The following is a 144,179-nucleotide window of genomic DNA, read 5'->3' on the forward strand; positions in this document are numbered from 1 at the left end:
TTTTCGACGATTGGGGCTATGTGAGGAGGGAAAATGAGATAATTATTAAATCATCTTTAGGTTTTCACCTGACTCAAATATAAAACGTCTGATCGAAGAAAAGAGCGAGTCTGCCACAACACCACGTGGATACACATGTTCAATTACATGAAAAATAAATAAGTCCCACCATTAAAATGTTTTAAACTGTTTTTCACAAACAGGACTAAAAATACAACGGTATGAGTTTAATTAGTAAAGTTCTCGAAAGTTCTCTAGCCATTCTGAGAAGTTGAAACAAAAGTACTAAACGAACTTGAAGAGAAAAGAAATCCATTGTCTGTACGAGAATTCCAAAAAACATCTGCGGACAGATTGTAAAAGAAAGGGTTGAGAAAGTCTTAGATTTTTTTTGGAAAAGAAAGAGAGAGAGTCTTTTAATATGTATTAATAAAGAGTTTTTGAAGATGTTATTATTTTTTGGATTTTAGAAAAGATATTTGAGTGACTTTAAATTGCGTCATTATATGTAGTAATGCATTGTTATTTAAATAAATTAATATTAATAGAATATGTATTGATGAGAAATCTTTGAGAATATTTATTAAGAAAAATATGTAAGAGATTTCTCTTAATACAAGAGAAGAGAAGAAAAATCAGTGCTTGGTATTATTATTTTTCGATTAAGAAAATTGTTTTTATTATTACTATGAGTTAGTAATTGCTTTTGAAAAGTCTCATGTTCCTATCACCATCAATGTTACACACTGACAGCCCTGCCTCACTTTAAGCTTCGCCAAATAGGAGATCCTAGTTTTTTATCACCTACTTAAGTTTAACGCTTTTTGCTAAAGCTGTAAAAACAAAGGTCATTTTCAGAAGACTATTTATACTTCTCGTCGACTGGCAAAATCGGTTCTATTTTAAAGTATTGCATAACTTATAATAGACACCTGTTGTAGAACCATTTATAACAGACTATTTATCATATATAGCTACAATTTTTTGTATATATGGATATTTACATGCATCAATAAAAGAAAAGGATGCAGCAAGAGCAAAAAAACCCTACTCCATTTTGCGGCCTTTTTTTTTTATTAAAAATGAAAGCGGCGCTAAATTGGATTGTTCTGAAGTTTTTAGATAACTTGATATTGCTCAGGGCTGTAATGTCATTTTAGTTGAACAGATAGATAGTATATCGAGATTAAATGATAATGACTGGAATAAGTTAAAGACAATAAAGCAAAAAAAAATCATATGTTAACGGTAATTGATGATTTAATGCTTGATATCTTAGCTGCAGTAGCTCGTAAAGATTATCAGGATCGAAGACGCAGGCACAAAAAAAAATAGTTTCAGCCAAAAGTAATGAATTATGTAAAGGCAGAAGGGAAAATGCTGAGTTACACAAAAATGTAAAACTATTACTTTCATAGGATAACTCTTATAATAAAATTATGAGTTTGCTAAATTGCTCAAGAGACACTCTTGCTAAAGTTGCTAAACGTGAAGTTGATTAACAAAATCATGGTAGATCTTTTAGTATATCTTCTTTGCAAAATATCATTAAGGTTAGCATACTTCATACCAAAAAGACTTGAATAACTTGAATAGATATCAGCTTTCTTATGGGAAGAACAAATGGCAACTTATAAAGAGATTACTGCTCTTTGTTGACCTAATTGAAAAAACGCACTGTGATGCTCAAGTAAAAATAAAAAAATTTAATCAGATCAAAGACTATGGTATTCTTGATATTGAATTATCATCTATAATGCACCTAATGCATAGAAATTAGCTGACCGGTGGCTTCTTAAAACTACTGAAGCACAGAGAGCCTTTAGTATAAAACCCAAAATACCCACTGATAAAGATAGATACTTCGGAAAACCCAATGTTCAGAATAAATATAGTAATATTACTAAGGCACAGATACTCCTTTATCAACAACTTAGGGAACCTATAGGCAAACTCTATGCTCGGTTTTTCTTTATCTCTATGGATAAAGAAGCTATTCATTGAAGCGCAAAACGTCTGGAGATCTTACAAGCTTACTCATAGTTACTAAATACAGTATATGAAAGCAATGTATTTTTCAACTATGTTTTTATCGATATAAATTCAATAATCTAAATGTAATTCAGCGTAGATTCCAACAAACTTTAAACAGTTATGAACCTTAAATGCTATGAACATTTGAAACTGCAAGTAAAGGGATATTTGCTTATTTAAATGTTATTGAACCAGTTGACGTAGCTGGTGTAGATGTCTGTAATCGACTAACAGTGAGCATAAATTGATCGACAAAGGATTAACTAATGTTGTAGGAAAATTGATTATTATATTCTAGGAATACATCTTATGGATTTTAATGGTTCTCTTATGACTAATGCTGCTGTTCATGTGAAATGCTGTTCCTGATTCCATTCATACAGAATCAGGCTTAAAAGTTGAACTTAGATTTAAATCTTTTTTAAATTTAAAAAATTTGGACACCGATAGGAAAGACTATAAGCAATATGTATATGATATGTATAAAATTACCAGTGATAATACTTCATAACCACTTCCTTTTGGGGAAGAAGCATTAAAAGCCATGACTAATGTTTTAGATAGCATTAATTGATTTAAGATATGCACAAAACTATGTGGCACAAATCAGGCAATTTATTTTGACTAATTACAGTTACTACCTGTAGTCTTTACAAAATCAAAATTATTATGAAAACATTAGTGAATTAAACCAGAATAAAAAAACGAATAAAAGGGTTGAAAGATAAACAGGAATTCAAGAAATGTCGAGTGCTTTGATTGTGATCTTATCATATTAGCTATGATAAGCAAAAGCGAAGTTTCAGATATACAAATGTTAAATATTGACCCTTCGACATGCATAAGATGGAAATTTGCCGATAGAATTGAGGCTGACTTTTTTAACATTAATAAACTTGCTGAGATTATCTTAACTAATGGGTACATAAATCCTGTGCTAATTAGAGCGGCTGATGATAAAAATTTTAAATACAGCTACAGGTCTTTGTCGCTGGAAAGCATGCCAACTAGCAAACATCGCTTTAAAAGCTCTTCTAACAGATTGACGACAGACACACCGCTATTGCTCAAATTAAAGAAAATGAAAAAACCGTCCTGTCAAATTACAGCAGAGTTATTTCTTATTCTATACTTTTAGAAAATAAAACATTGAGCCAAGAACAACTAGCAAGTTCTTTAGGCATATCAAGGTCAAAACTTCAAAGTTTAGTCTGTTTTGCTAAAATTCAAGAATCTGTAATATATGCAATAGGAAATCCCTAAAGAGTTTCTGGAAGATCAGCTAATAGCATATATTCTTTCAAAAAAAGGAGATCATATTAATGCATTAAAAGAGATTGTGGAAATGATTAAACTTGGCGTTGCCACTTACAATATTGAAGAAGCAGTAAAAATTGTCCCAAGTAAGCAGGATTTAATCGACAATGGCGTAAGAAACTATCAAGGCAAAGTTACTTCTAGATCACGGATTGATTCTTTAATTATTAGAGCCAAAAACAGTGCCGTAAGAAAAAAACTTGTTAAACTAGTCGAATGTATTTTAAATAACCAAACTCTGCTGGTTGATCCGATCATACAATTTTATGGTTAAAGTTAGGACATTTAAATAAAAAATTCTGAAATAAAAAAGACATGAACTAAAAATTAGTCAAAAAAAAAAATGGAAGAAATTCGGTAGCTTTTTTAACAGAAGGTTTCCTCAATACAATTTCTATGATGAATTTTGCTGTTGTTAAGTTTTATATCTACTTATTTGATAGACATTAGTAAATGACTAGAAACTTAGCCCTTGGGCACATATTTATCCCCTTCTTGTACGATTTTTAGTGATAAACGTTAAATAGTATCCTAAAAATTTATATTTTTTTCTCTGATTTCAGCTGCCACCATTAGTTTTTTCTGAAATTACATTCATTGTGATCATAAGATAGCATAACATTCTCATAACCATATCTTGTGGATGTCCCACTAACAACGATGAATTAGATTTATACCGCCACTGAAACAGCTAAACTTATAGTGAATTTGTATGGCTGGTATGGTAAGCCTCCTACAGCACACAAACTGCTGCTGCACAGTACTTCCATAATGCATAAACTAATTTTGCCAATTGTGACATGTTCTGAGGATGTTCTGGAGAGTTTGAATAAAAAAGAAGTAAATTTTAAAAAACATAAGAATTATCTAGGAAAACCATTATCAAACGAAGTTATTAAAATGATTGTAAGATAAATAATGAAATAAATATAACAAATCTGAAAAAAATATATATTTTTATACATCAACATCCTTTAAAAACCGTTGTAATCCAAATATCAAGTAGAGTAATGTACCAAGATTGGCTAGAAAATTCTAATACTTTTAATAAAATTTTTTACACGTGCAGCCAAACCTTACGCGCGCGTTAACGCATATGCACGCAAAGAATTCAGTTTTGTCAACAAGTTTGAATTCTTCAACCAAAAAACTATTACTTTCACATATAATATGTTTGTTTACAACTTTTATCAAACTTTAATGAGGTTTTACCTTTTTTTGATCATACTAAGTCACTTTGCGTCGTGTATTTTTAAGTCCTCATAATCAATTACTTGTGTGCTGGGGATGGCATATAGTTAGAGGTCAAAGTCTACTGTGAACTGATCTGAAGCAACAACAATTAAATAATCTAGTAAACGAGATTTATCAAAAAAAGTATTCCTGCTTCATTAGGTATTTGGTAAACATAAATATTTAGCCGCCGTATGCGACTTCGCACGAACGGTGGCATGAGAGGGAGAGGTCATGAGATCTCTTTACTCGATTTGTTAGATGAATTAAGAATTAAAATACTATTTGATAATATGCAAAAGTACGTATTTAGTAGGTTCTATGAAGAAAAAACCGATTCTTGTAATAACTTAAGATAGTTTCCTAGAAGAGACAATTGAAGATAATCTATTAGAGGTAATAGCTAAAAATGATGTCCTAGATTTTAAAAATGAAGGTTATAGCAATGCGTTAATAGAGTTTATTAAATCTGAAATTCTAAACAAAGAAAGTTAGGTTTTAGCAAACATACTGCGTCATTTTAGCAGTGAGAAGAAAACTTTTTATTTTAAAGTTTTAAAAATGCTACAGATTTTTTTACTTCTGAATATATCTAAAATTTTACAATATAATTTCTTCGCTTGGCGATTTATTAACTGCGGCAATTAAAGCTTCATTATCTTATTTTAAGGGAGGTTATTACTTTCGTTCAGGAAAATACAAATTCGCTACAAAAAACTTTAAAGCTGCAGAAGAATAATATAGGATTGGAGAAGAGGATAAAGCTAACCAGCAATTAATAAACTTGGCCTCACTGTTAACAATAAAAAAAAACATCATAATCCGTACCTAAGTACAGATTATCGTGGTTTATTTTTTCATTTATGTTTATTTGTTATTCTCTTCATATTTTTTTTTTTTTTTTTTCTATAAAGGTAAAATTGTTCTTTGTATCTTTTTTCTATAAAGGTAAAATTGTTCCTTGTAAGTATCTTTTTTTTTTTTGTGTCTAAACGAACGGGAATTAGAAATCCTCAAGGATGATAACCTTGTTCAGTTAAGGAGTTTTACAGTAGCAAAACAAATTTGGGAACCACAAGAAGAAGTCAACGAAATAACTTAAAAAGATATTTCCTGCTTAGAAAAAATTTCAGTTATTAACAAGGCTAGAACTACACCAAGAAATTATTTTTTCAACAAGAAATGTCAACTTTAAAACGAATATTAGCACTAGGCAAAAAATTTGGTTCATTTGAGTTTGAGTGAACTAATGGAGTTAAAATGTTAATTCATTAGAAATTCGTTTCCTGTAGAAAAAAAAAATTCATTTTAGTCCCAAGGGACCGTACTCTGTATAAGATTGATGTTGGAAATTAAGTTTTCTTTCCTTCAAGTGCCCAAATGCTTAAACGCTGCGTACACTTTAACTTTTATAACTAAAATATTCTAACATTACTATTAGTCTTTATCCGAGTCTCGAGCCGACTCAAAATGGTAGGAATACTTACTTTTAATATCGACATTAGTAAAAACATATTAGAAAAGTCAACTTTTAAACGAATATGGAAACTGCAAAATTTTGGAGAATTAGGCTAGAATTACACCGAACAAAAATTTAATCCACTTACAAATCTCAATTCTTAAAAAATCAACTCTTAAAAAAAGAATATTGACACCAGGCTAGAACTAAGGGAGTTAGTCTAGAAATACACCGAGCAGAAACTTAATCAAATTTCAAGTTTACTATATTATCAAATTATTATATTATTACAATATTATTAGCAGTATTTTTTGTAGTATGATTATTTATAAAATTTTTGAACCTGATATATAAGAAAAAAAAAGGTTTTTAGAGATAACATTTACGACTTTAGATGTATCAGGTAAATATTATTTGAGGCAAATATTATGTGAGGATGGACAGTATAACGAACTGGTACATATGCGTCAATTGGGTGTAAAAAACTTTTTCATCCGCTTGAGTCTTTGGTTTGTTCATCGAGGCGAGTCTTTAATTTACTCTGGACATCTGTCCGAAAACATTTTTATTACTCCTAACCTCAGGATTTATACTATTTCTTCCTTGAGGTATTCACTGCTCAGTCTTAACCAAGCAAAGCAAAAATTTTTGCAAATGAAATAAAATGAAGGTCCATCCTCCAAAAATACCTTTAAAAAAGTATAGTAACAAACGGAGGAAAATGTTACATCTATGCAAACCATTCAAAGCTGATAATATTGAAGGCAAATGCAACTTTGTATTACGAGTCTTAACCAAGGATGTGTGCCTTTGTCAAAACTTTTATGTTGAATTAGGCCAATTCACAATCAATACTCTTTTAAAATCAAAATCAGTGTTGAAATAAGAACGAAAATAATCGGGCATTGGTATTGAAGTTTATGCATTAATTTATATACACCAACAGCTGTTTTATTATAAGTCTCCTTAAACCTCAAATTATTGCTAGCCTTTTTACAAACCTCTTTTTCAAAATGCGAACAGTTTTAAACTCATAGAAATAAAGGAATATGAAAAAATAATTTATCTGCAAAATGCTGATGTATATTTCAACAGATTTGTAAATGTTAATGAATTTTTATGTAAGGTGGATTTAAATACTCATGTTAAAGTGTCTTTATTTAGCATTCGTTATTCTTGTTAATGTTCCAGTGAGTTGTGATCCTTCACACCATAACTAATTGGAGTCCAAATGTTTAATAATTACTTTTTATGCATTTAAACACAAGCAAAAGATTTAAATACAATCAATTAGGGATGTAAATCAAGGCATCTGGAATCTCACACATATATTTTAGTTGCTTACCTTTACATATATAAAATTTCCTACCCTCGCATATATAACAGTTTCTAATTGTTAATATTAAGCTCTTACTTTTAAACTGTTCTTACTTTTACTTTTAAACTGTGTTAACTCTTAAATTATTTTACTCTTACTTTTAAACTGTTTTAACAGTTTAATAAAAAAATTCATTTTTGATCTGTTTTAACAGTGTATTCAGTGTATATATAATCCGAATACAAATCCTCTTTGAAAACGTTTTAGTTATTATCCGGTACCTGAGTTTATTGTTCGGTATCTTACCTGTAGGAAATGTTGAACAGTGCTTTGTACCTAGGTATTGCACACTGTACTGGATTTATGAAAAAAAGATCGCATCAAAATAAACATAAGCTTTTTTAAATTATAAAGGATGTGGCAAAAACTTCCAAAATTTGTTTTTGTTGGTTAATGTTCATTGAACATCTTAAATTTGAATAAAGTTGTGAACAAAAATTATTTTAGTTGAAAGTTTTACAATGGAAGCCTAAAGAAATGGAGTTTTAAATTTGGTTTACGCGAATTTACCTGCAAGTGAAGTGATTCGTATCTCTGGAGTGTCTAAAACTTCATTTTAAACAGGAAAATACGTGACGGTGCTAAGAGAGCCCAAATGCTCTCTTCCGTGAACAAAAAAGTAGATAAAAAGTTTAAAAGGCTAAAAGTTTTACTACGTCCAAAAGAAAAACAGCAAAGCTGTTCAATTTTGATTAGAGGACAGTCAGAAGAACTCTAAAAACACTTGGAAAAGTTAGCATAGCCTTACCTAATTGCCAACTTTTGACAGAAAAACTAAAAACTTTGAGATTGGAGATATCAAAAAAGCCTCTAAATCAGCTGAAAAGCCATGCTTTGTCAACTGCCAAAATTTTCTCAGATGAAAAACCTTCTAGGGTTGACTGTGTGATCAATAGGTAGAATGACAGACTCATAATGCGAAGGGTTACAGACCATCGCCTCTGTGTCACACAAAGCACCCTCAATCTGTCATGATGCTAAGAACCATCGCTTTTAATGGAGAAAAGCGTCCACCATTCTTCATAAAAGAGAAAGAAAAAGTTACTAAAGGAAACATAATTAATATAAATTGTTTCTAATTTAAAAAAAATCATAATGAAGATATCAAAGATTGTAATGTGATAAAAATGCAAAACGCTAAAAACACAATGTAATTAATCTGTTTAAAAAAACAATTATAAATGACAACAAATATTTTAGAAATATTTTGGGTCTTTAACAATTGATTTTTACATTTGTTTTACAGTGAAGAAATAAAAAGCGCTCGGAAAGAAAAGTTTTCAAAACTTTCATATAGCACTTCCTGAGCTTTAATGCATCTGAAAATTTTTTGTAGACTCCCTTGAAAATTTTTTGTAGACTCCCTTGAAAATTTTTTGTAGACTCCCTTGAGTTTACAAATACAAAATGAATTTAATTTCACGTTAAACCTTTATCATTTAAATTTGCAAAGGACTTTTCGCTACGTGAGACATCAGTTTATATCGATGCAATTTGTTCTAAATTAAGCTCTATACTTCAAACTTTCAAAACAAAGCCTTTTTTAACACGAGGTGTTTCTTTTCGTTTAATATTTTGGCAAAAAAGAAGAAAAAAAATATATTAAATTGAATTTAACGAAAAACCACAAAAATGTAAGACCAAGTAAGCAGACTTCATGAAATAAGTAGTTAAGAAAATGATTGTGATAAACACATTCAATCGAAAGCAACCAATTTATAATTAATGTGTCTAATAATATAAACGATGATTGTATAAGAAATATCGCCTAATTTTTACAAATTTTCATATTGATACCTGCTCCATGCACATACAAATTAATTATTACGAGTTTTCAGATGCTGAATATATGAGTGAATACATTCTATGATTCCTATTCCAATAACAAGATTGGATCGGAAAGCGCTGTTTGAGAAAGGAGTATTAGTAACAGCAAAGCAAAAAAGAGGAAATACATTTTTGAAAGAAATTTTAGATTTGACAAAATTTTATTTAATTGATAAACACTATATTAGAATAATATATAGGATAGTGAAAGAATAACTCAGCATTGGTGAAAAAAAAAAAAAAAAAAAAAAATGCGTCCAAAAAAATTACTTCAAACCTAAAATGTGAACTTTACAGAGTACTCTGAAAATACATAAAGAACCTAATAACTACGAAAGTTGAAAAAATACCGGTAGACCTCGCACGGCCACAAAATGAGAAGGTTATATACTGATTTGACAAGGCATTTAAAATAGAAGATTGAATGGCACAATCAATATTATTAATTGGAGTATGTAAATTGATCAAGTTAAATGCATTATTTTGTTGAGAAAATTCAGTCTCGTAGTAGACTTATTTCAAATGTCCACTTTTTAAAAATATTTTCTAGTTGAAAACCTCAATCGTGTTTGTTTTAGTGGCATGTTTGCAGATCAATAATGCGAGGAGGGAGAAGAAAAGTTAAAAACAACGACTGGGAAAAGACCTAAACACGAAGACTCTTCAACTTGCCACACAAATAAATGATGAATAGGTACACTCTAAAGCCGAATGGTTCTCTGAAGAACCTTTGAGGGTTCTTGATGTTGGTGCTGAGGGAGCACCCGTAGAGGTTCTTCAAAGAACCCTTTGTACGGGTTCTTCGGAAGAACCTTACGATAAGGTTCTTTAAAGAACCCTAAACCGTTTTTCGAAGAACCTAAGAGTTCTTGATAGTTCCGATAAATCATCCGGATAGGTTCTTCAAAGAACCCTAAAGAGAACCTTTTTTTTAAAAAAAAAACTATTTGTAAAGGTTCTTCAAAGAACTGTTTTTGAAGAACTATTTCAGATTCAAGACATCTGACTGAAAAAATGTTCACTAGACAAATCTTTGAATAATTTTTTTTTTAAAAAAAACCATAATTAATAATTACTATTGAATTTTCGGATAATTTTTTAGACTAATAGTTTTATTAAAACTTATTATTTTTTCAAACAAATTAATCCATGTTCTTCCAAAAAGTTTATATCACGTGATAAAAATGATTTAACGTTTTACCATTTACTTTTTATGCGAAATGATGAATGTTGTTTAATAGATTAACAAAAAGCATGTATTACAAGCAATAAAAAATTACAAGACTTTTGGACAAAATAAATTTAAAAGTTGCTTTATTTTAAACGTTTCTGTTACCTCCCTTCGAGAATTAGCTAAACCTAAACAAACAATAGACGGTATATAAAAGGTGAAATTTTACTCATTTTCTAGTAAATCTCTCTCTCTTGCTTTATAAATGTTACAATTTGTAAAATTATGTTAGGCAGTTGAAGTTAAGATTTCGATATAAAATAAGTTTAAAATAAATCAATAATCTTGCACAAAGTATTTACCATCCTGTGAATTGTTACAGGGACTTCTTTATTTGATACACCAAATATAATGTGTTCAAAAAATAATGTGTTTTTCAACTGAACAGGGTACTGTATATCGTAAATAAAATAAGAGGCAAATATACAAGCCACTGCTAATGAGATATCAACATTATTATAGTGTTCAACTATTTCTTGGCTATCTAATATAATTCTACAAAATTTTGATGTCAACCTTTGAGCTTGAGGGATTGCAATAGTTGGTGTATTCTGTTTTGGAGTGTCATCAAATGTAACCAAGGTTTCAACAGATTCTTTGAATAGCTGTGGAAATTAAAGAATTGCTCTATTGAATGTGGCATCTGAAAAAGTAAAAAAAAAATTACAATAGAAACATAAAACAGAATTAAATTATAAAACAATATTTAACAGAAAAAAACATAAAAATATTTAGCAATAATTTTTTGGAAAACAGAAATCTCTTGCATTACACAAAATTTATTACCTCTCTTAGTGCTTTCATTAATTTCACACTCAATTTCAGCAAAATTTTCAGAAATAAAATCGTCTTTACACTTTAATTTAACCAAGCTTAAGATTTTATCTTCCATACCCTCCATCTGTTGATGAAGTTCTTTATCGAGATCTTTTCCAAATCTCAGTTTCATTTTCACTAAGAAGCTTTAACATCATTATTATAAAGATTATTTTTAAGTTGGAACACACAAAAAATAAAATCAAGAGAATAGTTAAAAGCCTATCAATTGAGCAGAGCAGAGCAATCGGTATTTAGCTTTTAGATCAATTGTGCAAAGACGTCCATCGAAATCCTTTGCTCACATAAACAAACTATGTTGCTGATGATCAATCAGCATATTCATATCTGGACAAAGTTTACGGTATTCAATTATCATATCCTGATGATGTTTTGCTACAGCTGAATCAACCTCACCAATAGGCAGAGAATGTGGCTAAAGAAATTTATTTTTCAATAACTATTAAATCTTTTTTTTACTATTTTATCCCAAAACAGATAAGCTTAATTTTTACCAAGTCTCCATCTGTCCTACTAGAAGCTTGGTTATTCTCAAGACAATCTTCTGTGCACTTGCATTCTCTAGCTGGATTCCCAAATTTGCTTTTATGGATAGCAACAGTCTCAACATTAATTAAAGAGGCTCTTTCCTTCTTGAACTTATTTTTTAGACTTTCCAATAGCGTAGGCTGCCATTACAAGTAAATTTATTTGATATAAGCATTAAGATTTATATATACGTATATTATATACATACATTATATACATATATACATGCATACATTTACATACTTTACATTCCAAACTTGAACTGAAAATTCAAAAATAATTGTAGTTCTAAACTTGATCTAACTTATGCAATAATATGATGCAAATGATTATTATTATTCTAAATTACGTTTTAAATATATTATTGGGATCATTGTGTAGAATCTGAAATTGATACTTTATCCTAATTTAATTTTACTAATTGATAAAATAAAATTGTATGGTAGCTATTAACCATTGGCAGTATATCACTTTTTTTTTCAGAATTTATGTTTAGTCAAGTTTATAAGATTCCACGTTATAATCAGCTAACACGCTGAGTAAAAAAACAAAATGGCGTCTTAAAAAAGATGGAAAAAGTTTCTGAAGAACCTTTAGAAGAAACTTAATATATTTACTCTAACAATTAATGCGAAGAACCTTAAAGGTTCTTTAAGCTTGCATTGAAAAAGTAGCCGGTTCTACAAAGAACCATTTAGGTACGTGAAAAACCCACGGGTTCTTTAAGTCCACTCTAAGAACCTTCAAGTTCTTTGCAGAACAGCCGCAGAACCTTCAAGAACCCTTTAGATTTGCAGTGTATTGCAACCGAAAACAACCAAAAACTTTAAAAAGAAGGAGAGGACAGTAGAAGAAGGAGAGGACAGTAGAAGAAGGAGAGGACAGTAGAAGAAGGAAAGGAAAGTAGAAGAAGGAGAGGACAGTAGAAGAAGGAGAGGACAGTAGAAGAAGGAGAGGACAGTAGAAGAAGGAGAGGACAGTAGAAGAAGGAGAGGACAGTAGAAGAAGGAGAGGACAGTAGAAGAAGGAGAGGAAGACGGAGTTTTTAAGAGAAGTAAAAAGAGAGTTTTTAAGAAAGCTTTTTAGGGAGAATTTTAAAGAGAGAGAACTTTTGTGATTGAAAAATATTGGGATAAACAAGAAGTTTTATAAGTGAACAAAAGAGAGAAAAAAAAAGAAGAGATTTTTGATAATCAGAAGAAGTAAAGAATTAAATAGAAATCAGAAGAATCATTGATTAAAGAAAAGTTAATGGAAGTTTTGGCCGATACAAATTAAGAAGAGAACGTTTAAAGAAGAAGAACAAAAAGAGATGCAATTGATAAAAACCACAAAAATTATAAATACACATTAATAAATACCACAAGTATAGTAAGAGATTATTATTTGTATTTAAGGGTCTGCGTCTCGGAATCGTTTTCTCGAAATGAACCGGGAAAAGCATAACGAGACGAGAAATTTCCCGGAAAAAAATAACGAGACAAAGGAAAAGATTATCCCGGAATAAAGTTATAAATCGGTACATAAATTTTTTCTCGGAATTTAAAAACTGTGTCCCGGATAATTACGAAACGTTACGAGACAGAGCAATTATATTAACTAGATATTAAGGGTCTGCGTCTCGGAATTGTTTTCTCGAAATGAACCGTGAAAAACGTTACGAGACTTAGCAATACTAAACTATTTTAAGATTTTTTCCTGGCAAAAAATCTCCTCAAGTTCTCAACCGTTCCATTAAGAAAAGACGACTTTCCATCCTAGATTGTCTTTTAAAGCGCAAGTCAAGCCAGGAAAGACTGAGTCAGTGTTTGAAGTACAAATCCAGAGATCCAAAGCAACTTCGAGGTGACTTTGAAATTATGAAACTTCTGGGAAGGATGAATCTTCCATCCAGCTTTGTTGAGGAAAGACCTTTCAAGGAGTTTATGCACTACTTAGATCCAAAGCTGAAAATCAAGGCTACCACAACTTATTCTAGGTACAAGCTGCCTTTGTTGTATGACAATGTCAAGACGGCTGTGGATAAAGTTTTGGAAACTGATCTACTGGAAAATCCGGGAATGGCTCTGAGCACGGACATTTGGACTTCAAGGAACTTTGATCCATACCAATCATTGTCTGTTCGTTACATTGACAAGGAGTGGACCCTGAACAAGTTTGTCGTTACTGTCAGCCCGTTCAGGGAGAGGAACACAGCAGACAACATTGCCAAAAAGATCGACAAGTAAATTAAATTACAAAATGTACTTTTTTACATGAGTTAAGTTAATTGTGTTCAACAGTTAAAGTGATATGCCTGATCTCGCCATTATGCACGTTTATAATCAGTGCAAAGAAAAGCTAGTTATTCTAGTGTTTGTATTAGACATAAATTACCATACTGTGACAATACTAGACATTTCAGTTTGATAAAATTTTTTGTTACTTTTTTAGGGTTATTGCCGATCTACCTGCATCAGGAACTGTTTCAGTTGTCGTAACTCATGACAATGCTGCCAATGTCAAAGCTGCAATTCCAAAGTGCACCTTTATTGATGAGTCTTTGCTTTGTGTGGACCATACCTTGAATTTAGCCATCAAGGACACTGTTGATGCCACCACAACAGTTGATCATGCAATCACTTGCGCTCAAAGGCTAGCAGAAAAGATGCACAAGAATCATTTGGCGAATGAAAGAATCAAGGCCGAAATTGCAGCTATGAACAGGGACATTCGTCTTGCCATGGAAACCGATTCAAAGGAAAATGTCACCGAGTTGGTCTACAAAAAGTTCATCACTGCCAAAAACACTCGCTGGAATTCTATATACATGTGTGTGCAGGGTGTCTTTGACATGAAAGAACCTCTTTTGGCAATAAAAGCAAAGCCAGGCATTGACCCAGTAGATGTTGTATCTCTTTTTCCCTCTGAATTGGAGTTTAAAATCTTTGAGGAACTGTTGCCTACTCTAAAACTGTTGGCAAAGACATCTGAGAGACTTAGTGCAGATAAAAAGCCAACTCTACACATCGTTGTTGGTGGTCTCCACAATTTGCAGCACCACATCAACAGGGTTGAATTGGTCAATGATGATTTGTCAGACACAAGTAAATCTTTTTTAAGTACTTTTTCAGCCAAGCTTGATAAAAGGTTTCCCAATGCAGGCGCTTATACCATGTTTCTTGGTGTTGGTCATCTTCTTAATCCTTACTACAAGGGTGTGGCATCCAAAAAATTTGGAACCTATGATAAAACCTACAAGTACTTGGTTGAAAACCACACCAATCATCATGAATGGCTCAACAAAATCATGGACCAACCAACGGCCACAGCAAACTTGGAGGAGGAAACAGATTCTTTGGCTAAAGACGTGATTGAATTTCATTCTCAACACATAGAAATTTCGGACAAGTCCGACATCGCCAAATAATGGGATGTCTACAAGAATATGCATCCCTGGCCAAGGAAAGAGGCCCAGGAAAATGTTTTTGGGTTTTGGAAAAAACATGAAATGACTTTACCTATTTTGGCTGAAGCAGCACGGCGTTACCTGGCAATTCCAGCATGCTCGGCCACTTCCGAGAGGGCCTTCTCTGCAGGAGGAAACATAGTCACACACAAAAGGACCAAGCTTCAGCCGGAAAATTATGAAAAGTTGCTCTATATCCAACAGAACTATGGCTTTGTTCAAATCAAGTCCTGGAAACTGACCTCAGAAGATGACAAAGATCCTGGTAGGGCATTCACAAAAATTCTAAAGAAAGATCTTAACTTTATCTTTGCCTTTAGTAAAATCTTAAGTTTTGCCACTTCAATTTATTGTTTCTATGTTTTTGTTTTAACTTTAAACTTTTAAATTCTTTTAAAACTGAAATTTTGCTCAGTTTAAAAAATTTTGTAAATTTCCTTCCAGATTTGTTGTCTCAAGAGAGTGATCAAGCCAATTTTGTTGAATCTGATGATGTGGTTGAGATTCAGCTTAATCCAAGACTGCCAAGTCAGCCGATGTCACGAGCAAGTATGACCTCCTCTATAATCTCTACTGCTACAACATCTCATGTACCAGGTATTACACCACTGATCACCAGTTCAAGGGGTTCTGCTCCAGCTCCTTTTGCTGGATCATCCAAAGCTCCAATTGATACACCTTCAACTAGTGACACAAGTAAATGAATTGTTTGACAAAGTTTGTAATTAAAAACTTTTGTTTATTGCCAATAAAATTTAGTTAATGTGCGTTACAGTACAACAATCACAAATAAAATAAATGAAACACATGCAAATTTTCACTTCAATTTTTATTTGTCTTGTTAAGTCTTGGTAAATAGTTTAATTACGATAAAGTAACCAAAACAATTGTAATGGCTGAGCCCCCCAGCAGAATACTAAGTTTCACATTAAGGATTAGCTAGTATGTCTCGTTATGTCTCGTTATGTCCCGTTAAAAAGATGTAAATTCCGGGAAATTGTGATGCTCCTATTTTGTCCGGGACATCTCGCCTCGTCTCGGTATCGTCCCGGATTTCGACTGAAAATTGAAAATTGTCTCGATATTTATCGATAATCGGGACAAAGCTTTTAGGATCGTCTCGTCTCGATTGAAAAAAATAACGAGACGCAGACCCTTATTTGTATTATATAAGCGTAATGAATTATGTGTTAACCATTACCCACCAATAAAGCATTTACCGAGATATATTGCATAGTAGAATACACTAAAGAAGGTAAACACAACACTAACCCTTTTACGATTTTACCTTGCCCATTCCTAACCAAACTATCCCCAAACCTTGCCTTTTCCAAGTAGTCCCCAGATCCTCAACCTAAATCCCAACCTCCACATTACCACTTTCCATATAAGCCTAGATCCCATACATCCTTTAACTTTAGTAATTTCATACCAAAAGTTAACTAATAAAACATTTATGTTTATTCCAAACCCCGCCCTCACAATATAAAAATCGAAAAGTTTTATGTAAAAAAATCACTACGAAAATCGGAAAGTTTTTAAGTCCATGAAATTATTTGATTTTGTATCTTTAACTATGAAACCACTTGTTTTTTTGTTTTTTTCAGAAGTAATATTTCGATGAATAAGTACGTTTGTTAACGATTAAAAAAATATAAATTATAATGATATTACAGCTGGTACGCATGACATCAAAATAATTACTTTTTATGAAGTTATCCGACGGCCAGCTTTTTATGAGCTTATTCGACAGCCAGCTTTTTATGAATTATCCGACGGCCAGTTTTTTATGAAGTTATCCGACGGCCAGCTCCTTATGAAGTTATCCGACGGCCAGTTTTCAAAAGAAACTAAGACCAAAATTTAAATCAAATTGATCAGAAAGAAGCAATAACTTGGTAGATCTGATTTTATCAAGATTTTTATTTTGGGAATTACTCATTGTGTATAATTCAGAATTTAAAAATAAAACAGTATAAATTTATCGTTTTTAAATTTTCTTGCATTCTATTGTTTTCCCATAAAGTAACCTCAGCCAGCTTGAAGGCCACGTTCGTTTAAAATTCCAAATTAATTTTCTCAAAACATATTTTTCCTGCTCTTTGTCCTTAAAACCATTTTTCCAGTTTCGACATGAAAAGTATTTAAAAAAAAAAAATGTTGTAGTCTCAAAGTATTTTACAATTTAATTTATAATCATCAAGAAAATTTTTTTTTTGGTAAAATTTAAATACTTCTTTACTTATTACATTGTTAATTTAAAAACTTATTGTATCACTATACACTTGCTTTATTTTTGACAATACCTTCTAATCTACATTTGGACGAATTTTTTTTTTTTTTGCTGCAATTAACCTGAAAGTAGCTAAAGTTGCTAAAGTGAAACAGCCACAATAAATGGGCTTCATACTTAATTATTTTTCCCAACTTTTTTCATCCGCAAATGAAAAAATTATTTTCCAGGACTTATTTCCAACATGTGCGGACACCATGTTATGTTCATTAAGGAACTCTGTTTGATCAGGAGCAAAATAACTCCGAGGAGATCCGTAATTTAATCCTACAACGATACCATTAAAAGAACCAGCTGACGCCAATCTAATGATGCCAATAATGAAGTATATATAAACAACCCTTATAAAAATAAACTTACTGGCTGATGTATGAACAGTCTAAACGCTCAAACAAAAGAAGTCTTTCGTTTGAGAGCTTTTGCAGTAATGAAATTTTGCAGTCTAGAAATGATGGTCGTGTGTAAAATACTGTATTTAGTTTAACTATTTTTTTTATTACAAATCTGAAAACTATATTTTTTAATACAAATTGCGTAAAAAAGTGCATATAAATTTGAATTAACAAATCTAATTTTATTATACATATAAAAGATTAAATAAAATCATTGAATATGACGTAAAAAACCTCTTTCGTTAGAGAGAAACTAATATTCTCCAAAATAGATAAATATGTTGAAGCTGAAATTCTTCGTTTATTTGATCAACAGCACGTGACTTGTAGACGAGCTGCAGTGCTTCAATTAATCTATAAGAAAACACTACGTTTCAAAAAACTTCAAAAAACAAATTTTTTAAAAAGTTAATTAAACTAAGTATACCAGTAATGTTTCACTGCCAACAAAGTAAAAATATCAGAAAAAAATTGTAAAAACTGGCAAATAAATCAAAATAATAACAAACCAATAACTATTAAGCAATTTTTATCATATTTGTAAATAGCAATTGAATCTTAACTTAGTCATGTACTCTTCAGACATGCGTAAAGAATAGGGGTTTTGGGTGGGGTTGGGGATGGGAGAGTCAGTAATTTTATCTTACAACATCGAGCTGTCTGATTCCTTTCTTAATGGCAGCTCCAAAACAATATACTCGGTGATAAAAGATAGTAACTCATTCGTATCAACATGAGCAAGATTTTTCTTCTGTTTTTCTAATACTTCCTGCTCTATGTCCTCATTCATAAAACACTTGTGAATGGGAAATGGAATTTGCTAAAATTATATATATATATACATATACATATACATATATACATATACATATACATATACATATACATATACATATATACATATATATATATATATATATATATATATATATATATATATATATATATATATATATATATATATATATATATTTAAACAAACTTTAAAACACAAATAAAGATTGCATGAATAAAAGGAGTATAAACACTACGTGCCTGTTTGCTTATAAAAATGCGTCGCGCTCGTTCCCTGGCCAACATAAGCCACACTGAATGCAAATGAGTGAGCCGAATAGAAGTTTGCATCTAAAAAAAACAATAATAAACAAAAATAAAAAATAAAAAAAAAAAAAAAAAAAAAGTCATTGCATTAAATTTCAAAAGCTTCAACCAATTAATTGCCACCTTTTCACTCGCTAAACATTCGTGTTCGCTCATTCGAAGGATATCTGTTAAATACTTCTTATAAAACATGTTGGGGTCACCTCCAGTAGATGCTAATATACCAACTGCTGTTTCCACTGCTCGTAAAGCAATAGACATATTTGCAATATCGTTGATCTCTTCCAACATTTTCTGTTGTTCCGGGAAAGGAATTTCGGTCTATTGAACATATTTACTTTAATCTTTTTTAATTTAGCCAACCAAATAATTTAAATCTCGTATCCAAAAAAGTATTTTAACAAAACATTAAATAGCCTTCTTAAATAAAAATTACTTAATATGTTTACTCAGAAGTTAAATTTCTAAAAAATATTAAAATGAAAGCGACCAACCGAACAAACAACCAAAGATCACTAAATATTGTTAAGTAAAAAGCAAAACGCACCTGTGTAACAGAAAGCCTCAACAAAGGAAAGTTCAAGCTTTTCACACCATCTCTGTATAAAAATTGAACAACTTCAATATCTATAATCGCTTTTCCAATGGTCAGCTTCTCAAAAAAATGCCTTTGAATTGTGTCTAAATTGTATTCAATCTTCGGAAACTTGCCAATCCCAAGACGGTATTCACAGTGCAAGTAAACTAATGGTAGAAGATCGCGTTCTCTTTCGTAGGATATTATGCTATTCTCATTTAACTGTAATATAGGAACTCGCTGCACAGCTTGGGTACCATTGATCAAATGGTACTCCTCTAGAAATTCATTTTGCTTAAAAGCAAGAAAGTCAATCAGCATAGCAGCGCACAAACCATGATCAGAACCTGAGCTGATAAAGTATGCCAATTCACTGTTTAAACTAAGTTTAACTGAAGGAAGACTAGGGTTTAGACTCTTTTGCCTCACTAAGGATAAATAATAATAGTGCGATTAACAATTTTAGTAATTAACAACTTTAACAATTAACAATTTTAATAATTTCTACTACTACTACTACTACTACTACTACTACTACTACTACTACTACTACTACTACTACTACTACTACTACCACTACCACTACCACTACCACTACCACTACCACTACCACTACCACTACCACTACCACTGGCACTGGCACTGGCACTTCCACTACCACTACCACTTTTTAACCACATTTTAAACCACATAATCTTACATAATCTTATAAAGTCTGACAATCTTACGTAATAAATTAACATATTAACTGTTAATTTCACATAATAACATTTCAGTTAATTAAAAGTAACTCGAAAATGTATTACTGACCAGTGAAAAGACTACGCGCTTGATTCCATGATTTAATGAAACACGTGAAGAGTTTTTGTATTGAACTTTTTTTTTCTAAAACGAATTGACAGTAAAAATCATAGAAATTCATTCAAAAAAATCCGAATTAGGTTCTAGTTGTTTATAGAAGAAAAGTTGATGAGAGAGATAAACTTGCCTTTACGAAGTTCTGATAAGATTTGTTTGACAGTTTTATCGACAGCAGATTGTTTGTCAAGTTTGTAATTAAACTCGTGCTGTAGAAATTTTTGAAGCTCAATTATTGATGGCAAATCTTTGATCATGCTAATTACAATTTCCTGAAAATCAATTTTATCAAATTATAAGCGATATAAACAAATAGTTTATAAGTTTATCAAAATAAATTTTACAGTGTTGCTCAAAATTTTACTTAATACTAAATTAATCATTTAATTATAATTTATCATAATAACAATTCCAGCCAGTAATGACCTGTTCTAAAAACATTGCAAGAATGGAAATATCTTTAGCATTTCCTGCAGCTACTTTGAGTTGAACAGCGTTATTGAGACTTTCAAATGAAACTGACCGCCTGTAAAACCAAAGTTGCGGACTCATTACTGTAACAGAGGAACGTTCATTGACCTGTTCGTCATCAAGCTCATAAATTTCCCTCATTAAAGGAGAATCATTTATACAATAAGCCGTCAACAATCTTTTGTTAAACAACACTAAATCTTCATCCAAAGACTGAAATTAAAAAGTCCTATTTATAAAAAGAATGTGTAGTTTTACACCATAGCCGATTACACAACATAAGTGATAAATAGAAACAGAGTTTTAGTAAGTAACAGTAAATAAGTAATTGCATTAACTAACTGAAAAAAACGGTTGTACAACTGTCCGGTCGAAAGCGTTTTCAAACGTTTTGCGTAAAGCTTGATCTTTCAATTCAAGATGCTGATATTCTAGAAAATACCATAAAATCGAAAACTCAAAACACAGAGTGAACAGAACAAAAAGAAAAATATATGCCAATCTGTGCAATAAATAAAAATGATCATGATAGAGTGACAAATTAAACAGACGTGATAACCTTGTTTATTAGATTCAAACAAACGCTTTAACAACAAATGCACTGCAGTATTTGTTTCATCATCATTTTTTGCAATTGTATTTGATAAAAGAGAGAAATCTTTTTCTAAATGCTGCAACAAAAACTCTTGTATCTCATTAGGCTCTGTATGAGGGTGCACCAATTCACTGACGTCCTATAAAAAAAAAAAAATTAAGACTGACAAAGTTTGGATATTTTTCTTGAAAGACAAAACATAAGTAAACTTGACACTAGCCTTCTCATGTCCCATTAGGACTGCAACAAGCAAAGAAAGATCTATAAGTAAGTTTTGCAAAGTGGTAGAAGCAGGTGTCAAATTTCGTTGAGGAATGGCAAAAGAACTGCGTTCAGATGGGGAACCCAAGCAATGACCAGACCTTGTGTTGTCATAGCTATTAAATTAAAAAGTAGAAAAAAAACAACATAAGCATCAACAGCTTTATCTTTTTTATCTACATGTAAATAAGAAAGCAAAATAACTATTAAAAAAAAAAAAAAAAAAAAAGGAAAAAGAGATATCAAGCAAAATATAAAAGCAAAGCCTATAGTATAAAACCTTTAATTTACACCTGAACCTGATATTTAAACAATTAAAAAAAATTAGTGGATTAATACTTAGAAATACTTGGAAAAATATTTATTTATAACTATTATTGTTATATATTTACAACTATATAAACTAATTATGTTTTAAAAAAAATATCTTAAGCAATAACAATAAAAAGTGATACAATAAATATTTAGAAAAAAATAAATGTCATTAACACATTTTCATTTTTTTACAGCTCAGAAAAATAAAGCTTTTTAAAAAAGTCTAAGCAACCAAATAAGAACTAGTAGAACTATTTTCTAGCAAAATATTTTGCTTAGCACCTGTCAGATAATGCCTTATTTCCACTGATGAGCATGTGATTTTGACCACCAATTTGTAAATTACAAACTGGGCATAAGTATACTTGACTTGGACGGCCACACTAAACAATAATATTATATGTTAAGATTTGTTTGTCATATATTGACTGTAAGACCATATTTTTTCCATGAAATTTGAGGAATTTCTAGATACCAGCACTTACTTCTGTTATCACATATGGATGACCTTGAGGACAAGCTAAATGACAAATTTAAAAATTTCATAACTTAAAGTTGAGATTTTTCTAAATTACATTTCTATCAAAAAACTACATTTCCTTACTATAGAAAGCAAAAGCAGTGTCGGTATTGGTTCGCCTTAAATTGAAAACTTCCGCAAAATCATCACTTGGCATTGCTGGAAGAAACCAACCCTATTGGAAAAATGAAGAATTGATCTCAAAATTACATAAAAAAACATTAAATATTTTCAGCATATATTCCAGATACTCACATAAAGACTCACATAAACTGATATTAAACTATACACCAAGCATTTCAGAGTTCCTTTTTTTTCCTGCTTTTTGGTTGCAAACTCAATTTATAACTATTTATACCAGGCAGAAGACTTACTTATAAGCTGATATAAAACTGTATATACTATGTATTTAACTTTTTTTTTTACTTGTAATTATATAAAAACAAAACATTATTGGCATAAAATTTAAGCTTAAATGTTTATGCTTAAAACTCTTACCTTAACATGAGAAGGACATGTTGCAAGAAGCTTAAATAGATTAGTTTCAGATTTTCCACAGTTTACAACAACCCATAAATGATACAGGATATCAGAAAAGCGTTCAATCATTGAAAATTTCTTTATAGCTGACAAGCATTCCTAAAAGGGAACAGAATTTCTGAAACAATTATAATATAAACAAAAAGATAGAAATAATCTATTTAATTGCAGGAACATTTATAAAAAACTGGTTAAAGTTCAATAGTTAAGCAAACTATTTCCAAATACATAGTTATAAATTTATGACCTGTATATTTCTATGCTGTAATCTAGTCGCAACCTAAAAAATGTAAAGTAATAACTCTTATTTTTATTACAACTAAACCTAATTGCAACTTATGATCTTTATCTTAAAAAACATGTAACCAGTTCTTTAATAGTTTTAAAACAAGATTGCTCCATTTAACATTAAACCTGTATTTTAAGTTAAAAAGCTTTTTAAAACCTACCGTCTCTGGTAGATTGTGAAATCCCTTTAAAATGGCCAACCAAAAAATTGAAACTGAGCTTGATTCCTCAATATCCTAACAAGAATAAATATGATATATATTCATATATATATATATATATATATATATATATATATATATATATATATATATATATATATATATATATATATATATATATATATATATATATATATATATATATATATATATATATATATATATATATATATATATATGTAGTATCTATTGCATTAAACATTTAGATTAAAAATCACAGAATAACAAACAGCTTTTTCATGGAATTTTAAAAAATTACTAAAATTTGTAAAACTCCTTAAATTTGCAGAAATGAGAATCTTTTTAAAAAAATAACACCTCTTCAAACTGAGATAGACCAGATTCATCTTCTTCTAAAACATAAGTAACCAAGCGGTTGCATATGTTTTTGTAATTCTCACCATACAACAAGAACTTGTCATAACTTTCAATATTGCTCTAAAATTTTAATGTTTTCTGAAGTTAACAATGCGAACTGTTCTATTCCTTAATTCATTTTTTTTTTAATAAAAAAACAATAAGCTCATTGTTACAAACAAATTTGCTATAATACAAATTTTAATTTTGATACTTTATCAGCAGAACTTCATTAAAACATCTGTAAACCAACTAAAGATTTAAAGGAAGGTAAACTATTTTTTACTTACAGAATCTTCTTCAACAAGAAGCCAGTCAAAATCCCCCTGTTCATTAATTTTTTTCATGATGTCTATCCCATGATTACGAACAATTTGTTTCAGAAAATATATATGAGCTGGAGTATCTTTACAATTAAGGAATCTCCACAAGGTTGAAAAAAACTTATTTAGAGTATTTTTTAAATCCCTATCAAAGTTTTCTTTTGACAATAACCATTCATACAAAACCTCTGCAGAGTATTGTAAGTACAATCGAACTGAGGCAATGGTTTTAAGGGATGCCACATTTGTTATTGCTGCATCTGTTTTTAACTTTTCCATGAGGCTATATATGCCCACCAACTCATCAGATACATGTTCAATAAAAGTAGTTGTAAAAACTGTATCTTTCTTCAACACAGAGAGCTCTGATTGCATTTTATCCTTGCAAAAAAAGATCTTGTAATACAAAAAATTATAACAGATTTGTTGTTACATACAATACAGTGAATTTAAAAGAAATGAATTTTTAATTAAACTTGATATAATAACAATAAAACATTTCTTTTGGTTACTTAGTTACCATAAATATTTTTTTTAAAATTTGATCCTTAAGATCCTAAATGTTCCAAACTTTGCCAGTTTTTTAAAAAAAGCGGCTTCAAAAGTTGTCATGAAAATTGAATAAAATATCATTTTTTATATTTCAAAATTTCCCAAAAATTTTTTAAGATCTTCATAATCTGTCTTCATAATTTGTCATGTATGAAAAACTATTTAAAGGTAGAAAAAAGATAGAAAGTACCCTATTAAATTATTTTCTCAGAGTTTTTTTATTTCAGAAGTTTAACATAAGTTTGACAAATAAAATAAAAAAATCTTTTTTACTAGGTGAAAAAATAAATACACTATTGCTTTTTTTTTTTATTTTTTTAATTTTTTTTCTTGAATTGTATTTGACAGTTGTATTTTTTTTAAAAAATGATTAACCAATTGTCAAAATTTGTAATACTTTTGCGCAATTTAGAAAGTAAATATGAAAAAAACGTTCTGCAATTATATCAAATATTGTGAAAATTTCAATTTTTTTGCTTTGCCGTATTATATGTTTACATTTATTTTACTACATACAACTTAATAAATATTACATGGAATACACACAAGTTGCACACTTAGCACAAATAAACTAACCTCAAAACAGTAAACAAAAAGGGTTGCTGCATCAATAAGTCGACCTTGATTTTCATAATCAGATAGTCTCAGAAGATGTTCTTGTAAGTAACATTCAACTTCACTATGTGACCTTAGAAATTTAAAAAATGGATAGAAATTAGCTTTTATATTTCACAGTTTTTATTTTTAATTTCATAGTACTAAAACAGTCTTCAAGAACACATACTGTTAATATTCAAAATAATATAATACAAATATATTTGAGGAATTTGCTCAGAAATTTTTTATTAAACTTCAGAAGATTTCAAATAGTTTTTTTCTAAACCAACAATTGAGTTTTTAATTCTCTCAATATAATTTTATGATTATTTATAACTATACTAAAATATTTATAATTAATTATTAAAATATTAAGCGTTTACACTCAAATTAAATACAATGTTAAACTCATATTAAAATTTTATCAATTATCTAATTAAATAGAACCGATTCAAACTTTTTTAATCAACTCAAATTAGATGGTGCTTGGAATAGAATCAAATGTAAAAAACAATTACTTTTCAATGAGCTTTTGAAGTAAAAATGAATGAACAATAGGAGTAGAATCAACCAAAACATCAAAGGCAACATCTGAAGTACTTTGGACAGAAAAAACAAAATCCAAAATCTTTTTTATGACCCCTATTTTCAACAAATCAAAATCATTCCTTGCTAAGTAATACTCTGAAACAACTTCAGTGTAAAAAGCATCACATCGTTTTTTAAGCTCTTCTTTTTCCAAAGCCATATGCCTAAATTTCCATTAAAAAAAAAAAGGTTTTAACTGTAATAATATTATAATTGCAGTAGTTACACATTTTTTAAAACATTGATAACACTTTAAAAATTGTTTTTTTTTTTTTTAATAATCTATAATATATATATATATATATATATACATATATATATATATATATATATATATATATATATATATATATATATATATATATATATATATATATATATATATATATATAAATATATATATATATATATATATATATATATATATATTATAGACTCATTTTATTTTATAAATCTTTTTTCACGCCAATTTACTTTTCTGATATTAAAACATTCAGATTTTCTATTTCTTGATAAAGTCTTACATTTACCCTGACTATATATTTAAGATTCAAATTTGTAAAGCTTTTAAATTTAAATTTTCTTGCATAAAAAAATTAAATCGAACCTTTTTTGTAAACTTTCTCTAAATATGAACTCATCTTCAAAAACCATCTTACAGTTTGGACACTCAGTAGTTTCCAAAAGAATAGTATGAATGCAAGCATTAAAACTTCTTCTGCAACAAGGTAGGAGAAAAGACAACTCCTTGGCATCATGAATACAAGTCATGCAATCATCTGAAAAATCGCTAAATAAAGATTTCATTTAATTTTTCAAAGAAGCCAAACAACTTTGCCAATATAACATGTAGTTAACAAAAATACAGCATAAATTAACAGAACAGCTTAAAAAACTTAAAAACAGAACAAACTGCAACATAAGAGCACACAGGTCACACAGTTGACACTCACAGAGAGAGTTGAACAGTTTTGATTTCTGCTAAAAAGTTTTCAATAATAGTCCATGATTCTTCTGTTAGCATATTATCTTCTAACAACTCTAAATTCTAAAAAATGTATGAAATATAAGATGAGTAGTTACTAATAACGTTGAACAATGACTTTTTTTATAAACTTACTGATTTATTTATTTAGATTGACCTGAATAACTAAAACAAAAAGTTTTTAAAGCGTTTTTAAAAGAAATTTTCCTTAAACAAACGATTTCAACTCTTCAACCAGACCTTCTCCCAAGCCTTAAAAATTAACTTATAAATTGAATAAGCAATTGCAAATAAATGAAAGGTTTATTAGGATAACAAAAATATCAGATAGTTTTAATCTCAAGGCTGTTGGTTATCCTTTAACATTCCTTGAATTCTTGTCACAACAATCATGCAACTAATAAAAGAAACATTCTGTCCTTGCTAGAATAATTGTGAGTAGATACTTTCTAGAACATCATTTTTGGAAAACTTTGAAAAGATGCCTATGATTGATGGTGAACACCAGAAAAAGAAATTTTGAAAAAAAAAAAAAAAATTAGGATAGAATACTTTAACTGAAATCAAAAGAATAGAACAAGGACATTCTGGCTTTGAGATAGTATAGCAAATCATTAATTTTCTAATACTTTCAAAAAGTCTAGTTGAAAAAAACTTAAAGAAGATTAAATGAAACAAATCAAGAACATCCTCTTTCGGTTTGTTTCAATCAGACTATTGACAACTGTAGAAGTTTAATGATTTGAGAACTTTGTATTGGTCATACCCACTTCAATAAAAATAAAAAGGTCAGTATTAAAGGATTATAAACTTATTAAATCCTATCAAGTATCCAAAAGCATAAATTTTTTCATCTTTCAAATTTCTGCTAAAGCTATTCCTGGTTTCTTTATGAAAAAAGTTTCATGATAATACTTTCATGTTGTTGACATAAGCAATCATTTCTAGATAAAAAATAAAAACTAGCATGGATAGATTTATTTATCAATAGATAAATGAAGATTTTTGTGCTTAAAAGTAATGAACTTTACATCTTTTACTTAATTTGGGAGTGAATTTAATGAATCTAAATTGACTGAAGCACAAATTGTTTAACAGCAAGTGCTCTTTTATGAGGAGGAAAAGGTTGGGGGGGGGGGGGGGGAGAACAAATTTTTTTATTTTAATAGCTTTACTGAACAACCAAGTGCATTTGTAATTAGAAGAAGAATAAGCGCTACTCATTTTTTTGGTTTTGTCTTTCCTTTTCTGACTTTTTGTTATACTATCACAACACTTGACTGTCCTTCTTTTATTCTTTTGATTGCTGATAAAGAACTTAAGCAATTTTTAAAGCCTTTTTTCTTCGTTTCTTTAGAATTCTTTTAATTTGCTTTATTTAGTCCTCTCTCAATTCGGTTCACTTAATCCCTTTTTTTTTCACACTGTGATGCAACCAGTAAGGATTCATATAACTGAGGATAGAAAAAACAATAGAAAATGTTACCAAAAAAAATGTTACCAAAGATTAAGGACACATACAATAGAAAATGTTACTAAAGATTAAGGGCATTAAATTATTTAAAAGCGATATTTAAAAAACATTTTGAAGCAAATCTACTTGATTTTAACTCTGAAGTTTAATTAACTATAACCTTCCATAGCATCTGAAGAATTTTTGTTTGATGAAAACAAAAGCATGTCGAAGGAAAAAAAACCAAGTCAGCAAATCTTTCAAAAATTCGAAGCCTACACCATTGAATTCTAAAAAAAAAGAAAGTCTTTAATAAGTAAGGACTATATGTGATATTTTCCATCCATTTTTATTTACAGCACTTTTAATTTGTAACAAATGTCTTTTAAATCATTTACTACAGACTATGAGAGTGAGATATTTTAATGGTAAAGTAAACATCTAAAATATTTGAAAATTGTGTGAGTTGACTAAAAGTTTTGTTCTGATTGTTTTAATAGACATTTATCTTCATGTTTTTTAATGTTTAGCTTCAGTAATAGTATTCTCTCCATATTGGTTTATGAAGAACATCTCTATGAATATTTAACATTTGGACCTTTTTTTTTGAAGGAATTTACATTATAAAACATGCAGCTTTTCTTTATTTTTTTATGAAGTAATTTACAACAATATAAATTATAGAAATATGAATTAATCAAATTCCTGATAACAATGTGGATTGAAATAAAAACTCAACAAAAAAATATTTATCAAACTACTTAACTTTTGGTGAAATAACATAAATCATAAAAAAATAATTTGATTTAAAAACAAAACCTTACAGTGTATGTAGGTCTGTAAAAATATATAACAAATAAAAACTATGGTAAATGAATCTCACCTTAAGTAATTTATCTTTCTGATTGTTTGAGAACAGAAACTACTATCATTCAGAGTTGAATCAAAAACTCGTTGCATTAAAACATTCAAGTTTCTAATTTTCTCCATACCAATAGGGCACAACCGATTGGAAGTAATGATAGATAGTAACTTATCCAAAACTAGAATATCTATATCCTATTGAAAAATATGCATATAAATATATGTAAGAACACTCTTATGATCAATAAATAAACACAAAAGAGAAAAATTATCTATTCACATTAAAGTAAAATAAAGGATAATAGAAAAATCCCTACAATTTGAGCAGTCTCTTTTATAGAGATCTTGTCACTAATTTCTGGATAACTTCTCAGTATTAAAGCCATGGTTTCCATTCTCTCAAGAGTAACTTTGGTGTTTAAAGCAATATGGATAGCAGCTATATCACAATCATAATATTTATCTATATCATCCAGTGTTGTGCTTTTTAATGACTTAAAAAATTTATTTCTAGCAGATGTGACACTTCTCACAAAAGAAGCTAAACCATATACTAATATCTAAAAGATAATTGAATAAAAACGTTTGTTAAAATGATTGTGATTTTATTGCTACCCTATATGTATTTTAAAGTGTAACAGGAATAAACTATTAAAAAAAAGAGAGTCCTTTTTATATGCATCAATAAATATAAAAGCAGAGAATACACCTTGTAAGAACTTTCAATTTGATTAGGAAACAGTAGGCGAACTAAATCATAGATGTAATCCTCAACTTGAAGTTTAGACAATTTTAGTACTAAGCTTGTCATAGGCAAACTTGATAAAGCATCATAAATTAACTTGTAGTCATGTTTTTCAAGAGTTTCGGCTAAATAAGATTGTTACAAATAAGATTAATATAAACAAAATTGATACAAATAAGATTATTTTAATAAAAAAAAAGCTTTAAATAGATATATTATGATAAAGTATGTAAATAACATAAAATTTAAGTTAAAAAACAGGTGGAAGACTTTTAATGATTGCATAATTTATGCTGAAAGATTTAGAATAGAATAATACTTTAAATCAAACATTGAAAAAATACCTGGGTGAATAAGGTTTTTGAAAAAATACCTGGGTGAATAAGGTTTTTGAAAAAATACCTGGGTGAATAAGGTTTTTGATTGCAAGTTCAATTTCTTTGCACAACCTATTTGAAAATGGGAACTTGCATTGAAACGATTCACCAAAGTCATTGTATGTTGGAAGATTAGAAATATTCATTCTTGCAAATAAGTTTAACCACAAATCTATGTAATCTGGCTGCTGGCAAAGAATGGTTAAATTGTTGAAACAATCAATAATAGAAATAATAGAAGTAAGAATTGGCACAATTCGGTCTTCCACAAAGTAACATAGTGCCTGTCTAAAAGTTCCGTATGCTTGAAGATACTTTTGCTCAATAGCTACATGCTGCACCCAATTATTTACATAGTCAGGTAACATCTTCCTTTCATCTTTTTCTAAGTTTATTTGAATCATCTGCATCATAGTAGTGACAAATGAATACTTGTTTTCTAAAACCAAAATATCATAGTTGATAAATATTAAAAAGTATGTGCTCAAAATCTCTAATTTTGAAAAAACCAACTTAACAGAACAGATTTTTACAGTTTTTAATGTAGAATAACTTAAAACTTAAATGAAAAAAATATTACTATAAAAAATTAGAATTCTTGTATGGGTTATTAATGATACACATACGGTAGAACAACTGTATAAAAACTAAAAGTCATCCAAATGTGATAATTGATTTTGAAGATTTTGATGAAAAACACTCATAATTTCAAGTTTTATCTTAGTTATATGTTTATTTAACAAAATATTTTGGGAAAGTAAAATACATTTTTAGATTAAAAATCAGCATCTAATTTCAAATTTAGAATTAATTTTAACAACCTTTATAGTGGTTCCAATATGAAAAAATATGTTTTTTAACGTTTACAACATTCAGAGCTTAAGACACATTTAGACCTTACCTTCCCCACTTATATTATTTCCTAATTTTTAAGAAGTAAGATTATCCAATATATTTCACACCTATGAGCAAATTTGTTTACAAATCTGTTGAACTACTAACCTTTCTGAACCCTATCCAGAAACACTCAAAACTGCCTATAAAACTTAAAATCATGAATGTTGTTGTTTTAGTGTTGCAAAACTTTTTTTTATGTTTACAAAAAAGTTTTGTAACACTAAATCAACAATACTCTTAGTTTTGTAAGAAATAATAAGTGATAAACTCTTCCAACTTGAAAAAAGACTTAAATCTTAACAATCAAAAGATTCAAAGAGAAGTTTGTGATAACTGCTGTTGAAATCTGCACCAGAAATTAGATCAAAGTGACAAACTTTTTATTGATTATACTGCTCAATTTTGACTATCAAAGGCAAACTAACAAACAAAAAAAGATACATCCTCATTATTGTTGTTGTTGAAAAGTGTTTTGTTGCACTTACATCAACGCCATCATAAATAATTTTATTCACAATGTTATTGTGATTGTTGTTTATAAGGTTTTAACAGTTCTTTTCTGATTTACATTTTTCATATTTAGAGTAATGAGTCTGTCAAAGAGAGGCTGCTGCATGTATTAGAAGTTAAATTATCATCCTTAAATTGAAATGTAACTTAAAATACAAATCAATTCCAATCCAATTTTGAAATCAGAGCAATAGTTCAACAAAAACACATTTTAGACAATGCAAACTAATAAATGTAGCTCAGTAAAAAAAGAAACAGCTGAAGTTTTACACTCATTCTATTCCACCATTTTCCTGTCAAGAGGAGGTGTAGTAGTAAAAGTCTATTAACAAAAGAAGACTTGATGATGACTCTGAGAGTTGATGATGAGTCTGTAAGCAAATGGAGACTGATGAAGATAGTAATGAACAAAACAGCCAAGTTATACAACAAAATAAAAAAGATGCAGAATACTGATTTCAATTAAAACATCTAAAAAGATGTAGGAGATTAATAAAACTGCTTTGTGAAAAGTTTTATCAGTGAAAGGCAACAATGAAAATAAAGTAAAAACATTTTAAAGATGATAACATTTTGGTCTATGATTATAGTTTAAACTACTTTAACTTAGAAAAATCTTAAATTTTTAAATTACAAGAAGTGAACAGCAAAAAAAAAAAACAAGTGATGAAGTAAGATTTAAAGCATAATATAAAAAATCGTTAAAAAGCAGAAAGACTACTTATGCAAACTATGAATTAAACTTGTGATTGAAAAGACATTTTGTTAAAACACATTGAATAAGGTACGTCGTAACAGGAAATAATACAAGTTTTAGAAAAAACAGATGATACCATTAAAGAGGATAAATTGATTTAATAATTTATTCATAATAAACATTTTTATACTAAATCTGAAAAAAAGAGTTCAGAATCTTTAGCAAATAATCTAGATAGGCAGTTAGGTGCAATGTTACTGAAGCAAATTGTGTCAGTCTTTACAGTAATGTTATTCTAGTCGAATATAAGCATATGATTAATAGACTGGATGAAGTATTAATTGAAAAAAATTACTTTGGTAAACTAATTTTTTTTAGAGTTCCAAAGCAATTAATTAAATGCAGATTAAAAAGAGAAGGTTAAATAGCTCATACAAACTGAAGATAAAAATAACTTCATTTTTGCTTTTTTGTATTTGAAGCACAAAGTTAAGACTTGAAATTACTCTTATAAAGTCTAAACTGAAATGACCCTAAGAACATGGTGGAGAACTAATGAAAATATACTTCCAAAATAATTTTTAAAATTTATCAGTAACTTCTTTAAAATCCTGTAAACTCAGCATAAAATGCATATTCTCTGGTGTTATTTTTCTCCATAAAAGGGTATGGAATTATTTGGACAATCTTAAAGTTTTATAAACGATGTTTTGTTACAGAATGCAAAAGAAGTACTTTTTTATTTCCTTGCCATTTTGTATTTCTACACTTAAGGGCTTTAAAAAAAAACAATTTAATTTTACGCTTACAGTTAATATTAATGTAATCATTTCAAATATCCTTCTAAAGTAAAAAACTTAATCTAATTCTAGAAACAAATTTTGAGTATTCTACAACAAATTGTTAAATTAAGCATCATAAACAAGTAACTAAATATATGGTTTTAACCAGCTGTAGCAATATTAATATAGCCATTATAAGACAAGTTTAAAGCACCAGGAGTCTAAAAACTATAAACCTTGCAAAAAACACTGCAGTTATAGAAAAATTAAAAGCAAAAGATAAATCACCTTCAGGACTACATCTTAAAAGTTCTGTTAATTTAACAATTCTTTCTGAGACTTCATCAACACTCATCTTCTTTCTTTCACTTAACTGTCCAATAACAATTGGAATAGATCCAACAATCAGCTCAATTAATTTTGATTTTGCATCACCATTAGAAGAGCAAAAAATCTCATGCAAAGATTTACCTGTGTATTCGATAAAAGATGGCAAAGTTGAGCTACATAACTCGTCAAGATGAGAACACTCCCAAAAAGATAAAGAACTCAGTAAGTTTATGTGTTTAGTTTGATAGTTCAGCTGCAGGATAAATAGAACTGATATCTTCTTTATTTTAAACTGCTCTCTTGCCTCTTTACAAATATATTGCGCACATGCAATTAACTTGCTCTTTTCTTGCGCATTATTAGCTTGGATAATAATGAGGTTTCTTTCACTACTGCTTGAAGTGTTGCATGAAACTCTAAAGGAAAAAAAATATGTATAATATAAATTAAAAATGTATAATATGAATAAAGTTATAACTCTAACAGAAAAAAAATTAAAAAATTTAAAATCAAAAATCTTTCAAAAAACTACTCAAAAAACCACCATTTAAGCAACAGTTAAAAAGATATTTAAATCCTTGGTTTCTTACAAACAATACTTTTTTGAGTTAGTCAATTTTATACCTGAGAAATTCCCTGAAAGTTTGCTCAGTTTCAAACTGTATCAGTGAAACCATCTCAATTTTAAAATCAGCTAAATTAGAAGTCAATCTTTCTTTATGACACGGTGATAAGAGTCTTGAAAATGTAGTTACCTGAAAAACAAAATTACATGAATTGCAAACATATCCCGATAATATTTCATTATCAAATTTTTAAATAAGTATAAATGATTTACTTTTTATGCACAAAAACTAAATAAATTTTACTTTTTTAAAAAATTTGTGATGAATTAATTACAAAAAGATAAGTAATAATATAGCTACTAAAAGACAAGTGATGAATTATCAACTGAATGACAAATGATGAATTGAATACTAAATAACACGCAAATTCAAAAAATAAGTTTATTTAAAATCAAAAAACAAAAAGAAAACAAGTTATTTATGCTAAAGTTGAGGTTATTTCTTTATTAACTTTATAAGCACCTACATAAAAATTGGATATTTTAAGTATTTATGAAAAGAAATTTTTCAATTTTACCTGCATAAACTTGCAATCTTCATCTCCAAGCTCAGATTGAAGAAAGGAGATTAGTGAATGATGAAACTGCTCAAAATATATATGGTGAATGTTATCGAACTTGTCTCTTAAAGGGGTTGCTTTAACACGAGATAAAGAATCAGGAGTAGCTAGTTTCAATAACAACTTGCAACCTTCTTCAAAAATCTGCTTAAACAACAAAAAAAACTTTTAAACAAAATAACCAAATAAAGAACTCAATAAATTCATACAAAAAAATGTAAAGCAAGAATATCCTTTAAAGTATTTTACAAAAATATTTTGCAAATATAAAGGGAAATCAAACCTCTTCAGGATCACTATACATTTGTGAAAGTTTAAGAATGATTGATGCACAGGTATCTTCTGTGTAGCCAATAAATGAATCAGAAGGTTTAAACTCATATCTACAAAAACATACATTGCTCCTTAACATTCTTTAAAGTTTATGAAATGTTTTGCTAAATGTTTACAATTCTACAAGAAAATTGAGTAAACATTCTGTAATTATAAAAAAATATTGTCTTTAAGATTTAAAAACGTGTTAAAGATTTTAGGGAAATTTATTGCCTTTAAATATTATTCAATAATGTTGTTTTGAAATCATTAAAAAAAAAAACAACCAACTTACAACAAATACAAATTTAAAAATTAACTTACTTTGCAGATTTTAAACAAGAAAATTCATTTGCCCATTTTCTTAGCTTTTCTACCATTTCTATTTTTGCTGGTGCCATCCCATTAGATAGTGTTAAAAAATGTTTCTCAAGTCTATTTATAAGTGGTATTGGGAAGATATTGTACACATTAGCTTTGTCTGACATCACAATTAACCTAAAAAAATTATTACAATAAAATAAAGATAAGGACTTAAATTAATGATAAATATTAACACATATTTCATGTAAAGCTACTTAATTCAATTACAATTTATTGCAATAAACAATTATTTTAACAAATTTATAAAAATTATTTATTGTAAGTTAATTAAAAATTATCACACTACTTTTTTTGTTTGTTTATACATCAGGAAAAGTGAAATAATCTCACCGAAAATTTTCATGCACTCTGCACTTAACTCGGTGAGTTCCAATACCTAAATCCACGTAGTTCTTTCCTCCAAGAGATACATAATACTAAAATAATTTTAAGGAGCTATTTTTAACCCTATTTTTAATAATTTTTTTTTTCAGCATAATGAATTGTTTTTAAATGAGTAAGAAATTTTTTTAATTCAATACTTAAACTAGATATTTTTTTTATCAAAATATTTTTAAAAACAAAGTATTGTTGATAAACTTAATTCATCACAAATCGTTAAAAAAATTCTTTTAACATAAAATTATATTCTGTTTGCTTTATTTGGAATTTAAATTTAATATTTTTTAAACTTGTAATTTATATAAAATTAATATGAAATATACACTAATAGTTTTACTTGATTAAATGCATCATAAAGACTCTCATAAAGATTCTCCATGTTAAGCAAGACAACACTTGTACCAGTCTCCATGCATATCTTTATTCTGTTTATATCACGACAAATCTTTAAAAGAAAAAACAAAATGTATAAACAACAATGCCTAAAAAATTTTTAAAAATAGATATTATTACAGTTGATTGTAAATGTTTTACTTAATTATATAGTTTCAAATCAAAGCATTGACAAATTTTATCAACTCTGCACAATTTTTTTACAGGAAGCAAAGAAAAGGAACTTTGATCTCCTCAAAAAAAAAGTGGTATTGATTTATTTTCCTTTATACTCTTACTGTAGAAATCACAGAAAATTTTCAAGTCCTGACAAGATTTACTGATAAAGTATTTAGTTTCATAACATTTGAAGAGCATCGGGTAAAACAGCAGTCACCCTTGAAAGTTTTTAAAGTTCAGTGAAATAAAGATCAAACTTATTTACAATTGCAATACGAGCACAGTCCAACTTTAAAAACTGGACATCTATCACATACAAACATAAAAGGGAGAAGCTGCTATTTTTAACTTTTAAATATTTTTAAACTAAAAGTTGAAATAGGGAAAAAAAATACCTGAGTAAATTGCTGGTCTTTGGGAAAACTACTCCCAAATATGACACAGCTTCTATATTTTTCTTTTTCGTATAGCTGTTCTATTATAGGCAAAGCAGCTAAATCCTCAGTCATAAGAAGGAGATAGCGTGAACTCAGACAGTGACTTTTTGTAACTTCTCCTCTTCTATTATAACAGGGACAATGATCTGCAATACTGTCTGTAATCATTTTCAATAAAGACATATCAAAAGTAGCATTCTTAGTCTAAAAAAAATTTACAATACGTTTCAAAAATGATGTTGTGATGATGGCAGTAATAAATAAAGCTCTCTTAACTATTAGGAGAATTATTTGATATAAAAGATTTTTATTGAGTTTCTTAGGAGTGCAGCCAACTTTTCTCTTTATACTTAACATAAAACAAAGCTTAAAATATTTCCATAAAAAGCATGCTAATTTTAATATTATTCTGCTAAATACTTATTAAGTAATTGCAGTATGCTTTTTTTTATTGCAAACATAGTTTATAGTAAGACAGTAATTAATTGATGAATACAATATTTTAAGTTTTTGTTTTAAATTTATAATTGATCTATATATAAATTTAAAAAAACTTTAACACATAAAGTAGCTACAGAATTAGCACTATAACTGTTTGATGGATCAGAACCTAAAATATGGAAAGCTTGTTGAGTAAATTATCATGAAGTTATAAACCAACATTCTTGGTATCTAACTGAGAAGGTATCTGTCTTCAGTCTATTTTCTAAAAAACTTTTACAAAAGAAAAAACTAAAACTGTCTTAAAGTTGAATGGCATGGAAAAGCCACTTTCTATCAATTTTGGAAAAGCTTCTTCTTCCATCCATTTATGATAACTCAGAGCTTTTATGTTGGGAAACAATTTTGTTTGCTCTTTATCATAGATTTTATATTTGAAGTTAAAAAAACATGAAACGAATAACACCTCTAAAACAGAGAGAAAAACTAAGAAACTCTGTGAAAAAGAAATATATGAAAGTATTCTTAGCGTGAGCTAAGAATACTTTTATATATTATGGTAATTTTTTCAAATATATTATGGTAATTTTTATATATTATGGTAATATTTTATATTATGGTAATTGATTCAAACTTCATCCTTCAGAATAAAGGAAAATGGAAACTATATGAAAATGAAATTTTTTGTTAAAGCAGTCACCAATGATGCTGTTGAGTGAGGAATCAAGATATCTTCAGATAATCTTCAAATACTTATGAAGATAAAAATAACACTTTAAAAACAAAATAAAAACTGTATTACAGTTTTTATACAAAATGTTTGGTAATTTTAGGATGAGGTAGTACAAAATAAAATTTTAGAAATGGTTGACACTTGTGAAAAACTTTTCTTTATTAAGAGTTACTCTTTGGGCACTGGAACAACAAACCATTGTGTAGTTATTACTACTAGCATTTTATGTGGCTGAAATTAAATATCTTTTTGATGCAACTATCATTTGTAAAGAACAAATGTGCTGTTAAATCCAAATACTGTAAAAATATTGCAAGTTTTCTATGATCATTAGATGAACTATAAATCAACAGCTAAGCTTATCAGTTTTTGGAATAAAGAATGCATTCTAATGGGCCTTTAGCCCAACATAATTGCAAAAATAGAATATGGTAGATGAATGCAACAAAAAATGTCCTTGTTTCATTAAGGTGTTTTGCCATAGGAAAATAATGAACAAAATGTCAACATTTCATCAATGTGTGCTTATCACTATGCAAGATGGATGGCAAAAGTCATCTAATGATTTAAGATTAAATCTTCAGAGAGCAGGGAACAAAGGATCTATATCAAATGATTGCTCCATTTTTAACAGTTGCTTTGTTTTGATTTAGATGTTGACTTCAAGTAGGATATGAGCACTAACCTAAAACTTCACCATAATAAGCAATAGTAAACTTGATTTTTATAACTTTTTCTTTTGTAATATGCTCAAGTTAGGAATTTAGTTAAGCAGTAGATTAAAATATTAATAATTTTTACAAATGCCAAAAAACTAATAAAGCTTAAAGCTGCATTGAGTAAACTCAGTTTAATTTAATACTAGCAAAATAACAAAATTTTAAAATCATAATAAAGTAATAATCTAATATATACACTTTTTAAAAATAACAATAAGTAAACTCTAATACATTCACTCTTTAGAAGTAATAATCTAATACATACACTTTTTAAAAATAACAATAAGTAAACTCTAATACATGCACTCTTTAGAAGTAATAATCTAATACAAACACTTTTTAAAAATAACAATAAGTAAACTCTAATACATGCACTCTTTAGAAGTAATAATGAAACCCTGATTTTTTTAAAGCATTTAAAATTTTTTTTTTTATTTCTAAACACTGTTAAATAAGTTGACATAAAAGGTTTATGTAAGTTATATTTTAGAATGGTTTAAACTTGAAACAGTGTACAGAGTTTTTAAATGAATAATTTTATGAAATATACCTTAGATATGGTATGTAGCAAATAAGACTTAAAAATTTTCCATGTATCAATTTCCTGAAGCCCACTAAAGTTTCTTTTAACAGCATATTTAATATCTGTTATAGAAGGAATACCTTGAAACTTGCGAGCATAACAAAAAACCAACTTGATTAAACTAAACATGAATATAAATAGATAAATATATATATTTATATACATATATATCTATATCTATATCTATATCTATATATATATATATGTATATATATATATATATATATATATATATATATATATATATATATATATATATATATATATATATATATATGTATTTGTATGAAATAATATATATGTATACATATGTGTGTGTGTTCAAATGTGTATAAATGCATGTGAGTGTGTACTTGTTGATAGCATTACTAATCCTAACAACCAAGACATTAAAACAAACAAGTTAAAAAATATTTTGAAGAAAATATCTACGTTAAAAATAAGTTTTGCTTTTAAAGTAGAAAATACTAGTTTAGAATAAAAGAAAAATTACTAATATAATGTAATAATTTGCCGATTGTGCTATAACAGCACTTCCTAGTGCTTGTATAAAAAATAATCTTACAAGAGAAAAGAAACTCTATTGATTAAAGAAATAAGCTTAAAATATATGTTGAAAGTGTCATTAGACTTTTTAAATCTTATCATTCTTTTAAATCCATAATACTCATTTACTTATTAGATAATGTAGGCAATATAGTATGATCATGTGCATGCTTATGTTCTTCAAAGCCTATGCTGATATCAAAAACAATAAATATTTTGCTTTAGCAAAAACTCTTTATCATACCTTTTGGAGTTTTTAATCATTCTATTAGCTTAGATATACAAAAAAAAGCATCTTTATTTCCTCAACTTTTTGCAACAATTTAAAAATTTTCTATTTGCTCTCTAACAATCAACATGAAAAAAAAATCAGGTTTTCTATCACTCTCTAACAATCAACAAATATCAACAAAAATTTTGCTGTATTTAAGAGAAAAAGGTTAAGTTGATCTATTTTTGCCCAAATTTATTTTTATGGCAAAAAGTAACTGATATAACAACAAATATTGTTTTCAAGTTAACATTTTTTTAATGGTTAATCAGCCTCTAAGATCCATAGCCTCCAAGATCCTCTATGATCCAAATATGATAATAAAACAAAATAAAGTAAAGTATTTACTTTTCTGTACTGTGATAACAAAGATTTTTAATTGTTCACATTTAAAAAAGCTGTAAACTTTATAATTTTTTATATTTGGAGTTCATTGTTTTTTATTATGCAGATTTTTTCAAAGTTGTAATTAGTTTGAATTTAAAAACAATAAAACTTGAAACAAAAAAGTAATCAAAAAAAAAGTCTGGGGCAATTTGAAGGTGATCCCAATTTAACTATCTTCATCAGACATTACATCTAGAAATATATATATAAATATATACATACATATATATATATATATATATATATATATATATATATATATATATATATATATATATATATATATATATATATATATATATATATACAGTAGCGTCCAAAAGTAATTGGACAAACACCTTTTTTGTTATATTTTCTCATTAAGTTAACATTTTTAAATGAAATTTTGCGTAAGTGTGTCAAATTATACTACAATTATGAAAAACAAAACAAAAATTCCTTTTTGAAAGTAATTACTCAAAATTTTGCTAAAAGAATGTAAATGATTGGCTCAAAAGTAATTGGACAAACTAAATTCTAACAATGTTGATATAATTTAGACTACTTTAACTTCTTTTTCTGAAGGCAGATTTTTATAAAAACATTCAATTATCAATAATTTGCAATGGGACATAATAAATATTTAAGCGAGGCACTGAAAAAGTTGATTGTACATACATCTAATAACGGTAAGACTGTGCGGCAAATGTTAATAGATATAAACATTCCGCAATCAATAGTTGGTTATACATTAAAAGTTTTTCAACAACGGAGTAACTTCCAAGTTTCAATGAAGTCTGGACGCCCGAAATCAACAACTTTTCGCCAAGATAATGTTGTAGTAAGATCGTCAAAGGCAAATCCGCGCAAGAGTGCTAAAGAAATTCATAGAGAATTTACTCAGTCACATCAAAATTCTTGCTCTTATGCAACAGTAAGGCGTCGCTTGAGACAAAACAACCTTTTTGGCCATCAACCTGTTAAAAAACCTTTTGTTTCTGCAAAAAATCGTAGAGAACGGTTAAAATTCGCTAAAGAACATCTAAATTGAACAGCAAACCAATGGTTGAAAATACTATCGAGTGATGAGTCAAAGTTTAATATGTTTGTTCCTGATGGTATTAAATATGTTCGACGTCCAATAGGTGTTCGAAATGATGTTAAGTACCAAGTTCCTACAGTAAAGCATGATAGTGCTTCAATAATGGTTTGGTCATGTTTTGGCCGTGATGGAGTAGGTCCAATCTATCGATTTCAAGGCATTATGGACCAAAACATGTATAAAGGAATAATCAAAGATATAAAGCTGCCACATGCAAAAGACAAAATGTTGCGTGGTTGGACTTTCCAACACGACAACGATCCAAAACACACCTCCAAGCCAGTCACGGAATTTTTAGCTCAAAAGAGAGTTCGTATCTTGGAATGGCCGTCACAACCTCCGGACCTGAACCCAATCGAACATCTTTGGGAACAAATTGAGAGAAAAATTAGTGTTCGGAAACCATCTAATCAGCATGATTTGTTTGAGTTGATTAAGCGCACTTGGGAGAAAATACAAATTGATGTTTTATTTAATTTGGTTCATTCAATGCCACATTGATGTAATGCTGTCGTTGTGGCAAAAGGTTTTCCAACGAAATACTAAGATTATGCACAGATTATATACATTATGTAACAGATTATAACACTATGTAACATTAAGTATATTATTTAACAGAAATCTTCATAAAAAATGCTGAAAATTTATCCTTTGTTGAGAAAGAGTTTTTTTTTAAACGACATATTTAGTTTGTCCAATTACTTTTGAGCCAATCATTTCCATTCTTTTATTAAAAATTTGAGTAATTACTCCCAAATTAGGATTTTTGTTTTCTTTTTCATAATTGTAGTATAACTTGACATGCTTATGCAAAATTTCATTTAAAAATGTAAACTCGATGAAAAAATATAACCAATAAAGTGTTTGTCCAATTACTTTTGGACGCTACTGTATATATATATATATATATATATATATATATATATATATATATATATATATATATATAAATATAACCAATAAAGTGTTTGTCCAATTACTTTTGGACGCTACTGTATATATATATATATATATATATATATATATATATATATATATATATATATATATATATATATATATATATATATATATATGTAAGTATGCATGTATGTAATGTAATATGTTTATGTATATGCATATAACAGATTCATTCATATAATTTAAAATAAATTGATAAGTCTTTTAAATAATAGTAAAAATAAGACAGTTTATGAAACCTGTAAATACCTGTAAAAGTCTCTGAGGCCAAAGAATTCTTCTTTTTTGCAATTTTTCAATACATTGCAGTTCTTTTGTTCTTCATAAACTGCAAGGTATCCTTCAGTCAAAGGTTTAAATAGCATAGCAATTTTTCCACATACAACACTATCACCAGAACATATATCTCTAAAAAAAGCACAAATCAATTGCTAAATTTGGCAAAGTTTTTTTTTAAAAAATAAACAAAACAAGAAAAAACCTTATTTTTCTAAATAAGTGTTTTCTATCTCAAAACTTCAAAAGCAATACTTATTTTGTTTTGAAAAATTTTATAGTTTTTTCTTTTTTATGTGATAAAAACCACAGATTTGCAAATGCTACATACAAGTAAAAAATTGCTTTATACAGGTTAAAAAATAGTTTCTAATAAGACTGCTTTATAAGATAGCACATCAAAAATGAATTTCAGAAAGAACTCAATTTTCTTATAAAAAATTTCTGCTGTTAATGGCCTAAAATCTATACCTAGCTGTACGAACTAGCTCATCAACACCTGGTTGTCCTCTGAATAACATAATACCTCGATTCATTTTTGCGGGGTCAAGAGACCAATTAGAAATACCAATAAAAGCTACTCTTTTGTTCTTGAGCCTAGAGCCATCAACTGTAAGATCTTCAGAGCCATCAGTACCATCTTCCAGTAATGAATGAAGTGCTTTCAAAGGCATCTGAGGAGAATCTTCTGCAAGACCAACCTCATCTAAAACTACAACTGATGTAAAAGTGTTCAAATCTTTCCCTTCTTGGAATCGACTGCACTGTCTGAATGTGTTTATTATTTTTTCTGCTGTTGAAAGAGGACTACATTGATAGGACAGCATAAAAATCTAAAAAAAAAAAAATTACAAAGCATTTTTAAATTTTTTTAATTGAAAGTAAAAAAAAATTAAAAATATTTTGTAACTGGCTACATTCTCAATTCTATATAATGTTAAATAAACTCAATTATATTTTAAAAATTCTATTATGTAACATGAACCTAGTTATCTTAAAAAGATTCTATGTAACGTAAACTCAATTACACTATACAGGTTCTCTAATGTAGTGTATACCCAAAATTCCTGTAAAAGTTCATTATAATGTTAAGTTGACTTAATTATCTTTTATGAGATATATAAAACTTAGCATTTTTTGTCATGTTTTGCTTTAAATTTCCAAAATTATTGCAATATCTTTTTTATGAAGATCACATAAAATTTTTAATATTTGTAATAAAAACTTTATTAAAATATGATTAGTAATAAGCTTTAAACAAACTTTGAAAACTGCAACTGATATACTTAAAGATACATTTACATTATGCTTTTACTGGGGTATTTGTGAATAAAGAAAATTGCCAATTCTGGTGGAAGAAAATCAACAATATTGAAAAATCAATTTGCCCAAAGAAAGTCTCTGTTTGGTTAGGCTTTTTAGCTAGTGGAATGATAAGATTTTACTAAAAATGAACTGTCTTATTAATCTTTTTTAATATTACTAATAAAAATAACTTTAAATTTTTAACCCTTCTATATTTAAACTAAAATTAACCTATCTTTACATAAATTTTAATTTTCCTTTAAAATTGATGCAAAAAAAAAAAGTTACCTGTTTAAAGTTCTTAAAAAGAAAAGATTTAGACATATTTCCTTGCATGCAATCTTGCACAATTGATTTAGCTAAAGATTTTGAGCTTCCAGGTTTTCCAACGACAAATAATGGGATGCGCAGCTCAATGCAAATTACCATCATGAAGATATTTTCACATAAAGCTTCATTTTGTGCTATATTACCTTCAAGTTCTATACCATTCAAAAAACTCTTCTGGAGACTAAAAGTAAATAGTATAAAAACAGTAGGTGGTGTAAGATGTGCTGAGCTATAGCATGTGCTAGCTAAAAGCAACTTGATTGATTAAAAAGTCTTTAAGCAACTATTTGACAATCAATATGTACAGTACTGCCAATAAGTTTTAGCCCACCTATTAAAACTCATGTTTGTTTAACAGATTTTGAATAATAGCTTCCAATTATTTTTTTGTATAAAATAATCTCTAACTTCAAACAATGCTAAACACTATTTTAAGAAACAAAAGCAATATTCATCAAAATTTTACATAGATTTTTGTATTTAGATATCTAACACGTTGATTTTTATTGTATGCTGACCTAAACTCAATTCGTATCAGCTCATTTGTTTTTAGTTTGCTCTTGCATTTTTGTTTCTTTATTGCTGTGAAGGCTTCATATTAGATAATAGTACAGTTTACAAAGATATTTCATAGATACTGTGCGTTTAATATTATTTTTTGTTTTTTTAAGAGCGAAACTTCTTCTAATTTACATTTTTTTTTTTTTTTTTCTTTTGTATTATTATTTTTATTGTTATTTAAGTAATAAAATGGGTAAAATTCCACTACTGGAGCGTAAAAAAATTATCGTGCTTCATGAAGAAGGTTATTCTCAACGACAAATTGTCCAAAAAACAAAATATTCAAAGACAGCCATTAGAGAAATTATAAAAAAATTTAAGAACACGAGATCTCTTGAGGATAAAATTCAAAATGGAAGACCTCTAAAGCTTACAAAACATGACATAAAGTATTTTAAAAATGTGTCTCTGCGAAATTGGAAAAAAACCTCCAGTGAACTAGCCCAAGACATTCAGGCTGCGACTGGGACAAATGTTTCTTCATCTTGCATTCGACGACATTTGCTAAAAGCTGGGTTAAGATGGTGTGTTGCAGTTCGAAAGCCTTCACTACGTCGTGGCAATAAAGAAAAAAGACTTAAATATGCAAAACAGCATAATAATTGGACGCAAGGAATGTTAAACCGTGTACTATACACAGATGAACCAAAATTTGAATTGTTCGGTAGCAGAAGACGACAGAATGTAAGAAGAAGGGTAGAAGAGGCTTATCTCCCTGATTATCTACATCCAACAATCAAGCACGCGGGAGGTTCTGTTTTAGTTTGGGGTTGTATTTCATCATCTGGAGTAGGTGATTTAATCAGAATTGATGGCAAACTGACAGGAGAACAGTATAATGAAATTTTAAGACATCATGCAATACCATCTGGAATGAGACTAATTGGTAATAATTTCATTCTGCAGCTAGACAATGATCCCAAACATTGTTCCATAGTGGCCAAAAAATATTTACAGGACATATGTGAGGAGGGAGTTCTCGAAGTAATGAACTGGCCTCCTCAAAATCCAGATTTGAACATTATTGAACATGTTTGGGATTACTTGGATAAAAAAAAGGCATAATATAATCCCAAAAATGTTAAAGAATATTTTCGAATATTAAAAAGAGATTGGGACAATATTCCACAAAATTTCATTACAAATTTATATGAAACAATTCCCAGGAGATTCGCTTCTGTGACATACAAAGTATTAATTGTTCTTTCTTTTTGTATCATATTTTATGAACTTTTATCTAGATATTTTTGTTTATAATATGTGTCTATAAACCTGATTTTTTTTTTACTTCATAAGTCCTTTACATTTTTACGATAAAATAAAAAATAATGATAAACTTATGGTGGGCTAAAACTTATTCACAGTACTGTATATAATATTAAGTTAAAACTATGTAAAACTCATGCCTATCCACTTCTTTTTTAATTTGGTTAGGATCATCTAACAAAAATGGTGGTGTAAAATAGGGAAATATAAACTTTCTGTATGAATCTCTATCTTCCAACTTTGCAATGTAGCAAATACTTAATGCATAGACAAATGACAAACGCATCTTTTCACTTTCAAGCTAAAAAGTTATAATATTATTTTAAGCATTTCAATTATAGGCAAGTCTTTTTAAAAGGGAGTTTAAGCCACTATAACTAAAGAAATATTCTTTACATGGGTATAACATTAATTTTATTTGAAAAACTGGAAAAAGTATAATTTCTAATTTGACTGAAATAAACCTAACCAATAAAAGAAATTTACCATATTGAAATTAGAAGAATTATTCATATTTTTTAGCAAAAGTTCTATTCTTTTGTAAAACCATGAAGTTGCTATTAATACCCTTTCCACATCTCTGAGGCTCACAAAATGACATTCATCCTTGAAATACCAAAGAACTTAACATAAATGACATAGAAAAATAATTTAGCCAAAATTTAAAAAAACTATTTAAAAATCTATAGCAATTATGAATCCCAACTTTTTGTCTGTTTATACACGCAAATTCTAAATTTTAAAATTTTAAAATCAAACCACCAAGAGCATTATCAGTTGCAGAGGCTTAGAAGATTTCTTTTTAATGGTTCACATTTAATTTATAAAAGTTTATTTAAAATTATTGTACAAAATAGTTATAATTATTTGTATAGATTAAAAAAAGTTCATATATTTAGCTACCATACAAGTTCTTCTTAAGCTAAAGAGACTCACCTTTTGTTTTCTCATATATTTTTGTGATGCTGCTAAGACATTAACAATTAAGTTAAAAAATGGTGAGTAGTTAGGCAGTTCTTCATCTTGGATCTTAAAATATCATTAAAAAGCATTAAACATAAATTAAGAAGTATTAAAGACTGAGTTACAAAAGTTTCAAAAGTAAACAAGCCATTTAACAATGGAGAAAAATCATTAGACATCTACCATGGCTTAATTTCAAAAAAAAAAAAAAACTTTCCGCAAAATTCATCCTGCAACTAAGATTATTTAAAGGAGATCAATATATAAGAAGATTAATTACAAAGATTCCTGAAATAGATAAAGATATTATGTTTTTGTTTATTTAAACATAACTGATGAAGTTAAAACTTACGTAACGTTTTATAATTTGCCTGGCATACGATTTTTCACAATCTGCATCTAATTGACCAAAGTCCCAGACAAGAGGAATCATACTATTTGGTAATGGATGCACACGATAAACCAACTGTCTCAAGGGAATATCACCTAAATTATTTTTTAATTTGAATGCAAAGTTGTGAATATTCAATATATCAACAGTAATTTCAAATCATCAGCAAATCAAAATAATAAGACAATTAATAAGTGTTTGCTGAAAATGTTTACATTTCACCAAATTGAATTGTTTTTTTAAAAGACTGTATATACTGGTATTTATGTCAACCTCCTACTTTTAACTAAAAAGATTAGTTAAATGTTTTAAAGCAAATGTATAAGCTTAGGTGCATTTTCCACAATTAAACATTTTCCTCTTAAGTTTTTAATGAATATTTTTTAACCACTCTAAATAGTTTAAAGCCTCAAATTATAGAATAATGTATATGGTACCTCATATACAAATTGTTTAAATCGAATAAATGAACAACAAAAAAAGAGGAAAGGAAGAGAAAGGGGGGAGAGTGAGAGCAAAAAGAAGAAAAAATATATATATTCAATTACCTTTATTTTTAAGTTTTACTACATAGAACTTAAAAATGTAAAGGGAATTTACTTCATCAAAAAATTTTGTTTAATCTCTTTTAGCATTTTCAATATGGTATAAGCATAGATATATACAGTATAAAATAATTATTGAAAGAACTCATAACTTTCTTACTTTTTTTCGTTGTTGTATACTTCATAATTTTTTTTATTAATGTTTAATGTTTAAATTTTTTTATTAATGTTTAATGTTTTAGATTTAAACCTAATTATTGTAAATAACAATCATAAGTTACACCAAATCTAGGAACTTGAAGATAACTTGCATATATACACTATCGACAGAAAGTTTTGAGACAGGTTATAATTTTTTCCTTTTAAGATAAAAATATATTGAAATTGTTTATTTTCTTGACTGAAATGTGTGTCTTTATGATTTAGTATTTGATTCTAGTATATCAGTAATTGTTTAGATCATTTTAGCTTATTTCAATAAACAACAGGCACAAATTCAGTACCTGCCACAAACTTTCTGTCGATAGTGTAGTTAAATTTTTAACAATTTCTTTTTACAATAAAGTTTTAGAATAAAAAAACAGGAATCTTTGTATTTATATAAAATTACTCCATAATTAGGGACTTTTGCAGCAATTGGTTTAAAAAATCTTGCTTCATTTAAGTAATAAAGATTTGGTCCTTGAATTATGTACACTGTTTTCAAATTCTCATAGATAATCATGTTTACAATTATTTTTTACGAAAAGTATTTTTAGCAAAAAGTATTTTTAGATATGTTTTTTATTGTTGCATCAGTGAAGATAAAAATGTCACTAGAAACCACGTTTTTGTCCTTATAAATTAAATTAACAACAAATGTAGTTATGAATACAAATTTAAAAATTTATCATATTTTTTTTTCAATTACAAGGCGAGAAAAGCAACAAGCAAGAAAGAGTCCAAAATTTAATTCTAAAATTTAGTTATAAAATTCTAAAATTTAATTTTTTTATGTATAACTCTCTACTTCATAAGTATAAATCTCTATTTCATAAAAGTTATAAAAACTTGTTTTTTTGAAATGATCATTAGTTTACAGAAACTTTTTGTAAGCATACCTATTCTTTCATAAGCAGATTTAACATGGTATCCCAATCCAGCAGATTCTAGCTTCTGAATCATTTTTTCTGAGTGCCTTAAAATAATAAGTTCATGATAAAAACATTGAAATGAATTAAATCACATTTTTAAACCGAAAAAGATGCTATAGTGATACTACAACATCTCATAGTTTACCTAAGTGATGCATTACTTGTTATCTATTACACATCACTTAGGAGAAAATAATCAGTATGCATATAAGAATCAAGTGTATTTTGCAATAAGTATAAAGCACTATTTTTTGCTGAACATTTTTCACATAGGTAATAGATTAATCTTGTGGTAGACCTGTCTCCATGAAAAGACCCTTAATGACAGAGCTTTTTTATGGGGTTCTACCGAGAAAAAAAACTGTTTTAATCATAGTTTGCAGTTCAATTTTGCAATCTGGGAGTTATCAAAGTTCTTTCATGTAACCAGAATTTTATGTGAAAGCTATTTAATATAGTATAACAAGAACTATGTAATCTTCTGTATCTTGAATATTTTTGTGACAAATTGAAAGTAGAAGATTTTTTATGACTTGCAGAGTTAGTAACAGTATGTTAATAATGCATAAGCATTGTTAGTTTACTGGCTTTCTAGGTAAAAAAAAAAATTTGAAACTATTTTTTACAAAATATTATTCTTTACCTTTATTTATTACAAAAATGACATAAAGTTTAAATAAATTCATTAAATATTATAGTTTAAATATGTATGGTAAAGTTTGTAACATGGCACCACAGTTAAACAATTGTTACAGTTTGGCACCATTATCTCAATTCTTCATAAATTTACTTGGCTTTTTCATCTTTGAGCAACATACAGCATAATATTTATATTGAGTAGATTTTCTTCTATTGGTGGTATAAATCTGAAAAGTTCCTCAAGACATTTGCACTTTATCAGTGCTCTGTATTGTTTATAAAAAATACACTTCTTTTCTGGTTGTTACATTTTATTGGTGATACTTTTCTGTGTTGTTATATAAGCACTTCTTCTTTTTCAACTTTTTTTTGCTAGTTGCTGCAGCAAATCTTTCTTGTTGGTTTGAACAATGCTATGCCGCTGTCTGCATTGCAAGTTATTTAAACCACTAATAAATTTAATGGTTCAGCATCAAAATATAGCTCAAAATAATCAAAAGCATCGATATTATTGTTGCTCAATGTACAACAAGGTTTGCCCAAAAAATAGGAAAATGAAATAGTACAGAAGGAAATGTGTAGTTGACCCAATATGTTGCCAGGTGTTTAAAGTATAATTGTCTTCCATTTCACATTCTACAGATTCTGATTTGACAGTAATCTCAGGTTTATCACTGTCACTTTCTGGTAGATTGCTGTATTTAAAATTGGAATCCTCTGGTATACTCATTTTAAATGAGTATAAATATAGTACATATACTAAAAAGCACGTAAATAAATTTCTAAATATGCAAAATTAAAATATATATACCAAAATTAAATGAAAAAAAAACATAATCTATGTAAAAATTGTCCTTTGATTAAATATAACTTTATCAAAACAGCACTATACACTCAACAGCACACAAAAAAAGTAACACAATGAAGGCAACACAAAAGTAATAACTAGAATAAATAAAAACTTTAAAAAGTCAATTTGTTGTTAAAAATGTGCATTATAATGAAAAATAATTAGTGCTTGAGTACTCATGTAGAATTTTCATGGGAATTTGCTGCTCATTTAGCACTGATTTCTTTGATAAGAATATGTTTCATAAACTTTGAAGGCCTCAGCTAAATTTCCTTCACCATCCGTAATAATAGCAACAGTGTTATTTTAGATATTTCATTTCTTTACAATACCACAAATTCACTCAGCTAACAAATCATACATAAGAACTCATAGTCTTCCTGTAGGCAAGAATCTTAATTTTTCTTTCTAAATTGGAGTCAAACAAAAACTAAAACAGTTTTCAATTAAACGTTTGTAATTTTTTTGACCAAAAATCAAAAGTAACATATTTTAACGCATTTTTAAATTCAGTTTTTTTGAGTCTTTTATCAGCTTAAATTCTCTATCAACTACTTTTGTTAAACCTTTTTCACAATACAGTTTAAAGCAAGACATTTTGTTATAAAGTTTAAACCAACATCAGATAATCAAGAGTATAGCTGTAAACGATCAAATATTTAAATCAAAAGACTTTACATCATTTTTTTAACTTTAATAAGATATTGAGAAAGGCAAAACGTGCATGCATTCTACATGTTGCCATTTGCTAGTTCATCAATTTTAAATCACATGTAAAAGTTTTTTTGAATAGCATGTGTTTTAAACATTCAAATCTTATACTTTAAAGGTACAGGGCTTTCTGCAAGTGAATTTTATCAAGTTCATAAACAAGAGCTTAATCTAGATATTTGCTTTGTGAAAAAAGACATTACAATCTAGCACCTGGATTAAGAAAGTGGATTGCTGTTGATTCTGCTTGTTTCTTGAACAGTGACCCAAAAATCCTACTTTTTAACAGCCTCCCTTTTAATACTTTTTACAAATCTTTTATTTATAATTTTAAATTTTTATTTATGGATTAAATACATTGATGATACATTCATAATATATTTAAATCAAGTTAAAATAAAAACAAAGCTTCATTTTGAAATTTAAAACAGATTGAAAAACTTACTTCTTGTATGGATTACAAGCAGCAATTATTTCAAGTCCACACTCTGCCAATCCCAATGGTTTACCATCAGCTCTTTTATCAACCATAATTTCTTTGATTAGTCCTATTGCATCAGATGTATTGGCTTCATCAAAAAATAAAATTGTATTTAACTTGTATTGATCATAATTCTTTTTTGCTAAAGATTTTGCTTGATTAATTCTCATCAAGATATCTTGATGACTCACACCTCCATGAACCTAAGTAAAAAAAGTTTACTGATATATTTTTCAGAAATATTTTTTTCATTCTGATAAACTCTTTTCTAATGAGGATGTAAAGTTTGACAAAATCTTGCTAATTTTTTTTTATCCAGCAAAAGAATTTGTAACAGCATACCTTTACAAGTAACATATTTCTTATTCTTGTCTCTCCAGCTCGGAGAGCACACATAAATTTGATTAACTTTGTCTTGCCACAGCCAGTCTCACCCATCATTATAACAGGAATAATACATCTGAAAAAATTTAGGTCTCAAGTTTTCAGTTTAATTTCTAGAAATGCTGAAATAAGGGGGAACCACACTGATAAGAGGAAAAAATATGCTAAAACAAGTTAGAAAAGTATTTTTAGATAAGTTGGAAAAATATCCTTAGATAAAACAGAAAAACATGTTTAGTAGAGTCTATACTCCACATTTTATTGGTTGTAAAAATGTTTTAAGTTATTACAATTTTGACTAGCTTAAACAGTTTAAAAACCAACCTCAATCGCATATGTATTGCTAATATTTTCTTTATGTTATCAACTGTCAGTTCATATGTTGGGTCAGGATCAAAAGGTTTCACACCCATCACACAACAAAGTATTTTCAGCAATTCAATTCTAAATAAATAAAAATATACTTTACAGTATATATTCCAAATATCTTTTAGTAAAAATGATTTAACTTTAAGTCAACAGGTGTCAACACCAGGGAAAGAGGTGAGATATAAGTAAAAGAACACACAAGATAGCTTAAAATGCATTTATTATTGAAAAAATTACCGATTCAGATTTTTGTAGTTTATGTTTAAACATCCTGGCATTTGCCGACTAATATCACAGTAAAGATCTGTTGACATGATATTCTCCTTTATTATCATATTTGTATCTGGGTCGTACAAATTTCCAGTGTTGTCAACATTAAATCCAAAAAATGTGAAAGTGCCATGATCTTGATTGAAAAACAAATATGGATGTGAACTAAAAAATAGAGTTTTGAAGTTAGTATAAGTTAGAGTCATACTTCCGTGGAAATGTACCTGAGGGAATGCAAAGCTTAGTATACATTTAGTATGTCAAAAGAACAGAACTTAAAGTTTCACATATAATTAAAAAATGTTATCTTTAAGGTTTAAATTTAATGTTAATTTACTCCATTTTATTTATATATTTTAACATCAAAATTTTTAAAAAAATCAAAACATTTTATTAGTTTCAAGATACCTCAGTGTTTATTTCTGCTGTAAGATCTATTATAAAGCAAACAGTATTCTTTAGTTAAAAATAACAAATTAAGTTTATAGGAATATAAAAAAAGGCAAAGCATTAATAGAAACACTATCACATATATTGACTATGGTTACTACAAAACTGAAGTTTACTGTTTATAAACTATCTATTTTAAATGCTTAACACTAAATTAGAGGAAATATTCATAAACATCTAATTAAACCTGTGTTCCCATTGTCGCTTCAGCTGAATCATGAGATGATTATTAACTAAGACATCTGAAGATAGTGAGCGAGTTGAAAAATCCTTCAGAAAAAGTTGAAGTAACTTTTTGTTTCATCACTTATAAAACTTCATTTAAAAAAAAACAAAAAAAAACACATCTTTATACCTGTGCCATCTCAAGTAGGAAACTAACAACGAAATGTTTGAAACCCCTAAGATCATTTGAACAAAGAGCACTAGTGAATACACAATTCTCACTGTCAATAAGTTGTGAGTTAAAAAAGTGTACAAAGTTTCTCAATTCACTCCAACAAGGATCATTCACCCCACAATACCTAATAGCAGATTTTTAAAGTTATTAACAAAAAATATTTCAATAATACTAATAAATTATTATAATAATTATGATAATAAGATAATTCAATATTGTAAGGTAAATGTCTTGACTTGCAAAACAAAGAATTTGAAATAAAACCAAGAAGAAAAATATACTTTAAAGTTTTAAATAAAAAAGCTAAAATATAGTTTAAATTTTTAGAATTTATTAAAAATTACTTCAATAATATGCGTAAGCAATCTATTTGATCCATTAATGGCTGAGAATTGTTATAAACAAATGCATCTAAGGACGAACTTTCTATAAAAGTTTGATTATGTAAGCAAGAAGAATAACGCCCTCTTCCTTTTGAAAGAAATTTACGATTTGTAGGTTTGATGGGATTCAAATTTTGTTTTTGTCTGTTAATTAGCATTTCATCATACTTGTTCAAGTATTGGCAAACACGCTGTGTGGAAGATTTTTTAAATTCATCAGAATTAAACCAAACTTCATCACTTATACCTAAACATGTGAAAAATATTACAAATCTTTTTTTAGGTAAATAATTTAAAATTTCAATTATTGATGGAAAAAGAGTAGGTAACTAGTAAATCTGTAATAAATACCCATTGAGCCTATGTAAGTTAGAAACTTTAAAACTGAACTCATGCAGAATAATGAAATTTATAGAAATTAGTGAAAATTATTATTTATACCTTTATTCAAGTTTCCCTGATCAGAAAGTCTAAGTAAAGCTTCCTTAGGTGATATGCATAAAACAACTGGAAGCATTCTAACAACAACTCCCTGCCTGGATTCAGAGTATTCTTCATGTATGATATCCTTTAGGATTAAAAAAGTAAAAAAAAATCTCTAGTTTTTGACAGCTTTGACATTATCTGACAACTACTTCATAAAAATATTGTTTAAGTAATGTTAAAGATTTATAATTAAAAAGAAATAAAAAACAAAACACCATAAGAATTTTGCATAACTTCAGTTTTGCATAATAATACATAAATAATAATACATTAATGTAGAATTAAGAGCAAGTAGTAAAACTTTAGTTATTCATATAAGTATGTAAATACTGATAATATATAAACCAGAATTAAGGGAAAACCAACAAGTAATAAACAATCAAAATTGATTTCTTGATTTTTTTTACGAAAAATAAAAATTTATAGCAGTTAAAACAGATAATAGTTCCGTTATTAAGCAAACAAACCAATATCAGTTATGTTTTCATCAAATAATACTTCATTGTAATTCCATATCTAATTATTCAGTCACACAACTCAGTCACAGATCTGTCTGATTTTTACAGGATTAATTATACCCAATAAGCAATAGTAATCAAAAACATTGAGCAGGTAATTTTTTGTAGTTACTAAGTAGCAACTGCTTGAAGTTTTGTTCACAACATTAAAAGTTGGCCTTATAATGTTATTAAAACACTGAAAGACCAGATTTATTAGGAAAAGATTCTAAAAATTGTTATCAGACTATTTTTGGTGTCCAGAAATATAAAAATTATATTTAACAAGTCAAGCGTCAATTCATAATGTTGAATTGACATAGTTCAATGTTTTCATTACTTCTTTTAAATGGAATTGTAGCTTGATGACAAGAAAATTATGAGTTTAGGAACCTGGTATTATTTAAAACTATTGACTTGATTGTTGAAAAAAACATTCTTTTTAACTATAAAAAAACTCTCAACTTTCATCTTTTTTTTTCCGAGCGAGACACTATTTTCCAAGTGAGACACTATTTTCCAAGTGAGACACTATTTTGAAGAATAAATTCTGAAAAACTTGACACTGCAATTAAAAAGCTTTCCTTTAAAAAAAAATTCCTTCTTAAAACTGTTTGATCTTATCGGAAAAAAAATTAAATATTTTATTAAATATATTTTAAATTTAGTTTTCAGTTGGTATTTAGCTTTGTAAAGCAATTAATATAAACAAATATTTTTCCTTAAACATGAAGTTTCATTTTTAATTTGACTGTTTTAATAGAAAAAAAAAAAAGTCTGATTCTAAGTTGTGTCAAAAGTTCCATTTTTGAAAACTTTATTTAAACTTAGGTTAGGGGTAGCAAAGAGATGAATGTTCTTTTTATTACTGAATTAGATTTATTTAGAGTATTTATAGAAGCTGACAGGTACTTAATCAAACTTATTTGCATAAAACTTTAAAAGAGGTCTAGGGACAACACTAATATAAGAAGGACATGAGCAATTAATTATTTGAAATTTATATTTTGCTATTTGAAAATATAAACATTTTTTTTTAATTTCATGTGTGACTGTAAAACTAAATTTTTTTGAAAAAATTATGACATCCAGAACAAAAAACACAACTATTTTTTAATCAAAAAACAGATAATTTTGAAAATTTTTATAAATAAATTCTCCTGAAAAATACCAGAACGTTTTTTCCTTTTGAGGTTAGAGGTTAATTGGAATCTACTTTCAATTAATTCTTTCAATCATGAATTCTCAAAAAAAAATTTTTTTTGCCCACAGAACCAGCTTAATACTGGATGAGATCACAGGTTAGCATTAGCACAGGTACCTGCAGTCAATTTTCAGGATACTATTCCTTGTGTATTAAATCTTATTAGTAATAAATTCATAAGGCCTTATTTAATGTTCCAAACAAATTATCAGCAGCCATAACTTGATAACCATTAAAAGTTACGAACTCAAATCTTTATATAAGCTGTATTTCTTTACTATTAATGGTAAAAAATGCTGTGACTATGGGTTGCATGACTGGAAGATTTGACATGGCCAAATTAAAAGTTTCCTTTTTTTTCAAAAAATTTTCATTAAAAGTTAATTCAATTTCTGATCTTCAAAAAAAACTAAAATAGTCATGAAAATGAGCACACACTTACATTACTAAATTGTTCTTCAGAATGATTAGTCGTTATTTCAATAATGCATGTGTCATTATCATTCATTCTCCACAGTTTTCCTGATTTAGTTTTTAATGATGATAGAACAACTAAGTTAAAAAGAAATGAATCCAAACCTTCTTTCACCTGAAAAGCATTAGCATTTATAGCAATATTCACAAACAATACATACTTTAGCTACATTCACAAGCAATACGTATTATAGTTACATTCACAAATATAATTGGTTGGTTCTCTTAGTACCATCAAAGTATCCAAAAGTAGAGAAAAAATCAGAAAAATGGCAAGCAACTGGCAACAATTCAAGACCTTTTTAAAACCTTTATATATTAGAATACTTTAACTGCTAATTTAATACAATACATATTAATTTTATTTTGTACCATTGGATTGACATCAAAATGATACAATCTTGGGAAATTTGCATTAGGAACTTCATCAAATTCCAATAATGCCTCTATAATACTTTTCACATCAACAATTGTTCCATGAACAGGTATAGTTACTAAGGAAGTTTTCTTTTCACTTAGTCCCATAGATTTTTGGTAATTTAATTCTAAATAAGTAGATAGCTGTGCACCACATTTTTCAATAAAAAATGATTTTCCCATACCACTTTTTTTAGATTTAACCACAAGCGCTTTGTATCTAAGTTTAAATAGTCAATGGAAAATTAGTTATTCAAAACTCAAGTATTTTATACAAAATATCCTAAACTTTCCAATATCTGTAAAATCAGTTTTAAGAACTCTAAAGAAATTTAAAGAAAGCTATAATATATTATGAACAAAATGTTAATTTTTACATTAATCCATTGAGATGAATACCAGCCCCTTTATCAACAAGTTTTTGTTGAAGGCGCTCTAGGAGATTTTTACAAATAACACCTTTGTTGATATAAGTTGGCATTTTCAGTTTGTAATGATCAAGTGCTGTTACTAGATATGAATTATTCTGATTCTCATTACTGCAGAAGACTAATATAGGACTCATTTTTCCTAAATATAAAAAGACTCATCAATGTGATCAGTTCATAGTCATTGTCATCTTTTTAGTTCCATTTTTTAGTTGGTAAACAAAAACTATAATGTGAGATTTAAATGTAAACCTAGCAAATGAAAGTTTTACTAACCTAATTTCATAGTTTTCTGTAGAAAATTGTATGTTTTTTCACAAATTTCATATTCCAAGCTATCATCTATGACTAAACAGTATAGACCATCTTTATTATGATAAGCCCGTAGAATTAGTTGCTCTATCTATATGAAAAGAAAATAATATCAGAAAGGAAAGTAAAAAGACAGCTTTAGTTCAATTTAAAATAAATAAAAACAAATTTAAACTTCTATAAATATAAACTTTTAATTTGCAATGGTTCCAATATAATTTGAGGTGACCATTGAAAAACAAAGGCAATAAGTATGGTATACACCAGAGTGCCAATCAAAACAATATTTTTTAAAAATGTCAGCTCAAACTTCCTAAATGTTTCCTATATAGTAAAATTCCACTGAGTTTCAAAAACTACCATCTAAAGATTATTTTTAGAGGCAGCTGAAGACCCTTTAATACTTGACAAGTCCATAAAATTATATAAAATTTTCAAAAACAACAATCATTTTTGTGTAAGAAAAAATATTTTAGATCTTAATTGCATGTAAACTTTTATTTTTAATTAAAAATTAAAGTTTACTTGCAATTCACTTTTTTCAAGGTTAAATATTAGGGAAATTATTATTTAAAAATTCAATCCACTGTTAGTTTATAATGTATAAAACATTTTGGGGGTATGAGCTGACATTGGCATCATAGTATACACTTTCAGACACACTAGCAATAACTTTTCTTTTTTTAATCTTGTCAATAAAAGTGATTTTAAAAGTTACAGTAATTCAAATACTATTTTTTAAGAGTAAGGTAAATGTACCAGTAAGTATGGGCTGAACAAACCTCTGGTCAAGGAATGCCACCTTCATTTTGAATGAAGTTGCATAAAGTGTTGGACATGCTATTACTTATTTGAACATAAATAGGAGCACCGTTAATTGTTTCAGGACAACTGATGGTGCAGTTACACCCCACCAACTAAAATACAAGTTCAATGTTGCTGTACCTTTAGTAGTATGCTTGGATGGCAAGTTAAAGACAGATTTAACTTCCACAATCCATGTAGACTCTCTTCCAATTCTAATATCTGGCGTTGGGGTGAAATTTGTAACCCAGCAACTTTGCTGTTCTCATCTACCTCAAGATCTAGAAAGTGCCCCCAATTACAGCGGAAGGTCCATTAAATAACTTCAGAGTATTTTCTCCATGAAGCCATATCTTGAGAAACAAGCAAAAAGTTCAGACGCCATCTATAGTACATTTCTAAGAAACTGGTTGCACTAACTTTTTTTAATTCAATAGTATCTCTTGAGATGAAAAGTTTGATGTTACTGGCTATGGCAGATCTAACTCAAAATCATCCACAAAAACAACTGAAAGTTAATTCAATTGCATTTTTGAGTATATTGGGTCTAAAGCAGTTTTGTACCCATTAACACCAAATAACATTTTAGTTGCTTGAACTTCCACTCTCCCTTTTGATGTTCCTTGACAAAGATACATCAAAAGGGAGGAAAATCAATTATTTTAAGAAGCTCTGAGTCTCAAAAAGGGAAAGAGATTCATCAATGACAGGGCTGAGCAAGGTGTGGCCTCAATTAAGACTTTAACGAAATGTTAACTAGTGGGGAGGAACAATTGCAACAATTTCTAGACTAATTAAAAGTGAAAATCTGTAAGGAAAATATGTGAAAATCTGTGAGTGAAATGTAAAAAAGAACAAGTTTGTATAATAGTGGAAGTTGTCAGATGTGTTAATCTTTTAAATTGAACATATACAGTTATATACTGTTACATAAACATTAATCAACATAATAAAATGCTCAATTCTTACAGAAACTTGTACTACTTTGCATTGTATCAAATACCAAATTCTTTTCAACACAGATATTTTAAAACAGAGTTCAAGAGCCACTCCTTAATATCATTCAATTTCAATAATTTTTTTCTACTAGTGTAAAAAGTGGGAGAAAAGAAATTAAATTTTTTACAATAATTAGATAATTTGATATTTAAAAGTTTAAGCTATGAAGGATTGAAAAGCAAAGAGATTAATATTTCTTGTAAACCACAGCAACTCCTGTATAGCTAAAAATAAAATTGTATATTCCTAGTATTATTGATCAAAATGTGAGCCTTCATACTAAAAGTTTTTTAAAATATATAATCAGCATTCTTAGATGCACTTAACAAAGCTGTAGTATCTAGATAATGTTATTACTAGATAATGTTAGATACTATTGTATTTAAATAGATCTAAAGTTCATATATGCATGAACATAAAAAATTTACTTTTTATTTGCTTATCACTAAAATATTTACATTAGAGAAACATGAACTTATAAGGAATTGTTAGTTAAAAAAATTACAACATAAAAAGTGGGATAAGTTACCTCTTCAAAAGAAACAGTTTTGTCACAAAGTAGAACTTCTTCTGAAGAAGGAAGCACTCCATTATGATAAAGATAAATTTCAAGAACTGCATACAGTATATCATCTATAAGTTATAAAATCAAATCAGTTGTTTACATGACAAAATGATGATTGTGTTCCATGAGAACATAATGACTCCAAAAAAGTTAGTTTTGTTAAAAACTCAAAATCAATTAAAAGTTCTTTAATTTTGTACTTTCAAATTTCTTTTAGCAAAAGAAAAATATTAAAACCTTACCACGAGACAAAAGTATTAAACTTGGCTTATCATGATTTATATACTGCGGGATAATTCTTTGAATTTGATGGAAATTTATCATTTCTGCAAAGCAAGTATGATAAAAAAAGTAATTTAAGTGATCATTATTAGCATCATATAAATTTGATGTCAATTAAGAAAGAAAATATTGACGCAAAATAAAGTCCTTTTAAAAACTCTAGTAATTAATTTCTCTTAATTTCACTTTTATCAGCTCTTTTTAATAATAAAAAATGAAACCAAACGCAAATAAAAAAAAATGCTGTAAAATAAACCTTTATATTCTTTGAGAAAGCTTCCCAGCTCTATGAGTGATATGTATGCCTCATAATGGGGTAATTGAGATGATTCTTCTTTAACTTCAGAACTAAAAAAAATTTCTTCTTTAAGTTAAGCTCTTTTATACATTAGATATAAAATCTTTTATAGAAAAGAACTAAATTTCTTATTTCACAACAAAAATTCTGATGTATATATGATGCATAGTGTACATTCGTATATATGATGTTTGTGAAGGCATGTATAATAAAGCTTATTTAAGTTTCTATTATTAATACACAAGTTTATTTTTATCATAAAAAAGTTATATTACGTTCAAGAAAGTAAATTACAAAAGTATATATATAAAGGTGTATCCGTAAAATCAAGACATTTAAAAAAACTTATCATCTTAAATAGTACACACATTATGACACTATGACAATATCACAATATGACACAGACAAAATCATAACAAGACTCTATAACAATATCATAATATGAAACTACAAATTCAGAACATATTAAGCTTAAATTCAAGATTTAACTTTTAGTTGAATTTAGTAAAACCTCCATTGGCTTTAATTATAGCTTCAAATTAAGTACCACATACTGTCTCACAAGTTAGTTGCAGTTGGTCTGGATTAAGCTATGACTTGAACTTCACTATTTAGGATTTTGAATACAAAAATTTGACTAGGTCTTAACAGACTTCACAGATTTCTTGACAGACAATATACTGAAGTCTAAAAGATTCATGCCTAGCAAGTCTTGGACACTAACACAAGAGATGAAAAGATATGGTGTAATAGTAGTATTACAGGTAGAACACAGCAATTTACAAACTACCCAATTTCTTAAAGTCTCCCAATCTTTTGTTTTTCAAATTTGTAAGGAATAAAAAGTTAATAACGGTAATTTTTATAAAGTTGCTTAACATAAAAACTATGGGGAATGCTCTAACTGCACTATAATACCGGAATTTATTCAGCAAGTCTAGAATATTACTGAGATGAACCCCCAAATGTCAATGAGATCTATTGCAAAAGACCTAAGTGTCTCAGAAGCCACAACTCAAAGGACTGTTCATAAAAATCTTAAACCAAGAACAAATGGTGAACAGAAGAAATGATAGATGGTTATGTACAACACTTCTGACATTTCAACCATCATAAACACAAAATGTCCTGCATCTGCTATGGTTTTGGAGGCTGTTAACAGAAAAAATATGTAATGCAAATATGTGATAAGTCATGGATTGATAGAGTAAGAAATGGAAAGCCCTAATTTTTTCAGCAAGACTCTGAGCTATCACATGGTTGGTGGACCACTTCAATGATCACATTACCCCAAACTTGTGGCCTCCAAATTCTCTAGACTTAACTCTGTCGGATTATGTGTGGGGTGTTGTTGAGAGAGATTTTAATAAACATCCCTACAACGCCAAAGGTTTACATATTTGTAGCATTCTGCATAGTAAATTTTCCAATTATTGAAAGTCTACTTTATGCCATTCACTTTTTTGTGATGGCATAAAATAGACTTTTTTTTTTCGTTTTATTGCAAACTTTATTAAGTTTGCCTTTTACTATTACAGAGAAAAACTTCTTGAAAATAAAACTCATTAAAATGTAGTTAGAAGTCAAATATATTTTCCAGTTTTTTACTTCTATTTAATATAAACAAGGAAACTTGATCAATAATTTTTTTGTAAAATTTGCTGCTGTGAAAGCTAGACAAAAAGCATTTATGTATGTGTCTTAATGTTAAGTTTTGTCTCAGTGGTTATATTTTGTTATAAGTAAAATCCAGAAAAGTTGGATGTGCATCATAACATTGCATGAAAGAATTATTAAAAAAAGGCCTCATTTTTTGTTCTTACTTCAGGCCTCACTGATGCACAGTTCAGGTCTGATTGGTATACATATACTTGCTACTTTTACAGTTAAATAGAAGCTGATAATAATAACTCACCATGAACTTATCTTTAAAAGCTGCTCATATTTTTTACGTGCATCATGTTCTAATTCAATAATCTGTTCATCATCTGGATTTTGTTTTTTGCACCATAAAATAGCTTTACCTTCACGGTATGGAAAACAGTGAATAATTGCAGCCCATGCTACACTTTCTGAAATATCAAAATCTTCCTGAAATGAAGTAACCAATTTTTTTATTTCATTTACAGTGAATTCATCAAAGTTAGACTGACTTTTTACTTTTTTCCAATCATCTTTGGAAGATTCATTTTTGTTAATCAAAGATCGAGACAGGTTAAAGGCCTTTTTGATGTTATTTAAGCTGACATCTTGGTCCAAAGTTTTCAGAAGAGTATAAAATTGTGGTGGAAGCTTTGTAATATACTTCGAATCTTGTGACAGTAAAAATAAATGCCTCTGAAGAAAAAGACATTGTCTTACAGTAAAATAGTTTATTACAGGATTAGTGTTGCGAAAACTCTTTAATATATCTTCCCATTCAGCCAGTCTTTTTTCCACCTTTTCAGACTCTGATGCTAAAATACCTAACAGATTATCGTTACTAGATTCAATGTTACAGCAAAATGTATTTTTCCAATTAATGAAGCTAACATCGCCAGCATCACACAGCATTACATAAGCTTGACCCAATCTTAGAACTACTTCAACAACCTATAAATAAAGAGATGGTTTAGAAACTTTTAAAAAAAATACTAACAAAATTAAAATGGTTTGACAAGTTATTTCATTAACTTTAATAAACTGGTTCAAAAGAGAAACTGATTAACTATTATTAAAACCAAACAAAAAAACTTAAGATAAAGAAAAATCCAAAGCAATCAATTCTTGAATGACTTTTTTTTTTGATGTGATCATAAATGATGTGATAGATACTTATTGGTTACACAAACTTTGTTATATACAATAATAGTTTGTCTAATACTTAACAACAATCGTTCATGCTTACATGACAGCTATTCAAAAATGCAATAAAAAACTGAAAATAAAAATAGTACTGTAAATTTATTTCAGATTAAAGAAATTTTTTTTTCCATTTTTCAATGAAGATTTTTAAAAAATTTTAATTAATTTTAAAAATCATATATTCATATAATTTTATGATTCACTATTTAAAGACTTTACCTCAATTAAGTAATCCTTTTCTCTTTGTTTTTCCTCTAAAGCTATTCCCCCAATATTACCACCAAGCAACATTAGACGACTTTGCAAATCATTAATTTCCTCCAAAGTATACTCTTTAACCTTTGATTCAGGATTGCGTACTTCAAATTTTATAACATCAACTAATTTGGTTTCATTAAAGTCAACATATGTGGTAGTTTGCATACCAATAGTAAAGCACCCATATCGATTAGCTGTCTGAGCTTCCATTATAGTTTTTGAAGCCACTGAACTTTGAGATTTTTTTGCATTTTTAAACCATTCCAGGTTGCGATTAGTATCAGTCTATGTTAACAAAAGTATAATTTTATGTAGCATTTTTGTAAGTAGCAAATTGTTATAAAACTTTGTTGGTTGTAAAACTTACATTTGAGCTGAGACAACTTTTTTTGAATATCATCATTAAACTAACTCTTTGAAAGTTAGAAAAACACTCACAAAAATAGTTACTAATACTGGATTTTTGAAATATAACTAACTATTATAATATAACATTACAATATATAATATAGCATGTATAACCCTAAATGTGACAAACTAATATAAGAAATTATTCTATTTTCAATTTTCATAAATATATCTTAGCAAGTAGAAAATATAGCATTTTGTATCATTAAAATGTTGAATGATGCTCATTGAACATTTAAATGTTTAACAAATAAATATTACTTCAATGAAAACTTAGTTATAATAAAATTGTTAGAACAAACAAAATTACCAGTTTGTCAATAATTGTGGAATCATTTTTCATTGCTATCTCTATTTGTTGGCATGCCTGTAATAGTTCTTTGAAACCTGATTTATCAGACAATTCAAATATGATGTGACTAAAGGTAAGGCAGCAAGCTTCAAAACATTTCAAACGGTCCACTTCATAATCAGTTTCACCAGTGGCTGTAGACATGATTTCAACAAAAACTTTGACTTCTTTAGGATCTATACAGAATTTTTTTTTTGAAAAATGCAAATGTTTATATACTTATTTTCTAATTCTGAGTTGTAACATAATTAAAAAAATTTATCGGATTTTTAATTCATGTTTATTTTTACACATGAACTTAAATTTTTTTTAACATTTGAGACTGCTTATAAAACAGAGATTCCAAGAAAAACAAAATTATCAATAGTTGTTAAATACATTTTTAATATATGTGAATTTTGAGTACTTACCTTTTAAATTATCTTTTAACCAAATAAAAAAGTGCATGCATGAAGAAATGGATTTAAATATTTTATGTACAGCAGGTGTCAATCCAGAAAACAAGATTTCATAATTTTCCACAGAATCAACATCTTGCAACTCTTTGAATTCCACTAATGGTTGCTGCAAAATTATCATTTAGTTTTATAACATGTTGGCAAAAAAAAAAGTTACATTTATCTTGAACTTTTTCTACAACAGCAAAAACTAATAAAACAAATAAAAACAGTTTTCAGCATTTTATCATCTCATTACTAAAAGTATGAGCAATATTTCAATCAAATCAAAACTAAAGAATTATTTAACCTGTTTTTATGACATAATAATTATGAACATACAAAAAAAAATATATATTTTTTCCATTTTTAAAAACTGCTGACTTTAATGAACAAAAAAAAATTTTGTTTCTGTTTTTTTTGAAAAAACAGTTTTTCTGTCTTATGTACTTTTAGCTCTTGGTTGTTCATTTTACTGTTAAAATTAACTGATATCTACAATAGTGATCATTAAAAGAGTTTGGGTAGATTTTATATGATTTATCAGTACTATTATTGACAAGAACTGGTTAAAAACTTGTTTATTATCACTAACATGGACAGAAAATATTAGTTGGTTGAATTTAGAGAACAGAAACTGAAAAACCTCTTCTTCAAGTAATCAACTTTTACCACAAAAAAGAAAATGATTAAGTTAATATTCTGAGATTACATAAATAACTTCACATATAAAACAGAAACCAGCTCAAAGTAAATCATACCATTATACATTGAAGAGCACTGAAGTCTCCTTTAAGATTGAGTTTTTCTTTTACTTCCATAGCACTTGTTGCAATATCAGAATATTTTTGCATCAAGAAGACAGTTTTGATTTTTTTCATGCAATTCTCAAATTCTTTTGTAGTAAAGCGAAGATTTAAAAAGCCTAAAAGAAGCTTAACTTCTTGGGCACACTCTTGAAAATCATAATCTGAAAAAATGTTGTATAACTCTGAAGGATGTATTTTACAAGATAAAGTACGGTGTATTATTAACCTTAACTTTGTGATTGTTGGAGAAATAATAAATTTCATCAAATCATCAAAATGTAAATCAAATTTTAGGTTCTGCAATCTTTTGACAGATACTTGCAGCTCCTTGAAAAATAAGAAGCTGCTCATAACATTAAAGTCCATCATCCTTAAAGCAGCCATAATCCAAGAGCTTGTAGTTGAGAAATAATCACTTATCATAAGAGTAAACTCTTCATTTTGCATGAACTTCGCTGCTTTTGAAAATAACTTTTTATCAAAAGCAACCTTAATATTTACTTTTTCAATAAATACATCATCATTAGGTTGATCTTCATCAGCTTGATCATCATCAGATTGATCTTCATTAGATCTATACTCATCAGATCCATACTCACTAGATTCATACTCACTATATTCATACTCATTAGATCTGTATTCATAAGATTTATCTTCATCAGAAACCACATTTCCTCTGTCATACAACACTTCATAATTAACATCTTCAATTTCTCTATTATACACTTTTTCATCATAAACTTCATTATCATGCACTATTTCAGCGCAATCCACTTCTACTTCATACAATTCTCCTTCAGCTGGTTCAAGTGTACTTTTTTCTAATTTCAAAAACTTTTGGTTATTATGATACTTCATTTTAATTTCTTCACCAAAAATTTGATTTAGATAAAGGTCTGATAATTCTAATTTAAGTAAATCTTCTAGCATGGCTTCATTAATGTCTAAAATTATCAATTAGATCATTTAAGTTAATGAAGTTTATTACCTCCTTTCCCCTACTCACTTTTAAAAAACAACCAAATAAACAAAAAACTATTAACTAAAATAAAGTTTTTGAAAAGTTAGCGACTATATTTTTATGATAGTATTTTCACCTGTGTTAGGAAGAAGTTGCTTGAACATCTGTAAAGTATAATTTATAGCATTATAAGCTCTAATGAAAACACTTGCTTGTTCTTCTCTTACCACAAATGAATGATAAAAGATTTGGCAAAAGTCACTGTCAAGAACTTTTATAAGTTCAAATAACGTTGATTTTTTTTCAATCATATTAAAGAAGACTGAAAATGTAACAGGACCATTAATTACTTGGTTACAAACGTCTTTTAGCACAGATATATATTCATTTACAATTAAAAGTGCTTCTTCATTACAGCTACCTCTTTCTGAAAAATTGAAATTGAAATCTAATAAACACAAACAAATCAACTCAAAAACATTTTAAAAATTTTTTTCTACTTTATCTCCATACTTTATTGAACATGAAGTGTTTTCTGTTTTTTTAGTTTAAAATTAAATTCTAGATGAGAAACAAGTAGAAATATTTATTTAGAAGCTTTTTTGTTTTCTCAAATAAGTGCAAATGTATAATATTGAATACATGTAAATGTTTGAATTCACGAAACAGTTTTTTACATCTCATTTGTTTATTTTTTGCACTTACCACAATCTCAAATTAAAAAAATTCCTCTGTAATCTATTCATTGAAAACATGTAAAATGTGTGATGTGTGATTATGATGTTAAAAAATATCACAATCAACCATCAAAACCAATGTTGTAAGAGATTTTTTATTTTGCATTTCTATATAATTGATTTACCGTGGTGTGACCTAACAAAGTCCTATGCTATAAGAAAGTCCTAATGTAACAAATGATAAATTTTGTATGTTATAAAATAATTATTTTGAGAAAATACTTTTTGTTATTTTAACTAAATGTTTTTGAAGAAACTTTCCATAAAATATTTGACTGGATTGGTGGAGAATACGGCCAGTCAGAGTATTTGTTCTACAGAGATGTAAATAGTCAATATAAGTTAATGCCATTTTGAACATTGCGTCAAAAATTGTATGGTGAAGATTTAGGTTTTTTATTGTAAAAATTTTGTTGTTAAAAAACTATTTTGATCAATAATGGCACATGAACGTGGTAAGTTTAGAACTTGCATGTAAAAACGATTGATTTACACGTAAAAGCTAATATTTTTACGAAAAAGTTGATGTGACTTTCTTTCTTCCTTTTTTTACCGTACACAAAAGAAAGTCCTAGCCATACAAAAATAATTTAATTTTTTGTTTTAGCCCCAAAAAGATCTTACAAACCATATTCACAACAGATATGGATAAAGCATTGGATAAAATAAAAAAGAAGACTATGACAATATATGCAGCATCTAAATTTTATAAAATACCTAAGACAACCCTTGTTCAATGAACACAAGGTTGAGCAAAGAGTTAAATATGGCGTCCAACAATTTTTGATAAAAACTTAGAGGTTAAAATTAAAAATTGGCTAATTGATATGGCCAATGTTGGTATGCCAGTCACAAAGAAACTTCTTCTTAAGGGTGTATCTATTTTAGCACATAAAATGAATCTTGACCAAAAAGTAATTGGCACTCGTTGGGCACGCAATTTTTTCAAGAGACATTCAATACTTTTGATTCGAAAGGCTCAGACACTTCCAAAACACAGAACACTTGTTTCTAAACGAGATATTAAAACATGGTTCCAAAAAATAACAGAGTATATAGATAAAAATGATTTATTGTCTGTGTTTGAGGATCCTAATAGAATTTGGATCCTCAAACACCTTAATGAGTCATCTTTTGATCTGTGTCCATCTATTAAAAATGCAATTGGACAAAAAAAATAAACGATTGTATAACATCACTGCAAATAGTGATAAAGAAAGTTTCTCAGTTATGATAACAGTAAATGCAAGTAATTTATTTGCACCACTATTGTTTTTGTATCCATATGAATGGCGAATTCCACCAGAAATTGCAGCTGACTTTCCTAAAGATTGAGTTATGAGTAAATCAGCCAAAGGTTACCAGATGTCCCAAACATTTTACGATTATATATCTGGACCTTTCATTGAATTTTTAAGGAAAAATAGTGTCCTATTGCCAATAATTCTTTTTTTAGATGACCACAAATCACATTTGACCTTAGATTTGGGACAATTTTGCAGAGAAAATGGTATTGTCATCATTTGTTTGCCAAACTGTTAAGTTCAATTGATAAGGCCAAAAATGATTTAGAAACTGATATGACAGATGAGCAATTGAAATCTTTTAGAGCCCATTGTAATTTGATGTATTGGACAGGTGCGATAGAAAAAGTAGCCTTATTTTATTACTGGCAGAAGAAAATGGACGAAATAGAGGCTGTTGATCCCACAACTCGAGAAAAGAACATGGTTCTAGAAACATCATTAGAGGAAATTCCAGTAAGTATTGAGAACTTAACACAACCAGAATCAACAATTGAAATTAATGAGACAGCTTTAACACCAGTTCAAGGACCTTTTCAAGCAAATGACAATGTTTTTGAGTCAATATTTGTTAGTCCAGAAGAATTTCAGAGTAAAAAAGTACCAAAACAAGCAAAAAGAGTTTCATCAGTCATTACATCTGACGAATATATAGCTAGTTTAGAGGACAAAAAGAGAGCTAAAGAAGAATCAGAAAGACAGAGAATTGAGAAAAAGCAAGAAAGAAAGAAAAAAAAAGCTGAAAAAGAGTCTGAGAAACAGGAAAGAAAGCGAATTCGGTTAGAAAATTTGAAAGAAAAACAAGAAAAAGCAGCTAAAAAGTCTAAAACTAAGTAAAATTATAACGTAGAATAACGGAAAGGAATTTTTAATTTTATATGTAGAATTAATAAATATCTGTCAGAAAAATAATGTTTTTAGTGTATTAGTTGTTTTAATCTTCAAGAAATATATAATACTAAACATTAGGACTTTCTTTTTTACTTACTAGGACTTTCTTTTATTCCAAACAAAATTATAGTACTTTCTTTTTGTCATCACCTCGAACTACATTACAGCTTAAATTAAGAGTTTTTTGAATGTATTCACGCCTAAGATAGGGTAAATCTGAAAACTTATTTATTATTCTACAATATTATCAAAAAGCAAGAATTCGGATTCATTATTTTTTAGTATTAATTTGCTCTTATAAATTGAGATATCAAAAACTAGGACTTTCTTACGTCACACCATGGTAATTGATTTGTAAAAAAACTTTTTTTCTTAGGAGAAATATTTTTTAGTGGCACATCAAAATTAATGAGTTGTATTTTCACAAAACAATTTCAATAAAACTACTATTTAACAAACCTAACAAGTTTATGAATTCTTTGAAATACTTCCAGTTAAGACAAAAGTTGACTTTTTCTTTTGTGCCATTTAAACTTTTCCATTTTTTTATGAAAAACACAATTACCAAGTTTATACAGTAACTTGATGATAATGCTGATGACATCCACTGTGAATTTAAAGTTTCATCCTGCATATGATCATGAAATGAAGAAATAAAAACAGTGAATTTTTATAAAATTAAAAAATAAAACCAAAAAACAAACTTTTTAAAATAGAAATGTTAATTTAATGGATTGCATTACAAATTCTTTTTGGAAAAATCTGAAGAAAAAGTTTGCTAGCAATATTATTATAAATCAAAAAAATATTTTTATTGTAGTATTTTGAGTTAAGCAATTTACCTCAATTAATAGGTTCTTAATAGTGAAGGAAAATGCTGCCTCAAAAAGTGATTTGATTTCTTCTCTGTAAGACGTTATATCAAGCTCACAAAAAACTTGCAATAAAATTTCCTTATCTGTTAGATCCTTAAAAAAAGCAAAGAATTTTATCAACAATTTTATCAATCAAATAAAGCCCTGAAATGGTTTTTTTAAAAATTGACCTTGCCTATACTATTTTTTATTTAAAATATTTAAAAACATATAAAATCAGTTATTGGATTATCACACAAATTTTTTTAAAAAACTCGAGGGCAGTGTAAACTAAACAAAGTAAACTACGTTTTGAGGACAGTCTAAACTAACCAAAGTAAAATACTTTTTTGAGATTTTATGAACTAACTTTGTGTAATTCCATAAGATTTACTTTTTCTTATAAGAAAAGTGGACATAGCAATTGAGCAAAAAAAACTGCTTTCAAACACCATAAAATCTATGATAAGTATTTGAGTGTTACAAATATCTTCTTTTTATGATTTGCATAACTTTTAAGCTTAAGATTTTTCTCCTTATTTAAATTGTTTAAAACGGACTATGTTCCATATTTTTATAAAAATCAGAAAATATAAAATTGATTTTCTATTCTGTTTTACATTAAAATGACAGTATTGAAAAAAATTCATATTTAAAACATACAATTTTCTTCTGCAGAATACTAAGTGCAGATTCTTGAAACTCATTTTTTCCATCTACTTGGAAGCCCAGTAAAACCTCAAAGAACTAAAATAAAAATGCTTCACACAAAATCTTATAACAAAAAAGTCATTTAGGACTTACTATTTATATGTACATAACAAAAATTACCTTAAGCTGTGTAACTATATTTCTAAGCTGATCCCATCGGCAGTCCGAAGTAAGAAATTTATCTTCAAGAAGACTTTTTATTGATACCAAAATCTTAGATAATTCTTTATGGAGGGCTTTAACAATTTTCTCATCATTCAGATTAATGGATTTGTAAAAATGTGAAATGCATTCGAATATAGTAAAGAAGTAGGAATAACTGCTCTCAATAAAATTAATCTTTTGCAGTGATGCCAACAACAAATTAAACAAAGCTTCCACTAAATGACATCTAAATGGTAATATTTTAGCTACATTATAACTGCCAGTTGCAATTACATAATCAAATTTTAAAATCTTTTTTAAAGTTGGTTTTAGTTTGTAAACTTAGTAGTTATTTGTAATTAAAAACAAATGAAATGATGTTTTCAAATGAGATAATTTTTTAAAAGCAAAATTGGAAAGATTTTTAAAATGGGAGGTATGTCCTAATTTTTTTGTAAATCAACCAATACTTTTTCAGCGACTCTGAACCCTGGTTATTCTTATGGAAAACCTTATAGTGGTTTAAGTTGTATTTAAAAAACATTAAACACTCTTTTAAACATTCTTTAAACATTAGTTTCCAGAGTCTTAAAAACTTTCTGCATCATAAATTCATTTTCACCTGACATTGACTTCATGGTTCAACATTTTTTCTTCAACTTAATAGATTTTTTAGATCTCCTGAAATAATATTTAAACATGCACATAACATTTCTTTTATTGCAACCACTTGAAAGTTTTTGAAAAAAACTGATTGAAACTTTAAATTTTAAAGGATTTTTTTGACATTTTATAAAATCTTTTAAATATGTTAACTTTTTTTTTTTACATAAACTTTTATCTCATAAAAAGCAGAGATTTAATATTTCTGTCTACATTGTATATATACAACTTTTGTTGAGGTGTTATAGAACTTTGTGACTAACCATGCAGTCAAACCTTTTAGTTAGTTCCTGACTAGAAAAAAAAAATTGATTTTCAAACAAAATCATTAGGCAAAAATTATTAAATTGACCTCTCATGCATATTTAAATTTAAAGAAAACAAAATTTATATTTACCTATAAATATAAACTGTGTTTACTTTAATTTTTGTTGTTTCATGCTAGACAATGCATGAAATAACAAAATTTTAAAGTCACATTCTGGCAAAATGCTTTTAACATTTATCTCTAACTTGAAAATTAAAGCAAGTGGCCTGAAAGGGAAGGAGAGAAAAAAAAAGAAAGAAAAGTACTTTTAAAAAATGTTATAAACACAATTAAATTAAATTTTTTGTTTTATAAAAAAAATTAGAAAATGTGACTGAGAGCAGTATTAGTGTTTGCATTTGTTAAAATAGTGCAGTATTAGTGATTACATTTGTTATAGTAGTGCAGTATTTGTGTAAACTTTTAGTTATATTAAAATGTTTTAATCAATCAATATCAATATCAATCAATATCAATATACTTCGTGTCAAGGATGTTACAAGAAACTCTGGTCATTTCAAATAGAAATTACCTATAAATGCAATTACCTATATAGGATAAAGAAAAGACAAGAGAAAAACATAAGAAGTAAGAAAAACATAAGAAATAAACTAGTCACATAGTAAAAGTAGAACTTTACAAAAATTTAAAAGTAACACTTACGAAACAGACTTTTAAAAGAATTAAAATATAGGTCAAATAGTTACTATAATGTATTCAAATATACATACATATACACACATATACACAAACATGAAATTATAAAATGTACGTAAACATAAAGAAAAAAGTTATGGAGGTAAAGAATAAAGTTAAGCGTAACTTTTTAGGTAAAAATGATGGAGTGACTTTAAGAACAGATTCTTGGATCTAACGATAAAATCTGTTTTTAAGGTGTACGGAAGGGTGTTCCAAGAAAGGATACACTGATATGAAATGGAATTTATTCCATGTTTAGTTGTCTGGTTTTGTGGAATGGTTAAGTTGTTAGAAGTGACAGATCTTAGGTTATGCCCACACATTGTCCTACTATTAAAAGTAGTTACAAAATATGGACAGAAGGAGACAGTGTTGTTGATCCCAGACAAATGAACAATTTAGTAACTGGATTAAATCATAGAAACGAAGAAGTTTGGATGTAAGATAAAGGATGTTCGTAGGGAAGTTTCTTGGGCAGAAATTAATTATTCGTATTGCTCTTTTTTGAAGCAAAACGATTTTAGAAAGACAGATGACTTTAGATTGTCCCCAAATTTGGCATGCATATTGTAAATGTGTACCAAAAATTGAGTGATATATAGATAGTAATGTCTCAAAATTAACGTAGTGTCGAAATTTTGCTGACATGCTGTTGGAATGGTTTAATTTGAGAGTAAGGTTATTTATGTGTGATTTAAAAAAAAGTTTCTCATCTATCACAATACCAAGATAAGTTATGTTACTAGACAAAGGCAGCCTTTGGCAACTTATCCTAAAGTTTAAGTATTTTGGAAGATTCTTGTTAGTTTTTTTAGAAAGGTTAGTATATTGCGTCTTAAATATTACTATTTCTGTTTTTTTAGTATTTAATGAGATTTTATTTGCTTCGAGCCATTGAGTAAGACTGGCCATATCCTCATTAATATTTTTATTTAGTTTTTTGAGGAAGTTTGTCATTAATTGAAGATACGTATCATCAGCAAAATGATACGTGTTTGAATGTTTGATAGAAAGATTAAGATCATTGATGTAAATAATAAAGAGAAGAGGACCTAATATGGATCTCTGTGGAATACCAATGCAAACAGATTTAAAAGTCTGAGAAGGTGCCATTTTAACAATAATTTAACATTATTGTTAAAAAGCAGCTAAATTAGTAATTCTTCATTCTAAAACAGAAAAATTTAAAATCAATGCTCTTTTTATGCAAAACAAATGTCAATTTTACCTGTTGCACTCTACTTTTAAATCATTTTCCATTAAACCAGTCAAAAATGTTTGATAATGATTTAGCTATAAATAAATCCAATTAAAAGTTAATTAATTGAAACTTTTGAGATTTCATGCAAAGTATTGAATTATTTTTTTTAAGTTTTTTTTTTGGATGTAAAATGGTCGATTTTGTAACATTTTTAAAAATTTCACTATAAAAACTTTTTTTTGCATAGCTATTTTATATAAAAAGTTGTTTTAAAGTCTTAAAAGCAATTAATTAAATGACCAGTAATATAAACTCATACAAAAAAGTTTACCATAAGTGTGTTTTGTTGAGATTTTATTTGAAATGTCATCATGTTGATTAAAAGACGTTCATTGAAATATCTAGATTTTAATGCATGCTGAAAGTTTTGGGCTTCCATTAAAAATGCAAGACTCCTCTGAAGCAGATTATCTTTTTGCAAACTGCCCTTAATTTTATTCAGATTTTTGAATGTTTCTCTAAAAAAAACATTAATATGATGATGGCCAAAATTCTTTTAGTAAAAAATAGTAATAAAATCTAACAGCCTTGTTTAAGATTCAATAAGAAAATAAATGTTAAGTCTTAAAAACTTTTTACATCCTTAATTATCTAAAAGAAATCATTAAAACAAAAATCAATACTTTCCACTTCTTTACAAATATTTATTATAAAAGTTTGAGCCGCAGATTAGGAACTTGAAAATTTGTTTTTAAATTTTAAAAAATGACATCTTAAAATGACTTTAAAGTATTGGAATTAACAGTTACAGATTTAGAAAAAAGTATGATACAAAAATTTATGTTAATACATAAGAACTATTTGATATTAAACTTTAAAAAATATTTTGCAAAGCAACTTACGCAAGAAACGCTTTTTTCTCTTGACCTCTAATATATGCAGGCAATCCCCAATTAGTTTTGTCAAAATTTTCAAATTTCAGTTTTTTACTCACTTTCTCTTCTGAAAGAATATGTATCATAACCAAGGCATAACACCAAACATGAGCCATGCCATTAGGAATAGTACCAGATTTTTTAAACCAGTATTCCAGCAATAAATGTAATGTTTTTTCTATTTTTCTATAAATAAACAAAGAAACAAATAAATTGGAAAAAAAGGAAGATTGTGAGTTAAAGCAGAAAGATGTCAAAAATAAAATAGAAAATTTATATTACAATACTCAACAGTAACAAATATGTTATAGGTTAAGCTGTAAATCACATAGAGGTTAAGCTTTAAATCACATAGAATTACTATAGACTTTTGGGTTTTAATAGTAGTCTATAACTTTTAATTTCTTAAAAGTTCATACAGAATTTATAAACACTTCTCTATAGTACACAAATTCTATACACACATATTTACATTTATGTGAGAGTGCTTCAAATATTTAACATTTTTGAAAATATTTCAACTACTTTTAAGTTATATATAAAAAAGGACCTTGCTGTCCCCATAGAGGGAGAATAATTTCACATAATTTTTAGCAAATATTCAATGTTTGTTTTACTCCATATATTAAATAAGTTGATAATAAAACCTCAAATTTTCAATGAAACTGAATTTTCAAAGAAACTTTTCTTGCCTTAACTTATCTGTCAGCATATTACTATTTTCTGTTCTAGTTTGTGTGTAGCTCTATCTGCAAAATTATAAAAGCTACATAATTTTTTTTATTTTTGAGACATTATTTCTTTTATTACTAATTTTGAATAAAAATATTAAACCATTTTATGAAATTAAAGTGTCAACTAGGCTTAAAACAAGAGCATATCTTTTTGAATTTGAGAACTTAAATAGAGCTTACAAGAAACAATGTTTTCTACAAGTGAAAAAATTATTCTTCACTCTCAGTTTAGAAGATCTAGGGACAAATTAAATCTAATACAAAAGATTATTGCTTGCACCATAGGACAAGATCATGTAACAAAGTATTATGGTCTTTCTAACTGTCTAGATAGCTGCATACTATTTGTAGAAAAGAAATCTTAGATAGACAGAGGTTACAAACAAAGAATAATGTCTTTCTATAGTATGAGATAGACCCACAGAATTACCATAATAATTACAGTGGGTGGATACAAGATTTTAGACATCTTAAGGAAGGGGAAGGGAAGGAGAGTTAAGGAAAGGCAATTCCTTAGCAAAGAAGATTTTTAATAACACCTAAAAGTTTACATTTATTTACATTTTTAACTACATTTAATTGTTAAATAATTGTTACATAATGCAATATGTGGTGTATGGATGGCAGTGTGGGTGTACAATTACAATTTCTTTGTCTGTTATTAAATAATAAAGAAAGCAAGTTTATTATTTTATTCTATATTACAGGCAGAGGTTACGAAGACAGAATGTCTGATCATGACAGAAAACATAATAGTGATCAAATCAACAGTTGTGAGAGTTTAAAGAAAAGCAAGAATAAGAACTCAGAAGCTGCAGGAAAAGCAAGACAAGATTTTAAAATAAAAAGAAAGTTTTCCGGTAATGAAAAATATCTAAGATATTTAAAAGAAAACTTGTGTCAAAAAGGACTTGATTTATACAGGCATGAGATTTTTCAGAGACCAAAGGACCTGTCATAAGATAACTTTGGGAAAAAATAAACAAACAAAATAAGCAGAAAATGGATAAACTGAGGACAACAGGAAAAATGGACAACAGAGAGCTCAAAGTGATAAAATTTTGTTGTGAGATACTATTTGACAGCAGAACTTAAGTTTTACTCAGAAACCAGTGATGTAAATACCAGTGATGTAACTACCATTGACTTAAAAATTTCTTTTGATATCACACAGCCAGGTCCAAGTGATGACAAACAACTAGCCAAGGGTTTTGTTAAAGATATTGTCATGACTGCAGTTCTTGAAAATGTTTTTATCAAGATATTTGATGCATATGTACAGTTTTGATTGTTAGTTCAGGTGGAAATAATAAAAATTTTCCAGTGTCATTCAGCCCTTTAAAAAAAAAAAAACATTCAGGAGAATACTGCACAACATGAGAGGACCTAAAAACCTGCTGTGAAAAAACTTTTTCCAATTATAGCTCACTTTATAGCAAAAATTGTTAAAGAAATCACTGATGGGAAAAAACCAAAATAGATAGGTTTGCTATCTCAACTAATATTGATCAAGACATTAAGCCTCTTGGTATTCCAGCAATTGAACATGGAACTGGAACTGCTCAATATGATGTTTTAACTAAGATTTTGTAAGACTATGAAATGAGTGATAATGTGAAGGGATTATGTTTTGACACAGCTGCTTCAAATACTTCATATACAAAAGCAATTCAGGAACTAATATCAAGCTAAGCCAAAAATACGATTTTATTTTACTGGAGGTTCCCTGTAATAAGCATATTTATGAGATTTTTATCAAACATTTCTGGGAGCAAATGAACACAGGCATAACAGTAACACCAGAAAATGTTTAAATGATTTCAAACAAACTGGAATGTTACTAAGGGTAAAATTGATCTTTCCATATTGGTATGATTTGATTCCAAATCCATCAATAATACCTTCTTCGCAAATCAGGTTAGAAAAACTATCCAGTTGTGCAAAGTTGCACTGAACACTAATACATTTCCAAGAGGAGACTACAGGGAATTAATGGAACTTAACCTTATGTATCTGTATTTTGAAATTAATTTCCAAATTCGAACTCCAAGCTAACTTTCTCATGTTTGGTTCATGGCAAAAGCTATTTACTATCTGAAGATTCAGATATTAAGCACACAGTTACCGTATGATTTGACAGTGGCTCAAAAGAATGAGTTATAGGCACTTGCAGAGTTTGTCTATGCTTTTTACTCTACCTGGTTTTTGAGGAGTGCATTACTCTTAAATGCACCAGGACATAAAAGCCTACTGGCAAATTGTGCAATAAAAAGAATACATTAAGAACCATGTTTCTGGTTCTAAGAGAGTTTTAAATGTAATTGCGAGCACACTAATAGTACCCTGATAAAGAATAAAAGAACAAATGCAAAAATATTCTCTGATCCAATTTCTAATTAGTTTCAGCATTCAGAAAAGTTAAACATGTTCAAAGATCTACAATTTAAACAAGAAACACCACCAAGTCTTAGCCCATCTATTGGAGAGAATTCTTGGTTCATCTTTAATTTAATGAACCATACCAAAATGGAGGACAAACTTTTGTTAAACATTCCAGTTTCTCTGTTACTTTGTTGAACAATTTAAAATGTTTTCCAACTTTGTCTATCAACTAAAAGTTATTAACAACTGCTCTGAAAGAGCTGTAAAGCATACAGTAGAATTTGTGAACAATGTTCATAATAATGAGGTTTGATATATGGGTTTGTTTGTGTATGCGTATATATATTCAAATGACATTATTAAAGTTGATAACTTTTTACAATTTTACACCAATTATTTCATAACCTTTTTTGATCATATAGTTTGTTAATTTTTTTGTGCATCATCATGTTTGCTTATTTATTTGTGCTATAGTTAATATACCAGAATAAATTATTAGCGAAGTAATTGTGAAAGAAAAGCTTTGAACTTGGTTTATGCTTTTTTTTTAAATACTTAATGACAGTTAACAAAAAAATTTAAATTTTGCGCCTTGCTTGATTGATTTTTCTTCTCAAAAATAAACAGTAAAAGGAAAAATAAAGAATTTTAACAAACGTTTTGAGATTTTGAAAACTTTTTGCTTGAATTAAAAATCATAATTCTTTAGACCAGATCATTTTCATCAAAATTGACTTCGTCTCTAAATTTTTTTTCTCTGTACTCACTCTTCATCCAAACACTGACATAATCCTCAGTGTTTAGGAAGAAGCCTTGCTTACAGATGGCCAGAGCCATTTTTTCATCATTAGATATCACCAACTTAAACACCATGATTTGACTGGGTTGTTTGGTGTGACCTACATTATTTGTTCTGGAACATCTTCAAATGTGTAATTCCAGATATATTTATCATTTCTTCTGTTGTGAGACTTGTCTGCAGTAAAGTTCTCATCAATAAAATCAAAAAATAACAGGACCTTTTTGTAGCTAAATTATGTCGAACTTTAATTTGAAAACTTATGAATTTAAATTTGTGATTTCTTACTTATATGTTATCAATATCTTAACATGTTTAGCATCATCTATACTTACTAGAACACCTGCATCATGACAAGTAACCTTATTAGTTATATAGAAAAAAAACGAATTTATGATTACATTTTTATTTAAAGTCATCCATAAACTGGATAACTTTAAATGAATCTGTTCATTTGTGTTAGAGAAAAAAATAACATACCTAAGATAGTTATTTGAAAAGTATACTGCTAAATGTTTTAGTAACTCATCGCAAGTCAAATCTGTGTCTTCTAATGATATTATTTTGAAGATATAACATATAAAACTCATTTGTGCTTTGTTCAGTAAATCTTCATTATTGTAAAAGATTACCAGCAAAGATAAACAAGAGGCTATTGATTCAATGCCATGATATGTATTTTGCCTCAGTTGCCCTTCCAAGTTAGATAATAAATTCTAAAATATACATTAAGCACTGGCTTTAAATAAATCAAATGTACAGTTGTTTTACATTTGAAGTTGCTCATTTTCTAAAAAATAAATGTACATAAGTAAGTGCAGAATAAGAATAATCAGGAAGTAAAAGCTTTTAAAATATAAAGCAAAGTAACTGATTAAGAAAACAGATAAAAACAACATTAAATCATTATTGTGTATATATGTTAAGAGTTACAGATTGTGGCTGAAGTTTGAAACGGTTCAAAATATTAAGACACAGACTATTAGATATTATTAGCTATTTATTATTTGGTTACTTTATTGCAACACTTTTCATGGGGAGTACTTAACAAAAAGATTGAGTAAAAATTCAAATCTAGTTTAAATATACAATATTTAGATTATATGGAAGAACTTATGCAAGTATGAAAGAATTGTTTAGTTTTCTTTTTAAGAAAACTACCTTATTTACTTCTTAAAAGTAAATGTGGTTTTTTCCTGTACTTTTCAATTGGATAAGCTGTTGTAAATGCTTGTCAACTAAAAATAGCTGTCTTATTTAAAGTTATTTAGGGTGTCAATAGAGTGAAGTAATTACAGTATAACTGACAATAGTGTCATACACTAAATGGTAATATTCCTAAACTTAATCAAACATCATGCTGTAGAAATGGAAATTTATTTGTTAAGCTTCTTAATCAACATTGTTTACTTGTTTGTAAAAAAGGGTTTGCACATCCAAAGAAAATAATGGAGACTAGCAAGGTGGACAAGAAGATGGAGACATCATAAATGGTTTGAGCACATTAAGTAAATATAGAACCGCAAATTTAACAAAATATAAACTAAACCTTACTTTAAGAGGTTGGTGAGTTGTTATTTTAACCCATCGACTTTGAGATCCTTCAAGTTTTGTACAAGAATCATAAAAACCAGAATATAAACCACGAATGAACATTGTTTTGTTTATTGAGCCATCAAAAAAATGTTTATTACATAACTGTGAATACATTGTAAATATCCGTTGGAATATAAGATTTTGGTCATTGTTACTATTATGTAAGATTTTTTTTAAATAATTTAACCAAGAATTGTCATTTTCTTCCAGAGACATAAAGAAATCATCAACTTGATAGAATATGATATCTAGATCAAATAATAATTCATTAAAAAACTAATCTAAAATGAAAAATATTAAATTTTTTACATTTTCCATAATTCAAAAAAGATTATAAAATTTAGTCTAGGAATTTATTATATTTATTATTATTATTTTGTTTAGTTTAATACTTATATCTGTTTATATGAAACAGATTACAAATAATAAACCAAGCCAACTAATAATGGGGATCCATGTAACATCCGCCAGCATATATCCTGGTGCACAAGTTGACCTGGTGTTTAAGTAAACTAACCATTTACAACTAATATCTTTTAATTTTGATTTAGATTGAAAGATTTAGATTCAACTTTGACTAAGATTAATTTTTAATTTTGATTGAAAAAAAAAAGTTTGAATTAATATATAAGTTCACTCATTCAAGATGTTAAAAAACATTTGAAAGCTTTAAATTCCTCTTTTATTTAACTTAACTTTTAATGGACATTATGAACTTGACTCAAAACTGTAATGTTTAGTTTTAACAAACCTTTATTTTTAATAACTTCATAAATACTATCAATTTATAAGTCATTTAATCACTTAGACAATTAAACTACAGTCTTCAGATTTCCTCAAAATTTTTGTAACTAATTTATTCTTTTACAACAAATGAACACTTAAAATTTCAGATCAAAAAGTTACATGGGTTGTTAAACATTTGGGGTTGATTTTTAACCTGGTAATTTTAAATTTATTACCTAATTAAATAAAAAAATCACCACAATTATAGAACTACTTTTAATGTCTTTAGAACACTGAATTCTAAAATTGCACCTAAAATAACTAAAAATCAATTGATACTTTTCAAAAGCAAACAAGTATTATTCAAAGTTGCTCAATTTTGGAATCCAAATATCTTAAAACATCTCTTTTACATTAATTTTTTATATTTTTTATCTGTTTAGTTATTCTTACAACCTTACATGAATTTTAGTCAATCTTACATGAATTTAAAAAATAAAAACTGCAAAATATGAGCAAAATACAATTTTAATCTCAAAGGTAAGTTGCATTAGTTATTCTTGCATTTATTTACTATATTCAAATGAGTTTTGAATCGGGTTGCAGTTTAGTGTGAAAACAATTTTCATATTAAAGTGTTTGCTAAGAAAATCACATGCACCTCATGAGAACTGCATTGGTATGCATTGGGTGACCAATATTTATATGATTTAATAAATTTTTCTAACTAAATTGAACTCTAACTCTCTAATGTCCTCTTAAAAAAGAAAATCTGATATTACTGATTTAAAAATTAAAGTTTTCAGAAATGTGTAATAATTTGTTAACAGAAAAGGATTCATTTTAAATAAATGAAAATGCAATAATAATTTGGAAATACTGTTGTATGAATTTCCAAATATTACCCAGTTTCTAACAAAGAAAGAAAGAACCATATTCAATAAAAAAGGAAACTAATGTTATTTTATCAAATAAGTAAGAAATGACATTGGGAAATTAAGATCTTTAACTTGTTTTAATTACAATTTAGACACTTTAAATATTCTGATAGAGTGATCCAGGCTACAGAGGAGGAAAAGGGTATGGAAAAAGAGACATAAGTAAACTTTATTTTTTCATATATTTTTTTGTTTCATAAACTATAAATCAGCAATAAATTTTTAGAGATAGAGACGAAGAAAGATTTGATAAGGCAATCATTTTTACTTATCTTGTTTATCATCAATATGTATTTTTTGATTAAATGGATGAAAATAATGAAAGATGAAAATAAAAAAAAAAAAAAGAAAGATAATCTAATTATCTTAAAAGAATTAAACTTGGCGAGACAAAAAAAAATTTATGTACCCTTCAGGAAGAAACTTTACAGAATGGTAATATTGTATAACTTTAGTTAAAAAATTTAATATTTAAAATGCATTTACAAAATTCTTTATTTCAATCAGATGTCTAATAAGGTTGTGATTTAGTGACCTAAAGTGATGTTATTTTATGTAGTGAAGTGATTATAAAACTAAAATGCTGCATGTTTCTGAAATTTGATAATAATAATTAAGTTAAAATCCTTCATGTTTCTGACATTTTGCAGCTCAGAATTTTTTAAACATGTAAGATTATATAAAAAAGCATCTAAAAATAAAAAAAAATCCAAATGGGTTATCATCAGCTATTAGGTCCTGATGTTGTACACTTCTAAACAATTATTTCATTTTATTTACTTATTTTTTCAGTGAATTTATGTGCAATATCTGAATTCTCTATCCTAAAAACATTCTAAAGACATAATTGAATAAGTTTATTATTAATAATGAACATATAAAAAACCTAGTTTTTATAAGGAACAAGGCTACCAAGAAATGTTGTTTATAAGATGTGGAACTTTCCTTATGTAATTATCATAGCAATAAAAAAATTGCATTTTTTTACATTTTAATCCATGTTATTAAAAACAGAGAATAAAAGGAGAAAAAAAAAACAACCTGGATCTAAAGTATCCATGACATCAGATTTTATAATTAACACTCGATTGGTATTATATGCTACATTTTTAACAAAACGAAGATATTCCCAAATTTTTTTTCCTTCCCATGTAAAGTACTTATATTCAATAGGCTTATTCACTAAATCTTTTGGAAATGACAGATCTCCTGTATAAATCACTCCACATGAAGATTCTCTAAAAACGAAAGTTAAAATTAATAAACACACAGAAAATAATACTAAAAAAGCATGCCTAGGTTCAGAAAAAAATCCTATATTTATACCTGTGAATATTAAAATTTAAAAAAACTCAAAGATATTTTAGTTATGTTGCATAATTATATTTAACTTTCTGCATAGTGCAAACATCTCACACTGCGTAAAGCAGTGTAAATTTATCAAATATAAAATAAAAATATAATTATTCACAAATACAATCTTGAAAATTTAACTAAATTATTTTTTAAATGATGATAACAGATACTTACTCTAATGGATTCATCACAACACCATAATGATCCCATCCACCAAGAGATTCTGGTTGAAATGCAATGAAAAGATGCTTGACAAATTTCGGCAACACAATGGAAAATCTTATCTTAATGGTACTTAAAACAGTTGACTTGTGAGCTCTGTCTTGGAAAGATCTAATTAAAAAGCTTTTAAATAACTTATTAAGTAATTTTATGCTATATTTATCTAGTAATTATAATAAAAGAACAAAGTTTGACCAAATTTTTTTATGTATTATATTATTATATCCTTAACATTATTTTATCATAATTTTATTATACATGATAAAAATACCATATTATTATAGTAAATAACAATAATTTTAAAAAGCTATTGTAAAAAAGCTAAAAAAATTAATCACTATTAACTAATGACTTGAATTTTTTAAATATCTGGAAACTATTGTTAAATATCTGGAAACTATTGTTAAATATCTGGAAACTATTGTTATAACTAATGTACTTTAACAAAGAAAAAATTTATTAAAGTTTTAAGATTATGCTTTGAAAACAGCTGATTATCTTTGTTTTTAATGAGACTCATTAATTTAATTTGGATTACCTTTTCCTTAAATTCCCATCTTCTAATTATATGGTATTTTTAAATCCATTTTAACATTAATTTCCAACTTATTGATGATAAACCAAGGATTTCAATTATACATTAATTGAGAATTTAAATAAATAATGGATGTAAATATTTTATCCTTCTTTTTTAGAAAAAAACAAACAAAAAAAACAAGATTAATATTACTCCTTTAAAGTTAAACTCTTTGAAATTTCTATACTTAAAATACTTTGAATTAGAACCACTTACTGTCCTTCTTTTCTTTGAGGATCAAAAGTGTTTGGATTTTCATTTCTTGTAACATCTGCATAAGTACTCACTGAATGGTTTCCATTAGCACATGTTACTTGAATTGTTGTTTTTAATCTCACCTGATGAGCAGCATTAATAACCTATTATAACAAAAAACCAGAATTGTTAGGGTGACTAACAAACAAATCATTCATTTTATATAAGATAAACTTTAATTTGTGCTTTTATTAAGCAAAATTTAAAAATTAGTTTTAATAACTCAATTTTTGAATTGTTAGTATTTGATTTACTGTTTACAAGCTGTTTTTGCAATAATAAAAATGAGAACATATATTGTAAAGCAAGAGGTTGCCAAAATTTAAAAAAAGCCAAATAATTGATCAGTAAATTTTAATATATTTTTGACATTAAACTCAACCACTTGGATTATTGTAAATAAATATTTTTCAAGATTTTCTTAAAAATATATTTTTTTGTAAACAAAAGCATGAATAAACGTAACAATAAGAATGGGTTTTTTTATTTACATGTTTATGATTTAAGCTTAAGGGTTGTTGAATTCCCAAAGTTAGAAAACAAACTTAAGGCTCTACTCATTGGTTTTTAGTTTATAAATGTAATTAAATCTCATAAAAGGTAAAACTTGGGCTTTTTGAGCATGATTTTTTTATAAATGGCATTTTAAATGTAATGAAATCATATTTTATAAAATAGAAGACAGTTTTATCAATAATTAAACTTTAAATGAATGGACTACTAACTTTAAAATCATGCAATAACTTTTTTGTAAGAATTTTTTTTTAATATTGGATGATTTTTGAATATGTATTAAGGGGGTAAACACCTTATAAATTAAAAAGTTTTAGTTGATTTCAACTAATCTATCTTTTAGCAATATGCACATAGATGATATTTGCAAAGTTTCAAATGATTTTGTTACTAACTTTTTAAAGTATCTTAAACAAAAGAGTGCACTTTGTGCAAAAATTATCATTTTAAGAAAATCAAAAAAAACTTAAACTATGCTATGCTTAGCCTGATGTCTCAAGGTTTTCTTACATTCATAAAAATGTGAAACTTAGTGATTTTCTCTTAATATTTTGTTTGGTTTCTTTAACTGGGTTATTTGTTACTGGAACATTTTTTAACATTAAAAATTTTTTTGTATTAGTTTAAACTATTACTCAAAGTTTTAGATAAGAAAAACATTCTATTGACAATACATTAGTTTTACAAAGTGCAAATACAGCTTCATATGTGGTTCAGCTTTGGAAAAAGCCCTATAAGAATATTACTGAGGTTAGCTTATTTAAAGATAATATAAAAAAGGAAACCTCACTTCAAGAATAGTCATGCAGTCTTTGATGTCATTTTTATGTTTATCTACAGCATTGGAATTAGATGCAGAAAGAACTTCAGAACTCTCAGTCTCTTTTAAGTTCACAGCTCCATATGTGAGATTTGGTTGAGCTAACTGTTCCTTATTTCCATCACCAAAGCATTTATCAGTTTTAATTTGATTATTTTCAAGATTAGAGCTACTTTTATTAACAGTGCAGGTTGTGGAATCATTAACTAAACCTGATGCTTGATTCTTAAATTTAAAATCAATAATAATCTGAAGATATAAACATTTTAAAAACTTATCTGCCTTTTGACAAAAAATAAAAAAATAAATAAATTGAAGAGTTTGTAAAAATTTATAGTATTGACAAGTATTCAGCATATTTCAGATTTTCTACTTACAGGATTAGCCTCTGTAATGGCAGCTGAAAATGAATAGTTAATTCCTTTTTCTTTATCAGATTCAGACTCGACATTCTCTTGGCAGTTTCCATCACTTAATATTGCATTATATTTAAAAGCACTATTTTCTGTTGAGTTGTTACAGACTTGATTTTCAATTAATTCAAATTCAGAAATTGTGCAATTGATGGCAATTTCTTCTTTTAACTTGCTATTTTGAGCAGACAAAGGGTCCTAAAAGACGTTCTATTTAATTTAGTTAAAGTTGTTTAAGTATTTAATAAGTTATAAATTTCATGTACAACTTAAAAAACACTTATCTTTCTTTACAATAATTAATTTACTTTTGTTTTTGTAAACAATTAGTTGCAAATTAACTAGTATTACTTTCTTTACACAAAATGGTAATTGAAATTTTTGTTTATAAATCAGTCTAATAACCTTCATTAAAGCAATTATAATTGTTTTTTAAAATCAGTAAAGGAATATCACAAAAGTAAAAAGTCTTCAAGTAAAAAAATTCTTGTTTACCAATTTCTAAGGACATCTTAATTACAGTTTAACATCAGCTAATTAGAAATTAGTTGAAACTGACTTAAAACTAGTTTGTTAAAAACATTTCTAGTATTATGTATAAGATGCATAATAATTTTTAGATGCAGAAGAATTTGATAGGAAACAAGCATACTACTTACATTAGGTTGATCTTTTACGCCAGCAGAAGTGCTAATGCTTTCATCTTTGATTAATTCAGGATTTATTTCATCTTGAAGGTTCTCATCAAGATTTTTACAACCACAGCTTTCAACTGAGCTCTCAACTTTGCTTTCAACTGAATTTGATGCGAGTGGGTTAATATTGTCAACTTCTTTTTTCAAAATGGTTTCAGGAGTAGAAACATCATTCTAAAAACAGTGCTACTTTAACAAGCCAAGATGAAGTTACGGACAGTTGTAATAGTTCAAACAGGGTTACAAGTACATTTTTGAATACAGAATTTTTAAAAACAGAATAATTTTTAGATGCAGAAGAAATTATAGGAAACAAGCATACTACTTACATTTGGTTCATCCTTTATGCCAGCAGAAGAAGTGCTAATGCTTTCATCTTTGATTAATTCAGGATTTATTTCATCTTGAAAGTTCTCATCCAGATTTTTACAACCACTGCTTTCAACTGAGCTCTCAACTTTGCTTTCAACTGAATTTGATGCAAGTGGGTTAGGATTGTCAACTTCTTTTTTCAAAATGGTTTCAGGAGTAGAAACATCATTCTAAAAACAGTGCTACTTTAACAAGCCAAGATGAATTTATGGACAGTTGTAATAGTTCAAACAGGATTTCAAGTAAATTTTCGGAAATCCTTTTTTAATTATTTCGTATTGCTTTTTATTTTGATTTTCTTTATAATTTTGGCAAACTTCTTCATCAAAACAAAAAACAATTTCTTCATCATAAACACCATGGTTTATCTCAATCGAGACCTAAGGATTGTTAATGATTGAGTGTTTTATGAAGAAGGAAAATAAAATTTTTAGAAATGTAGAAAAAAAAAAAATTAAGTTAAAATTAAATCTATTGAAAAATTCTAATAGATTTAATTTTAGCTTAATTTTTTTTTGCAACATTTCTAAAGTTTCATTATTTGCTGAGCAAAATTAAAATGGAAAATATCAGAAGTTAAAACGTTTTTCAACTGGAGTTTGAATAAAGTAAATATATATTTTTAATAAAGCAGTACTCTTTTTAGCAAATGAATAACAAATTCCATTTCCCATATATTACCTCAATCTTGTTACTGGCAGGAACTAATTTTAAAACAATCTCTTGAAAAACATTTTCAGCACTATGCATAAGATGCAAAAGAGTTAATAGGAAACAAGTATACTACATACATTGGGTTCATCTTTTATGCCAGCTGAAAAAGAGTTTATGCTTTCATCATGGACTAATTCAGGATTTACATTATCCTGAATTTTTTCATCAGAAACATCACCACTTCTGCTCAAAACTGAACTATTGACTTCTTTATTCAATCCATCTCCAGAACCAGAAAATCCATCCTAAAAACACCTAAGCCTAATCAAAAAAGCTCCTTATTCAAAAATAATTGGAAAATACTTATTTTTATTGACGATGAGAATAAAGAGTATAATTTTATCATATTAGAATCTTATAGAGCAGTGGTTTTTAACCTTTTTGAAGTCGGGGAGCACTTTTGGTCATGACAAAATTTGGAGAGCACTGAAATCCAATTATTGTAGCTTCTTACCTAAACTGTAATCATTATAGTGTAATGTAATAAGTGAGTGAACATCAAATTTTGAGTTTCATAATTTCGCGGAGCACTTGCAACTACCTCGTGGAGCACTGGTTAAGAACCACTGTTATAGAGTAAAATTAACTCAACATATAATTTGTCAAAGTTTCAGCTTCAAAATATCAACTTCTGAATGTTAAGCATAGTGGAGTAAACTAAATGGCTAGGGCTGGTTTAGTTGTGCTTACCATTATGCCTCTTTCACAATGCTCAACAAATGGAAGTTAATCCGAATCACTGTATTAACAACATTTTTAAAAAAATTATGAAAAAGATAACCCATCAGCATGTTAAGCTTAAAATTTTATTTGGATTGATCTATTAACTAGGTAACGACCCAAAGTACACTAGAAAAGTTCACTAAAAAGTATTTTAATTAAATAAGATTCATGCCTTGGAGTGACCGTTAAAAAGTTCAAATCTAATTTGAATCAAACAGTTCTGGGGCCATTTACTCTAACATTCGTAGTAATTGAGACTATAAATTTACTCTAACATTTGTTTAAATTTTTGAAATTGTGTGAAATTTCTAAATAATTTTTTATTACTTGATTGATTTTAATTATTCTTTAAAATTGTAGCTTCTTAAATAGCGTATTATTTTAAATAAACAAAGAATTGACATAAATCTTGACAACTTTTTTAAATAAAAGCCTTTAAAAGTACAAATCCATACAAAAAGAACAAAATTCAGCATGGGTAGAGCCAAAGGAATCAGTTCATTCAATTGCTCATTGCCAAAGCAGTAAAACAAAGTCAGTCATACAGCAAAGTTGCTGTCTGAGTTTTGGTGTTAAAGTTGGATGTTAGCCACATAGCTAAATGATTTTGGATTTAATGGTCAAACACTATAAAATCTTGGAAGACCAACATCCAAGCAACAAAACAAAAATCTACTGATTTAAACTTCAAAAGAATTCCATGACTCGCTGCATCAATTATTCAAACAGGATTCATCAAAAGATTTGAACCAAATGAGGTGTTAAAACAGTCAAATATTTGCACACCATTAAAGTGTTTGGACAGCATCCTTTAAAAAAGCCAATGAATTCCTTATAGAAAAGCCTTGCCTGAATTGATTTTCCAGAAAGTAAATCTTAATTGGACACTACAGTAGTGAAGTAAGGCGCTGTGGAGCCATGGAAGCAAATTTGAATTGTTTGGAACCAATTAAGTAAAAAGTATGTTTGAGATCCCATAGGTCAAAGGTTTGATCCAAAATATCACCATACAAAATATCACCTTATTTGGTAAAGAGGACTCATCCTATAGGATGAAGTCCTCTTTACCAAATAGAAAACATCATGGAATAATTTGTTTAAAAAACAATTATAAGAGATGTAATGCTCTCATATGCAAAAGATAAAATGCCATAAGATTTTTCAGCAAGATAACGATTTAAAACACACAACAGGGTCTCTATATTTAAAGAAGCTAAAAGCTGAATATCGAAATAAAAGGACTAACTTTTTGCTCAATTTAATGGCACTTGCTACAATATCACTCCAGACATCATTTTCAAGAATTGTTTTTAAACTCTAATCAATGCAAAAAGTTTTGTAACCAGTTGTTAATTTAAAAAACAATATTAATTTGTTCTCAGCTTGTTACAATTGAATTGTCTCTATTAGGCAACAACATTTAAAAATAATTTGTGTGAAATGAGCCAAAATTATATTTTTAAATCTTTTTAAATCAGCGGTCATTAACAAAGTAAGCTGCAAATTTTAAAAAAAGAATCATCAAAATCAAAATATAATATAAAAGCTATTTTTCAGAAAATTTTTGTATTGCTTTTAAATTTGTATTGATTTCAAATTATCTCTTTTAAGATGAATGGTAGCAGAACTAAAACACTATAAAGAAAAAAGAATAAAAAAATTTTTTTTTTTTAAATTTATAAAAATCTTAAGCAAGATATCAATTTACAACATTTTTAAGTTTGTGGATTCCATGATAAAAGCTAATACTAATAAACAATCAAAAAGCTAAGACTATCAAGTACCTACCATTAAAGTTCATCAAAGCAAAAATTGATTTAAAAAAAAAGATCTCACCTTTATGAATATTGTATATATTATCTATTTTATTAATTTTATGATAAAAAACAGGTGTAGGTTTTTTTGATATTCAATAAATAACTGTTAATGCGTTTTTTTAGTTTCATATAAAGAAAATCATTCATTAGTTATTTTGTAGCAACCTTTAAATGGCAAATTAATTTTTAGAGAAACTGATCAATCAGACTTCATTCAAATAGTTATTTTTTGATCTTGGAATGGATAATCAATCTTAAGTTGTTCTAAAAATACAAAAACTAAATTTCAAATAATCATTACCTACCTCTTTACTTTCAGTGTGCTTTTTATTTAACAATTTCACTTCATTTGCACTCAAAAGATTTTCTTAAATAAGCAAAAAATCATTACTTAAAAATTATTTTTTTCTTCTTTTTTACAGATCATTAATTACTTTAACTTCCTAAATTTCAATCAATACCAAAACAGATAGATGTTTACTTCAAAACATGTGTGTGTGTATGTATATATATATATATATATATATATATATATATATATATATATATATATATATATATATATATATATATATATATATATATACATATATATATATATATGTATATATATATGTATATATATATAAATATATGTATGTATGTATGTATGTATGTATGTATGTATGTATGTATGTATGTATGTATGTATGTATGTATGTATGTATGTATGTATGTATTTATGTAAAGTATGTATGTATGTATGTATGTATGTATGTATCTATGTATGTATGTATCTATGTATCTATGTATGTATCTATCTATGTATCTATCTATGTATCTATCTATGTATCTATCTATGTATCTATCTATGTATGTATATTAGGGTGGATTGAGTTTTTTTTTTTTTATGAATCATGGAAATAATGTTGCACTTTGGTGTTTCTATTAATGATACATAAAAGAAATGTAATAAAAAATTTACTTAATTTTTGCCAACTTTAACTGAAATTTAACTGAGTTTCTGACAGAAATCAGTGTGGTTGTAAGTTTTTATATAAAGTACTTGCAGTGGAATGTGATTTTTGGGTTGATCAAAATAGAATTTTCTGCTCAATCAGAAGTGGCTGATGAGTATTAGGATGGTGATGATGACAAAGTAGAAGAATAAAAAGAAGATCAATATGCATATTGAACCATGGTTATTGCATATTCTGAAATGGCAAGTCAATTGATGCTTTGCTTCCTCTACAAAATAGATATAAATATTCAGAACTATGTAAGCCTCTTGATAGATGCAAGATAAGAAATAGAGAGGCATGTATGATTGCAAATGCAGAATTGAAAAATCTAAGCCTCCTAACATCAGATACTATCAACCCTAGTAAAATAAATAGATACTATCAACCCTAGTAAATATGTTGATGATGTAGTTACAAAAAGCAATCGAGCTACAGATGTTGCCATAATGATTATTTCAATCCTAAAAGAAACAGAGTCTAAACACACTCTTCAAGCAATAGTAAGTGATAGAACTAACAACATGAAGAACAACTGCATAGAAAAGTTGAAGACAATTGGGAAGACCACAACAATTGCTAGTTCAATTACACATGGATAAATTAACAATTAGAAATATTTTTCACTTGTTAATGTTGGACAAATGACATGACCTACAACATCATCTGGTGCCATTTCTAAAGTAATCATGTTTTATCCAAAAGACATCCCAGTTATTGACTTCTTGCCCATTTCTGGAAAGTTTGTTGATTAGATCCCTAAAGATCTCAGCACTATCAGGGATATCTTCAGAAAGAGTATTTCACTGTGCAGGTAAAATGTGATTCAAGTCAGTACACGTCATTTCTAGAGTTTAACTAAATAGGTTTTACAATCATGCTAGATGGCTTATGAAAGCTAGTGGAGTCTTATGTTTTCATATGTCACAGACAGTTGCATCAAAATCATCGCAGAGGCTAGTTAGTTTATAGTTATTGTTAATGGCCATACATGGTTTTACATAAAATGTCAAAGTGGATATCAAGATGGGTCATTAAATTTATTTTTCCTTTGAGGTAGTGTCAGAAATTCAATAAGCCAGATCAAGATATTGTGTTTCCAGCACTGCAGAACAATAATTATTTTGCTCATTCTAAACATGTGTTGATACCTGTTGTTTGTGAAGACAAATAGGATGTTTGCAGGCAAGATTTTTATCTAATGAAGATAGAGAGTGCTACCTAATACTGTTCGAATTTTTGATAAAAATAACATAAAATTGGATATCTCTGCTGAAATGTATTTTGAAACAACTGATTGGGATAACACAGCTTTCTCTGCTTTCACATGTGTCCAGCAATTACCTTAAGATATTTCAGCAACTTATTCTACCAACATTTCCATGCATTTAACGATTTTTCAGCATCTAGCTCAAAAGTTTAGATATAATCTTGGCATGGCATGGTTTTGTTTGGCAAGAAAGCTAGGCTTGAACTGCTTAAAGTGGATACCAAGGCTCATTTCAAATAGCAAGTACATCTTTCTTATTATCTAAATAGCTTATCCGAACAGTGTTCTTAGCTAATTACAATTGAAAAAAGGGTTTGACAAGTGCAATGACCGTCAGAAACATGTATTTTTTATATTTTAGGCTTATCTAACAATAACACTTTTCTATGAGTAACTGTCGGCAAGTGTTAACATTTAATAAAAAAATTGAAGTAATATATATATATATATATATATATATATATATATATATATATATATATATATATATATATATATATATATATATATATATATATATATATATACATATATATATATATATATATATATATATATATATATATATATATATATATATACATATATATATATATATATATATATATATATATATATATATATATATATATATATATATATATATATATATATATATATATATATATATATATATATATATATATATATATATATATATAGACACACACACACATATTTTATGATGCATGTTTAAAAAAAGACGTGAAAAAACTCACCTTGACACTTTTTTTCTTCTAGTGAACTTCCGCATTCTGAACAAAATTTTCCATTTCTGAGTTGTTTACACTTTTCACAAAACTTCCTTGAGTCTGGCTTTTTCAAAGCTTTTTTGCTTTTCTTTTTTTTATTTCCCATTACTGTTTTTATCCTCTGTATGGCAATATTCCATATTAATTATGCTTTTTCTCATAGAGTGATTATTGCACGTCGTATGACCTTCATGACATTATGTACAAACAAAAAACATTTAACAAAAACTTTCCGAGAAGTTTTCTTTAACGGTTTATTATCGAAACTTCCTAGAATTTTTTAAGACGTATTTTGATGCATTTGTAACAGACCGATTTACCAAGATGACATCTCAAACTTGAGACGAGTTTTTTTAAACAGAAAAAACAAAGTATTTTATCTTTTTTAATCAACAATATTTGTCATTTTTTTGTATGCATATATACATATATACATATATATATATATATATATATATATATATATATATATATATATATATATATATATATATATATACATACATACATACATACATACATACATACATACATACATATATATATATATATATATATATATATATATATTTATATAGTAACGAAGAAATTACAACTATTTTGAAATTAAAAGTTCCATGCCTTGTGGCAATCATTAGTCGTAAAATACAAAACAAAAATAAAACCTTTAGAAAATTACAAAACTGCGGTGGTACACAGTGAGTTAAAATGGTGAAAAAGAGGCAAAATTTTTAAAGCCATCAAATATAAATATGTGATACATCAAAATTTAAATTTTTAATTAGACACGTATTACGCTCGTACGCATGTCAGTGTCATTTACGGCCGCAAATAACGATTTAAAAAAAACATTGGTTTCCGTGATCCCAAATACCATGTCTCAGTTGGCAAAAGGACGTCCATTGCAGGTCCTGAAGACATTGGCTTTAGACCAGTAGACGCCCCAACAGGACGAAGCGGAGACATCCAAGGGACGTACCAATTTAAACGCTTTGCATCCATCCCAAAGGGACGAAATAATGACGTCACTAAGACGTCACCAATTTTACGTCCTACGGACGTCTTTTATTTTAGACTTTTTTTTAAGAAATAGTGATGTTAAAATCTGCTGTTTAAAACTATACCACACTAATTCCCAGTAAAAAAATAGCTATAGTGTTAATTTGTAATTTTCTTCAGCAAGTACAATTCTCTCTCAGTAAAGTAAACTATGTTTATTCATAGAAAAAAAAAAAAAAAAGACTACAATTGTTAAATAATAATTTCAAAATCTAAAAAGCCAAAAAATTTCTGCTAAAACAGGCATAAAACAAAATAAGATAATAAAACATTAGTTAGAAAGCTCTCGAATCTCTTTGTTCAAACTTCCAGCCCTACTTCAAACAGCTCTTTTGAGTTAGTCTCCAACGTTAAATTCGGTTTAATACTTTTTTTAAGTTTTTTGTAGGATCTAGAAACACTCCTAATGGAAAAACTTTTTTGTGTAAAAGCATATCAATAATCTTTACATCATGAAATTCTAAATGAAATTATATTTTTTTTGAAATTTTTTAACGGTAAATTAATAGTGTTTCATGCTTACGCAATTTTCATGTAACTTGTGTTTTTTAAACACATTTGTTTTATTAAAAATAAATTTTCGAATGGTATAATGGTTTTTTATTTTATTGCTTCACTACGTCATCAAGTTATTTCGCTTAATTTTATGGAAACATTTAATACTAAAGCACAACAAGCTTTTAGCTCAAGACTTCTTCAATGATACAAAAACTAGCGTGAAGAAACATTTTTCAGTTTTTTCAACTTCATTCATGAAATGATTAGCATGTACCGAAAATCTTATGGAAATATCGAAAATACATACTTAGCAAGCAACGATAGTGTATAGTCTTTGAAAATGCTCTTTTCCCAGTTATTCCATCTTTAAAAAATAAATCTTGGATACTACAAACCATAAAGGCATCTATTCCAAGCTGTATAGTTGCTCTCACATCTTTTCTTCCATTCGGTTTTATAGCCGTTTTCTAAATAAAAAATGTAGTTTTGTGGTAAAAAGTGTTATAAAATTTTCATTTTGATGGGGAAATATATTATTCCATTCAAAATTTGCAAATAAATTTACTGTATAAGTACCAATAATTTTTCATCCAAGTTCCAGTTCGCAAAATTTTATGATGATGAATGTTGTTGTTTTTCTTTGATTTTTTTTTTGTAAGGTTTAACATCTATAGTTCCTCACTTGTGTGATTTGGACACGTTTCATAATACCATTTTCTAATTTAAATAACTTTATAGAAAAGTTGAAACAATTTTTTATAACCGGATGCTCTTTCTGGCATGTTTTGCAGATCAGAACTGAAGATATTTTGTTGCGCAAACTAATTAAAAGTTTAAATTACCTTTTTACAGTGATAAGTTTTATTTTAAAGAGTCAAAAAATGTCAAAATCTTCTATCGATGACATAGGCTGAAGGTTCTCCACTCCAACGTTTGTATTACATTCACCGCCATCAATCAGAAATGCCAACATATTTATGATCTGGGTTTGGTTCTCCTCTAATTTTCCATTTTCATAAATATAACATGTTGGAACTCTAAAAAATAATTAAATAATGTATTCAAAGTATTTATCTTTGCAATTAACTAATAAATCGCCAGGGCTTTTTCTTCTTTATAGGTCACAGAGATTAAGACCAATTAATAAGTAAAAACCTTACGATTATTTAAAATAATTTTGTAAACTTTTATTATCAATAGACCTTGACTTTAGGTAATAAAAATGCAACGACTAAACTATAATTAGATATGAAAAATTGAAATAGAACTGTTGATGAAAAGATGGACTAACGCTTAGTTGTCATCTCCTTAAACCCAGCTCCACCACCAGCAAAGGTATTTATGGGTGTTTTAAGACATATCCGACTTTTGCTAGCAGAGCGAGGAGGAGGGGGGGGGGAGCTTCTGAAAAATCTTCTCTTCTAGTTTTACAGGATGAAGATAGTGAAGTATTCAGGGTAGCTGATATAATTCTGTTTTTACTTGACAGATCGAGAGAAGTGTCTGAGAGGGCTGCATTTTTTTATTTTTCTTATTTTGGAATAGTAGGCTTAATACTTTTTATAGACGAATTCAAAGATGATGATGACGATGATGACGATGATGATGATGATGATGATGATAATGATGATGATGATGATGATGATGATGATGATGATGATGATGATGATGATGATGATGATGATGATGATGATGATGATGATGATGATGATGATGATGATGATGATGATGATGATGATGATGATGATGATGATGATGATGATGATGATGCAAAGACAGGAAGTGCTTTTTACCTAAGTTTACAACCTCGGAAGGCTCCTTTTTATTGTATAATTTCTTCAATTCCAAATCTAGACTTATAGTTCATGGGTGTTTCTTTGGCAGTGCTAAAAAAATATACAACACTAAAACCCTGGACAAAATGGCCACTTCCTTATCCAAAGAAATTAATGAACAATTTAAGATTTTTTCTACCTATTATTATTTCGACTGATATAGTTTACTATAAAAAATTTTACAATATTAACATAAATGGTTGAAACTTTCCAAACTGATCTAAGGTTGGCGATATTTGATATGAGCTAGATTTCTATATAGGTAGACCATCTATATTCACGCTTAACCAAATATCCTGTAATTGCCATTCATGTAAATTCAATATTCTTTTAATGTTATTTTTATTCCAAAATATGCATATGCCTTGTCTGCAACAACAGCTATATCGTTTTTATTCTTTATACCTATTATCGTATGAGAATCTTTGGGTAAAGAATGACCTTCTTCAATCAGAAGTGCTAAAAAATCATTCACATACTGTCGGATACATCATGTGTCAATGGCCAAAGTTTTAATAAGTTACTAAGTTGGGAATCTAAGAAATCAATATCCTTATTCAAGTTGTCAGAAAATTCTCCTGTAATTGATTCGTAAGAGCTTATATCAGAAAAATCATTCTCATAATTGCTATTAAGACAGAATCATTAATTGGTAATTAAAATTGTGCTCATACAACTCCACATTAATATATAATACTATAAATGACTATCTTAACCCACATTTTTAGATAAATAAAATGATTTTAATACGTCACTGTAGTTCTATTTTGTGCTATTTTAATATTTTAGTTAATAGCATAAAAGTTACATCAATATGAACAAAGAAAATGCAAATTCTTTGTCATACAAACAGGAAATATTTTTTTACAACAAAAAAAAAGGTTGTTTTGCTTGAAAAAGTCGAAAAGTTCTGATATTTCTTGGAATAAAGTTTTCTCAAAACAACTCTACACAAAAAGAAGTTTCTTTGATCTGAGGGAATATTTTCTGTGATTAGCAACAATTGAAACTGCAAGTATCTGTTTTATTTCTAGTTTAATAGACTGAAAACTTCTCCTTTGCTTTATCTTTTAAAAACTAGCATAAAATTTGAAACATATTTTCTACTATTAAGATGATAAACTTTGTTCGTGGATGCTTAATTATGTTTACTATTCAAGTCCCCTGTGCAGCTCAACAATTTACGTTATCATTCTGTATGGGTTTTATTTCTTTAAAAACTTGACAAGTGTTGATGAAAGTCCTGGTGTGCAGTTTCAACTGCCTGTTCACTGAAGAGTCCTACCTAAAATCGTTGACAATTGATGATGTTCTTGACATAATACATCACTGAATGAAATTTAAGAGTGATTATAGCATTTGGGATTTTCAGAAATTATATCATAAAACCATAAACTGATCAATTTTATTTGTGTAGTCTGCTTCCAGGACAAATCCAAAGCATGATTTCGAAACTAAATTGAGCTTTTTGAAAGTGTCAATTATGCCAAAAGCATTCGAAGCAGAAGCTTCTTCAACACGTTGGTACAGAGTGTCCACATTGTTGACCAGTTTTCGGCATTGGTGTTCTTCAAATTACCCTCCATGATAGTGACTTGGTTGAATGTGAAGTGCATCTGGCCACTTATCAGCATCTAGCCAGGAGTCTTTGAGGATCTTTTACAGGTGGTTATTGATACCCAGTAGAAGATATAGCTCCATCGGTGCTATATCTTCTACTGGGTATCAATAACAGTCTCTTAAAAAGTAAATTTCTTTCAATATTAAGCTTGAATTAAAAATTTACTGCTTCCTTGTAAATATTTTCATGTAACTGATTGTATCTGAGGTAATTGAATGAGGAGGTCCTTCTGTTACTTTGGTAAGCCGAATAATACCAGGGAGAGGTGGGTCCTTGTTTACTATGACATTAGATGCAATCTACCACCTTTGCATCTTAAGTAGCGAAAGCCTACATGTTTTTACATCATTGGGAGCATTGATGTGACAATCTTTTGCCTAAATGCAAAAGCGAGTACTTATACAGCACAGGGCCTGTTTCTCATCAACCTTTGGTGCTTCCAGAGAACATTCTTGTTTTAGCCTAGAATTTCCAATTTAAGAGATGAGATAGACAAACATCTGACCATTAGATTCTGTTTGAACAAATATAGACTTGAAGTCAAACAGGGCTGTTAAAATCACACCGTTTCCATCCTTTTTTGTGCATATTGCATACCTGCAAGGCTCGCAAATCTTCTAAGGTATGCGCGAAGTACATGCATTAAGGTTTGTGTGGTACAAATAGCAAACTCGTTGTGCTAAAAGCTGCTAACTGTCTCGTTACTTTTTTGAGACACAATTGACCCATTCTTTTCCATCGAAGAGCAAAAAAATGATTTGTTGATTTGTATTATTGGACCTATCTTTCAGTAGCATTATTCACAACAGATAGGTTGCAAACAAACTGTTTTAACTATTTATAGGAGCTCATGAAATTAAACGCATGAAATTAACACTATAAAGTTCACCAATTTTTTATCGTTAATTTCTCAAAAACTGATAATGACATTTTTCTAACCATTTTGCACAATGAAACTTATGTTTTTATTTTGTTATTTTGGGTTGAGTATTGGTAATCATTTTTTCGGGTTAAATCGAAAAAACGAATGTTAAAACGAGAAAAGTTTCGGAAACTTTTCTATAAAATTCTTATTTGTCACAAGTTTTTATTTCAAATGGACCAGTGTTTTTCAATTTACAACCATTTTTGCTCAATCTTCACTTGAATTTATTTTGTAGTTGTACATTGAGGCTCGATCTATCGAACAAAAGCAGGAAGGGGAAAAGAAACATGAAACAGAAACTCAAAAGAAACATAATGATAAATATCACCAAAATCAATCATTTGCTTCGTAAACGCAAATCCATGTCAGACGCAAATAGATCTTGAGAAAAAAATTAAATGTAGCCAAGCATTGATAGGAAAAGTACTTTCAAGAATATAAAGTATATCATAAAAAGAAAATTCCGAAGCGATCCACTGATGGAGAAACTAAAGTAATTCGTCAAAGCCGAGAGAACTTGTGTATAACTTAAAATGATGAACCCTTTGTAAAAATATATTTTTCAAATTTGTCAGACCAGAAATTTTTTTATTAGTCAAAAGGTAAATATGTTGCCAATATATTTAAATATACTTAGATTGAAAAATTTCCCACCAAGTTCTCTAAAGATTTTGAGCTAAAAAATATAAATAGAAGATTGCTTAAAGAAATGTCTTTTGCCATTCATTAAAAATCATGATTTGCCCACAATATTTGGATTTATTCGGTCGTAAACTACTACTTCAAGAAATATATAGAATAGTATGAACAAAATGGCGTCGAGTTGGTATTACCCCAGCTAACACAAAACGTTCAAGTACGTTCTAAGAACGTTGGAAACGTTCTTAGAACGTTCTTAGAACGTGCCCAACCGTTTCTAACGCTCTACGAACGTTTCTTGAACGTGTATGTTAGCTGGGACTGTTCTCAAAATATAACTAGATAGCGTATACGGGAAATTTTTTGAAGCCAGTTTTGGCCTCCCAAGATGGCGGCGGAATTAACAAACGGCTATATGAATATTAAGAAAGTGATGATAATCAAGTTTTTTATTTTAAGTTCAAATATTGATAAATATGTAAGCTTCAAATAAAAAAATTTTTTTTTTGTTCAACATAAGATTTTTCATAAAAATAACGGAATATTACATATTTACATAAATTTCAAATATAAATATTTTTTAATTTAATAAAACGTATTCCTATATTAACTTGTTCTATATTAACTTTCTGATTTTCGTTTTTTTAGAATAAATATAACAAAGAAAAAGAAAAATTCTCAGTAAAACTAAGTACAGCTCTTAATTTTAATTTGTTTAAATTTTGTTTAATAGTAGTGATGAAATAATATTTCTTTGCTTTTGCAGAAATCTCAAATTTTCAGCATTTGTTATATAATTTATGTGCCTTTTAGTTCTTAAATACCCAATATTGTGTGCTAGAAAGCTAATAACACAATTGCATGGTAGGCAGCTGAGTTTTTTTTTTATAAAATATTTTTTATGCATTAGTTTTTAAGATAAGTACTACAAAGTTATAAATGCTGCATAAATTATTAGCCAAGCACTGTGAGTACACACAACTCAATCTTTCCGTCTAGAGTTATTATATACAAATACGTGTTATACATATATCCCATGATATGATATGATATGATATGATATGATATGATATATACAATACTATAAATAAGTTTTAGCCCACCATAAGTTTATCATTATTTTTGATTTTATCGTAAAAATATGAAGGACTTATGAAGTAAAAAATCAGGTTTATAGACACATATTATAAACAAAAATATCTAGAAATAATTTCATAAAATATGATACAAAAAGAAAGAACAATTAATACTTAGTATGTCCGCCTTTTGCGTTGATCACAGAAGCGAATCTCCTGGGAATTGATTCACATAAATTTGTAATGAAATTTTGTGGAATATTGTCCCACTCTCTTTTTAATATTCGAAAACATTCTTCCACATTTTTTGGGTTATATTCAGCCTTTTTTTTATCCAAATAACCCCAAACATGTTCAATAATGATCAAATCTGGACTTTGAGGAGGCCAGTTTATTACTTCGAGAACTCCCTCCTCACACATGTCCTGTAAATATTTTTTAGCCACTCAGGAACAATGTTTGGGATCATTGTCTAGCTTAGAATGAAATTATTACCAATTAGTCTCATTCCAGATGGTATTGCATGATGTCTTAAAATTTCTTTATACTGTTCTCCTGTCAGTTTGCCATCAATTCTGATTAAATCACCTACTCCAGATAATGAAATACAACCCCAAACTAAAACAGAACCTCCCGCGTGCTTGATTGTTGGATGTAGACAATCAGGGCAATAAGCCTCTCCTACCCTTCTTCTTACATATTGTTGTCTTCTGCTACTGAATAATTCAAATTTTGATTCATCTCTGTATAGTACACAGTTTAACATTCCTTGTGTCCAATTATTATGCTGTTTTGCATATTTAAGTCTTTTTTCTTTATTGCCACGACGTAGTAAAGGCTTTCGAACTGCAACACACCCTCTTAACCCAGCTTTTAGCAAATGTCGTCGAATGCAAGATGAAGAAACATTTGTCCCAGTCGCAGCCTGAATGTCTTGGGCTAGTTCACTGGAAGTTTTTTTCCGATTTCGCAGAGACACATTTTTAAAATACTTTATGTCATGTTTTGTAAGCTTTGGAGGTCTTCCAATTCGAATTTTATCCTCAAGAGATCCCTTGTTCTTAAATTTTTTATAGTTTCTCTAATGGCTGTCTTTGAATATTTTGTTTTTTGGACAATTTGTCGTTGAGAATAACCTTCTTCATGAAGTACGATAATTATTTTTACGTTCCAGTAGTGGAATTTTACCCATTTTATTACTTAAATAACAATAAAGTTAATAATACAAAAGAAAAAAAAAAAAACAAAAACAAAAAACGTAAATTAGAAGAAGTCTTGCTCTTAAAAAAACAAAAAATAATATTAAACACACAGTATCTATGAAATATCTTTGTAAACTGTACTATCTTCTAATATGAAGCCTTCACAGCAATAAAGAAACAAAAATGCAAGAGCAAACTAAAAACAAACGAACTGATACAAATTGGGTTTAGATCAGCATACAATAAAAATAAACACGTTAGATATCTAAATACAAAAATCTATGTAAAATTTTGATAAATATTGCTTTTGTTTGTTAAAATAGTGCTTAGTATTGTTTGAAGTTAGAGATTATTTTATATTTAAAAAAATAATCGGAAGCTACTATTCAAAATCTGTTAAAAAACACGAGTTTTAATAAGAGGGCTAAAACTTATATACAGTACTATATTTATCATAACATATCATATCATATCTTATCATATTATAATAAAAATATTTATCATTGTTTTTTGAATAGGATAAGTTTTATTAATTGCTTTTCTTTTTTCCAGTTAGTTAGGCGGTTTATTTTTTACCCAGGTGATAAAGACATATTTTTGCACAGTTTTCTGAAATGAGTTTAATCAGTGAAAACAAATGGTTACCAATTATAGCTGAGTCAAACATATGAGAAGCTCGTTCATTAAATAACTCTATATTCAAAAACTTATTAACAGATTAAGAATCTTTTTTTAAGGTGTTTTTACATGTATTTATTTCTTAAATTGGGAGAAATTATCCCTAAACTTTACGGGATAATTAATATTTAAAGATTTATGTATCATACGTTTTTTAATAATATACATAATGTTGATAATGCTTGATTGCATACATAATGTATATTATCAAAAATTTCCTTTAGTAATTTTTAAAGTTGTTTTGAATAACAAGTCAAAAACAATTGGTTCAAATATTGAGAGCTGGAATATTCCAAAGAATAATAAATAAGCATAATAATATATAATTTAAAAAAATTTATACTTTGCATTTAATATTCTTATTAAATATTATATCCATTAATTACATTCATGTAATAAATAATCCTAGAAGGAACCCTTGTGTTGTGTGTACTCACAGCACTCAGTTTATTGTTCATGCAGCATGTACATATCTAAAAATTATTTTATTTCTTTAAACTTTTTAAGAATTTATTTCGTTGTCTAGTTTTTCTTTCAAAACTCAGTTGAACCCATTCCACCACAATTTTTTTTACATATTTTGTTAATTAAAACACTATTTAATTTTTACAAGTTTTTGTTTCAAAGAAACCTTAACACTAAATTACACATAAAATTAAAATGGTAAAACATAGGACAATAATTTTTTATGCATAAAATGACCACGTAAAGACAGACCGGCGAAACGCCGGTTTAGTGTTTCAATACCATAATGTAGTAGACCGGCGATTAGCAGGCTTTGTGTGTCAATGGGTTAATTATTTTCTTTCATACTTCTGTAAAGCCTTCTAAAATGTACACCGGTCACCGCCAAGAGCTCTGATCGCCGCCATTTTGGGAGGCCAATTTTGGCTTAAACTTTTATTTTAAAAAAAAAGCAATAAAAAACGCTATCCAGTCATTAGTGCTGTGACCAAAAATAAGAATTGTAACTAACTTCACTAAAAAAGCCGTAACTAAATTTAGTTGTCTAACTTTCTAGTCTAACTAAATTTAGTCGACTAACTTTTTACTCTAAATTTAGTCGGCTAACTTTTAAGTCTAACTAAATTTAGTCGGCTAACTTTTTACTCTAAATTTAGTCGACTAACTTTTTAGTCTAACTAAATTTAGTCGGCTAACTTTTTAGTCTAACTAAATTTAGTCGACTAACTTTTTAGTCTAACTAAATTTAGTCGGCTAACTTTTTAGTCTAACTAAATTTAGTCGACTAACTTTTTAGTCTAACTAAATTTAGTCGGCTAACTTTTTAGTCTAACTAAATTTAGTCGACTAACTTTTTAGTCTAACTAAATTTAGTCGACTAACTTTTTAGTCTAACTAAATTTAGTCGACTAACTTTTTAGTCTAACTAAATTTAGTCGACTAACTTTTTAGTCTAACTAAATTTAGTCGACTAAACTTTTAAATTGCGAAAAATATATTGTCACTGTTACCCAAAAAATACTTTTTTAAAATCTTGTTATGCGTTAGTTGTAAAGTGGCTTTAGCACAATATTTTTAATTGCAAATTGTTGTAAGTTACAATTTAAATCTGCAGGGCATCCGTTTCAAGGTTCGATTTTCAGAGTTTTTCAGGCTTTTGGAGAAAGGTTTGCGACATACAATTGGAATTTTGTAATAAAACTTATCCGATTAGTCCCCCGTTATTATTAAATACTTGTTTTAAATTTCAATGAAAAGCGGTTCAGATCTGGATTTTTTCAATTTCTAATTAAAGTGAATTATAAATTATAAAACATATGTGAAATCAGTTTATAAAAAAAAAATAGTGCCATGTTTTTCAAAGGTGTGTTATGTGCAGAAGCATTTTCGAGTTTTCTTTATATAATACCTGCAATGATTTTTTGAGGTAATAATATGTAATTTATTTCGTTCTAAAATCATAAAAACGCAGACATTTACCGTGACAGCAGTAAGATGATATGATATGATCATCTTACTGCTGTCACGGTAAATGTTTCACAACAAGGGAATTGTTTTTTTTATTTTTATATCATTTAATTGAGTATATATCTTGTTCAACTCTCAATTTCTTTTTTTCTTTAAAAAATTATGTATTTGATATAAAATATCAGCTGTTTTTGAGTTGTTCTGCTAACAAACAAATATCAGTTGTTTTTGACGGAGTTGTTCTGCTAACAAACTAATTTTTTATTAAATTCAATAAAAGATAATTTGGGGCAATACAAGGTACAAACAAAACATTTTTTTTACCTAATTGTCACAAACTATATTTACGTATTTTAAATTTCTTAAAAACAAATTCTAATGTCTTTAAATTGATTTATTTTTCATAGTTAATATTATGTTCAAATAATTTCTCAACACAACAAGTTTTGAGGAATGTCTTAACTGACACATCAAAGTAATGGTTTCCCGCTATATACTAGATAAATCGTTATCCTCTATAATATCTTTAAACTTACTTTAAGAAACTGTGTTTTTAAATTATGTCGAACAAAAACATGTTTTCTCAAATTAAACATGCCACTCCAATACTTAATTTACAGAAAAAGTTTGAAAAAAAGAAAGTCTATAGATGAACAAAGCCCTCATAAAGATAGCGAAGCAAATTCAAGTTTTTAATCCGGCTTTTTTTTTTTTTGAGAAATACTGTTTTCAGATATGACACTTTATGAACAGTGTGCATAAAGTGTCATATCTGATATTTCAGATATGACACTTTATGCACACTGTTCATAAAGTGTCATATCTGAAATATTAAAAAGTCATGCCTACACCAGTGTAATTTCCGAAAGAGCAACTTTAAACAAGGTTTTTGAATACCTTGCCGTCCGACAAACAACTCTTCTTTGAAAGCAACAAATGTATTCACACAATTACTTATTAACATTTAACTTCTACGTTTATGGTAATACTCATGGCATTTGATTATAATCACACACTCCCCATAGGTGACGAGACATGAAAAAATTAGACGTTCAATTGAACTCCCGCATATTAATTAAACGTCAAAGGGTGCCTTTTTTAGGTCCCGTACCCATTGGGTGTTTATAAACAATTGCAACAACCGCATTTGTAGTTATCTCAAAGCTGGAGAAAAAGTGCTCGTAATCAAAATTGGTTTAATACATTAGGAACTTGATTTGTCTAGGCCATAAGAATCATAATTAATAAAGTTCCACCGTGTATGAAAAGTTCATGGTATAGGTTATTCAGTTTTTTTTAGCACTAGATCTTATTTTAGTCGACTAAAAAGTTAGTTAACTAAGTTTAGTTAAACTAAAAAGCTAGTCGACAAATTTAGTTAGACTAAATTCTTAGTAGACTAACTTTAGTTAGACTAAAGAGTCGACTAATTTTAGTTGACTAAAATTAACCTTAACTCCCACCTTAAGTACAAACTCGTTCTTTATACCATTATTTAAAACTGTATTATCAAACACCATTCCCACAAATTTTCTCTATTTGTTCATATAATTTCAGAAAGATATTTATTACTTCATTCTGCCATACTTCTGTGGAACAATATAAGGGGGCTCATACTAACAGCATATATTTGCCTACTCAATTTACACTTGCTGCAATTTTGTCTAAACTTTTAAACAATTTTACCACCAAAATGAAACAATACTGGGGATCATTTCATTTTTTTAAGTGAATCCACCTGTTTATCTGTTTCTTATTTGACCTTTTTCCCAATCCTTTAGACATGATGCAGCCGAATATTTTATAGTGAAACTAGTGATTTCTATCAATTGAGAAAGAATTTCACTTTATGTTCTAATGCAGACACGCTTTATGCTTTATTCATGTGTAACAAGCCACATAATCGATAATTGGAGTCTTTATTTGTAGTCTAAACTGACTTTGTTTCATTTTTAAGATTGGTTTATATAAAGAAGTTAATTAGATAAAAAAGTATATTTATATATAAAAAAAATATGCTTTTTTGGTCATTTTTTTTTTATTATTACTTACGTAAGTAGTGTCTTTTCACTGCATTTTTGCGTCTTTTTACAAATTAATAATCTTGGTTTGTTTTATTGTGTTCTGTCCTTCCACTGTTACTATATATCAGAAACAAAAATACTAAAATTCTTTTTTTTATTGAAATAAAAAAAAAAACAGCATCGAACATAATTCAACACCTATAATACGTGTTCTTGTGTGTTTCTTGCGTTTCATTACTGATGTAATGAAAAACAAGAAAAGGTAAAGTTTTGATTTGAACACAGAAAATTATCCTCTTTTTCCATTACCTTTCTCAACGATCAGTATATAAAGATTGGGTTCTCCACATTTATGATATACAAGTGCTTGAAGGAACAAAAATCTTACGAAAAACTCACTTTCGATTTAAAACAAGTAAAAATCCTCAAAATATTTCTAGTATTACAAATTTTAAAATCCAGAGTTCCAAAAATTTTTCCCAATCTAATATTTAAATAATTATTTAAAAAATACGTAAAAAACAAAAAAAAAATAAAGAAATTATAAAAATATAGCATAAAAAAAAGTTACAAAAAAATTTATAAAATTTTTTCAGAAAAATGCTGATCAAGTAAAAATGGAAAGAAAAAAAAAAGATTTCAACTTGAAAAAAAAACAAAAGTAGCTTAATAAATGTCAGGTGTCAGAAACAACCATTTTCCAAAAAAAATAAATGTGTTTCAGTAGAAGTTCTTCACTTATAAATTCCACAGTACCTGTGATCTCTTTCTCCTGCTGATCATAATAGAGTTGAAGAGCTTCGGTTAACCTTCCAGGAAATAAATACAAAATTTAAAAAATGTTGACATAATTGATTTTTTAAAAATCTTAAGGTTCAAAATTTTTTATCAACGGTTTCTTTGCTTAAAATTTTGCAAAGTCTAGTATTTAAGGAGTTAGCATCGAAAATTGTATCCTCGTAATGTAAGCAGAGAAAAATTTAGCAAATAAAAAACGGGTGAAAAAGTAACTAATCATACGCTATAACTACAGCTTACTTTAGGGAAACATCAGATTCACTTCTGAATGGTAGCTCTAAAACGATATATTCAGTGACAAGTTTTGTCAACTCATTCGTGTCGTTATGGTGCAGATCTTTTCTCATTTTTTCGACCACAAGATTCTCAAGGTCCTCAGACATGAAACATTCTTTTAGATGAAATGGAATCTAAGAAATAAAAACAAAATGTTAACAAACCAAAAGTAGTCAACAGTCATGCTAAAAAGATAAAATAAAAAAGTCGAATACCTGGTTACTTGCATATATTCGCCGTGCTCGCTCAACAGTTAACATAAGCCAGACCGAGTACAAGTGCGTCAGCCGGATAAAATCGTGCATCTTAAAAATCATGAAAATAAGATTATAATCTTATCTAAAATTTAGCAAAAAAATAACTAAATATTCTGGAGAAACACGAAAATCAACCTTTCCGCTGACTAGGCATTCTTGCTCATCCATTCGAAGAATATTTGTTAAATAGTCTCTGAAGAACATGTTTGAATCACCTCCAGTAGATGTCAATATACCAATGGCCGTTTCAACAGCACGCAGAGCAACAGATACATCTGCAACGTCAACCATTTCAGCCAACATCCTTGTTTGGTCCGGAGAAGGAATATCAGTCTATTCCAAAAAGATATAAATTACTTATAAATTAGCTACGAATTTTGACAAAAAAACAGTAAGATAATGGCAAATAACTACATTTAATATTATAGTTGAACAAATACATTCTTTACGGGGGGTTTCTATAAAACCGGTAAATTTCCTTTTAAATAACAATTCATAAAAATGGCGACTGGTTGAAAGAGGAGAAAATAGGAAAACAATCTAAAAATATAAGTAGACAACTTTGTATTCAAGGCAAACAACTTTGTATTGTTATCTCTAAGGAATGTTCCGACAAGCCTGAGTCCAACATCCGGACTGTTTTCTCCGTGAACAGGTCTAAGAGGGTGTCATTGAAGGTAAGGTATAGATTTAAGATTTTTTTTTAATTTACATTAAAATTAACAAAAATAATCTGAAATCATAACTAATGGCAGATTTTATGGCTTTTCTTATTGCATTCATTAAATACAGAATCACAATTCCATAGACAATGTGTTGCACACAGAGAACAGCTTTTGCAGCAGACATTACACGTCACTTTTTATATAAAAAAAAAAAAAATACTAATTTAGCCAATTTATTTAAAAGCAAACTTTGGTTGGAATTCTTTTAGTTAGTATCCAGTTCTTATTTTGGGTTGTTTATCAACCTTAATCGGATTTTGATTCTCGGAAATTAATATTTTGTTTGTTTTTTCAAAGTGCTGGTTTTGAAGCCATCCTCCTTACCAATTATTTGAAAAATTGTGGCTTTCATTGATTTTCAACCCATTTATTTACATTTTAACATCTCAAATCTCAAAAAAAAAAAAATAAATAAATAAACGGCTTAAAGTTAATTAAACTACTTTTAGCTATTTTATACGACCTTTAAAGAGAGTGATTTAACTATAAATTATTTATAAAATGGTAATGAGTAACACCTGCTTTCAGAAAAAAGAAAAAAAAAAGAATAAAAAACAATTTAACAAACTTGTGCGCCAAACATTTTTACAACAATTTTAGTATGTTTTTTATACGCGCTCAATCAAATTAAGTTAATAAAACAGAAATGCACTACCCTAGAAAAAATATTCCATGGGAACCCATGATAAGTGATAGAATTCCATTGAAACCCGATGAAATTCTATGAGGTCCCATGGATTTAAACCCATGGGTCATATTGTGCACCATTAAGAACCCATGGGTTCCTTTTTTTACATCATAGGTTTCAACTTTTAGTCCGTGAGTTCCAATTGCCCTAACAGTTAAACCCCATGATGCCATTAATCGGACACATGAGTCCGATTAATGGCACCATGGGGTTTAACTGTTAAAACCATAGTAGCTAAGTAAACCATAAGTAACTAAGGCTAATTAAATTATAAATAATGTACTTAACATGGCTCTATATATGTATGGATGAACGCTCGCAGTTAAACCACTTAGCAAATACAGCCATAAAACATTCACATTATCACATGTATAATAAATGTTTTTGTTTCTGATATATGAAGTACTTGTATATAATCCATACTTTTTGTAAATATTTATGAAAGGTTATTGTAAGTGATAATTTAGCTTAAAGCTGCATACACTCAAAACAATTTTAATTTGCAAACTCTCATTAGTTTTAAAATTAGCAGCAACTATTTGAAGGTTTTAATATGGTGAGCTATTTTTGGCTGCATATAATCATACGCAAATGAAGGAGGAAGATATCTATGATGGGAGAACATTTATGATGGCATACCTGTCATATTTCCAAAAATATTAATTTTAGTGCACAAGTGATTAGACCTACTTTAATTCAGATAAAAGTAATTCATTACTTCTGGTTATTGTCATAAGGTATTGTAATTTCAATACTCTTACATCTAAAGAATTACGATTTTATTGTGCACTATATAGAAATGAAATTTTCATCCATTTTATTTGTTGGTTTTGAACATTTATTAAATACTATTTTTAATATTGAGAACAAGCCATGTTGCTTTAATAAAAATGATTAAATTATCCGATGATTGCATATTGATGATTTTCCCATGTTGGCATAGATATACCATTATGGGTTTGATTGGTATAAAATTACACCGCTGAATGTATTATAACATTTCAGTTTTAAAGAGGTTCAAAAAATAGTGCTGTTTAACAGAACTCTGCGAACTTTGAACAAAATGTTAAATTAAAGTTTGCTGTATGTATGTATGTATGTATGTATGTATGTATGTATGTATGTATGTATGTATGTATGTATGTATGTATGTATGTATGTATGTATGTATATATGTATGTATGTATGTATACATATAAGATTTTATGTATGTGCGTACATGCATACATGCATGCATATATATATATATATATACAGTATTGGAGAAAACATTTGCAACCAACATCGAACAATGCTAAAAAGTGTTCCTAATTTTACATGTCTTAAAAACGAAACGAACTATACTACCACAGCAAACAGTTCAGGAGTCTGGAGTCATAGCATGCCATGACATGAGCAATCAGCTGACAGGTGACAGCACACAGGCAGAATTTCGTTGACAAGTGCCATTTTGCAGCGGACAAAACAAGTGCAACTTTTTTGGTTTGTTTCATTTTCTTAAGTCTGGTCCGTGTCAACGTCACGGAAGTTTTTTAATAATTAAAGGAAGTATCCAGAAGAAGCATCTGGAAGCATCCAGAAATATCCAGAAACATTCAGAAGCATCCAGACGCTTCCAGAAGCATCGAAAAGAAGCATCTAGAATCTTCCAGAACAGGTTCACACAGGTTCATTTTACTATATAAGAGACATGTAAATCGACATGTAATTCAGTCAGTATATGGAAGTCAATCAGTCAGTATTATCAAGACAGTTTATCGAAGTGAGTTTTATCAAAGTGTTTTATCGAAGAACATCAATATAAGAAGTGAAATACAACAAGTGTTTCATTACATCAATACAGTCCACATCCAACCAAGACGTTGTGTTCCACAGAGCATTATTGTAACATCATAAGGTAAATGCAACACGGTAAGCCTTGAGAAGCGTGATTATTTATTTTTATTATTTTTTTGACTTCAAGTGCAAAAATGGCTCCCGACAGTCTTGGATTGGAACTAAGAAAGAAAATTATTGGCGATTACGTAAGTGGAATGTCACAAAAAAGTATTTGTGATAAATATCGCGTGAAAAAATGGACCGTATCAAGGCTATGTTCCAAATATCGTTCAATGGGGAAGTTGGCAGCAGATAACAAAGGTGGAAGACCGCGTTCCACCACTTCTAGAGAGGATTCTATGATCGTCAGATCCGTGAATAAGGATCCCTGGATATCATCAGTCGAGATACAAAAGCAATTAGAGCTGCCTGTATCGGACCGAACAACCAGACGACGTGCTGTTGAAGCCGGATTGTTTTCTCGACGCCCTGCAAACAAACCGCTGATTTCACTAAAAAACCAGAAGAAAAGACTCCTGTTTGCTACATCTCATATTGACTGGAATGTGCAGAAATGGCGAACTGTCCTGTTCAGTGATGAATCGAAGTTCAACATCATTGGGAGCGACGGCATTTGCCGTGTACGTCGACCGGCCGGAAAACGCCTCGATTTACGTTACTGCCATAAGACCGTGAAGCATGGTGGAGGCAATGTAATGGTCTGAGGGTGTTTTTCTGCTAACGGTCTAGGTCCAATACATCGAAACGATGGAATAATGGACCGTTTCATGTATAAAAATATCCTGAAAGATGTTATGTTACCTCATGCTGAATGGAATATGCCAATAAAATGGGTTTTTCAGCAAGACAACGATCCGAAACACACTGCAAAAGTTGTCAAGCAGTGGTTTCAAGACAACCACCTATCGGTGATGGATTGGCCGCCTCAATCTCCGGATCTCAACCCTATCGAGAACCTGTGGGAGATCGTCAACCGCAGAATTAATCGTGAAGGTGTTCGTAATAAGGATCAACTGTTTGAACAAATCCAAAAGGCCTGGGCAGCGATTCCACAAAGTTTCATTGATCACCTGATCGAATCTATGCCTCGAAGATGCAAAGCTGTGATCGACAACAAATGATTCGCCACGAAATATTGATAGCGAAATACAGCTTGGTCAACATTTTGTCGAGTTGCACTTGTTTTGTCCAGAAGGAAATCAACTTTTTATAATACTTTTGATTAATTTATTAATTTTCGTGTACAAATAATGAACTTTGTAATGAATAAAACTTGAAGAACTTTGTCTCTAAACAGTTACATAGTTATTTCTCTAAATTGAAAAAATGCAGCACTTTTATTTAAAGAAACTAAATTAACATTATTTGGTTGCAAATGTTTTGTCCAATACTGTATATGACTTGAATGTTGACATCTTGTATAAGAGTGTATGTTATATTAATAAGAAAATATTAAATTTTCTCATAATAAATTATTTGTATTCTCCTAATACAAATAATAATTTATTATGAGAAAATTTCGCTGGATTATGGTTACCAGCATCATCAGTTTGTAATATTATTTTAAATTAAAAACAGTTTCAACTTAACTGACATCAGCAGTTAGAGCAGTAGTAAATCATGGCATAGTTGTATTTTTGTTTATTGGTAATAATAAAAAAGCAAAGTAGTTAAAAATTCTGATAATCATAATTATTAAGCAATTTTAGGGAGAGTAAAATGCAGCAAATTTTTTTGTTAAGTTTACATGCCAAATATTTTTTTTACATTTTCTATGAAAATCCAAGGATCATGAATTATTCAAGAAAAAACCATGAAAAAAACTCGATGACATTTCAATTGATATTTCGTTACCATGTGAAACCCATGGGTAATGTGTTTTCCATGGAAAACCCATAAAAAAGCTATGACCCATGGTGATCCAAATTCCAATTTAAATACCATGGGTTATTTTCATGGTTATGCAAGGAAATTAACCAAAAAAGTAGTGAACTTATTAGCGACCAACCCGCCAACCAAAATATGAATGAAAGTTAAACAGCCATTTTTGTGCATAGTTTTGAATTATTCGAATTCCAAGTAAATCTATACCTTCACTTGGACTGATCCATGAAAATAATTTTTGTTATAAAGAGAAAATTGACTAACGCACATCTGATAAATTGACTAACGCACAATTTCCATAAAATAAATAACTGCAAACCTGACGAACAGAACGCCCCAACAAAGAGAAGTTCAAACTTTTGACGTCACCTCTGTAAAAGAATTGTATATCTTCCCTTTTAATCAACGCTTTTCCGAAAATGACATTCTCATAAAGACGTCTTTGAATTACTTCAAAGTTGTGTTCAATCTTAGGAGCTTTCCCAATACCAAGAGAGTAATCGCAATTTAAAAGAACTAGCGGAAGAAGATCGCGATTTCGTTCATAAGATATAACATCACTTTCTTTTAACTGCGATATTGGAACACGCTGAGCAACTTTGGTACTATTAATTAAGTGACATTCCTCCAAAAATTCGTTTTGTTTAAATACTAGAAAATCGATCAACATAGTGGCACATGAACCATGGTCAGAATTTGTGCTGATAAAAAATACCAATTTGCTGTTCTCGTCAAGTTTTATCAAAGGGAGATTTGGTTGTAAACGTTTCTCCCTCTCTAACAAACAAAAATGAGGTAAAACCTAAAATGCTCAAAGATAAAATTGAAAAATGATAGGAAAAAAAATCATGAAAAGTATATAACAAATATAAAATGAAACAATAGTTGCCCCAAAACAAAATGGTATAATAAAATCCTTTTCATATCACAGAAGAAGCAAGTATAGCTAACCTGTGAAAAAGATGCGCGCCTGATTCCATGTTTTAACAAAGCATTTGAAGAGCTGGTCTGCTTTTTTTTTTGAATCTAAACCAAAAAAACACGACTAATATTTTTTCTTGCGCAAAGTTACTTTAAGTAAAGATGCTGCAGGACACTGTAACAAAAAATTGAATCATAAATCATACCCCTGGGAATCTCTGATAAGAGTTGCTTAACAGATTTATCGACAGCAGTTTGCTTGTCTAATTTATAATTGAACTCGGCTTGTAAAAATTTTTGAAGCTCTAAGATAGTTGGCAAATCTTGTATCATAGAAAGTATTACTTCCTAAAAAGTTAAATGATTCATAAATATTTTTGTAAGTAAGTCCGAAAAATGCAAACAGAAATCACTCAAAACTTTTATCAAGCTGGTAAATAACAAAGCAAACCTGTTCTAAAAACTTCGCAAGAATTGATATATCGTTTGCACCTCCTGCAGCTACTCTAAATTGCACAGCAACCTTTAAACTTTCAACTGAAACTGATTGTCTGTAAAACCAAAGCTGAGGACTCATAATTGTGATAGAAGATTGTTTTTGTTTTTGTTCTGCATCAAGTTCAAATATTTTCCGCATTAACGGCGAGTCATTTACACATCGGTCTGTTACCAAATACTTGTTGAACAAAAGTAATTCATCATCCAAAGACTGAAAAAGTAACAATTGCTCAATTTGCACATTTTACTAAAAAACCAAATAAAAGAGCAAATGGTGTAAAAATCTGCTGTAATAAAAGCAACTGCATAAAAAATAACGAACGCGAAGAAAAGGCTGAATAAATTTCTGGTCAAATGCTTTTTCATATCGGTTTCTCCTATCTACACTTGTTAAATCCATTGTGAAGACACTATCTATAAAAAGAAAAAGTGAAAATGTTTTAAGAAAGAAAACAAAACAATTAACAAAATATAAAACATAATTAAATTTAAAAAAAAGTACCCTTTTCATCACTTAAAAGCAAGCGTTTAAGTAAAATATGAACTGCGGTGTTAGTATCATCATTATTCTTTGCAATTCTATTCGATAACAGTGTCAGATCCTTTTCAATGTGTTGTTCCAGAAACGTTTGGATTTTATCATCATTTAACTTTGGGTGCACCAGCTTTGCAACATCCTAACACAAAAATATTGATGGTGACTATTATAACAGTTTAGATAACTTTTAAGATGAAGAATGTTAGAAAAGCAAAATACCTTGACATGACCTGACAAATTATTGATGGTAAGATTTAAAATAGTTTAGATAACTCTCTTATTCTTTATCTTTATTCTTTTTTTATCATCTTTATCTTTATTCGAGTTTTAGAAAAACAAATACCTTGACATAACCTGACAACGTTGCAACAAGCAACGAAAGATGCACTAAAAGATTTTGAAAGGTGACAGATAGAGGTGTCAAATCACGTTGTGGAATAGCGAACTGAGTGCGTTCAGAAGCTGCACCCAAACAATGACCAGGTTTTGTAGAGTCAACTCTATAAAGCAACTGATAAAACTCACATAAGCACATAACAAAGTCTAAGATTGAATTTTCTTGTTAAGAACAACTGAAAAGCAGCTGCAAATTGTGTTTTTAAAGATACCTATTAGAAATTACGGAGTTATTAACCAGAGGCTTATGAGATCTTCCACCAATGGGTAAATGACACACATTGCAGGAAGAAGTTTGAGTTGGCCGGCCGCACTGAAAAAAAATATATATATTTTTTATTAAAAAGCTATCTTATTTTGAAAAAAATTAACTACTGCAAATCGGAATATTTTAAGCCAACTCTCACTTCTGAGACAACGTAAGGATGACCTCGAGGGCATTCTAAACAGTACAAAGAAAATTCAAACAAATAAAGTAATTAGAACAATATACAACAATCTATAACATATAATGTAAGAACATACAATGTACAATATAAACAATAGCATATAATAAATTTATTCGTCAAAAACTCCAGTTGTTTCATCATATAAGTTTACCGTAAAAGAGAAAAGAATTGTATGCATCATTACGATTTAGACCAAATACTTCTGATAAAATGTCACTTGGCATTGCAGGAAGAAACCAACCCTAATGGAACAACAATGTTTTAAAATTTGCATAGTATTGTTCCCTTCAATATTTGAAATAATGTGTTGTTTATGAATTAAGAAAAGTACAACTAACAACGAACCCTTCTTCTTTAAAAAAAAATGTTACATACTGCAAGGTTCTTACATAAACATTGTGCGGACTAGTCGCCAGTAACTTAAAAAGGCGAGTAAATGAATTTCCATCACTAACTACCACCCAAAAATGGAACAAAAGAGTTGAGAGGTATTCCAAAGCAGAAAACCTTTTCATGGCAGACATGGCAGATGTCTAAAAAGAAGGATTAAAATAAACAAAGCTCAACGAAAGAAATTAAGTGAACAGACAAAATTAATTTTAATTACCTGTATTTTTAATGTTTGTTGAATTCTTGTAAGATTCTACAGAGAACAAAAAGCAAAAATTACAGTAAAGATTACTTTATAACTGCATGTAAATAAAACAGGTTAAAACTATATTAAAAATTAAAAATTATTACCTCTGCAGGAAGATTGGAACATCCTTTGAACACTGACAGCTGAAAAAATGAGTTCTTTTTATTTTCCTAAAATAAAATAATATATATATAAAGAAATTGAAATGTGGAAATTACGTATTTATTAAATTGTTGAGCGATTATCATAAACGTATAAGCTTAGCTGATAAGATGGATCATATAGTCAGATGTACCTGCTCAAGTTGAGATATCCCGGAAACATTCTCTTCTAAAACATAAGCTGCAAAGTGATTGCGAACTTCTTTGTAATACTCACCATACACCAAAAACTTATCATAACTGGTTATTTTGGTCTGAAATTAATGTTATTCACTTTTAATTTTCAAAATAGAACAAAATCATTCACAAAAGTTTTTGTAGATATTTAAAAAAAATTATCAAATTAATTTCTTTTTAAACTATAAATAAATTCAATATATACAGAATCTGCATCTTTAGTCAAAAGCCACTCCATTTCAGATTTCTTCACAATTTCTTTTAAACTTTGAATTCCATGATTACGTACAATGTGTTTTAACAAGTAAATATGAATTTCACTGTTTTTATTCTTTAGAACAAACTTTGCTAAGGTAGAAAAAAAGGTATCGAGAGTGGATTTCAATGATTGATCAACAGACTTTTTTTCCTCAAGGAACCAAGCACACAATATCTGAGCTGATAGAGACAAAATTGCTCTTAATCCAGCAGTATGCTCAAGGAAAAAAATGTCAGTCAAAAACTCGCTGGGCTTGACTTCTTGAATTATGTTATATGCATCAAGCAATTCCTCTGAGATATGATTAAGTAAAGCAGTATCAAATAAAGTTTCTTTCTTCAGCAAAGAAAGCTCCAGCTCCTTTTTATCCTTTAAAAAAAAACAAAAACAAATGAATAATTTAAAGGTTATTTGGAATACAATAATGGATGCTGAAATCTTTTTATATAAAAATTATGCAACAGCATGATTATATGAGTATTAGAGATTTTATATCTTATTAGACAATTATGTCAATGAAATAAAATACTCACCTCCATGCAATAAATAAAAAGATTTACAACTTCAAAAAGCTGACTTTGATCTGTATGTGCAAGTAACTTTGACATAAGTTGTTTTAGATAACATTCAACTTCTCTGTAGCCCCTTTAAAACATATAAATATCGAAATTTTCTGTTTTGTACCTTTAAATTTTTATATAACGTATCAAAGAAAGAGCTACCAAAACAATCATTTTAACATTTTTATCTTCAAAAAGAAGTGTAAAAAAATCCTATAGAATTAGCAACTTTAAAGAAATATTTTTAAAGAGAACTACCTTTGAATTAGCTGTTGAAGCAAAAATGAACGAATTACAGGAGTTGAGTCTAGTGCATAATCTGGTATCGGAGAAAATGCTTTAGTGCAGTTGGTAGAAAAAACATAATCCAACATCTTTTTTACAACATCCTCACTAACTCGATTAAAATCTTTCCTTGCAAAGCAAAACTCAGTCACAATTTCAGCATAAAAAGAAATGCAACGTTTTTTGAACTCTTCTTTTTCAAAAATCATGTGTCTAAATTTGAATGTAAAACTGTTCTAGTGCAGTTTTTAAAAAAATGTAAATCAAGCTCAGTTATGAATGGTACCAGTATTTTTAGAATGCATAGTTACAATTTATTTACTGCAAAGTGTAAAATTCAATGAGAAAAAACAGAAACTTGATGCTCTATCTATCCTAAAACACAACTACTAAAAAACTTTTAGATGAATGCATACCTTCTCTCTAAGCTTTCTTGAAAGATATCTTTTTCATTAAAAGTAACATTACATTTTGGGCACGTTAAAGTTTCAAGAAGAATGCGATGCATACATAGATGATAATTAGCTCTGCAACATGGTAGTACAAAGGAAAACTCATTGCAACAAATCATACAATCTTCATCACTAAAGTAAAAAAAGAGGAGAAGTTTTATTAATTGTTATTTTTATAAAAACTACTTAGACACATAAACACACAAAAATAGAAAAAGTATTGAAAAGAAAAAGTTATTCTGAACATATAAATTGCTACATACAAGCTGCTATATTTGATCATAAGAGATTCTTTTAAAAATACTTCAATAATGTTCCAAGCTTTTACAGTCAACAAATCATTTGTCAGTGTCTCTAATTTCTAATATTTGTGCCAAAAATAAATATTTATACTTTATTATTGATAAAAAAATTTATTAGTATCAACAAAACAAAAATTTATATAACAAATACTTTAAAGAGAACAAAAACATTAAATGACTGAAAAAAAATAGAAAAAAGCTCAAAACATTTTTCTAAACAATTTCTAAATAAATTTTAAAAAAACAACCTTCCACATTGAACTCAATAACACAACTTGGTGATTGCAAAAACAGGTTGAAGATTGAAAAACAAGATCAGCAAACTTTTGACAAACTCGAAGCTTACACCATTTAATTCTAAACAAAACGAACCTGTTTATTAAGTTTTATAGTAAAACATTTATACTTTATATATTAAAATGTTTTTCATTAAACTCATTTGATTTTTTTTATTGATTATATTCTTTTTTTCAACTATTTAATTCCAAATAAGAAAAAAAATAAAATCGCTGGAAAAGAGAAGAAAAAGCCATAAAATAAAAAAAAATATCCTATAAAATAAATAAGCAAGCTGCATGTGCAGTTTGTGGATTAAGTTTGTTAGAGTACAGGCTACATTCAAGTGCCCAAGCTTTTATTGGTAAAAATTCTGTTTTAATTTTGATAATTCATACTGTGAGTTGTATATGATTTGTTTTGCTTTAGAATTGCAATTGCTCTTCATTGCAGATTCAACCACATTAACAACCCAAACTTTTCCTTTTCTTATTTCTTCAATAACACTGGGACAGAAGCGTTTTGAAGCAATATCAGATAACAATCTATCCATAAGCAACACATCTACATCCTTGAAAAATGAATTATATAAATGAAGCAAAAAAAGCAAAAGCAAACAAACAAAAAACAAATCAACAACAATTACAAATACAAGAAAATGATATAAAATGCCATTATAACTTTAAAAAAGTTCAAAACCAATCAAACAAATAACTTACAATTAGAGCATTTTCAACATGAAGATTTTCTCCAACTTCTGGATAGTTTATAAGCATAAATGCAATATTTTCAAGTCTTTCTTGAAATTCCTTAGTGCTTAGAACAATGTGCATAACAATTATATCACATTCAGCATTTTTAAATTTGTTTAGTTTTGTGATGTTGAGCTCTTTATATTGCTTATCCCTTGCAGCAACAATAAATTTTGCAAATGAAATTAAAGCAAATGCTAAAATCTAAACATTTAAATAAACATGTTTGTGACAAACAAGCTTCTGAAAAAATAAAAAATAAGATACAAATTTATCAGTGATTACTTTGTAAGAACTTTGGCCTTGATGAGGGCTTTGACATTGATCAGGAAACATTAAATGCACTAAGTCAAAAATGTAATCATCAACACGCTGAACTGGCAAACTCATAACCAGGTTTCCCATTGGTAAAGATGCTACTACGTCATAAATTTGCTTGTAATCATGAGTTTCAGGAGTTGCATCTTGTAAATATCAAAGGAGTTTTTCATAACCAAATGAACATTTTGATTACATTTTGATAACATTGAATCAATTAAAATTTTATGTATTAGCATATGGCAATATTTAAAGTTTGATAAAATATGTATATACATGTGTGTGTTTATATATATATATATATATATATATATATATATATATATATATATATATATATATATATATATATATATATATATATATATATATATATATACATATATATATATATATATATATATATATATATATATATATATATATATATATATATATATATATATATATGTATATATATATATATATATATATATATATATATATATATATATATATATATATATATATTTAGTTTACTGTAAAAATATTGTTTCTGTACAATGGCTATTTTTTATTATTACCAAATAAAAAAAAACATCTAACCTGGTTTTATATAACTTTTAAATGCATCATCAATTTCTTTGAAGATCCTATCTGAAAATGGAAACTTGCAACGAAAAGATGGATTTGACAATTTTAATGTTACATTTTTTGAGATGAAGGTAATTTTAGAAAACAGGTTCAACCACAACTCTGTGTATTCTGGTTCTCTGCAAGTAAGCCCAAGATTTCCAAAGCTATCTAAACTTGAAAGAATAGAGGCAAGAATAGGCACAATGCGATCTTCGGCATAACAAAATAATGCCTGCCTAAAAGTTCCATATGCAGGTTGATACTTTTGTTCTATTGCTTCATGTTGTACCCAATTTGTTACATAATCAGGCAGCATTTGACTGTCCTCTTCAGCTAAACCTATTTGAATCAACTTCAATATGGTTGTGACAAACAAGTATTGAATATCTAAACAAAAAAATCTATACATAAGTATTATGCACCAATTTCAATTTTACATTGTAAGTATTTATCAATATCTGTTATTTAAAAATAAATGTTTTGTTATAAATTTATTTAGGTAACTAAAAAGTGAGGTTTTTTTTAATTCTAGATATGATACTAGGTTTTATCAATGAAATACTATAATACTATTTATAGCATACGCTGGATTACTCCATATGAACATTATGAAGACAAATTATAGCAGTAAAAATATTGACCTTTTACTTGGTTTTAATGTACAGGTATTGGACTACTTAAATCATTTTATATTTCAATTATAATAATGATGAAAAGTACTTAACCTACTGGATTGCTTTTTAAAAATTTTGTTATAATATCAATTCTCTGTGAGATTTCTTCAATACTCATTTGTTTTGTGTCGCTCAATCGTCTAACAGTCATATGAGTACAACCTAATATTAGATTAATCATTTGTAATTTTACATCCTCAAAACTCAGAATTTCATGCAAAGATTTCCCAGAATACTTGATGAATGGTGGTAAGTTTGAGCTATGCAATTCATCAATATGACTGCACTCCCAGAATGACAAAGAGCCTAATAAATTTAGGCGTTTGGCTTTATAGTTTAGTTGCAAGACAAAGAGAAGCGATATCTTTTTCTCTTTAAACTGATCTCTTGCTTCTTTACAAATATATTGTGCACATGCAATCAGCTTGCTCCTCTCTTGTGCATTATCTGCTTGGATGATAATAAGCTTTCTTTCTTTGCTTTCAGTGCTGCAGAAAACTCTAAAAAAAGATTATTTTCATTGAAACATAAAAAATTTCAACTCTCTAACAGAATTTAGAAAAAAGGTCATGTGAATTATATTTACATCAAACAATGTTTTCAGGTTTTAAGGTCAATATGCCATGCGAATTAAAACATATAAACGCAAATGTAAAATTTTAGTTGTTTTCATTTATATTAGCATTTAGACATATTTGAAACCTTTTTTTACGTTTAAAAAAAATTTTTTATAAAGATATGTGGAACATATCTGCAAGTGTATTGAGACATGAGATAAATTGATAGTAGTACTTCATTGTAGAAAAAAGATTTGTAATATCATTCTATGAAATACCAAACATAAATCTACCTTAGGCAATCCCTGAAGGATTTTTCAGTTGGAAACTGCATTATAGAAATCATCTCAATTTTAAAACCTTTAAGCTCATCATTTAGAAGCTCTTTGTCACATGGTGATAAAAGTCTTGAAAAAGTGGTTACCTAAAAACATAATGCTAAAGTATTTTGCTTAATTGGTAATTTAGCTTGTTTATTCTATTTCAACCTAGACGTATTGCATGCTTTTATTACTTTATGGGAGTTACAGATAATTAAGAAGGGACTTATTTACTTTCAAAGTATTTTGCTTGGCTTTTAAGGAATCTTTTCTAAACAAACCAAAAAAACAAGGAAACTGAATAAAAACAAGTTTATATGACTATTATCAAGAATAAATCCAATACAATTACAAGTCGAATATCAGGAAAAGAATTTTATTAGTCCTATATAAAATTTCACTAAAAATTTTAAAAGATGTTTAAAATGTGATTTGCTATATGTTTGAGTCCTGTTAGATCTCAAACTTTGGCAATATAGAACTATTTTGCAAAAAAGCACTTTTCTAACATGACATTATGAATGAAAATGATACTTAGATATATTTCTAAAAAATATAACAATTATTATTAGTGTTGCTCTATCAGACAGCTTATATACAACATTAAACATTTCAAATTTCCATAAACTTCTGAAAGACTCCAGAAAGTGCTAATTTTAAAAGTGTTCTTTAAAAGAACAGATTATTCCCAAATTTTAATATGCTACCTAAACTTATAATTTACATTTGTAAATGAACCTTCATTATTAGATAGTTACATTTCAAACACCGAACCAAATGTTGTAATTTGCTTAAAAGTACCTGCATAAACTTGCTATATGAATTTACAAGTTCATTTTGAAGATATTCCACCAGATTGTAATGAAACTGCTCAACAAAATAAATATTCCAATAGTAATCAAACTTATCTTTTAAGTTTGTTTTTACAACACGGGATAAAGAGTCAGGAGTAGCTATATTTAGAAGCAACCGACAACTTTCTTCAAAAATCTAATTTAAAAAAACAAAAAAATTTAGACTTTATTTCAAAGTAATAATGTTAAATTGAAGTTTTTTAGCACAAATTCAACAAATAAAAAACATGGACAGCTATAAGCCTTTACTCAAGGAAATAACTCTGATAAGTTTATTTGAAAATATTTAAAAACTAAAGTTTAGAAATACTGCAAACAGTTAAAGTTAAAAGACTTGTTTAAAAAGAAAATCTCCTAAACTTTGCTTTTAACAAGGGTTTACAAACGCAAGATTATTCATACAAAGTTAATCAAGTTGTGTTTTTTTATACAATATTAAAACAGTATGTATGCAAACTATGGAAACTGGAAGTTGTTTCGAGAAAATTAGTGGTAAACTGAAATATCATAAAAAAAAACTACAATGATATGTCATAATGAAAAATGTCAAACACTTTAAAAGCTGATTTTTAATTGTAATCTAAATACATACTTCATCAGGATTGTTATACTCTTGGGAAACTTTAAGTATAATTGATGCACAACTGTCTTCGGTGTACCCAATAAATGATTCAGAAGGTTCAAACTCATGTCTAAAAAAGATTTTATCTAAAGCTTTATTGTTTAAACTTAACTCTGAAATGATAAACTGAACAAATTTTAGACTTAAAAAAAACAATGGAAAACAAGAGAAAAACTTACGTTGATGATTTTAAGCAAGAAAAATCAAAAACCCATTTTTTAAGCCTTTCTGCCACTGCTACTTGAAAAGGTTTCATCCCATTCAATGTTGTTAAAACATGCTTCTCTAGCCTATTTATAAGAGGTATTGGGAAGGTATTGTACACATTGATTTTATCTGCAATCACTATGAGCCTAAAAAAAAATTATGCAATCACTTCAAAGATATTTAGAAATGCAGGAATTGAATAAGATTGTTTCACAATATCCTTTTATAAAACATATTCACGTATTCATGAGCCTAAAAAAATTATTCAATCATTTAAAAGATATTTGATAATTAAGGAATTTAACTAGTCAGTTTCACAATTTTCTTTAACATGCAATGTAAATAATATATCTAATCTAAAATGTGCTTCTTTTTATCTCTTAGATGGTTGGTTTTTAAGAGAAAAATACAAGGAAAAAATATGTTCCCGTTTTTTTGACAGTATTTTAGAATAAAATTCTTTTATTCATTAGTAAAATAGTTAAATTATCGATATATTATCAATATATTATTGATAAATTATTGATAAATTATCAATAACATTTTTATCTCACTTTTCACTAAAAGTTCAAAATAAAGTGACAACTTATTAAAATTTTTTTCTATTGATTGCAAATCAATAAAAGTTTTCTGACCAAGAAACTTTTTTTTATGCAATACATATTTTTAGATGTGATGAAACATTTTTGAATAGACAAAACTTTTTTCATTACATTCATCATTTTCTTAATTGTAATTCCATCTTCCTTTTGTGACAAACTTACAGTTATTATTACAATGTACATTAGGATTATGACTTTTTTGTGACCTCATAATCCTGGGCAATAGATTGATGAAAATTTGTTCAAAACTCATGTCAAAAGACATTAACTTGATTTCTTTGTTGAAAAAGTTCATGCAAAAACCAAAAATACAACTTTACCATAAACGCATATGGTTAAAGAAACAATTCTAAAACAAATTCTAATTTTTGTAAATGGAGAGTACTTATGTAGTTTTTAAGCATTTAACAATTTGTTACAGCATAACACTTAATTACAAATTAATGTCAGATTATGTGCTTACATATCAATTCTATAAGAACGAAAAGCTACTGCTTAAAACATAAAAAGAATGCGAAGTATTTACGAGAATGTGAAGTATTAAAGCATAGTATACAATTATATTTTGTTAGACAAAGTAAATCTAAGCTGAATGTTCTCTTTTGTTTTTATAGAAATCAAAAAGTTCTTGAAGACACTTGATTGCCTGTTCTGCGCACTGATTTATTCTAGGTATTTCCACTCTTAATGGTTGCTGACACTGAAACATTTTCACAGAGTTTACCGCTTTCTTGTGCATTTGTAAACTGCTACATAGCTACTGATAATCATTTGCATTCTACATTTGATCAGTAAAATAACGGTCTGACCATGCATAAGATCTGAATTTACAAACATTAATCCAGTGCTCACAATTGCAGCGCCTGCTACAATCATCTTTATACTCTGCGATAAATTGTATTCATCAAGAGCAGTGTTATGCTTTTGACAACATTATCTGCTTTTTTGTCTGGTAGATCGATTGCTTGTAAATTAACTTCTCTTCGTTCTTTCTTCAACACTAACACTTGATATTCTTAATAATTAATACATTTACCACCCAATTATCTTCATTAGTTTTTTAAGTTTGACAGCGTCTTTAATAGTGAATATGCTAAATTGTGAAGGTATCTGAATGTTATTGTGATTGTGAATATGCCAGATTGTGAGGTTGTCTGAACATCAACCCCATCTGAGATAACTGATCACAAATGATTGATGTTTTTCTAGTTGACAGCTTTGAAGATGTTACTCATTTGGTTGCAGTTTTGGTTTTGTTGTACTTTTTGCTTGTACTTTTGCTAGTACCATTATCATTTGTACTTATGGATTGTTCTTTAGAATTTTCAGATTCTTGATATTCAATCTTATCTCTGATTCGGAAGTTGATGTTGTTGCTGTTGTTTTAGGAAGTTGTGTTTGCTGTTGCTGCTGCTGTTGTTACACTAGACTCAAAAGACATTTTTTTTCTTTCTGATGGATGGGTAGTTTTTTAAACTCACAGCCTTCCGAGTTACATACCTGTCCTGTCCTTTGCTTTTTATCTGAAGATAATACAATCTTTTTGTTAATAAAACAGAGCCATTCACCATCTCTTTTTTTGATGTCAAAAACTTTATTCAATGAATCATATTTTTGCTTTACACATTTGTTAAGGTTTTCAGCACTTTATCCAGTTTTCTGTGTGCAATTTGAATCAATAAATATGGAAAATTAATTCCTTATGCCATAAGTTTTTTCTTTCTCAATTTGATTCTCCAGGAACAGAAAACGACCAACATCTTGGACTTTGAGTGGTTATCCTGTTATTACTTTCTAATGGTTTTTCTTCACGTGAAACAATTCTTCTTCTCCTCAAAAAACTCATAAAGTTGTACAAGATCCTTTGCTCCATATCATCTTTTTTTTTTTCAGTAATGGAAGCACTTTTCTAATTTGGTATTATGAATGAAATACTTAAATACATTTCTAAAGAAAAAAATTATTATTAGCATTGCTCTATCAGACAGCTTATATGCGATAAAACCTTCAAACTTTCAAAAATTTCTAAAAGACTCCCGAAAATGCTTAAATGTTTCAGAGATTTCTAAAAACAACCAGAGAATTCCAGAAAATTCCCTAAGGTTCCAGGAGGTTCAAGAAAGTTCTATAATGATGCAAAAAGCCATACTTATGCCACTCGCAACTATTATTTATATACTATTTTAAAAATATAGTGTTGTGCATGACCTTTTTAAAAACAAAAGCAGAATAAACCATGTTTTCATTATCTTTGAGCAAAAGTTCATTGATTTATGACATAGGAAATTAATAATTTCACTAAAAGTTAAAAAGTCATATCCCTAATGCACATTTTCATCACAAATAGAAGTGTCATCTTAATGACTGAATGCAATTTGTAAATATAAAGCATAAAAAGAAAAAAAAACTCTTTCAGTTAAAATTTACATGTTAAAAGTTGAATCAAACTTTTTTCCCAAAACTAAAGAACTACCAATTAAATTCTTAAACAAAAGAACTACCAACTAAATTGTTTAAGCAAAAAAATTTATTAGACAGTAAACTAAAGAACTACCAATTAAATTGCTTAAGCAAAAACATTTATTAGACAGTAAACTAAAGAACTACCAACTAAATTGTTTAAGTAAAAAAATTTATTAAACAGTAGAAGTAGCTTTATAAATAATCTCACCGAAAATCTTCATGCACTCTGCATTTAACTCGGTGAGTTCCGATGCCTAAATCTACATAGTTCTTTCCTCCAAGAGATACATAATACTAAAAATTTTACTGAAATATTATATTCAGGGCATTTACATTAATACACTGACAGTTATCTAAATAAAGATGTAACATTAAAAAATATCATGAACTCTGTTACTTAAAGAGTTTAGGTTTTTTAGTACTATTCTTCTTTTCTCTATTCTTCTAAAATATTTTAGAAAAGAAAATTAGTAACTTGAAAAATTTTAATCTTAATTTTTAGAACATTTTTAAAAACCTTTCATACAACTAACTATTAACAAACCTAAATTTAAAAATGTATATATACCAATTACATTTTTCAATTTTTAACTTGATTAAAATTTAAAGCATAATGATATGTTGTAATCATATTAAGTAAGAAATCTATGCAGTTGAGTAAGCAATTTCTTTCTTAATCTGTTGCAAGCCTGATAAGTTTTTTTATATATCACTAATTTTTATTGGTCAAGTTTTTTAATCTTCAAATTTTTTTTTAGAAATTGAACATCAAAAAACATGAATTCAGATTTATGAAGAACTATATACTTAATCTTTCTAAAAATAATGTTACAAAAACCTGGTGAATTATGAAATCTAGAAAGATCAGAGAAACTCTAGCACTTTTGTTTGGGTAATCTTTAATCTTATGCGGTATTGTTACAATTAGTAAGTTACCAAATATGAAGCAGAAAACATGGAGTGCGTGATAAAGAAAATTACATTGTGGTAACCCTATTACATAGAGCTGAGAAGCCAGGAGACATTTTTGTCAGTTTAAGTATCACACTATTAAAATGTATTGAAGATCTGCAAAGAGGTGATTGCCCTTAAACTCCAGAATCTGTGATAGTTTTGTGGGTTGTCTTGTATGAAGGTATAACTGAGTTATATTTTTGAGCTCATAATGTAAAGACAAGTGGGAAATTGAGATTTTGGTCTAGATTGTCATGTTTCTAATTGAAACTGTGTATAATTCTGGTCATAAGACTTTCAAGCAAGATTCTACTAATGCTACATAGAGCAAAGTCCACAAAGCAATGGATGAAAACTCACACACTGGAGTTTATCATAAGCCACTCGACTAGATATTGCAGCCAAAGTCAATGGAAATGGGCTGTAGAATACAATATGCAAACTTGGAAAGTATAATTGTTAAAGATTTCAGAAGACAATTTTCAATGGATATTATGCAAGCTGACATTAATAGTTAACCATCATGCCTGGGGAGGGCAGTTCAAATGAGACATTTTCATTCAATATGATAAATGTACAAGTGCAACAAAACAAAAAATCATTTGCAACAAAAATCATTTGCAACAAAAATCATTTGCAACAAAAATCATTTGCAACAAAAATCATTTGCAACAAGTACTGTTTTTTTCATTACAATCTAAAAACTTCAAAACCGTATTTATGGCAAGATAAATTCAAAAATAGGGATCGAAACATGGAAAGTATAAACTACAATATATTTTATCTATTTCTCAAATACTGCTGGCCATAAGTAAATAGACGACTGAGAATTCACTGAGCTTTAAGTTGAGTTTTTTTTATGCATTGCAACTAGCTTCATAAATACTTAATAGTAAAAAAGTTTATTTGCAAAGAGTTGTTAAAGCTTCTTGCTTTGTTATAAATTATCTAATTTTCAAACTAGTTATTTTTTTGACCATTTTCAAATTTAATAAATTGCTTTTTATTTAAAGAATAACCAAGACTTTATTTTAAGAAAACAAAAAAAATTTGACTAAAAATAAAGTATTTAAGTAAAAAATACCTGGTTTAATGTGTCATAAAGACTTTCATATAGATTTTCCATGTTTAACAAAACAACCCTAGTGCCAGTCTCCATGCAAATCTTTATCCTATTGATATCGCGACAAACCTTTAAAGATTGAATTAATATATGATCAATAAAAAAATCTACTTTTTAAAAAAGTAAAAACTGTAAACTTGATTACTTACCTGAGTAAACTCCTGATCTTTTGGAAAACTACTTCCGAAAATGACACAACTTGTTTTACTGTCTTTTATAAAATGTTGCTCAATGATTGGCAAAGCAGCATAATTATCAGTCATTAAAAGAAGATATCGAGAGCTTAAACAGTGTGCTTTTTCCAATTTTTCAGAAGACTTTCGATTTTCATAACAGGGACAATTATCAGCAAAATTGTCAGCTATCAACTGCAACGCAGATACATCTGCACATGAAAGTTTGTTCTAAATTGAGGTTAATGCGTTTGACCTATTAATGCACAGGGGGTAGCTTTTAAATGTAAATCAATTAAGACATTTATTTAAACATTAATTCTTACCTCAAACAATAATCTAGGTGGCAAAAATGATTTAAAGATACTCCATGTGTCAAGTTCCTCAAGTCCACTAAAATTTCTTCTAACTGCATGCTCAATAACTGAGCATGGTAGAAAATTTTGATGCTTTTGTGCAAAGCAAAAAACCAACTTTAACAAACTGAAATATTAAACAAATGACATCACAATCAACGCTATGAGCTAAAGATTCTGAGGAAATTGAAACAGTGTTTAAATAAAAAAGAATAAAATTTTATTGTTTTATTATACAAAAATTAGTTATCAAGGAAAAATGTTTTAAAAAGCATTTTTTAAATAACTATTTTGAAATTAGTATTAGGTTCTAGAAATATCTAAACTTTTATCATAAACTTTTCAGGAATGCTTTTATTTGTATTTTTCACCCTTGTCATTAAAAAAAATATTTACAAAACTGTCACCTATAAAAGTCTCTCAAGCCAAAGAACTCTTCTTTTCTGTACTTTTTTAAAATATTGCATTCAATTTGTTTGTGGTATACATTTAAATATCCTTTTGTAAGAGGTTCAAACAAAAATGCTATCTTCTGAAAAACAGGAGTATTACTGGAACATATACCTCTAAAAAGTGAATTATTTGTATAATTCTCAGTTTAATAGTTAACTATTTGCATTAACCTTCTTCTTTTTTTTTTTAGAAAAGCTTAACTTTACACACACACAAAAAACAGTTTTATACAAATTGAAAAAGCTTGTATATCAATATTTCACTTTTATGTAAATTAGAATAAACATCCACTATTTGTGGAGAGTAAATGTTAATTTACTCTCCACAAATTGTGGATATCTCCACAATTGTGAAGAGGTTGTTAAACAGAGGTTAAATTACTGTTTAGTAATTATAAAATCTAAATTTAACTCCTGTTAAAAATATAAAAGTATTGAAGTTATTAAAACAATAATACCTAATTTAAATAGATACATATATATTTACATCTGATGTTTATACATAGTTACTGTTTGAGCTTGATTAAATTGTACAAGAAGAGTATTGTTAAATAAAATTTTCGAAGTAACTTAAATGAAAAATAGATTTAATTATGAATTGAAAACTAAAAATGACACAATATATGCAGAAATAAATATATATAAAAATGTTTTAACATTTCAGAACAGAAACTTATTTTGATTTTTTGCTAAGGATTATTGGAGAAAACATTTTCTTAGCAAGAACCTTTAAAAGTTAAACGATGTGCATTTTTTATGTTTGTTTTTTGTAATATTGTGTAAGCTTTTTTAAATTAATCCAAATACTACTTTGTATTATGCAACAATAATTGTATATTTGTATATTTGTATTATGATTATTGCAACAATATCAAAAATCAAAACTATTTAATGTGAAAAAATTTTAAAAAATTGGATTAAAAATAAAATGTTAATTGTTGACTTTAATTCAGCTTCTGATATTTTTTCAGGTAACTTATAAAAAACCATCATTTTAAGTTGAAAAATCTTCAAAATTGCCAACATTTACCAAAAAGCTGTAAGATATAATTTGTTATTTGTTAATATTTTTCTGTCGTTTCATTTTTATTGATGTTTCTTGTACTATTCATATAACTTCTTTTTTTTTTCATGGAACTTTTTTTGCAGTTAAACCATTAATGTTAAATCCCTTTTTTTTTTTTTTGATATTTCGTTTTTCTGTTTTGATTTTCTTTCATTTTAATACAAGGACTCAAAGAATATCTCTATATGGATTGCTGTTTAATATTAGCTTTAAATATTAATAGAAAATCATCCAATATTTTCTATCCACACATAAAAAAAGTATAGAAGAATTATGGCGACTATTTACCTGGCAGTATGGACTAGTTCTCCCAGATCAGGCTGACCTCTGTAAAGCATAATACCTCTATTCATTTTAGCAGGATCTAGAGACCAATTAGATATGCCAATAAAAGCTACTCTCTTGTTCTTCAGAGAAGAACCATCTAATGTAAGGTCTTCAGAACCATCAGTTCCGTCTTCTAACAATGGATGAAGTGCCTTTAAAGGCATTCGAGGAGAGTCTTCTGCTAAACCAACTTCATCCAAAACTACAACTGATGCAAATGTCTCAAGATCTTTTCCTTCTTGAAATCGACTGCACTGCCTGAATGTGTTTATAATTCCTTCTGCTGTTGAAAGAGGACTACATTGATATGATGACATAAAAATCTAAAGAGGTAATAAATCGGAATATCAAATATAATTTTTTGAAAATAAATACATGAAAAATCAGAATATCAAATGCCAATTATTTGAAAAGCACAAAGATATAGAATTGCATACTATCATTTCAATGTATTTAGAATAAACTATTAACATTAATGATTGCAGCAGTAATCTTAGTTAATTGCTTACATATTTTCGATAACAATTAAAAACAGTTGTAATCAAACAATGTGATTAGTTAGCAAAGTAATAAAATAACTCTTTTACATATTTTAATATTAAATCAAATTAATAAAAAAATAAGGCCATAATTTAGGAAAAATCAAATAAAAGTACCTGCTTAAAGTTTTTAAAAAGATGAGATTTAGACATATTTCCTTGCATGCAGTCTTGCATGATGGATTTTGCTAAAGATTTAGAACTTCCTGGTTTTCCAACAACAAATAATGGAATGCGCAACTCAATGCAAACCACCATCATGAAGACATTTTCACACAACGCTTCATTTTGTGCTATGTTATCTTCAAGCTCTATTTCACTCAACAACTTCTTCTGGAGACTAAATAACCAAACCAAAAGTTAATAGAAAGTTGCATGTGTATATATATGTATGTATAAATATATGTATATATATATTATATATATATACTTATATAATATATGTATACATATATATATACATACACATATATACATACGCAAATATTATATATATATATATATATATATATATATATATATATATATATATATATATATATATATATATATATATATATATATATATATATATATATATATATATATTTGGGTAGGTCAATTTTACCATTTTTTCTAATATCAAATTGAGTATTGTTGCAGTTACTGTAACTCGGGACCAGGGTATAATAACAACTCCACCAAATTTCAGGAATACTGTAGTAAAAATGGTTTGGAGTTTTGTATTTAAAGTTTTCAATTATGCCCTAAATTTTTAAGTTTCTAAAATATTTGGAATTTCAATCTTTTAAATTTTAAATTCCAAACAAGTATCTCATTTTAAAATATCTCGTTTTGAATATATAATTCAACCAATAAAAATGTTTGTTAAGTTACAGTAGCCAATCAAATTTAGCGTATCTGGTGATTGTTAAATGTGTAAACAGATAAATATAAAATAATAAACAAAAACTTCAACAAGAATTAATAATAAAATCAACAATAAAAAAATGCAGAAAGTTATAGTTACACCTGTTACACGAAAAACAAAGGGGAAAGAAGTATGGTGGTTGTCCATCTGAATTATTAATGACGGAGCAAAGTACTTACAGACAGGTTATTCAATACTACTACTATCTTATTCATGTAATTGCAGACATCATAGAAGTTACTGAGCAAATTAAAAATAATTTAAATTCAATTTGGGCTGCAGTGAATCCTAATATACCTCTAATAACTGACAAATCTATTGCTAGAAAGGTAAAGGATCTTCTCATTCTAGTGAAAAACATTAATCCCAAGCATGGTAGAGCAAGTACCAAACAAAATCTTGATGCAAATTTGGATATGCTACCTTGCAATGATAGAAAAGTCTCATGCAATAAAGCAAATTGCTCAGAAGAACATATTATATGTATTTGCCCTCAAAACACAAAAGTACCTCTTGAAGATAGAGTTTTTCTTTGAGATCAGAGGCAGAAAACTGGTCCAAAAGAAGATTATCAACTTTCTTCAGTTGATAAAGTAGCTTTCAAAAGAAACAAGAGGATTGATAATGAGCAACAACAACTATCTCAAAAGGGTAGTTGATAAAGCAGAATCTTTTATACAACAAACAATGCTATCTGAAGAAAGTAGCTGTTCAACTGAAACTGAGGTAAACTTATTGTAACTTGATCGATATATTTTAAGTACACACAAATTTTGTATGCTGCAATTTCTTTCAGGAAGAAGCTGAATGGCAAACAATAAAGAAATTTTCTGGAGACTAAAACTTAATTAAACTTCCCAGGTTTGCTATGGAATTAGTCAGAAATGAGTGTTTGTCAAACTTAGGTGCAGCTCTTACAAATGCTTTACTATATGACATTAAACATATTTTGATAAAAGATGTTGATATTAATCACATCTTGATTGACTAGTGCAAATTAGATAGAGCTAAAGCAGAAGTAAAGATAGTTAATGTAGGTAAAAATGTAGAAAAAAAATTCAGTTAATTTGCCTTGGTGTGGATAGCAGACTTGATCAAACCACTTGAACTTCTTGCATAATAAACTCACCTTAAGGGGAGTTCCTCAAAAAATCTATTGAACAACTGGACCAGGAAACTTTAGTGGCCTTCTTGGCAAAAGATGTGCTAAAAATATTCAGGAGTCATATCAAGTTTTGTTTGAACCTGTCAAAAATCCTATAGTTTATGGATATATTCCAAAAGAAGTACTGAAAGTACTTGAAAAAAATTTCACTGGTATGAGTTGATAGATCTCACTGCTCCAGACGTTATGGAACCTCCTACTATGCAACATTTTATAATTCAAGAAATTCAATGCTTCATATACAATTCTGTTAAGCCAGATATTCCAGACTTCCCATCTCACTCCCTGAGTGTAGAGCGAACTATTAAACTAGTATCGGAAGCATCCCATTACGTTTACAGGTTTGAGAATTGGCTACATCTTGACAAAATTGCTAAGTAGAAAGATGCATCAAGCATATATGTCAAAAGGATATTATTCCCATTCATATGATGGTAATTTTGAATAAATTCAAAAAGTTACTAAATTAGATAAACAACTTTTTACAAATTTAGAATCATAAATTATAAAAAAGATGTTTAGAAAACTTTTTAACATATTCTCACAAATGAAAAATTTAATTTCCGCTTATCGCGCTTTTTATTGCGTTTTTCGTAAAATCACAATAATCTTTAAAATTAAATCAGCAAACCATTTTTCATCGAAAATGGCTGAAATTTTGTAACGTATCTCATTTCAACTACCTCCAACTACTGCAACATTACCCAATGGGCCAGGGTAAAATTAATCAACCCTAATATATATATATATATATATATATATATATATATATATATATATATATATATATATATATATATATATAGCAAAACAAGTTGGTAACAGTCCAAGAACAGCTGTCAAATATCTGCAATAACTAGGCTACTATGGCAGAGTTGCAAGAAAGAAGCTACGTCTTCACCCAATCTATTACAACTGTAGAAGGGATTGGGCTCGTTAAATGGTGGAGAGAACTATGGGACTTTGGAACTATTCTCAATTTGCATCATTCCCATATTCTCCAGTGGTAGAATGATTAAAAATGACTCCTTATTTATAGAAGATGGATTACAAAAGCAACTTAAAATTGGTTGAATTGAAACGAGATTAAAATCTTAAGTAGTTAGAGAGACTTCTTTAAATCTTTAAATACTAACTAGTTTAGATCCAGGCTAGAGACAAATTGATAAATCATTTTGACAGGTTATCATATGATTTTACAGTTTTTTATGATTTTTTTTTGAGCTGAAGAAATTAAGGAGGCCATTCTGAAATTTTTCAGGTCACACCAGCAAATTTACTTCAAATAGAACTAAAAAACTAAAATGTTTGTATGACTATTGCAAAGATGTCATAAAATGTGATGGTGGTGAGTATATTACATGGATATAACATGCTTTCTTATGTCATTATTATTTAGTAAAAAACATCCTAAGACTTTTTGAACATACCAAAAATGAATGACTGGCTTGGTGCTGAAAAGATGCATGTCCATAATTAGTAAATTTAAGCTATTAACACAGTTTGATAGACAGAGATTGTAAAAAGAGCAAGAAATTTTTAAAAAGCTTTTAACAGCAAATAGAGAATTAAAAAACATAAAGCTTAAACTGTTTTACTTTGCAACTTTGTCTTTAATTTCTTGTGCACCATTTTTTAAGACAAATTGACCAGTAAAATATTTTGCAATGTATTTTCGGTATGAATCTCTGTCTTCCAATTTTGCAATATAGCAAACACTTAATGAGTAAATCAGTGCCAACTGCAACTTAGTGTAATCATTAGACTAAAAACAAAATATTTTAATAAAAAACTAAATCAAATAATAAACTGACTATAAGCTTATTTAATCAAAGAATTCTCTTTAATAAATTTTTCAAAATATCTTTATTTATTCTTGTTCCTTAAAAAAACTTGACTTAATCGTCAAAAAAGTAATTTGTAATTTATTTAAAAAATTTAGTAAAAATATTCATTAAGTTAGTTTATTTGTTTATGAAAAGAAAATAATGTAACTTAGACTTAACCATCAACTCAAAAGTTTCAAATCACTGAAAACTTACCAAACTGAAATTTTTACTTTCAAATAACTCCAGCCTCTCGTAAAACCAACTTGTTACCAACAAAGCCCTCTCCACATCTCTCAAACTGACAAAGCTACACTCATCCTTAGAAAAAGCATAGCATTTAATTTTGATAATATGAGCAGAAATTTAAAAAATATAAATGTTAGAAAACTAAACTAATTTATATAAAACTATATTGCATTTTAAAATTGAGCATGTACTTTGTAGAAATTTAATATCATAACAAAAGATAAAGCATTAATTGCTACGTAATAAGAATAAAATTTTTTCAACCAATCAACAATTGCATTTCAGTAATAGAGGCTTTCTAAATTGGGCTGAAATATGTACTGAAATCTAGAGTAATGCTTAAGAAGAAGTGGGGAAGTCTTTTCATTAAGCCTTCTCAATATATTGCTCATCACTGTATTTCGGGGCTTTTGTTCATTTTTGGTAAAAAATTTGCAATTTCAACAATTGGTCTGAAATATCTTGATGGCTTTTTCCAAATATTTGGCCCAATTTTCATTGGCTCACTTGATCTCTATCATTTATTTCTTGCTTAAGTAGAGCTCGCTTAGCCAGTTTCCTTGAGATGACTATCCTTTTCTTTTTTTTTTTTTTGTCTTTAATTGGTGAATTAGTTTGCAATTTATCTAAGACTATATACAACGTTGAAGATGAAATTACCTTCCTTTAGATAATGATTGATGTTATTTGATTTTCATATAAATTTTCTCATTTTTGGATTTTTTAAAACAAAATTTTCAACACTTTCTCAAAGATTTTTTCTCCTGGAAACTTTTAACCTCTAGTATGTGCCTAAAATATACCTAAAAAGAATTTTTTTAGGTATATTTAAGATGCATATTTGATAGGAAATTATGTAAAACTATTTTTATTAATTTATATGATAAACATTATTTTAACTTTTCTCTCTTAACTTTTTTGCCACCTGTAAGATACTTAGCAAACCTTTTGTCTCCTCATATAGGCTTGAGATGCTGCAAGTACACGAACAATTAATTCAAAAAACTGATTATTATTTGGTAACCTTCTTTCATGGACCTAAACAAAATAATTTCATTATTAATAACACATTTTTCAACAACAGCAGCTATTTTTTATTTGTATATTTTTATTTAAAAAGACATTAGAACTTTTGAAACAAAGTTTCATGTAATAAACGTCAAAGAAGATCTGAAAATTAATTGATTTTTACATATCGAGAGATGATTTGTCTAGCATATGCTTCTTCTGTTTCAGCATCCAACTGACCAAAATCCCAAACAAGAGGAATCATACTCTTTGGTAAAGGATGTACTCGATAAACCAGTTGTCTCAATGGTATGTCACCTGAAAATTAAAAAATTTTTTGAATTGAAAAATATATGGCCTAATAATAACAAACCTAGTTTAAAAGTGTTACTTTAAATAATTTTAAAAATGTTGATAATAGCTACATATATCATATATTTATAGAATTTCTCATAACAAATAATGAAACGCTTAAAAAATTCAATTTTTAATAAATTGTTAAAAAAATTAATAAAAATAAATTTAAGTTTATGAGTTTTTTTCTAATGATCAAGTTACTCAAGATTATTATATACATTAAAGTTCATTTTTATTAAATGGTTGTAAAGAAACACAGAAAAACTTAACTTTTACAAAGTGAAGTTTTATTTGATGAGTAAGCTAAAGTTAATGTTATTTGAGATTTGTATCAAAACAATTATCTTCTAACATATGTGCATTAAAATTTTAGACAAAATCAAAATTATCATAATTTTTTATTTTTGAAAATTGAAGGACGTTCTTTATCAATTACTAAACTTTAATCTCTCCTTTTTTAAAAGAGTGTATTTCAAAGTTTTTCCTAATTTTTATTAATTTTTATTGAGCCAAACCAATATAATTTAAAAAAGCACTGGTAAGAACTTTATAATTTGCATAGAGACCAAAAGAAAAGCTTTATTTGGAAGCATTTTCAGGTAGAAGGATATATAAGAACAACCAATTATAAACATATCAATAATACTAAACAAAAACAACAATTTTGTCAAAAAAAAAAGATAATAGTTGAGGTCTAAATTAAACACTTCAAAAAGTATTTAAACCACATTTAAACCACCAAGTATTTAAACTATCATATATGGAAGATACTACTTTCAAAAGTGTCCAAATACCTAGGATGTTCAAGATTAACAATAAGAAATATATTGAAAGATTCAAAAAAGCCAATATTAGATCATAAAAGAAAAAAAAGACCAGACAGAACATCTTTACAACATCTTTAAGCTTATAAAAGATTAAAAATGTTGTAAAGATGTTCTCTCTAATCTTTTTTTCCTTTTGTAATTTAAATTGTATTACAAATATAGTAACCATAATTTTATGATGGTAAATGAACTGTATTTTACTTCAGCTTCTGTTCTAAGTTAGATGGCAATAATAGCTTCTATGCAAATGATGTTTTTAACAAAACAAAATATAAAAAAAAAGTATTGGTATGGGCTGCAATTTCACTAAAAGGAATTAAACCTGGTTTTATATTGCCCAGCAAGCAAGGAGTCAATGAACAAATTTATAGAATATTTAGGAAATATAATACTTCAATTAAGTAAAAAGCATTACGGAAGTGAAAAGTATGAATTTTGGCCAGATTTAGCTTCTTATCACTATTAAAAAATGGTCCAAGATTGGCTTTGAAAACAAAAAGAGTTTACAAGCACTTTCAAGACTCATAATCAAAAGAATCAATGCAATTGGAAAAAATGCTATTAATTTTTCTTTAAAGAAATCTTTTTATTATTGAAATTATTCAATAAGGAAATTAATTATTATTATCTAAGTAAATAAAATTTATTTTTGTAAAAAAATTTTAATTTTTCATTTTGTCTAAAACTGATAGTAAAATTTTCAGGTAATATATTTATAAAATTAACTGAATTTGTTTCTTTTTTCCTTAAACGTTTTTTTTACTTTTGAACTAAAATTTTATTGAATAAAAATCAGTAAATTTTGTTGTTAATTAATTTTAAAAATTTACAAATTTTTACTTCAGTTTCAAATGTTAGTATTTTAAAAAATTACTGGATTAAAGAACTTTAAATTTTCAAAGAAAACCTTACTACATTATTTTTTACACTATTTAATTATTAAAAAAAAAAAAAACTTTTATTTATACCTATTTTTTCGTAGGTAGACTTGGCATCCACATGGTATCCTAATCCAGCAGATTCTAACTTTTTTATCATGTTTTCTGAGTGCCTTAAAAACAAAAGCTCTATTTCAAATTCATGACAAGAAAACTAAAATTAAAAAAATTTAAATAAAACTTGATTCCCTTTAAAGCATCATTTGAATTACAGATATTTTAACATAATACAAGTTTATTTTGAGCCGCAAACTATTGGTTTATTTACAATACTTGCCATAGAATTTAGGTTTTTATTTTGAATTTTAAACACTTTTTGTTAAAATTTTAAGCTAAGATTACATAACTTACTTTTTGTATGGATTACAAGCAGCAATTATTTCAAGTCCACACTCTGACAATCCCAATGGTTTACCATCAGCTCTTTTATCAACCATAATTTCTTTGATTAGTCCAATTGCATCAGATGTATTGGCTTCATCAAAAAACAAAGTTGTATTTAATTCGTATTTATTATAGTTCTCCTTTGCAATAGATTTTGCTTGATTAATTTTTATCAAAATATCTTGATGAGTCACACCTCCATGGACCTAATTTAGAACATAAACTTTGTTGAAACTTGAGTGTTTGGAGTTACTTAAATAATTTATTTAAAAAAAACATTACAAACTAATCCACAAATTTTGAAACAGAATGTCATATAAACAGGCAATTAAGTCAACTTGATGTATATTTTGACCTCTTAAACTGAAACTTAAATGTTTTTTAACTGATTTGTTATAAAAAATGCATTTTTCACAATTATGTTTTTGACTTCAATTACATTTTTTACTTCAGAGAGATTTTTGATCCATTCTAAACAACTCTACTTATACACTACATACATACTCTACTGGTTATATTGATTTAATATAACTGGTAGAGTAAGTATATAGTTTAACTATATCGTATGGTTAAATTAATTTAATAAAAATCTAATTTTTAAAAAAAAGAACATTAAATGAACCATTTTTCCATATACAAATTTTACTATCTGCTTGTTTGTCTTTGTAGCTCATAAAAAACAGAAAAAGAAAAACATTATTGATGTTTGAATTTAAATCTGAATTCCCACTCTTGCTTTTTTGAAGTTAATTATCAAACATGACAAAACAACATAACAATTAGGTAACAAAATATAACAAATACAACAATATTCAATGTATAACATAAAAATATTTATAAAAGTGATAGATCAGATCATAAAAATAAAACCCAAAAGCCTTTCTTATTATAATTCCCCTTTATTTTAGTTCAAGTCTTTAGAATCCTTTAGAATACCTTTAGAATCCCATAGTTTTCAAATATATATTTGAGTTGTCACACTTACTTTACCACATTGATTAGCTTAAATTTATTTATTTTGTTTAATAAAAATAGTTTTCATAAAATCCTAATTTTAGAGGTAAGCTTTAAAATATTGGTATGAAATTGTAAATGTTATAAATCCAGAATCACAACCTTCACAAGCAACATGTTTTGTATTCCTGTCTCTCCAGCTCGAAGAGCACACATGAATTTAATTAATTTTGTTTTACCACATCCAGTTTCACCCATCATTATGACTGGAATCATGCATCTAAAAAACAATACCTAAAATTTAGCAAAAACAAAAAGGATTTTTTTAACTTTATTTTAATAAATAACAAAAGTCTTAAACTGCAAAGCTATAGGAACCTTAATCGCATGTGAATGGCTAGTATTTTCTTCATGTTATCAATAGTTAGCTCATATGAAGGGTCTGGGTCAAAACAATTCACACCAAGTACACAACAAAGTATTTCTAATTTTTCTTTTCTAAATAACAAAAGTGAAAAGAAGAGGATGACAAAGAAATAAAAGTTTGTTTGAGAGGACAATAAACAAAAAGAAATTAATACAAGCAAACAAAGTTAAGTAGAAAAAAAACAGAAGGTTTAAAAGGGAAAAATGTAGTTTAAATAAAATTTTAGAAATATTGAAAAGAAAAATGTACCGAGATAAAAGTTTGTAATTGGTGTTTAAACTGCCCCATCTAGCTCCATGCATCTGACGATAAATATCAGCATAAAGTTCTTTTGACATTATACCCTGCTTTATGATGGTTCCACGGTCTGGATCCAATAAATTGCCTGATACATCAACATTGAATCCAAAAAATGTCATGGTGACACGGTCTTGATTGAAAAATAAATAAGGATGGGAGCTTGAGAAAAAAAAAAAGACAATCTTTATGATCAATAAATAACAATATTACTTTTTATGATATTTATGGAAACATAAATAATCCTAAATGAAGCATTTGAAGAAAATTCTATGTAATCTATCACATGTTAAAAGTATTTTACATAGTTCAATTTTTACATAACTATATTAACTTTGTATAATTATCTTATATAAGTTTTTATATAACTCATATAACATTTTTAACGCATTTATTATATTTGGAGTTCAGTATTTAATCCCTTTTTCAACAAGACTCTGTACCATCATAGAAGGCTCAAAACATTCAATAATGATTTACAGATCATTTTTATGATCACTTTATCCTAAACTTAAGGACTATTTTTATGATCACTTTATCCTAAACTTAAGGACTCTAACTTTTCCAGTCCTGAAAACTAAAGAATGAAAAAAATAATACCTTTTCAACAAAAAAAAAAAGAGGTAAAATCAAAAAAATCTAGAATTTCTGTGAAGAAGAAGTATGTAAAAGCATTGAGGTAAACAAATAAAATTTGGTTAGTTTTATATCCTATATAAGTACCAGAAATGTTAACAAGTTTTTCAGGTTAGATTAACGCTATTTAAGTCTGACTTACATTAGTTTAAGTCTTAAAGTTCATTTAAAAATCTAATTTAGTTTGTGCCTTGCATTTTAAGGTATCACATAAGAATATTGATAGTTTGTATGAAGTGTTTTCTTAAATTAGGGAGGTATTGCATGCTTCAATCAACATTTCGAAATCTAAGTTAGCTGCAAATTAATATGAAGTCTGTCATATTCTTCTGGCATTGAGCTGATATTCCTTAAAAGCATGAACCACCCTAAAACATTTTTTTTCATGCTTTAATTACTTTGAGGAATGTATTTTCAAGCAGACAAACTTTCTTGATTATGGCCATACATACATACATACATACATACATACATACATACATACATACATACATACATACATACATACATACATACATACATACATACATACATACATACATACATACATTTATATATATATATATATATATATATATATATATATATATATATATATATATATATATATATATATATATATATATATATATATATATATATATATATATACATATATATATATATATGTAGTCTACTCCCCTGCTCCAACCATTAAAGGAAATAGAACAGTCTTTAATCAGAAAACTAATCTTTCTTTCAACATAATTGCAATTTCAAACCAAGTAGGGTCTTTCATCAAGGTATTTTTTTGGTAATTTTTTGCTAATTTTATGTAATGATTAGGAACTCTTTTTCATAAATCCTCAAAAAATTTTGCTTTTAATAAGTAGATTTTTGTACTCTTAAACATTTTAAAATTGCATTTC

The 144,179-nt window shown here is 28.0% G+C and overlaps 2 protein-coding genes and 3 pseudogenes across 3 annotated transcripts in view; 1 reads left to right on the forward strand and 4 right to left on the reverse strand.

Moving 5' to 3' along the window:
* Positions 1-10,745: 10,745 nt before the first annotated feature.
* On the reverse strand, positions 10,746-13,600 carry LOC149878552 (uncharacterized; annotated as a pseudogene).
* A 4,440-nt stretch (positions 13,601-18,040) lies between these two features.
* Positions 18,041-94,778, reverse strand: LOC145192789 (E3 ubiquitin-protein ligase rnf213-alpha-like). Its single transcript, XM_090072475.1, has 85 exons — positions 94,420-94,778; positions 91,699-91,760; positions 88,931-89,098; positions 88,097-88,309; positions 87,732-87,941; positions 87,037-87,270; positions 86,630-86,884; positions 85,288-85,430; positions 84,447-84,605; positions 83,958-84,154; positions 81,211-81,500; positions 80,137-80,372; positions 75,709-75,927; positions 75,138-75,324; positions 74,834-74,898; positions 71,913-72,183; positions 71,745-71,828; positions 71,070-71,195; positions 70,687-70,855; positions 67,432-67,722; positions 66,287-67,278; positions 65,499-65,652; positions 65,047-65,264; positions 64,290-64,613; positions 63,142-63,818; positions 61,185-61,276; positions 60,889-60,972; positions 60,611-60,714; positions 58,243-58,369; positions 57,916-58,108; positions 57,494-57,758; positions 57,090-57,236; positions 54,902-55,028; positions 54,422-54,707; positions 54,033-54,201; positions 53,865-53,947; positions 53,195-53,392; positions 52,913-53,032; positions 52,547-52,664; positions 52,169-52,407; positions 49,491-49,567; positions 47,807-47,940; positions 47,428-47,520; positions 46,978-47,097; positions 46,632-46,792; positions 44,623-44,845; positions 43,501-43,862; positions 43,003-43,161; positions 39,476-39,629; positions 36,991-37,236; positions 36,381-36,488; positions 35,993-36,078; positions 35,603-35,776; positions 35,250-35,349; positions 34,925-35,110; positions 34,406-34,536; positions 33,740-34,197; positions 30,591-31,004; positions 30,153-30,313; positions 29,761-30,003; positions 29,463-29,638; positions 28,761-28,869; positions 27,095-27,189; positions 26,749-26,931; positions 26,072-26,305; positions 25,533-25,644; positions 24,372-24,785; positions 24,043-24,162; positions 23,665-23,739; positions 23,463-23,495; positions 23,174-23,314; positions 22,760-22,850; positions 22,641-22,675; positions 22,438-22,538; positions 21,800-21,956; positions 21,544-21,718; positions 21,327-21,415; positions 20,940-21,197; positions 20,644-20,785; positions 20,466-20,540; positions 19,626-20,083; positions 19,202-19,399; positions 19,013-19,102; positions 18,625-18,797; positions 18,041-18,331 (listed from the first exon to the last, which is right to left on the reverse strand). Exons 1-85 carry the CDS (start codon positions 94,556-94,558, stop codon positions 18,220-18,222), a joined length of 16,071 nt encoding a protein of 5,356 aa, XP_089928601.1. The 5' UTR covers positions 94,559-94,778; the 3' UTR covers positions 18,041-18,219.
* Positions 76,664-79,170, forward strand: LOC149878553 (uncharacterized; annotated as a pseudogene).
* Positions 94,779-95,782: 1,004 nt separating the features above from the next.
* LOC145185351 (uncharacterized) lies at positions 95,783-102,527 on the reverse strand (annotated as a pseudogene).
* A 6,024-nt stretch (positions 102,528-108,551) lies between these two features.
* LOC145192783 (E3 ubiquitin-protein ligase rnf213-alpha-like) overlaps positions 108,552-144,179 on the reverse strand; it is a 74,651-nt gene continuing 39,023 nt past the window's right edge. Inside the window, exons 34-82 of one of the 2 annotated variants that reach the window (XM_090072692.1) lie at positions 142,588-142,797; positions 142,290-142,409; positions 142,074-142,191; positions 140,925-141,163; positions 140,604-140,686; positions 138,636-138,769; positions 138,389-138,481; positions 137,411-137,515; positions 136,967-137,133; positions 133,411-133,633; positions 132,716-133,077; positions 131,317-131,475; positions 130,880-131,036; positions 130,530-130,784; positions 130,342-130,449; positions 128,512-128,597; positions 125,211-125,384; positions 125,002-125,101; positions 124,357-124,545; positions 123,529-123,659; positions 122,730-123,178; positions 121,975-122,391; positions 121,357-121,535; positions 121,039-121,275; positions 120,718-120,890; positions 120,292-120,400; positions 120,005-120,102; positions 119,706-119,873; positions 119,263-119,502; positions 118,978-119,089; positions 118,391-118,813; positions 118,143-118,262; positions 117,952-118,017; positions 117,818-117,853; positions 117,600-117,743; positions 117,362-117,452; positions 117,169-117,203; positions 116,974-117,074; positions 116,709-116,865; positions 116,330-116,504; positions 116,150-116,241; positions 115,781-116,038; positions 115,536-115,677; positions 115,360-115,434; positions 114,728-115,185; positions 109,408-109,605; positions 109,231-109,320; positions 108,980-109,149; positions 108,552-108,750 (exon numbers count right to left, since the gene is read on the reverse strand). In XM_090072692.1, the coding sequence (XP_089928818.1) occupies positions 108,618-108,750; positions 108,980-109,149; positions 109,231-109,320; positions 109,408-109,605; positions 114,728-115,185; positions 115,360-115,434; positions 115,536-115,677; positions 115,781-116,038; positions 116,150-116,241; positions 116,330-116,504; positions 116,709-116,865; positions 116,974-117,074; positions 117,169-117,203; positions 117,362-117,452; positions 117,600-117,743; positions 117,818-117,853; positions 117,952-118,017; positions 118,143-118,262; positions 118,391-118,813; positions 118,978-119,089; positions 119,263-119,502; positions 119,706-119,873; positions 120,005-120,102; positions 120,292-120,400; positions 120,718-120,890; positions 121,039-121,275; positions 121,357-121,535; positions 121,975-122,391; positions 122,730-123,178; positions 123,529-123,659; positions 124,357-124,545; positions 125,002-125,101; positions 125,211-125,384; positions 128,512-128,597; positions 130,342-130,449; positions 130,530-130,784; positions 130,880-131,036; positions 131,317-131,475; positions 132,716-133,077; positions 133,411-133,633; positions 136,967-137,133; positions 137,411-137,515; positions 138,389-138,481; positions 138,636-138,769; positions 140,604-140,686; positions 140,925-141,163; positions 142,074-142,191; positions 142,290-142,409; positions 142,588-142,797 (8,359 nt within the window). In that variant the 3' untranslated portion in view covers positions 108,552-108,617. Of the gene's footprint in view, positions 108,751-108,979; positions 109,150-109,230; positions 109,321-109,407; positions 109,606-114,727; positions 115,186-115,359; positions 115,435-115,535; positions 115,678-115,780; positions 116,039-116,149; positions 116,242-116,329; positions 116,505-116,708; positions 116,866-116,973; positions 117,075-117,168; positions 117,204-117,361; positions 117,453-117,599; positions 117,744-117,817; positions 117,854-117,951; positions 118,018-118,142; positions 118,263-118,390; positions 118,814-118,977; positions 119,090-119,262; positions 119,503-119,705; positions 119,874-120,004; positions 120,103-120,291; positions 120,401-120,717; positions 120,891-121,038; positions 121,276-121,356; positions 121,536-121,974; positions 122,392-122,729; positions 123,179-123,528; positions 123,660-124,356; positions 124,546-125,001; positions 125,102-125,210; positions 125,385-128,511; positions 128,598-130,341; positions 130,450-130,529; positions 130,785-130,879; positions 131,037-131,316; positions 131,476-132,715; positions 133,078-133,410; positions 133,634-136,966; positions 137,134-137,410; positions 137,516-138,388; positions 138,482-138,635; positions 138,770-140,603; positions 140,687-140,924; positions 141,164-142,073; positions 142,192-142,289; positions 142,410-142,587; positions 142,798-144,179 lie in introns of those variants that run through there. The other variant, XR_016447552.1, reaches the window with a different exon arrangement.

Source organism: Hydra viridissima, unplaced genomic scaffold (assembly GCF_058129835.1).
Source record: "Hydra viridissima isolate aposymbiotic clone 2 unplaced genomic scaffold, HvirCarnegie_v1 scaffold_15, whole genome shotgun sequence".
NCBI lineage: Eukaryota > Metazoa > Cnidaria > Hydrozoa > Anthoathecata > Hydridae > Hydra > Hydra viridissima.

What these genes read in the sequence shown, in the direction of transcription:
- LOC145192789 (XM_090072475.1), bottom strand. Translation starts at nt 94,558, where the DNA reads ATGGGAAATAAAAAAAAGAAAAGCAAAAAAGCTTTGAAAAAGCCAGAC. An exon ending in TTGCAATGTTTTTAGAACAG is followed by an intron (nt 20,786 to 20,939) that starts GTCATTACTGGC and finishes ATTGATTTTCAG; the next exon opens with GAAATTGTAATTAGCATGAT. An exon ending in CTTATCAGAACTTCGTAAAG is followed by an intron (nt 20,541 to 20,643) that starts GCAAGTTTATCT and finishes AATTCGTTTTAG; the next exon opens with AAAAAAAAAGTTCAATACAA.